Source organism: Protopterus annectens, chromosome 9.part0 (genome assembly GCF_019279795.1).
Source record: "Protopterus annectens isolate FY-2018-M chromosome 9.part0, PAN1.0, whole genome shotgun sequence".
Lineage (NCBI taxonomy): Eukaryota > Metazoa > Chordata > Ceratodontiformes > Protopteridae > Protopterus > Protopterus annectens.
Genome location: NC_056743.1, coordinates 1,152,283,140 through 1,152,427,318, shown reverse-complemented (window position 1 = coordinate 1,152,427,318; position 144,179 = coordinate 1,152,283,140). Strand labels below are relative to the sequence as shown.

The window sequence follows — 144,179 nt, the reverse complement described above, 5'->3', positions numbered from 1 at the left end:
TCACAGTCACAGCCCTTAGGCCAAACAACACACCAAATACACTTATTATAGGGGACTCTATTGTCCGGCACACTGACGTCCCGCTCATCAGACTGAACAAGGAGAAGGTCACTGCAAGCTTCCTGTCGGGTGCCAGGATCCACCACATAATGCAAGCACTCGGGTCACTCCAAAACAAGTACAAGTATGACTCCGTCATTGTCCATGCTGGTGTGAATGACCTGAGACATACCTCCCTGGACTACATGAAAAGAGACATAGAGGAGCTCAGGTATGACCCTGACCTTGAGTAGCATCTTGCCCTCACCAAGAATGATGCCACAGTATAAAGACAAAATTATCAGTTTCAACAATTGGCTAAAGTATTGGTGTCATTCATAGGGGATCCAGTGTCTGTCAGCCTGGGATGACATGCTCGACAAGCCACGTTGCTTCGCTAGGGACGGCTTGCACCTGTCACCCTTAGGCTTTTGTATACTGGCCAAGGCTCTTGCCACCCCCATAGTGCCTTTTTTAGGCAAGGCTCAAAGGTCAAACCCACCTCCATAGACAACCCAAGGATAAAAAAACTAAAGGTAATGCTACTCAATGCCAGAAGTCTAAACCTCAAGATGCACGCACTCGAGGCTCTCCTCAGTATGGAGAAAATCGATGTCTGTGCTGTAACAGAAACCTGGTTCAAGGCTCTTGAGAGCACCCCAGCACTACCAGGTAATAACTCATACCATGCGTTTCGGCCCCAAAACTCGGACCGAAGCACAAAAGGAGGGGGAGTATCTATATTCATCAAAGATACCTACACCTCCAGGTTAGTGGCACTGCATGAAGCATCGGAAACCATCCATGTGCAACTAACAGCAGGCAAAACTGCCTTTCAGTTTGTAGCCTGCTACAGAACACCCTCCCTGTTACAGGAACCCCACTTGGCATTCCTAATAACACTGGAGAATATGAAGGTCTCTCCAAACACTATGTTATTGGGTGACTTCAACTACCCAAACATTGACTGGGAAAACTACTCAAGCCCAAACACCCTCGCCCAACGGTTCCTTGAATTTATAAACTCTAACGCAATGGAACAACTGGTTACCACTCCCACAAGAGGGAACAACATATTGGACCTGGTCATCACCAACATGGGGACTCTATGTTCCACACCAGATGTAAACCCCTCATTGGTAAGATCAGACCATAAACAAATTTCCCCTGGACATCCATATCCCGTCCCCATCCCCAGCCAAGGAAATCACTGTAAAGAATTTCTCAAAAGCCAACTTTGCACTTCTCAAGACTGAGGTGGAATCCTTCAAAGCCCCTGGGCCAGAGGATAATACAGCCCAATCCGTAGAATCCTTTACAAATGCATTCTATGAGCACCTGCAGGAATGCATGGATCGTGCTATCCCAAATAAAACCAAGACTCACTGCTCCAAAAACAGGAGACCGGTCTGGTGGACCCCGGCCATAAATAAGCTATACAACAGAAGGAGGAAGCTACTACATGACAGAGCAAAATCCCAAAAAGGGAAGGCATCTCTGATCAGTATTAGCAAGAAAGTTTGATCCCTCATAAAATCATCAAAGGCCAGTTTCAAAAGAAAAATTGCCCTAGACACTAAAGATAATCACAAGGCCTTCTTTAGTTATGTCAGGAACATGGGCAGAAACTCCCAGATATGCTCTGAATTGTTGCATAACGGTACAAAATATACCAAACCTACAGACATAGCCAACATCCTGGCAGACAGATTCAGTGCAAACTCCCCACCTTCCCCCCCAAAGGAGCAAATGCCTATCCCAACTGAATGCAACCTCCCTGACATCACAGATGCACAGGTGAAAGCTTCCCTCTCCAAAGCAAAAAACACAGCATCTATGGGACCAGACGGTGTCCCAGGCTGTGTCTTACATGAGCTCCAAGAAGAACTGAACCCTCACATTAAGTCACTGTTCAAACTTAGCCTTACTACAGGATATGTACCCAAAGAATGGCGTACAGCTACAGTGGTCCTACTCCACAAAGGTGGTGCCACAACGGACCCCGGAAACTATCGCCCCATAAGCCTGACTAGTCTGGTCTGTAAAGCTGTGGAGCATATTATCATGCAACTCATAAACAAAGACATTGGGAGCCTCCAGACACTGGACCCTACCCAATTCGGCTTTGTTAAGGGCAGATCTTGCCTCTTAAACCTAGTTGATTTCTTTGAAACAGTTACCAAAGCCATAGATGAGGGCAAGGTAGTCCACACAGCCTACCTGGACCTCACAAAAGCCTTTGACACAATACCCCACTCGGGCATCATAAATAAACTTACCAGCTTAAATATCAACCCCAATATCACAAGATGGGTTGCAAATTGGCTCAGAGATAGAACCCACATGGTCAGAATCGCAGGTGCCATGTCCAAATCCAAACCAGTTACAAGTGGTGTCCCACAGGACTCAGTTCTGGGACCTCTCTTGTTTGGTATATACTTCTCTGAGGTTCAGGCTAACACGGGGGGATTATGGCTGACAAAGTTTGCAGATGACTGCAAACTGGGGGCCATAATCAAATCTCCAGCTGACACAAGCATCCTCCAAAAGGGTCTCGCAGAGACGGATGCTTGCTGCCAAAGCCACGGCCTCAAGCTAAATGCTAAAAAGTGCATAGTCATCCCCTTTGGGAAAAACAAGGTGCCCACAAATTACCACATAGGTCATAATCCATTAAGTACAGAAGAAGTAATTAGAGATTTGGGGATCAACGTAGATAGTAATCCCTCCTTTGATAATCACGTTGCCAAAGTGGTTAGAAAGACCTTCTATATAGCCCACCTTATCACGAAAGGGTTTGCATCTAGATCAAGAGAGGTCATTGTGCCCCTCTACTCATCACTCATCAGGCCCATAATTGAATACAATGCCCCTTTTGGGTTGTACCTTACCTGGAGCACCTGTAGAGACCCCAAAAGTACCTCACCAAGAGGATCATGGGCTACAAACAGATGTCCTATGCAGCTCGACTAAAGAAACTCCAGCTCTACTCAGTTGCTTACCGCCTACTCAGAGGCAATCTATGCCTGATGTACAAAGCCATGTCAAACCCAGAATTAATGGACATGCTCCACCTCAAAAAATCCAAGTCCCTTAGAGCTACACGCTCCAGGGACCTAAACCTCAGCACAAAAATAAATAGGACATGCTGGAGGGACAGATTCATTTCCCAGAGGCTCCCCTCACTCTGGAATAGAATTCCAATTCATGTTAGACATAGCCCCTCGCTGACCTTCTTCAAGCGAAATCTGGACGCGTGGATGGGAAATCGCAAATTCACCCCTGGGATCTCTTCTGTGTCCCTGCTAGACAGAGGCATGGTAAACTAATATTAAAAGGGTACCTTCTGTGACCTACTTTACAGAGGCACAGTAGGCTAATCTAATAGGGAGGCGGAAGCCAAATAGACTCTGGCTAGGCTTATAAATGAGTGCCAATACTGCAGAAGAGCTGAAAACAAACTATAGGTTCACTAGCAATTCTTCCTTCATTATTGTGGAACATTTGAGACAAACATTTTGGGCAAAAAATTATTATAATTGCAACAGTGAGTATGTTGTTTATATAGCTACCTGTACCACATGTAAAAATTATTATATAGGGAAAACAAAGAGAAGTCTGAAATGTAGAATATATGAACACACTCTAGCTATAAAGAAAAAAGACAAGACTAATTCACTATCTAGGCATGCACTTTCTTGTTCATTATTTAAAAAGTTTTAATTTTTTGTTTTAGACAGTGTTGGCAAGGCTTTATTTGCTGGGGATTTAAACAACACACTGGAATGTAGAGAAGCATTCTGGCAGCTCCTATTTGGGGCAGATATAGCACCCGGCTTAAATTAAGTCATCAATTTCAAATGTTTTTTAATGTACATATGAATTTTTAAAGCACATTTGTATATAAGGACATTCATATTTATATACTGTGTATTAGGAATTGACTTTATATTGATTAATTAATGAATCAATTGATGTTTTAGATCATTTCCTGTAAGTTAATTTAATATAAAAGGAAGGGATAGGTTTGTAAGTGTTTTTTTCTGATGAAGTTCATGTGATTAAAAGTGAATGAAATTGTTTAAATTGTTATGTAGGGATGGGGAAATTTCACTAGGCTACTTACAGGCTCTAGTCAACCACTCCTCCAGTGCTGCTATTAATATGCCCTGTTGTGACACTGTCGTATCTGTGACTTAGAACTGATATTACAGATTGTGAAGAATAAGTGAATGAACAGTCATGCAGGTCTTGACACCATCACTGTTTAATGCAACCTTACTGACTGCAAGCATTAAATGATGCACAGCTTCCACTAGATAAGTAGTAGTTATTGCTTCAAATACCAGAGCAGCTGTGACAACTCCTTTGTTTTACAAGGTAAAAGAGATAGACTATTTGTAAAGCTCTGAAACAGGATTGTAGCAATGTGTCAGATTACATCAAAATTTGATAGCCTTGCAGTGTTATTCACGCCATGTTGCTCCTATGTACTTTTTCTGCTTGGCTTCCTATCGTAAATGCAAGACCTAGTAATGTGGGTCACGACATTTCAAATATTAAAATGCAATTCAACTTCAAAAACAGTGAAATTTGAAGATTGAAGGATGAAGCCTTCCTGCATCCCCCTTTTATTCATGCATGTATTGCCATGTATAGGTACGCATATTAACTCCAAAACTGCTACACTTCAGAGCAGAAGGAATGCTCCAAGATACTATACTCCCTGTTTGCATTTAAATATTTGCTGTTGCAAAGATCACAATTACAATCCTGACAAGCATGCCATGAGAATTTACAGCAAGCTTGGTGTTCAATAATATCTCTTAGTCTTTACTAGTGTTCAGTTATCCATTTATCACACATTTTTCTGGCACACTGGCCCTGTGTATGAATACTTTCTAATACTAGTGTGACTAATACTATTAATAGTAGCTTTTTATGAGGAATAATAGCATTTGGGTCACATGCCTGTGATGAGTTAGATACACAGCTAGTTAGTCCCTATTTATTGTGGAAAATATCTGTTAGGCGCAGATGTAGCAAAACTAAAGCAGTTTGGCTATCATCATATACTGTTTTATTTATGACATCAGTGATGAATTGTATTACATACATTATTTGCCATTACTGGACTGTAACGTACTATCTTTTGCTGATAACCTTGGTAAGACTTTTCATGTATCATCTAACTCACAATGCTGATCCCATGTGTTAAAAAGCTGGATGAATTACTTATATGTGGCATAGAGGATTAGAGCTCTGACAATGAAGCTCAGTTAACTGCAGCTGCTTAGCATTTGGTGACTTTAGCCAGAGATCTGGAGAGCATCTGAACTGAAATCCCAGACATCTATTGCAAACTGAAAAATAAATACATTTAAAGCCTGTAATGTACTTTAATAACTATTTATTTGAATTGCTGCTTCATTTTTGCCGATTGTGTCTGCATTTGTTTCTGCACTTTGAAATTCTGTACTACTGCATAATATCGCATAGGCTAGATTCAGGCTTGCTGAATCTAGACTGTTTTGTATCACTGTGCTCTAAACCAGCCATCTTACATTAAGAGGGTCTTTTTGCAACCTTCTGGCAAAAGTGTATAGCTCAGGTTCCATCTGAGTTGGGGATTGCTGGAGAAAGGCTCAGTTTGGGGCTCTCCTATTGGTAGTTTGTCTTAAAACTGTTGAGTTTCTTCTGCACTTAAGCCTCATGTTTGCAGGTAGGTAAGCATCACGCAATGAGGATTAGCACTGCCCTGTATAGACGCAAATGCCTGGAAACTTACATTTTCCCTAGAAATCTGTCAGTAGAACCCTCCCAAGTCCCCTGTTGTCCTGCAGGCAACTCACCTGCACACTGAGTAGCATTGTCACAGCACTTCACCCTAAACAATCAGCAGAATAAGACTCTGTTATTCCTACATCATAAACTGATCTAACTTACCCACTCCCCAACAGTATTACAGTATAAACCTGCCATTTTGGATGGTCACTTTCCCACCATTTCTCTGGGCAGCCTGATTCACTTGGGCAGCCTGAGGCAATCTAGTAATTACATCATGTATACTGACAACCACTTAGTTCTGAAACAAATACTGTATGTGAAAGATGCAATTACACCACCCATTTGGAAACAATCCTCTCAATTAAAAAAACAAGACATCAAATAGGTTGTCAGCTCATGCACTTCACCTCTCACACAAGTTCAGGACACATTACATAAACCCACATACATGGAGGTACTCACTAGAAGCCTACCAAATGATTAGAGACCTCCTAAGTGCAAATTATCTGCACACACCTCAACATGTATGTATAGAAACTACTGCACATAACACACATATCAGCGTTTCACCAAATAAACACCTAAGGTGAAACACCTCAAAACCTAATGTCTTGGTCAAAGGAGACTCCATAGTGAGAAACACAGATGTCGCCCTCACCGTGCTGGACAAGAATGTGGTCACGGTCAGCTGCCTACTGAGTGCCAGAATCATTCACATCATACAAGCACTCAGGTCACTTAATAATTACCATTATGACTCTGTCATAGTCCATGTTGTGGTGAATGGCTTGAAACTTACCACCTTGGACTATATGAAGAGAGACATGGCTAAACTCTCAAACTGTGTATCCTAGGCAGGTATAACCCTAGCCCTAAGCAGCATTCTACCTTCTCTCAGGATGATGCCACAATATAAACAAAAAATGATTGACTTCAACAATTGGCTTAGCCTCTGGTGTCAGTCCAGAGGGATGCAGTATTTGTCAGCTTGGAAGACATGGTCAACAGGCCATGCTGCTTTGCCAGAGATGGTCTGTTCCTGTCACCCCAAGGCTTTCGGATATTGGCTAAGGTGTTTGCCTCCCCCATCATGCCTTTTTTAGTTAATGTCAAAATGACTCAATTTCTGAGATAGCAAAATCCACAAGACAAATTCAAGGTTCTGCTGCTTAATGTTAGGAGTCTAAACACAAAATTGCATTCCCTGGAAGCACTCCACAGCTTGGAAGACCCTGATGTCTGTGCAGTCACTGAAACATGGTTCAAGACCGCAGAGAGTACCCCAGCTGTGCAAGGATACAATGCCTTCCACACATTCAGATTTCAGAATGAGCAAGAAAGAACCAAAGGGATATGTATCCATCTTCATTAAAGCCAAGTACATCTTGAGATTGGTCAAAAAGTATGACTCTCGAACTACACCATGTCCAATTAACTGTAGGCAAAACACCCTACCACATCAGTGCTAGCTATAGGTCCGCCTCCATAGGTTTATAGGTAGGTACTCGGCTATTGGCCCTAGGGCCTATACAAGCCTAGCCAAAAAGGTACCCTGGCATTCACCACCCAAGAAAATTATTTTCCTGTGCCCCTGTCAAGCTGAACCAATAAAGTGATCCCCAGGGTGAATTTTCTATTACCCATCCAATCATCAAGATTCTTCTTGAAGAGTGCTAATGAGGAGATCTGTTTGACATAGATAGGTAGTCTGTTCCAGAGTATGGGAAGTCTCTGGGACAGGGATCTATCTCTCCAGCATGTTCTGTTTATTGTGGTGACAAGGTTTAGGTCCCTAGAGCATGTAGCTAGGAGGGATTGGGATTTCTTTAAGTGGAGCATGTCCAACAGCTCTGGGTTTGACATAGCTTTGTATGTTAGGCAGAGATCGCCTCTGAGTAGGCGATATGCGACGGACTAAACCTGGAGTTTTCTGAGATGGTCTGCGTAAGACATCTGTTTGAGGCCAGTAATCCTCTTTGTGAGGTATTTGTGAGGCCTTTCCAGTTGTTGTAGATGTCTTGTGAGGTACATACCAAAAGGGGCGTTGTACTCTATAATGGGTCTAATGAGTGATGAATAGAGGGGAACAATGACCTCTTTTTTTCTGGATGAAAAACCTTTTGTAATGAGGTGTGCCATGTAGAAGAATTTCCTGACCACTGTGGCAATGTGATTATCAAAGGAGAGACTACTGTCCACCTGTGTCCCAAGGTCTCTTATCACACTTTTGGTGTTAAGTAGACTACCGCCTATGTGGTAGTTCATGGGTACAGAGTTTTTACCAAAGGGGATGACAATGCACTTTTTGGCATTGAGCTTGAGACCGTGGCTTTGACACCAGGCATCTGTCTCAGTGAGGCCCATTTATAGGATGTCCACATCGTTAGGAGTTTTGATTCCTCCAAACTCCTAGTTTGTAGTCATCTGTAAATTTAATTAGCCAAAGACCTTCTGTGTTAGCCTGTACTTCAGAGAAGTTGATACCAAACAGGAGAGGACCCAGGACTGAACACTGTGGTACTCCACTTGTCACTGGTCTGAAGTCTGATTTGGCGTCTGCTACTTTCACAGTGTGGGTTCTGTCAGTAAGCCAGTTGGCAACCCATCTTGTGACATACGGATTTATACCTAGTTTAGTGAGTTTATCTATAATTCCAGAGTGGGGGATAGCCATGAATCAAGAAAAGCCCAATGTCTACCTGGACTTACTGGAATCACTCGCCATACAGCTCAACACCTTCATCTTGGGAGATTTCAATTAGCCCTCCATTGACTGGGTAACATAGACGAGCTCAAACACACTCGTCCAGAGGCTCCTGGACTTTTTCAATACACATGCTCTGGAACAGACAGTCTGCACCCTTACAAGGGGCTCTATTGTCCTTGACACAGTACTCACCAAAATTACGAATGGCAAGCGAAGAAACACAAAGCTGGAAGAACAAGTAATTTATTTAAACACTGAGGTATAATTTAAAACAATAAAAAATTTCTCTGTTAATCCACAAGTAAGTGCTTTCATTTAATATCTATTAAACTTCATCAGACAACGTATCTGTTGACCTCACTTCCTTTTATACTAAACATTCATTAAGGAAAGTTAAAATCACATGACTCTACAGTAATTAAGCATGCCTCTACCCCAAGAATAAAATTAAATCTAAACAAATGACTAGTGTTAATACATACTTAATGCTCCACTTATAAATAATTAAGACCTTAAAAATCTAAAATGCATACACTATAATAAAAAGTGGAGAACATGATACAAAATACATGTATATTTATAGCAGCTAAAAAGCATAACAAATCATAAATTGTGTGTATTACATGTTAAAAATGTCAAAGAATGTTAAATAATATGTATAAATATGTGCATATTAAAATACTATCCTACTATATATTACTAGAAAGTCCTATTAAAAGTTGTTGCATTCAAAAGTGTGTGGATCTTTAAGCTGATATATATACTTTGTGTATAAATATATACTGGCACTATGGGACAACTAATATATCCTTATATAAACATACATAAACAATTTACATGATCTATCAGTGTCATAATGGACTTATATACTTACTTACAATATTAAAATAAGAAATATATATAAAATATGATATTAAAAATAGTATATATGTAGTTTACTTATAAGTATTAAATATGTGAATAAATAAATTTAATGAACACATATGTACACCAATTATAAAATTTTATATTGTTACTACTATTCTTTATAATATTAATAAAAACATTTTTATATTTATATATAAAATAAAATCAATTTTAATTTTATATATGAATTCATTTCTTTAAAAATGTACTATATCTCAATCTATTATTTTATTTCTATTTAATGCCTTCAGTTTTAAAATAGGAGCTATTGAACTACATTTGTTAATGCCAGGCCATGTATCAGCTTGTGCTATCAGCTTCTGCTCTAATCTGCCATTGCAATTCTTTATATTCTAAAAATAAGCCCCAATGTGTATTTTCTTCTATTTCTACGTGAGCTATTGCTATAAAAGAAAACTGGACTTCTGTATATTCATTAATGTGCTTTGCTAGCGCATTATTACATTTATTTTTCTTTATGGCATATTCATGCTCATATATTGTAAAACTACAATCCACTCTGCTACAGGCCCCATGAAGGTTCAGTGTCTCTCCAACCTAACACCACTCTTAAGTATTCAACTCCGGTACCACCTTTAACATTCCTATAAGAAAAGTGCAGTCCGGGTCTGAACTGTCTGCAAACAGCTACAGTTAACTTTGAACCTAACACCACTCTTAAGTATTCAACTCCGGTACCACCTTTAACATTCCTATAAGAAAAGTGCAGTCCGGGTCTGAACTGTCTGCAAACAGCTACAGTTAACTTTGAACCTAACACCACTCTTAAGTATTCAACTCCGGTACCACCTTTAACATTCCTATAAGAAAAGTGCAGTCCGGGTCTGAACTGTCTGCAAACAGCTACAGTTAACTTTGAGTATGTGTCTAACTGTTTGAGCCAATCTTCATTTTCCCCTGGAGAGCACTGTGCTTTGGCTGTAAGCAGCCCCCCCCCCACCACCACCACACACACACACATCTTCCACTTTCTCTTATTCCCCTCTGTTAGCAAATAGTATCAATAACTGATCAATACTGTGTGTTTGTTTAAACTATACCACAGTAGCCTACTAATACAAGGTTATCCTGGTTTTCCACCTGAGAAATTAAGACAAGACTTACAGTTTCAGAGCAGTCCTTGGTCAATTGTGATTGTTCTTAACACATACTTGTCTTGCTTTGGCTCATTAGCAGCAGTACAAAGAACTGCCTGCTCACACCCCTGTTCTCCCCTCCCCTTTCCTGTTTATTACCTTAAGACAATCCCAGAGTTAATAAATATTACCTGTGGCAGGCACCATTTGTAAAACTACAATCCACTCTGCTACAGGCCCCATGAAGGCTCAGTGTCTCTCCAGTAAGTGTTTTACAACTGTAAATGCCTATTTATGTTGAATTGTATTAGACATTTTACAACTGTATATGTTTATGTTGAATTTCAAGCCTGTACTCCAATCTGCTTACTTACACTATCAGACTATTTACCCCACTCATAGGACCAAACACTGGGACTGGGTTAGCCCTGCTCTGCTTCGCCCTCACTACGCTCCAAATATGAACTAAAACTACTATTCAAAGTTATTACACTACTAGCGTATCTAAGAAAAAACATAACCAAAGATGGGGACATCCATCCTAATCCAGGCCCAACCTTAACTCAAAATCCTACCAGCCCACCACTCTCCCACCAACTGGTCAACTCCCTCCTAATATGCCACTTAAACATTAGAAGCCTAAACAATAAGATACATAGCCTGCATGATGTACTAGCCACATACCTCCCCAACATAATGTGTCTATCTGAAACATGGCTCTGGCCATCAACCAAAGACAATGAGATCCTGCCTCCTGGTTACAATATACTTAGGGCAGATAGAGTAAAGAAAAGAGGAGGTGGAATAGCCATCTTATATAATAGCACACTTAACATCATAACTAACCCTATACAACCACCCCAGGTCTCTAACGCTGAAATACTAGCTCTAAAAATTCTACTAAATAATCATAAGGGCATTAACCTAATTGTCACCTATATTCCCCCTGGGAACAATGTAGAAACACTAGAGGTCATTCTACATTGGATAGCCAACAACTACCTTCAAGAAACCATTGTCCTGGGCAATATTAATATTGACTGGAACCAATGCACAGCACAGTCCAACCCCATCCCTGTTAACCTACATGGATTCTCTCAGATAATATCATCTACCACACGTACAGGTAACAATAACCAAAAAGAGAGTATACTAGACTGGATACTCACCAACAGTCATCCCCAGAACTATATGTCTGGAACTCTCCCTAATGATCTTAGTGATCACCTGCTCACATACATCATGAAAGACAAAATTAATTGTACAAGCTTACCTATTTATAGGTCTATCAGATCCAAGAAAAACTTTGACCCAACTAAATTTCAACTTGAACTCAAATCATGTAACTGGACAAAACTAAAGTTCCTTCCCCTTGATGAGGCAGTGTCATCATTTAACAATTCATTCCTTACTATACTTGACACGCATGCCCCTAAACGCTCAATAAGAATTAAAACTCAACTAGCACCCTGGCTAACAACAGACACCAAAATCAAAATAACAACTAGAGACAAAGCGTGGGATAAATGGCGCACTACCAAACTACCCCTAGATCGTATCAAATTCCAACAACTTAGAAATGAGACTAAAAAAGCCATCATACTAGATAAGAAAAATTACTTCTACAATCTGCAACATAAACATCAGAATAACCCTCAAAAGTACTGGGCAGGCATAAATAAACTTCTCCAACCAGGCAAATCCACTACTCCGACCCCAGGAACATTATCTGACAAGAGCCAAGAAGATATAGCCAATTCATTCAATACTTTCTTCACAGAAACCATCCAGTTATTAGCTAACCAACTTTCTCCTCCCCACACTTCTATAAACACTATACCCGACTCACCACTCTCTTTTAACTTCCAGCCAGTGTCCACATCCTTTATCAGATCCCTTTTGAAAAAACTGAAGCAAACCACCCTTTCAGCCGATCTGCTGGCTGAATACCTGCAAATTGCTGCAGATGCCGTAGCCTACCCTATCTCAATCCTAATTAACAGAACCATAACCGAGGCCTCAATCCCCTCAATTTGGAAAATATCCTATGTTATTCCACTCCACAAAGGAGGTTCATCCGCAGAACTATCCAACTATAGACCTATAGCCATACTATCACCACTTGCCAAAATTATGGAAAAGTGCATGCACAACCAACTAATGCTCTATCTAACCCAAAATAAACTACTCACAGACTCTCAACATGGATTCAGACCCCATCATAGTACAACCACTGCCCTCCTCTCTTTTACTGAAAACATTAATTTAACAGGAATAATAAAAAAATATCCTCCGCTCTCTTCCTGGACCTATCGAAAGCCTTCGATATGGTAAACCATCAGTTACTTCTATATACTTTAAAAACCCTGTATCTAGATACTCCAGCCCTTGACTGGTTTCAAGCTTACCTCACTGGGAGACAACAAGCAGTAATGTGGCAAAACAAGCTCTCCTGCCTACTACCAAATACCATAGGAGTTCCTCAAGGTTCCATATTAGGACCTCTCCTCTTTTCAGTCTTCATAAACGACATCCAAACAGTCATCCCTGAAGCCACCTGCATTCAATATGCAGATGACTCGACTATAATATGTTCCAATGCCTCTCTTGCAAATCTACTAACTACCACCCAACATAGCTTCACCAAAGTCGAAAACTGGCTTGCCAACCATCTCCTGATCTTAAATCCAAACAAAACCAAGTTACTTCTCTTCTACCCAGCCAATAGATCTTCGACTGAAAACTTCACTATAAAATCCAATAATGGGACCATCATCTCCCCAGACACCTATACAAAGCTATTAGGAGTAAACATTGACAATAAACTCAGATTTGATATACATATCAACCAAGCCATTAAGTCAGTCAACAAGAAACTTGGGACCCTATATAGAATTAAAGCCTTCCTTACCCCGAATGCCAGGGCAGCCACAGCCCATTCACACCTTCTCTCTACCCTACTATATGCCTCTCCTGTCCTCACTCACCTTAACAAATCTGATCTGGCCAAGCTCTCATCCTGCTATAATCACATTGCCAGGTTTGTTACAGGCCTACCCTACAGAACACACCACTGTACTAACCTGAAAAGCTTGGATGGATAGAATTCCCACACCTTCTTCACCAGTCCCAACTCATAGAGGCCTTCAAAATCCTTAAACAACCTGAGAATACCCCAGCACTAAAAACTTAATGACTCCCTACTCCAATCTAAGCTGCCTTCGCTCAGCAAACAGACTCCTTGTCCAAACAACTAAATCTCTCAACCTAGGTGGTGACGCGCTATTTGCTAACACCACTGGTAAAATATGGAACTCTCTCCCAAATAACATCACACTTGCAACTTCTCTAAGTCAATTCAAAAATAGTCTAAAACTCCACTTCAAGTCACACTGGCTATGTCCTTGCTCAAACCCAGACTAGCTCTGTGCCATTAACTAAAACATAAACAACTAGCTAAGATGATAAGTACTTTGTATACTGTGATAAAGAAATATGTATCCTGTCTAACTCTATGTCATTATACTGCCTACCGTCATTGCTAATATGTTATTAATGTTACATTTGTAGTAATCTCAGAAATAGTAATGGCAGTCTTGTACTTGTATGTAAATAGCCTATGTTTTTGTTAAGTTCTTTCAGCTCATTTACTGTACCTAATTATCAATGTAACTCTGTTGGAGCTTTTCTCCCCGGGCCTCCGCTGAAAAAGGACATGTATCCAGTCAGACCATCCCGGTTAACAAATGTAAAATAAATAAATAAATAAATATTCTTTGTGCTAGAGCTCTCTCTGTTTTCCCTATGTAGAAGATGGGGCAGGAATTGCACATGGCTAGATATACCACTGCTTTAGATTTACAATTATTTTCCATTCAAATAAAACTTCTTTTTCCTAAGCTGGAAGGACTATCTTATTGTAACTTTAAAACGCCAATGGCAGGCTCCACATCTACTTTTACCTTTGTTTTTATTACTTATTGAGTGGGTCCCTGTTTTTAAGATATCCTTAAAACTTTTCCCTTTCCTATAAACAATTTTTGGTATTTCTCCAATATGCTTTTTACATTGCGGGTCATCCATTAATATGGCCCAATTGTTAATAATTATTTCTCTAATTATATGATGTTCTTGGGAAAAAGTAAGTACTAAAGCTTTTGAAAAATATTTCTTTTCATTTATTAATAGTTTCATTTATTATTATGTTATCATAGCTATTAGTTCTGATATTTGGTATATTACTGACACCATATACTTTATTTTGCTTTTGTAGAAAGGCCTTAAAGTGTCCACTTAATCTTTTTTTAGTAACTTCATGTATTAAAGAATCAACTAATGTTACTGGATAGTTCCTATTAATGAACATATCATGCAAAAACTTGCACTCCAACTCAAATTGTTCAAACTTAGTCACAATCCGAGCAGCTCTCACTAATTGTCCCTTAATTACGGACCTTTTTTGATGTTCTGGATGGGAGCTATTAAAATGCAAAAAACTATTAGAATAGGATTCCTTTCTATGAATGACTGCAATATATGCTTCATTTTCAGTATCTTCCATGAGATGTACATCTAAATAGTCAATACTATTATTATTAATATTACATGTGAATTAAAAAAAAATAGTTGTTTCATTAATATATGCTAAAAATTCATTCAATCTACTGTACCAGTCCAAATGATGCTGATATCATCCTAGAACCGATGATATGATTTAACGAAAGTATTATACTTACTATTAAAAACAAAAAATTTCTCCCAGAATGCCATGACTAAATTTGCATAAGCACCTTCACATGATGACCCCATAGCAGTGCTCTTTTTCTGCAGAAAATATTTTTTATTGAATGTTAAGAAATTATTACTTAAAACTATTTCTAATAACTCCATTACAAGATTTGTTAGTTCATGGTTAACATGATAATGTATTAATAATTCATTTACCCATTCCAAACCTAAAGTATGTGGAATGACTGTGTATAAATCAGAAACATCAATTGTTACTAAAATGTCTTGATTATTAAATTCCACTTCATTCATATGCTCTAGGAAAGTCCAGGAATCTTTACAAATATGGTTTTCATTCCCAATAATCTTTTTTTAATTCATAATCAACATACTTAGCACATGCTGAAGTAATGGAATCTCTTCCATCCACTAAGGGGCGCATGGGGGGTCATATATGCTTTTATGTATTTTAGGGTTTCCAAAAATACAGGAATTCTAGGAGTTGTAATGTTAAGATAATTCAATAAATCTATATTGATAAGTTTTTCAAGAAACATATCATTAATTTGTTCATACACTTTTCTATAAGCAATATTCAACTCATTTAGGAATATTTGTTCATAAGTAGCAATTTCCAGAATAGCATTTAACTTATGATATGTGTCATGACTCATAATAACTGCCCCCCCACCTTTATCTGGTTTCATGATTCTAATTTTTTCTTTATCTAGTGCTTTTAAAATTCTTTGTTCATCATTATTTAAATTTGACGAATAATATGTTTCTTTATTAAACTTATCTAGGCATTTCAATTGATATTCACACATCCTCTCATATAATAAAAGCTTTGGATGTAGTGGTGGGTTAAAAGTACTACTAATGTTAGATTTACTAGTCTCGTTGTATATGTTATCATGATACATTAATGTAAAGTTAATTTTCCTTAAGAATAATTTCATGTCAATCATTGTAGTGGTGAAATCAAAGGGCCATGAGTGAACAAAAATATAACCTTTAGCTAACACATTTGCTACTTCTTGGTCAATTTCAACTTCTGAAAAATTAAAAACTTTAAAATCACCTCCTACATTCACTGTAACATGTTCATTATATTCATATAATATGTTACTACAATGTTGAATTTCTTTCATTACATTTCCTTTGTTAACATGAACATAATCATCCTTTTTTATGTCCTCCATTGTTTGTCTTTGGGCCTGGCCCCTTGAAACCCCGCTCCTTGGCGATTAGGGTAGGGGTTTTTGTTCTTCAATCTCTCCGACCTTCTCACTTCAGGAAATTCTTGATCATATGTCAGATCGATTTGCTGACCAAATTCTCTTGGTTCATTATATCTGTTGTCTTTGTCTAAATTATTGTTATTGTTGTAATAGGGCCTATATTTTCTTTGGCTTCCATGAGGCTTAGGATATGCTATTCCATTTGCATACTGATTAAGATCCCTTTCCAGTTTATTCATTTTTCCAGTTTTTAATTTTGCAATTTGTTGTTCTATACTATTATAAATTCTTAACATTTCAAATTTAATGCTATCATAAGATAGTCCCATCAAAAGTCATTGCATTCAGAAGTGTGTGGATCTTTACGCTGATATCTATACTTTGTGTATAAATATATACTGGTGCTATGGGACAAGTAATATATCCTTATATAAACATACATAAACAATTTACATGATCTATCAGCATCATAATGGACTTATATACTTACTTACAATATTAAAATAAGAAATATAAAATATATTAAAAATAAAAATGAATGAATATATATGTTCATTAAATAATTTATTTATTCACATATTTAATACTTATAAATAAACTATATATATATATATATATATATATATATATATATATATATATATATATACACACACACACACACACACACACACACACACACACACTATATTTAATATGATATTTTATATATATTTCTTATTTTAATATTGTAAGTATATAAGTCCATTATGATGCTGATAGATCATGTAAATTGTTTATGTATGTTTATATAAGGATATATTAGTTGTCCCATAGCGCCAGTATATAGTTATACACAAAGTATAGATATCAGCGTAAAGATCCACACACTTTTGAATGTGACGACTTTTGATGGGACTTTCTAATAATATATAGTAGGATAGTATTTTAATATGTACACATTTATACATATTATTTAACATTCTTTGACAGTTTTAACATGTAATGCATGCAATTTATGATTTGTTATGCTTTTTCGCTGCTATAAATATACATGTATTTTTATATCATGTTCTCCACTTTTTGTTATAGTATATGCATTTTAGATTTTTAAGGTCTTAATTATTTATAAGTGGAGCATTAAGTATGTATTAACACTAGTCATTTGTTTAGATTTAATTTTAATTTTATTCTTGGGGTAGAGGCATGCTTAATTACTGTAGAGTCATGTGATTTTAACTTTCTTAAATGAATGAAGTTTACTATAAAAGGAAGTGAGGTCAACAGATACGTTGTCTGATGAAGTTTAATAGATATTAAATGAAAACGCTTACTTGTGGATTAACAGAGGATTTTTTTATTGTTTTAAATTATATCTCAGTGTTTAAATAAAGTACTTGTTCTTCCAGCTTGTTGGTTCTTCGCTTGCCATTTGTAATTTTAGTCTGTTTTGTTTCAGTTTTTGGCATGTCATCTGTAAACGAAAGCGAGGGTGCTGTACAGCTGGATGAAGGTACCAATAGGACCGAAGGGTCAATTGGAAATTTAACAGCACTCATTATGCAACTAACCCAACAAGTGGATGGGTTATTTGAGAGATTCAACGTTCCGGAAGCAAATAGTGCAAATGGGAGTTTGCATGCTTCAAGAAACAGGAACTCTTAATTTTAACATGACACCAGCATGCCTAGATAATACTAATCCCCCTGTTCATCATAATACCTCTGGATCTGGCCAGCAGTATCAAACGGATCTCAGAGGATATCAACCTCCACGAACAAATGGTTCAGGGCATATTTTCATTAACAATGAAGGAATGAGAAGAGAGATTCCTGTGCTTACAGAATGGCTTGAATCTGCATTTGCATTCTCTGGAGGGCACAATCAAGGCACTAACTTGTTAGACACTAAACTAAATGATTATGACATAAAGCTGCTTAAATGCAGAAAATTGCAGCTAGAAACCCCATACTTGAAAGAATGTATTAAGCATAACATTATACCTAAAGGGTTATGTTTTTGGCATTACCCTATAAGCTTGGCTAACAATTTACCTTTTCATACAGAGTTACTGCAGTTGTTTTATAAAAGTGGTAAAGATATGTTGAACATAATGATAAAATATAACCAATTTGATACTGATGAACTGATGAGTGAGCTTGATCGGCTTGATAAAGAAATAAGGGCCAACACATCTTATGATAGTATTAAATTTGAAATGTTAAGAATTTAAAATAGTACAGAACAACAAATTGCAAAATTAAAAACTGGAAAAATGAATAAACTGGAAAGGGATCTTAATCAGTATGCAAATGGAATAGCATATCCTAAGCCTCCTGGAAGCCAAAGAAAATATAGGTCCTATTACAACAATAACAATAATTTAGACAAAGACAACAGATATAATGAACCAAGAGAATTTGGTCAGCAAATCGATCTGACATATGATCAAGAATTTCCTGAAGTGAGAAGGTCGGAGAGATTGAAGAACAAAAACCCCTACCCTAATCGCCAAGGAGCGGGGTTTCAAGGGGCCAGGCCCAAAGACAAATTATGGAGGACATAAAAAATTATTATGTTCATGTAAATGAAGGAAATGTAATGAATGAAATTCAACACTGAAGTAACATTATATGAATATAATGAACATGTTATAGTGAATGTAGGAGGTGATTTTAAAGTTTTTAATTTTTCAGAAGTTGAAATTGACCAAGAAATAGTAAACGTGTTAGCTAAAGGTTATACTTTTGTTCCCTCGAGGCCCTTTGATTTCACCACTACAATGATTGACATGAAATTATTCTTAAAGAAAATTAACTTTACATTAATGTATCATGATAACATATACAACGAGACTAGTAAATTTAACATTAGTAGTACTTTTAACCCACCACTACATCCGAAGCTTTTATTATGTGAGAGGATGTGTGAATATCAATTGAAATGCCTAGATAAGTTTAATAAACATATTATTCATCGAATTTAAATAATGATGAACAAAGAATTTTAAAAGCACTAGGTAAAGAAAAAAATAGAATCATGAAACCAGATAAAGTTGGAGGGGCAGTTATTATGAGTCATGACACATATAATCATAAGTTAAATGCTATTCTTGAAACTGATACTTATGAGCAAATATCCCTAAATTAGTTGAATATTGCTTATAGAAATGTGTATGAACAAATTAATGATATGTTTCTTGAAAAATGTATCAATATAGATTTATTGAATTATCTTAACATTACAACTCCTAGAATTCCTGTATTTTTGGAAACCCTAAAATACATAAAAGCATATATGATCCCCCCATGCACCCCTTACTGGATGGAAGAGAGTCCATTACTTCAGCATGTGTTAAATATGTTGATTATGAATTAAAAAAGATTATTAGGAATGAAAAACATATTTGTAAAGATTCCTGGACTTTTTTAGAGCATATGAATAAAGTGGAATTTAATAATCAAGACATTTTAGTAACAGGTGATGTTTGTGATTTATACACAGTCATTCCACAGGCTTTAGGTTTGGAATGGGTAAATTAATTATTAATACATTATTATGTAAACCATGAACTAACAAATCTTGTAATGGAGTTATTAGAAATAGTTTTAAGTAATAATTTCTTAACATTCAATAAAAAATATTTTCTGCAGAAAAAGGGCATTGCTATGGGGTCACCATGTGGAGGTGCTTATGCAAATTTAGTCATGGCATTCTGGGAGAAAAATTTTGTTTTTAATAGTAAGTAGAATACTTTTATTAAATCATATCATCAGTTATAGGATGATATCAGCATCATTTGGATTGGTACATTTATTTATTGTTTATTATTTATTTTATTTTACATTTGTTAACCGGGCTGGTCTAACTGGATATATTTCCATTTTCAGTAGAGGCCCGGGGAGAAAAGCTCCACATATAGACAAAGAGGTATAACAATAACAGATTACACTCAGATAGGACGTTGACAATGAAAATAATTACCACAGGAAAAGGACTTTAAATTCCTAGACATTGTAAATAGCAACATGTTAAGGCTTATTACATCTTTTAAAACCAAGAAGAGAAAGTGCAAGACCAAGGAAGAGGAAACAATGATAGATAGAGAGAGCAGATTTAAAAAAAATATATAAAAGATATATAGTTTCTGGAGTAGAGTCATAGCCTTATAGAGGAAAGATATGGGGGAGAGGTCCATAAGTGGTAGAGGAAGAGAATTAAGGGAGAAAGCAGGAGGTATAAAAGAATAGGGAGAGAAAAAAGAGGGTTAACTAAGGAAAATTAACTTTCAATCAGGATTAGAGCAGGGGCACATCCAGTGGCTTTTAAGGTAGGTTCTAAGTTTTTGTTTAAACAAGACAGTAGATGCAATGGAAGTAAGTTCGGTAGGAAGTTGATTCCAGTGTTTACCAATGGAATTTGAGAAGAGGGAATCACCAGCTAGGTTATTAGATTTGGTTAAGGTGACTAGCAGTTTATTAGATGATCGGAGTGAGTTTAGATTAGAATAAGGGGTTAAGAGGTTAGAAAGTACAGGTGTGTTATGAGGTTGGTAGAAAGCTCTTTGGACAAACGTGAGTTGGAAAAGTAACAGCATGTTAGTCAGTTCAAGCCAGTGAAGTTGCTGCAGATTTAGACAGTGGTGAGTTCTGAAAGGCTTACCAGTAACAAATCTAGCTATATTGTTGTAAGTGGTAGACAGTTTGGAGAGATTGTTTTCTTGAGGTTAGTATAGATTGGTGAGGCATAGAGAAGAGTGGAAATAAGGTGAGAGTGAGCAAGAGTAATTTTGGCTGGGGAGGTTAAGAAAGTTTTAATTCTATAGAGAGCCAAGTTTCCTGTTTACAGTTTTAATGGTATTGTTGATATGACAGTCAAAGGAAAGATTATTGTCAATTGTGACTCCTAGTAGCTTAGTAGTAGAGTCAGGAGATATAAGAGTTCCATTGTTAGATAAGATAGTGAAGTCTAGTGTAGGGGATCTGGTAGTTGGCCTAAAAAGTAAGAGTTTGGTTTTTTTGCATTTAGGAGAAGGCAGCGTTTAGGAACCAAGTTTCAACTTTGGAAAATACAGTTTGAGTATTAGTTTGTAGTTCAGAAATGGATTTAGCAGAGCAAATTAGTGTGGAGTCATCAGCATATTGTATGCATGTAGCTTGGGGAATAGCTACTTGTAAGTCATTTATAAAGAGGGAGAAAAGAAGGGTCCGAGAATAGAGCCTTGGGGTACCCCAAGTGAAATTGGGAGAAGAGATGAGAGTTTGTTATCCCAGAGGACGGCCTGTTTCCTGTTAGTGAGATAGGATCTAAACCAGTGGACAACCTTAGATTCTAAGGATAGAGATTCAAGAATGTTTAAGAGGAGAGAGTGGTTGACCATGTCAAAGGCTTTGGACAGGTCAATAAAAAGAGCTGAAGACAGGATGTTATTATTGCGATTTTTGTTAATAAAGTCTATAAAGGAGAGGAGAGCAGTAGTTGTGCTATGAAAAGGCCTAAAGCCATGTTGACAGTTGGAGAGAATGTTATTTGTTATTAAGTGGTCCATTAACTGATGGTGCACACATTTTTCCATGATTTTTGCAAGTGGGGACAAGAGAGCAATGGGTCTATAATTAGAATATTCATAGGAGTTACCTCCTTTATGTAAGGGAATGATGTGAGAAATTTTCCATATGTCAGGTATGGTTGCTTCATTTACAGTTCTATTAATAAGGATGGATATAGGGTAGGCTATTTCAGAGGCTGCTTTTTGAAGGAATTCAGATGGAAGCTGGTCTGCCGAGGGGGTACATGGTTTGAGTTTGTGGATACATTTCTGTATAAAGGTAGTGGAGATGGGTTTGAAGCCTAAAGGTTGGAAGATTGAGGGATGTAAGGTCAGGGATACTAGTGTTGTCACTAGAGAGATGGGAGGCTAAGGAATTGATAGTATCAATAAAGAAAGAGTTGAAAGTATTGGCAGTATCAAGGGAGGAATTCTTTTCAGACCCAGAAGGGGATGGGGTGGTAGTCTGTCCAGGGTGAAGAAGTCTGTTTAGGGTTGACCAGAATTTTGAGGGTTATTGTGTTTTGCTTGCTGGAGATTACTATAATAATTCTTTTTATCAGAGAAGATAGCTCTTTTGGTACTGTTTCTTAGTTGCCTAAAGGTCTGTTGGTCTATGGGAGATTTGCTGGTTCGCCACTTTTTCCAAGATTTGTTCCTAAGTAACATTTTTGTCTTGTATCTTTAGATAGCCATGGGGCAGGCTTAGATTTAATTCGGATGGAACGTTTTGGTGCATGATTATCTAGAATTTTTAGGAATGTGGTATTAAAGTATAGAACAGCTTCTTCAAGAGGAAGTGTCTTAAGTGGGTTCCAGTTACAGGCACTTAGTTCAGTTTTAAATTGAATAGGGTTGAAGCATTTGAGATCACGTAGGGTCTTATACATTGGAGAATTGTTAGAGGCATTTTTTTGTCTTAAAATATAGATTAGATTGTGGTCACTAAAGTCATCGGGTAGCGTTCCGGATTGATAGTTTAGTTGAGGTTTATTAATGAGAATCCAATCTAGAATTCTTTCTTTGTTGTTGGGTTTGTTAATCCTAGTGGGAGTCTATTATCTGAGTAAAGCCATGGAGGTTAATATGAGAAGTTGGGTTATTAGTGTTTATTGAGGACCAGTCAAGGTTGAGGTCTCCAAGTATTATAGTTTCTTGTGGGTAGGTGGAAGTAATGCAACTGAGGATGTTTTCTATGGAGGTAGCGTTATTTCCAGGAGGTAGATATATGCAGATAATATAGATTGCTTTTTGGGGTTTAGTTGTAGCTTAGAGATAAGAAGCTCAGTATTGTTAATGTCCAGTTTATCATGGGGTACTAATGTTAAATTTAGTTCGGTTTTAAATAGTAGTGCCACTCCCCCTTTTTTGTTTTATGGTCGAGTCTCAAGATATTGTAACCTGGAGGAATGATTTCATTATCTAGAGTGTAGGGTTTTAACCAGGTTTCAGTCAAGCAGAGAATATCAAAGGAGTGGTATTCAAGAAGGGAGTGGAGATGGGTGATTTTGTTATTGACACTACGGATATTAAGGTGCCCTATGAGTAGAGTATTTGCATTGGAGGTTTGTAGTTGAGGGATGAGTTTAGTGAGGCAGGTATGGTGTTAGATGTAGTAGTTACGGGCCCTGGGTTGGGGTGGATATCCCCATCTGCCAAGATAGAGTGGTTAAATTCCAGGTAAGCTTTGTTAGGACAGTTTAGTAAGTATTTTAGTTTCCTAAACCAGAGAGTTTGAATTTTAATGTGAGACAGCCTATGATATTTGGCTAGGAGATAGCTAGAGGAAGATGTAATATTTACATGAGTGAAGTTTAGGCTTTGAGTATCAGAGGCAGTATGTTTGGGAGAGTAGTTAAAGTGGTAGCTAGGATTTAATTCATAACAGGTCAGGAAGTAGGGTAGTGTGAGAGCAAGAGAAGAAATGAGCATAAGTGTTAGTTTTAACAGAGTAGTTTCTGTTACAGAGGTCTTGGGTGGAGGTTTATAAGCTTTACTGGACATAATATATATCCACAGATGAAACAATAGTAACATAAGAAGCATTAAGGCAGCAACCTAACATATTTTGAAACGAACCAGCCTGGATCATCTAATATAGCTTTAAAAATTAGTGTCCATTTGTTTAATATCTTTATAATAGTAGTTTGTTCTTTTTTTAATCCAAAAAATTGCAGCTGTACAGCAACAGACATTAATTTGGTGCAAGGACTTTGACATTTAAACTAAATTAACTTAGACTGGTATGCATAGTCTAATTTCACTTTAGAAATAAGACAAGGCAAAAACAAACATCTGTCCTTCCTGAGGAACACACGTCCAAAGTTTTCTCTTAGCATGCCAGTTCTAGTGTGCATGTAACAGTAATGGTGAATGTTATAAAGGCAAACATATGCAGAAAGGCATGAGAAAAGGTTGTCATTTTTGTTAACTGCTGAGGGGTGGCAAACTTCTAGTATCTTAAAGATGAATGGCTCAAATCTCAGCAGCAAAAGTGTGGGTTAACTCATGAAATTACTCAGACGAGCTCTGTGATCACTCCAAACAGCGAAGTGCATAAACCATGACTGCAGAGTTGATGGACTTTGCACATAATTTTGGAAGTGCCTTTTCTCCCTTTTTTTGTTTGTTTTAATGTGGGGTATTTTAATTTCTGTACAGATGTGCATATCAATGCTTCGATAAAAATGGTCAAAAATGACACAAACCTCCTCTTCATTTATTTAAAATGGAACATCAGCTGCTGTTATATTGTCTTGCAAAAAATTGTTGCTTTTTTATTGTCAGAAAAACGGGAGGAGATGACCTATTTACATTTTTATCTTCTTGGATTCCAAAATTATTAAGCCTGGAGAAAGGACTTTCCTGCTCTGGACCATTTTGGTAGTGGCAAGTAAAAGTATTACTAAGCTCTGGAGATAAATTTCACTGCCATCCTTTGAAAAATCTTCATCTTCCTTCAGTAAGTAACCTTAACTGAGACTGGTTGTCCGTTTGGAGCTAGTAGCCTGCACCTGTTATTCATCGTGAAATGCAGACAGTACAGAGGTACAGCTTGTCTCAGTCTAAGACAAACGGGCCCTGGGATGGGAAGCGAACTATCCAATTTCCTTGTCAGATGTGCAGTAATCCCCCTCCCTGCTTTGGCCACCTAGCTGCTAGGTACACCGTCATACACCACAGACACTCTCGGCCTTTTACTAAAGTATTTTGTACGTGATAAAAATGCAGTATTTCATGACAAATCTGCAAGTATTATAGTATTTAACTACCACGACTTCGTGCATAAATATTCTAATTAACAGAACGTAAAAGAATTCACGATTTGAGGCCTTTATCAACGATAAACGATATTTACATAGATTGTTTGAATTAATTTTTACCATATATTAATGAAACAACTATTTTTTTTAAATTCACATGGAATATTAATAATAATAGGATTGACTATTTAGATGTACATCTCATGAAAGATACTGAAAATGAAGCATATATTGCAATCATTCATAGAAAGGAATCCTATTCTAATAGTTTTTTGCATTATAATAGCTCCCATCCAGAACCTCAGCAAAGGTCCGTAATTAAGGGACAATTAGTGACAGCTGCTCGGATGGTGACTAAGTTTGAACAATTTGAATTGGAGTGCAAGTTTTTGCATGATATGTTCATTAATAGGAGCTATCCAGTAACATTTGTTGATTCTTTAATACATGAAGTTACTAAAAAAAGATTAAGCGGACACTTTAAGCCTATTCCACAAAAGCAAAATAAAGTATATGATGTCAGTAATATACCAAATATCAGAACTAATAGCTATGATAACATAATAATAAATGAAATTATTAATAAAGATGAAAAGAAAGATTTTTCAAAAGCTTTAGTACTCACTTTTTCCCAAGATCATATAATTAGAGAAATAATTATTAACAATTGGGTCATATTAATGGATGACTCACAATGTAAAAAGCATATTGGAGAAATACCAAAAATTGTTTATAGAAAAGGGAAACGTTTTAAGGATATCTTAAAAACAGGGACCCACTCAATAAGTAATAAAAACAAAGCTATGAGTAGATGTGGAGCCTGCCATTAGTGTTTTCAAGTTAGAATAGGAGAGTCCTTCCAGCTTAGGAAAAAGAAGTTTTATTTGAATGGAAAATATAACTGTAAATCTAAAGCAGTGGCATATCTAGCCATGTACAATTCCTGCCCCATCTTCTACACAGGGAAAACAGAGAGAGCTCTAGCACAAAGAATATATGAGCATGAATATGCCATAAAGAAAAATAAATGTAATAATGCGCTAGAAAAGCACATTAATGAATATAGGGACCATCAGTTTTCTTTTATAGCAATAGATCATGTAGAAATAGAAGAAAAAAGACCTTGGGGATTATTTTTAGAATATAAAGAAATGCAATGGCATATTAGAACACAAGCTGATACAAGGCCTGGCATTAACGAACATAGTTCAATAGCTCCTATTTTAAAAACTAAAGGCATTAAATAGAAATAAAATAATAGATTGAGATATAGTACATTTTTAAAGTGAATTCATATATAAAATTTTAATTGATTTTATATATAATTTTTTTGATTAATATTATAAAGAATAGTAGTAACAATATAAAATTATATAATTGGTGTACATATATGTTCATTAAATTATTTATTCACATATGTAATACTTATAAGTAAATTATATATATCTATATATATATATATATATATATATATATATATATATATATATACACACACACACACACACACACACACACACACACACACACACACACATTTTTAATATCATATTTTATATATATTATTTATTTTAATATTGTAAGTATATAAGTCCATTATGATGCTGATAGATCATGTAAATTGTTTATGTATGTTTACATAAGGATATATTAGTTGTCCCATAGCACCAGTATATATTTGTACACAAAGTATAGATATCAGCGTAAAGATCCACACATTTTTGAATGCGACGACTTTTGATGGAACTTTCTAATAATATATAGTAGGATAGTATTTTATTATGTACATATTTATACACATTATTTAACATTCTTTGACATTTTTAACATGTAATGCACGCAATTTATGATTTGTTATGCTTTTTAGCTACTATACATATACATGTATTTTGTATCATGTTCTCCACTTTTTGTTATAGTATATGCATTTTAGATTTTTAAGGTCTTAATTATTTATAAGTGGAGCATTAAGTATGTATTAACACTAGTCATTTGTTTAGATTTAATTTTAATTTTATTCTTGGGGTAGAGGCATGCTTAATTACTGTAGAGTCATGTGATTTTAACTTTCCTTAATGAATGAAGTTTGTATAAAAAGAAGTGAGGTCAACAGATACGTTGTCTGATGAAGTTTAATAGATATTAAACAAAAGTGCTTACTTGGGGCGGCCACAGTGGTGCAGCGGTTAGTGTTGCCACCTCCCAGCAAGAGGTTCTCTGGTTTGATTCTCGGCTGGGGTGCCTTCTGTGTGGAGTCTACATGTCCTCCCTGTGGTCATGTGGGTTTCCTCCGGGTGCTCTGGTTTCCACCCACATCCCAAAGACATGCTGTAGGTGGTTTGGACACACTAAATTGGCCCTAGGCGTGTGTGTGTGTGTGTGTGTGTGTGTGTGTGTGTGTGTGTGTGTGTGTGTGTGTGTGTGTGTGTGTGTGTGTGTGTGTGTGTGTGTGTGTCTTCTGTGGAAGGTTGGGCACTGAGCTGGCAACTCGACACCATAAAACTCCACTGCCACTCATGAGTGGACAGTGATCCGCTGTGGCAACCCCTAACCAGGAAAAGCCGAAAGAAGAAGAAACAAAAGCGCTTACTGGTGGATTAATAGAGGAATTTTTTATTGTTTTAAATTATACCTCAGTGTTTACATAAAGTACTTGTTCTTCCAGCTTGGTGCTTCTTCTCTTGCCATTTGTAATTTTAGTCTGTTTTGAGACAGTACTCACCAACATAGGTGGTTACTGCACTGCCCCCTGTGTGATGCATGCCCTGGTATGGTCAGACCATAAATCAGTCTCATCTGAAGTAACTACTGGACTCCACACCCCCAAAGAAGCAAAAAACTAAGGTACCTCTCCAAAGCAAACTTATGCAATCACTTAGTAGGCTGTAAAGGTTTTATACTCCCTGCAATCACAGGCAATAATGCCTCCTGTGCAGAGATGTACACAAATGCCCTGTATAATCATCCTAGCAACTGTATAGACTTGGCTGTACCTGACTGGGTTAAAACCAGGCCCTCCAGAAAAAAAAAAAACACCTTGGTGGACATCTAGTATAAACAGATTTATAACAAAAAGAAGAAATTGATGTCCAAGAACAAGAGGCAGATGCCTCTGAGGAGGAAGAATTCCCCCCACAGATTGTGCAAGCAAATCAGAAGTCTTGTAAAAATCCTCTAAAGCTAATTATGAAGCTAAAATAGTATCCCTAGCCAAGGACAGTTATAAGACGTTCTTTAATTACATCCAAAATCTAAAAGGAAGTGCATAGCTATGTGCCAAATTGGTAGTAGATGGTACCACTCACACTATATTCAAGGAAATTGCCAACCTGCTAGCTGACAAATTTGGTGCAAACTTCAACCCACTAACCCCACCAGCCACACCCCAAAGCATACCTTACATCAGTTCTATACCTAGTTAACTTCAGAGATCAAGTCACATCTGTGCTCTCCAAGGCCCGAAATATTGCCTCAATGGGACCAGATAACATCCCAGGCTGCCTACTAAGTAATCTAAAACAGGACGTAGGTGACCCATTTGCTCTTCTCTTTAACCAGAGCCTGAGAACTGGCTTTGTACCAGCAGAATGCAGAACAGCAGCACTAATCCGCTTGCATAAATGGGGGCTATCAATCAACCTTAGGGAACTATAGACCCATTAGTCTAACCAGCCTCATCTGCAAGACCATGGAAAGGGATCATTATGGACCTTATCAACAAGGACATAGGCAACCTTCAAACTCTAGAACCAAATCAGTTTGGGTTCAAGGGATGATTGTGTTACTGAACCTGGTAGAGTTCTCTGAAAAAGTCACCAAAGCTGTGGATGAAGGTAAGACGGTGAATACTGCCTAGCTGTACCTAGCCAAAGCCTTTGACACAATGCCCCACTAGGGTACATACCTCTCAACTGTACAGATTTTTACAGAATGTCGAGATTTTTGCCTCATATTTTTAGTCTGTTCCTCATAAAATTTGTGGTTTTCTGGCAAATCACCAATGAGTGAAGCCACTAAATAATGACATTAATTTGAGTTGCAGACTTCATATCATTTGGAAAATGCAAGCTAATTAAAAACCTATCATTCTAGCAACTTTCTAAGTTTGTAAGAGCAATATTTAAAATCTGTCCCTATTTTTGAGCCTTTGTCCAGCCAAACTTTAGGCTTTGTCCAGATTTCGTTTACTAAGAGGTTGATGGGTATGCTCAGGTATAACTGAAGAAGTCTCCCAGCTAGGTGTTAACCCTTACATCACTAGATGGGCAGCTAATTGGCTCACCAATAGAACACATACTGTCGAAGTTGGTGACTTCACTCCTCTACCAGTACACCTGTTACCAGTGGCATATCACAAAGATCTGTACTGGGCCCTTTACTGTTTGGAATCTATTTCTCAGAAGTCCAGGCTAAAGTAGATGACCTTTGGCTTACTAAGTTCACAGATGACTGTAAACTAGGCATAATCATTGGGTCCCCCAAAGATGTTAACATATTACAGGAAGGGCTAAAATAAACAAATGAATGGTGCCAAAGTCACAGTCTAAAACTAAACACAAAAAAGTGCACTACCATCCCATTTGGAAAAGCGGAATTCCCTACTAATTACAATATTGGCAGTATCCCTCTAAGTTCAAACCCAGTGTTGTGAGATTGGGGAACACAGGTCAACAGCAATCTGAACTTTGACCACCAGATTTTCAATGTAGAAAGGGGAAGCCTTCTATATTGTGCATCTCATACATAAAGGCATCGCATCCAGGTCTAAAGATGTTATAACCTCACTCTACTTGACCATAATTAGACCATTATTAGACTACAGTGCTCCCTTCTGCATGTATTTGTTATCCTTTCTCAAGTGGTTCTAGTGCCATTTGATTTGAGGATGTGCAGCATTTCCATCAGGTCAAGGTCAGAGACTCACTCTACTCGACCATAATTAGACCATTATTAGACTACAGTGCTCCCTTCTGCATGTATCTCACCAGAAACCTGCAGCAACTGGAGAAACTACAGAGGTTTCTCACTAAAAATATACAGGACCTCCAAACCATGACCTATGTAGATACACTGAAAGCCCCATCACTGTACTTTGTATCATATAGGTTACTGAGAGGTGACTTGTGCTTGGCCTACATGGCAGTCTCTGACCTTGACCTGATGGAAATGCTGCACATCCTCAAATCAAATGGCACTAGAACCACTTGTGACACCTGTACCCTGGCCCAGCAATCAAGGAGCCTCAATCCTCACCACTAACACCAAAGAGGGTGTCTCATATAGGAGAAAGGATAACAAATACACACAGTAAAGTGCAATTTCCCTTAAGAGCACACAGAGATCATAGACAGTCTGGGGCTGGTTGCTCCCTTGCTGTCCAGGTTCCCAATAAGACTCCCTACTGGCACAGCTATAAGGTCCAAATCTCAGCCTAGCTGGCAAGCTAACCTCCATTATCCTCTTTCTCCAACCACTGCTTCGTGTCTCTGCCCAAGTAGCTGACACACACACACACACACACACACACACACACACACACACACACACACACACACACACACACACTTTGAGATAAGTATTTATACAACTTCACAGACACTCCTGGGAAAGGCTGACAAGATTTTCCAGCTGTGCCCCTATACCCAGACAATATGGTAGTAATTCCTGCCACCACCAGCTAATAATTATCAGCTACCCAACAGGTGTCCAATTATTACTGTGCAATATTATTATCCAGTTGGTAAGTGTGACTAATCAGTCAAGGCTTATTTACAGTGACTTAGACAGTAAACTCTATAAATATGCAATCTACTCTAGAGCTTAAATTATCTCTACATAAACCATCCACAGTTGAAAAGGATTTAAAAATATTTAATAAATAAATACTCAAAATGGAAGACAATTCTACTACACCACAGTGCTATTCAAGAGTTCAGAGATTATACAGAAACTTAAAATAATTCAGTAGTACAGTTCTGACATAAAAGAAAAACAGTCTAATATTTTCTAATTCCTAGCTATTGCTACAAGAAAACATACTTCTAAAGTAACTTACTTACATAGAGCATAAGGTAGTGCCGAGTTGGATAGTCAGAAAAAATGCTTACAGTCTCTCTCTCTGAGCAATAGTTTTTAAAATCACTAACAAACATTTCTGCTGGGCCCTCCCAGATTACATCATTTTTGACAGTTAGCCTGGGGTTCCCAGGCCAACAGGCTACATTATTTAGCAAGCTAACACCTGCTCAGGAAGCTACAGTAATAAAAGACATTTCACATGTACACTCTAGTAATTATTCCTTAAGTTAAAACAACAGAAAGAATGTGCTAGTCCATTCAGAATGACTCCGAGCTCTAGAGATCAAAGAACATACAAGACATAATTTTAACTTCAACAGAAAGATTTGAAATGCTTGACTTAGTTTTCCTTACAGCAGATGGCAAGATTGCTACAATCTTGAAGTTCAACATTTTCCAGTATTTTCTTTCATTTAAGAAACAAGCCTGTATTTTACATTTATATTTACAAATGACAGGATTAGCTGCACAATTCTAGCATGCTATGCTGGCAGCCTTCACCCTTCTCTACCAGTCTTCACACCACTCACTATTAGTATCTCAACCTTGCCAGTGACATTTACAGAACATGCTGGACAGACAGAGATTGACGCTGCTCTGGAATAAACTTCCAATTCATGTGAAGCAGAGCTCCTCAATGACCCTATTCAAGCACAACCTGGACAAATGGATGGGTGACCACAAATTCACTCCGGCAGTGGCACCCATTTCCCTCATGGATAAGGGTAGTCAGTGCTGATTTGTATAGTAAGACCATCTAAGCAAGGACAGTTGTGACAACCTGGGATTAAGATGGCTAGGCATTTAAAAGCCGTATAACCACTAGCCTAGTAACCTCCTATGAACAATGATCTGATTGACCTGGGTTCAATTTGTTGCAGAGGCTTGGAAGTAGTGGAATGAACAGGATATAGAGACACATACTGTGGTGGTACATCTCTCTCTACTGTATCCATAAGGACCTAAGCAGGAGCTGTCAGGTAGGTTCCCTAAAGGCTTACATCACTAGCTTCCACAACTGATGACCTCGCCCTAAATTCATTGCATACTCATATCTAGTGCTTACACAGCTTGTGAGGGGGTGTAGTTAAGACTTGTAGTAAAAACCCTCTGACAACTGCCTGTGTTAGAGCCACATCACTCCCAGACTGTGAACAACTAGGCAGAGATGCTAGAACTGACCAGATGGGTGGCAGGTGCTGGGAACCCCAAAAGTCTGGTTAAATTTTGTGTTATGTATATAATGTGTGCAATACACATTTCTATTACTTCTTATTACTCCCTATTATTACATGAAATCTCTGAACAGGGTTATGGCTGAATAAGGTCCTTTAAGGCTTAACCTAGTAGCATGGTTAGTAAACAAATAAACAATAAATTAAAAAATAAGTAGGTAGAATGTACACAAATGGGGAGCTGTATTACTGCATGTATGGTTTTGTTTTTATAGATGTTGCTCTTCATAGCTTTATTGCTAAGTGAAAGTCATCAATTTTTTCCAAGCCTTTTTCCTCCACTTTGTCTGCCAGTCATAAATGAATCGCTCATCAGAACTGAACCGATTAATTTCCTGCAGGTAAAGATCTTTTCCTCCTTCAGAACCCCTACAGCAATAGCCATCCTGTGAGAGTCATTACTCTGGAGTTTGGTGCTTTCACTGGAATCCAACCTATTAGAGCTATTTTGTGTAAACAGTCCAAACCTCTCCGCTTGAGTGATATGGCCACCTTCGTTATAGTAGGAACTGCTTATGCCCTTCTAACTATTTGCGTCATGCTCTTATGCACACAGCCATCAAGGGTTACCATCATCATCTTGGGTAGCCATGCCCACATCATCCATGCACTAGCCTTTGCCCTATGACTTATCCCTGTTCTCTACTAACACTGGCTTGGACTCTACCCCTCTTCCCATGGATGGGCACTCCCATATTTTTCTCCCAAAACCATCAACCATTTGAGCAGCTAATTGATCTTGGGTCATGTAGGTTTTCAATACAAGGATTTAACCCTATTTACCGCCAACATTTCTCAACATTCATTAATTTTCCAACTTCTGTATTGTTTTTGATTGCTTTTGCTAATGCCAAACAAAATGTGTGCCTAGCTGACTTACAGGATGCTGTTTCCTTATTCAGAATAGGGTGTGTATTACAACAGCTCTGGTAATGTGCATTCTGATCCGCTTTCTCAGTACAAACTCGAGTTATGTTTGAACCTAAACTGCTTAGCCATCATCCTTTTGACTGTTCAGCACTATGTCTGATCATCTGTTTGCAGGCACTTGTAATGAATGGTTTGTTTCAGCTTGCATACATTTTTGTGAGTCTCTGTTGGACCAGCATCTGTCTATCGATGTGGTCTGGTCTATGTATATGCATCTACCTAGCTGCATTCACATCTCTCTGTTTCCTCCTTTGCTTCTTTGCTTCATGAATAGGTGGTTAAATAAGACAAATTTGCAGTGTTTGACTAGACAGATACCATGGTAAAGCTATACTTGTACTTAAAGGTCTGCTTTAATTGTATTTCAGCCATTTTAATTAAAGTGTAAAATAACAGAGAAATCATGGTAACTGACCATTTCAGAGTATTGTGATACATGACTGTGGAAAAAATCAATTAATAAACGTATTAACATTCCTTCTCATTTATAATGCTAATCAGTGTAAGTAACCTCTTAAGCACTACTTGAACTAATGTTCTCTTACACAATTCTGTTTAACTAAGCAGATTATTTCCTTACTTTTTAACTGCAGTTAAACTGCCCAAAAATGAATAGAAAACATGTGAACATTGGTTTGTGAAGCTTAAGAGTTGCAGTACATTTTAAACTCTAAACTTCTTTAATGTGACGTTATCTTTGATTATGAACATCATATCTTTAACCATCCATGTATATAATGGTGGTAATTCAGGCAGAGTGTCTTCCAGCTATCAATGAAAGTCCTTTTTTGACAAGCTTAGAACCAACCTCTTTAACTATTCTCCTTGGATGGTCAAGTTCATCAAGTTTTCTGCTCATTCCAAGGTAAAGAGAAAGAAGAGTCACCATCTTTCTCTTGCATAGCATACCTTCATCATTGTGCGATGCTATGAAACATTCCCAGCCCCGTTTGTATCATAAGTTGATGCTGGAGCTATAATATGATTCACAGGGTCTTCTAGGACCCTGGGTGCAATTCTTTCTCTTTGCAGAGTGTGATCATGCCATTACCCTTCACGGCCTGAGGTGTACAACACCAAATGGTACTCATACCTGCCATCACTGCAACTTCCGCTAATGGATGAAGAAACCAGAAGAAACATTTGAACCATTCTCATCTCTTCTAATGTGATCCTTTGGAAACAATCTGACTCCCCCAACTGTACAATCCAGTCTATATACAGTACCAAACTACTCATTTTTTACTCTTCACTATTCTATGCTGCCAAGTCATTCTTGAACAGAAGCATTTTTTCTTATTAATGTTCTTACACTAATCAGCAATGAGCAAGAGAAACAAAAGACTGATAATTGTTGCCATCTATAAAATTTCAATGCAGCATGTGAGACGCATTTCAGAACAGATTACTGGAGCTTGCATTTACTAGAAACTATTTTTCCAATTTGCTTAGGTTATGGGTAACGTCCACATGAAATGTCCTTTAAATGAAATTGTATTACAGCATCATACAACACTTACAGTTGCCTGCTGGAAGCAGTGGATCTGTTGCTTTAAGTATAATGACAGCCAGAAAGCTAGATTCAGTAATTACACTGCCACTGAGGGAGAATATATAACTTAATAGGGCTGAATGTGCAATGACCCCCTTCTGATGTATGAGCCAAGAACAACATAATCAAAAACAGGAAGAATTCTCAGACATGAACTGTGATTCCTTTATTAATGAATCTCTATATTGATACAGCTACAGAAACCAAATCAAGCTTTGACAGATCAATGCAGCCTTCTCCCACAATATACAATTCAAATCAGCTTCCCTCGTGTTTTCTCTCCCATGACTAACTTCACCTGAGGGCAGTTCTATTGCTATAACTATGATGAGGCATACCATAGCAGACTTCATTTTTGTTCCCGATTCCCTCACTTGAAATCAGTTCTTTCCATTATCACTCAGGTGACCTATTTGTGACACCCACTGAGATCCCTACAACCCTTCAGGGTAAGGACTGAATGAGTTGAGTCATGTCACCATTCTTGGTGGAAAGCAGATGTTTTCTTACTAGCTCTTCAGTTATTTTCCATGTTTGCCAAGTAGTGATGTGGGATTGATACTGAATGGGTATAGGACCTGACAAGTACTTGCTACTATTAATGACGTAAGCCCACAAACAACTTTGCAAGAGACTATGGGTTCTCCAGTCTTTACTTAGGAATGCAAATAGAATACTTATCTATGGGCATATGTACATCCCTTCCCATGCCAAGAGAGGTGAGTAGAATTCTCCCTTTTAATACTCACTCATCCACAGTGAGCTTCTCCAGTGGCAGGACCATTAATCAATTCTGGCCTTGGGCTATTTCAGTCATAGCCAGAGTTTTATCCCTTGGCACCACAGAGCCAATTTTGAGTACATCTGGACACAGGGAAACACTTACTCACATGACAAATTATACCACAGCCTTGATTTTTTTTTTTTTTTTGTGAATTGCCTCACAAGAACTACAGTGGATCACAGCAAGATGTGCTATAATCTAATATCATTAAGTAAGCCACAGCCTAAATATTCATGTATTGCTCCTGCTGCATCTTACAAGCAAAGAAACTATGTGAAATAATGATTACATTCAATGAAGAAATAAGAAAAATAAGACTAAATGCCAGTTCCATGCTGCTGATTTTGTAAGAACACAACTCTTAATTTTGAAGTGGTGCTCCAACATCTAAGACAGGGACATAGTTATCTTGTGACAACAAATGAGATGATGTAGTCAGGAAACGTGTATTGTTCTCTGAAGTGTTATCAGGACTTGCAATCTCATTTGATACGCTCGTATCAGAGCTGTAAGGAGGGGTATGCTGAAAATCCATGTTATATGATGACGTCAGAGGAATCTGGCTGGGTTGAAGAATCTCAGGAGTCTGAATCACTATTATGGGCTGTAAAATAAAACAAACATAGCCAAATTAACTGTGCTGCATGACGTATATATAGCAGACTAACAGGATGTTGAGGCACACTTTTGTTCTACAGAAAGCACATACATATTCAAGCTTACAACAAACTGCAATGCTTCATACAGAAGTGCCACATTTCTTTATTAATTTATTATTTAATTAATTAAGCCATTTTGTATCACAAAGCTGAAAGAGTATTTGGTGTGTGATTAAAATAACTGTACTGTGGTTTCAGCAGTTAACTTTCTTTAATTCTGTAAAAACAGGAAAAAAAGCAGCAGTTGTAACATTAAACTTTTACATTAGCACTACATCCCTAATGTTTTAGTATATCAGCACAGCAATATATTACAATTATGTAATGTAGATTTTACTAAAGAAATAACACAATAGAGGTTATACTGCTGGGCCCAGAGCTAACCAAACTATCCATAATTAACAGGATTAAAAAATACATCCTGTACACATCCATGAGTAGGCACAAAGGTTTGTAGGTCATCACAGATGCAGCAGGACACTGATAAAAATGCGGACAGCTATGTGATCTACTGTTAGTCACATGAGATGTGGTCTAGGTCAGTTACATGTGTAAAAGGTTACTGATTACAGACACAATCTAGTTACTTATGTATAGCTATGCATACAGTGCAAGCAACAAGACTGGGGATTGCTGGGTTAGGGATAAGGTGGGTGTGAGGGACATGATCAGTGCAGATTTTATAGGTTCATAGGTTCATAGGTAAGTACTAGGCTATCTGCCCAAGGGCATTTATAAGCCTAGCCAGAATGTGTTGGCTTTCGCCACCCCCTTAGATTAGTTCCCTGTGGTTCTGTCCAGCAGAGCCATCAGTTCCCTGCGCCACTGTCCAGCAGAGCCAGTGCAGTGATTCCCGGGGTAAATTTTCTGTTTCCCATCCACCCGTCAAGGTTCCTCTTGAAGAGTGTTAGTGAGGGGCTCTGCCTGATGTATACTGGAATCCTGTTCCAAAGCATGGGGAGTCTCTGGGATAGGAATTTATCCCTCCAGCATGTCCTATTTATCGTTGTGGTGAGGTTTATATCTCTAGAGCGTGTGGCTCTCTGGGATTTGTTTTTTTTTAGGTGGAGCATGTCCATCAATTCTGGGTTGGACATGGCCTTGCATGTCAGGCAGAGATCACCTCTGAGTAAGTGGTATGCAACTGAGTACAGCTGGAGTTTCTTGAGTCGGGCTGCATAGGGCATCTGTTTGAAGCCAGTAATCCTCTTGGTGAGGTACTTTTGTGGCCTTTCCAGCTGTTGCAGGTGTCTTGTAAGGTACATCCCAAATGGGGCATTGTATTCTATGATGGGTCTAATGAGTGATGAGTAGAGAGGCACAATAACCTCTTTTGTTCTAGATGTGAACCCTTTTGTGATTAGGTGGGCCACATAGAAGGATTTTCTAACCACCTTGGCAATATGATTATCAAAGGAGAGATTACTATCTACTTGGGTCCCCAGATCCCTTATTACATTTTCTGTACTTAGGGGACTACCACCTATGTGGTAGTTCACGGGTATTTTGTTTTTTTCCAAAGGGGATGACTATGCCCTTTTTGGCATTTAGCTTGAGGCCATGATTTTGACACCAGGTATCCGCCTCAGTGAGACCCATCTGAAGGTTGCCGGTATCAGCCGGAGAATCAATTATGGCCCCTAGTTTGCAGTCATCTGCGAACTTGGCCAGCCATAGTCTTCCTATGCTTGCCTGTACCTCTGAGAAGTATATACCGAACAGCAGGGGTCCTAGGACTGAGCCCTGGGGGATGCCACTTGTAACCGGTTTAGAGATGGACGTAGAGCCTGCAACTGTCACCATGTAGGTTCTATCCATGAGACAGTTGGGAACCCATCTCGTGATGTAAGGGTTTATGTTCATGCTGGTGAGCTTGTCTATAATACTCGAATGGGGAATGGTGTCAAAAGCCTTTGCGAGGTCTAGGTAGGCTGTGTGGACCTCCTTTCCCTTGTCTAATGCCTTGGTAACTATCTCAAAGAAGTCCACCAGGTTTAGGAGGCATGCTCTGCCCTTAAAACCAAACTGGGTAGGGTCCAAGGTTTGGAGGTTCCCAATGTCTCTGTTAAAAGTAGAAAAACAAAAAGTAGCTGTTAATGAGTTCCATGGTGATGCATTCCATAGCCTTGCAGACCAGGCTAGTCAGGCTTATAGGGCGATAGTTCCCAGGGTCCATTGTGGCTCCACCTTTGTGGAGCGGGATAACTGTTGCTGAGCGCCATTCTATGGGTACGTAGCCTGTAGAGAGGCTGAGTTTGAACAGTGTGTTTAGGTGAGGGGTTAGTTCATTTTGGAGCTCTTGTAAGACACAACCTGGGACCCCGTCCGGCCCCATTGAAGCTGTGTTTTTGGCTTTGGATAGGGTTGTTTTAACCTATGCATCGGTGATTGACGGGGCCCTACATTCTTCTGGTATGCTTATGAGCCATTTAGGGGGTGAGAGGGAGGTGAAGTTTGCACTAATCCTGTCTGTCAGAATGTTTGCAATGTCAGTCGGTTCAGTGTATTTTGTGCCATTCTGCACTGACTTGTTGTGGCACCAGGATCCGTGTTTGTTGCAGAAAGCCATTCTGCACTAACTCAGAGCAGATCCGAGAGTTTCCACTTAGGTTCTTGACATAGCTAAAGAACACTTTGTGGTTATCTTTGGAGTCATTGGCAATTTTTCTTTCGAAACTAGCCTTGGATGATTTAATGAGGGATCGTAGTTTCTTGCTGATACTGATCAGAGATGTCTTTCCTTCTTGGGAATTTACTCTTTTCTGTACTAGTTTCCTCCTTCTGTTGTATAGCTTGTTTATGGCAGGGGTCCACCAGACTGGTTTCCTTTTCTTGGAGGAGTGAGTCTTGGTTTTACTTGGGATAGCATGATTCATGCATTCCTGCAGATGCTCATAGAGTGCCTTTGTAAAGGTTTCAGCAGCTTGGACAGCATTGTCCTTTAGCATAGGGGCTGTGAACCTTTCCACCTCGGTCTTAAGTAACGTGAAGTTTGCTTTTGAAAAGTTTTTCATGGTGGTTTCCTTGATTTGGGGTGGGGGCGGAATGTGGATATCCAGAGTGATTAGTCTATGGTCTGATCTAACCAGTGAGGGGTTGACCTCTGGTGTGGAACACCGGTCGCCCATGTTGGTGATGACCAGGTCCAATATATTGTTCCCTCTGGTGGGGGTGTTGACCAGTTGATCCAGGGCGTTCAAGTTTATAAATTCTAGGAAGCGTTGGGCAAGGGAGTTAGTACTTGAGTAGTTCTCCCAATTTATGTTTGGGTAATTGAAATCACCCAGTATTAAGGTGTTTGGTAGGACCTTCATATTTCCCAGTGTCTCCAGAAATGCAGAATGGGGGTCCTGGGCCATGGTGGGTGATCTGTAGCAAGCTACAATTTGGATTGCAGTTTTGCCCATTGTTAGTTGCACATGGATGATCTCTGATGCATTGCGCTGCACCACTAACCTGGAGGTGTGGGTATCCTTGATGAATATGGATACACCCCCACCTTTTGTGTTTCGGTTCTGGTTCTGTGGCCGAAAGGTATGGTATGATTTATAGCCTAGTAGTGCTGGGGTGCTTTCTGGAGCCTTAAACCAGGTTTCTGTTACTGCACAGATGTCGATGTTCTCCATACTGACGAGTGCCTCGAGTGCGTGCATTTTGAGGTTTAGACTTCTGCCGTTGAGTAGCATTACCCTCAGTTTTGGGTTACTTGTGCTATTTATGGTGGTGGATTTGTCTTTTGAGCCTTGCTTAAGAAAGGCACTATGGGAGCGGCAAGAGCCTTGGCCAGTATTCGAAAGCCTAAGGGTGACAGGTGCAAGCCATCTCTTGCGAAGCAACGTGGCTTGTCGAGCATGTCATCCCAGGTGGACAGATACTGGGTCCCCTTTGAATGACACCAGAAACTTAGCCAATTGTTGAAATTGATCATTTTTTCTTTATACTGTGGCATCATTCTTGGTGAGGGCAGGATGCTACTCAGGGTCAGGGTCATACCGGCCTGGGCTACATGATCAGAGAGCTCTTCCATGTCCTTTTTTATGCAGTCCAGGGAGGTATGTCTCAGGTCATTTACACCAACATGGACAATGACAGAGTTGTATTTGTACTTGTTCTGGAGTGACCTGAGTGCTTGTGTTATGTGGCGGATCCTGGCACCTGACAGGCAGTTAACTGTAACCTTCTCCTTGTCCAGCCTAGTTAGTGGGACATCAGTATGCCTGACTATAGAATCGCCTATTACTAGTGTGTTGGCTATGTTATTTTAAGTTAAGGGCTGTGATTGTGTGGCACACTGATTATGTGAAGTATGTGTTTCATGGTTGGTGATGGGGTGTGGAAGTTGCTTGGATGTCTGCTTTGGAGGTCTCTGTTGCTTTTGCAGATTTTTATTTAGAGCCTCTGAGTATGTTTTCATGTATTCATGTGTGTTATTTGCCGGTGTTGCTTTATTAGGTCTATGTGAGACTGGTGGTGTGTTGCAATTATTACCCTTCTCCTCTTTACTGTCAGTTCCAATCTTGGGTTGAGAGAGCTTTGCCTCCAGTTTGGCTGTATAATTGCATCTCTCGCATATATTAGTGTTTGGTGGTAGGAGGAGAGGGTTGTCTGTGTACATTAGGCAGTTGTAACATTGCCTCAAAATGCCCAGATTCACCAGTTGGACTGGAGAGTTTACCGGGAACTGCCCTTTGGACATGCCTGAATAGGTAGAGTAAGCGTTTTTTCTGATTGGCTGGTGGGGACGAATAGAGAGCCTTGTCCTTCTGGACAGTATAGGGGGTCTAGTGCTAGGGTTAATTAGCGCTTGCTATGAGTTTTAAGCAAGTGCTTGACTGTGAAATGAATGGTTTGAGTGCTAAAGTTGAAGGTTTGTCTAGTTCCAAGGGAAAAATTGAACAGTACACTTTGTGGAGCCAAGAATAGTTTAACTCTAGCTAAATGGTGCTGCCCGGTGCACAAAACCGCACAAATGCGGTTTTTATAGCAGGGAAGTGAAAGAGAGAGAAATTAGCCCAAAATGGCTGATAAACTACTAACTTCTGGGCTGAAACCACTCCTCCAGGGACAGATAGTCTGCTCAAAGCTCTCCTCTCTCACAGGTGAACAGAGAAACTTCCTTCTATCCAAGTAAGATATGGGCAACACAGAAACTTGTAACTCAGCCCTGGATTCAGCAATAACCTGAAAACTGGACTATACTAGTTCAGAAAGGCGGTAACAAGTATATATATTTTTTCAGAAAATAGAGTAGATACAATCAAAACAACACTTTAAATGCACAGAAAAGGCTATCACACTTTAGTGTGTAGCCTGCAACAGTTAAACCGATTATTTAAACACAAAAATGACTTCATTCAAGTGCAGGCAGCAAATAAGTACAATATGTAGCAATAACAAACTTTTTAAATCACAGATTCGCTAAAAAAAAAACTGGCGTTTTAGGTGGAATTATGCAATCTAAAGTGTGTCCTGCTTGCTAAAAAGTCTGTACTAGTCGGATTTAGAATGGACCCCACATGTTTGGCACCTGCTGTCTAAGGAGTACAGTTTTAATTTTATCTTAAATACAGAGCTGTGTTGGCTCCATGGCACAAAGGAATAAAGCTCTGACACTGCCAGGAAATCTAGTTTAATAAGTAGCCTGCGCATGGGAGAAGCTGGTCGAGGACAGGGGGAATGACTAGTTGAATTGACTTGTCCATCTTTAATGATGACTCCCTTGGAAAAGTGGGAATAAAGAGCATGACATATTGGCTTAGTTGTACATGGTTCTGCTTAAATGCAAGAAGCAGTAACTTTCTGGACAGCATGCACAGGAATGTCCAGTTTCCCATGATGGGGAAGGTATGGCAGGTATCCATGCAAGTGTCTCAGCACATCAGCATCCTGTACACGAGACTTCTGCCATCATCAAAAAAATATTTTGCTGCTTGAATGACTGTTTCCTAGGATAATCTCTCACCCCCAAAGAAGAGCTGTATGAAACACAGCCACTGGCGATGACATATAGACACAGGTAATTTTAAACTGCTCTGTTACTTTGTCTGTTGCATTTACTGAACAGTCCTAAAGAATTTATACGGAATGAGACATGCTGGACAATGTGCAACATCACTGAAGGAAATCAAACTCAGACTCAGGCTGTTAAACGCACCAATATTTTCCCAGTCCTTGAGTTGTGCACAAGAAAAGAATTAGCAGAGGTCATCACTAACACAGCATCTATCAGGAGGGATTCCTCAACAGATAAGGTATTTAGTAGTACTGGGTTGCATCAAACCCTTCTGTGACTTGCTGACAGAGATGGATTCTACAACAGTGCAACTTGCCTTGAATGGATTAGAAAACGTTTTAGGATTATGAGGCACATAAGCCAAAGAAACATCAACCCATATTGTGCCTTTATAAGCTTATGGTCTGGACAGAACAGAATTTTTACAAAGCCATGAGAATCTGCACTTTTACCAGAAGGCTTTTGAACTCAAGAGTGCTATTTTGGTGCCGTTGAAGAGGATTCAAGCACATTGCAGCACAAATGGATGAGAACACATACCACTTCCTCTTTGAGCAATTAAAAACTCCAGTGGAAGGGTTTCAGCTTTAACTTTGAAATTAAGCAAACATATGTTCCAGATTTTGATGTTTTGACAAGTCTATTCCCTGCAATCACACCTTAAAAGGATATCATCTCTGTACGCTTGCATTTTCTAGTAAGAGTGTGGCAGCTTGTGTATTTTTCCATTCAAAAATCATTTGAATTTTGAAGGTGTTTTATCGGTTTACTTTTTTCATAACTCATTGTTTCTGCATTTAAGCATACCGAAACAGAAGAAATACAATTTATTTTGTTGTATTGGATTTTTGGGAATGGAAATCTGCATGCAATTCTGTTGGATGTCTGCCAGCAGACTGTTGTGAAACTATTCTGAAACATTCTGGCAGTCGAGCTGTTGACACTAATTTCTGCAAATTAAGTTTAGGGCAAAACTTCCACTTGATATTTACCTCCAGTATTATCGGAGAACTGTTGATTGTAAAATCACTGCTGTAAAAAAAATTGTTTTTTATAAGGATTTCAAATGAAAAACAAAATATGATTGTGAACATTATCCAATATCTAAGCCATGTTTACAATTTTAATTGGGTTATACTAGCGCATACATTTTTTTTCTGACTAAGGCCGTTACATGTACAGTATAAACATGTCACACTTTGTTTTTATGATTTATTTAGAATGCAGTTAAATTGCTGACCACTATTTTTTAAAAATATTAACAAACTAGCCATTTGGCCAAGTACTGCGATAAAAAGAAAAGTAAACAGACAAGATATTCCAGTTATGCCTCCTTTCTGGAACAACATTTTGCAGAGGAGGCATTATGACAGTTCTGTGTCAGGCATGGAGGAACCCCAGTCTGAATGAGAAAGAAGATTTAAGCTTTCAGGCAAAGGTGCATTTAAAAACAAGTCCAGAGACAAACAGGGTTCTTGATAAATAAGTTTCTTATATAAAGTAGGTAACTACAGATCACTAAGTCTTCCCATTCAACCATCCATTTTCCAAAAACCCACTTTATCTGTTTTACAGGACTGTGGGGATGCTGTAGCATATGTAAGAACAGGGCACTGGTCTATTGAAGAATGCACCCCCCAACAAATGACAGCCTTCATCCTGATATGACTGTCACCAAGAAAAAAAAGTAATTTGCATGACTGTTACTTAAAGTCTAGTGAATAAGAAAGTTCAAATGGATAGCAAGCTAACTTCACCAACAAAGTTCAAGTCTCTAGGTGGAGACGCTTGTCTTTTTAGAAATTCTAAATTGAAACTATTGTCGTGCAAGTGCACTTACCATAACAGCAGAAGTTCAATTAAAATCACACTGTTGCTGCAGCCTCCAGCTATATGGATTATATCCTGTCAAAGATATGAAAGACAGCTGGTCTTCCAAATCCTTTGGAAACAACTACATATGCACCAAAACTGCTGCAAGCATGAGGTGACAAAGTAAAAAAAAAAAAATAAAATAAATAAATAAATAAATAAATAAATAAAAAATCAGATTCAGCAGCTTGGGTGCCAAAAGCTTCATGACTTTTTTGTCAGCTGAAACAGAGGGAGGTCTTTGTCCTGACAGAAACATACAATCCGGGTACAGAAAACTTTACTCTAGCTACAACAAAATACAAATAACGGTGGTTTAGGGAGGATGCAGTTGTATTTCACTGATCATCTACTGCTTTGCGCAACTTACACAACTGTACTACTATCATAAATCAATGCTGCTGTAGCCTACAGCCACGAGTATACTCTCAAAGCTTACACAGTCTGGGAGGAGGCAAGATAAGGATCTAGGAGGCCCTGGAGAATGGTCCTAGGAAGGCCTGCTCTAGACCCAGAAAAGGAATATACTTTGTAGTCTTTTGTAAAGGTATGCACAGAAAACCAAGTAGCTCCATCTAGAATATTTCTAGAGTCCACCCTTTTCCAATGTGCCAGTGAAGAAGCCAAGGTCCTAGTACAGTGAGCCTTGATCCTACTTGGAAGCGTCTTGTTATGGTGGGAATAGCAAAAAGCAGACACAAAAGCAAGGGACAACCATCTGGATATAGTCTGTTTTGACATGGGTTGCTCTTTCTTCTTCCTTTAACAGGAAACAAACAACTCTTCAGCTTTCATAAAGGATTTAGTTATGTTAAGATAATACCCGAGTTGTCTATTCACTCCCAGAATATGGAAAATCATTTTCTCCTTGGTTTTGAGGTCCTGGAAAGAACTCGGGGAGAGTGATGGCTTGATTCAAAGTAAATTCTGAAAAAATATTAGGCATGAACGAAGGACTTTATCTTAACCCTATCAATATGGAAAACCAAATAAGGTTTACTCACCTTAAGAACCTGCAACTCAGATACTTTTCATGCAGATGTCAGAACAATACCCAACACAGTCTTCCAAGTCACAAATTGTAAATCAGCCAGATGAGCTGGTTCAAAGGGAGACACAATTAACTTCTCCAGCAACAAGTTTAAATCCCAAGAAAGTGCCACCAATTTCTTTGGTGGTCTTACGTGCAACATCACTTTCAAGAACAGCTTGAGCAAAAAGCGAATAGAAAGAGGAGCATGCATGGCCAAACATGATGAAAGGCTGAAAGATTAACTTTGATAGAAGAATAAGACAAGTCACAGGATAACTCACACAAAAATTGTAAAATATAGTGGTACAGAAACCCAGAAAGGGCCCTAGTTCTTAGTCCAGCACCAATTAGCAAATCTCTTCCATTTACTAATACATGTTTTCCTAGTAGCCAGTTTCTTTGCTTCCTTTAATACTTGCTGCACACCCTTAGAAAAAAGGGTGCCTAAAGGTATCAAAATTAAATCATCCTGGCAGCCAGCTGAAGTTGTTGGAGACTGGGGTGCTTCATAATTCCCCTGTCATGTGTGAACAGATCCAAACTGTGAGGAAGCTTGTTGCAATTGTCCTTGGCCAATTTCATAAGAAGGGAGAACCACTGTTGCTGGGTCCAATATAAGAACATTCCCAACAAAGGGAATAAAAAAGCATCTGTTTCTACTAGGCTTGCCTGCACAAAGTCCTTGATTTAATTTATTCAGTTGTACATTTCGAAAGAAGGCAATCATTATCTACTTGAGGTGTTCCTCAACTCGATCAGTTTCTGGAAGACACCACACTGTTTAATTTCCACTTTTGAGAATCTATTTTGGTCCTGCTCAGCTTGTCTGCCAAGTCATTTTGCTATAAAGGAAGGCAGTTTGGGGGGTTAAACACTGTTGACTTGCAACCTCCCAAACTACTACAGCAGTCTGCATAGTGGGTACAATCTGGTGCCTCCTTTATGCTTATGTACCATATGACTGTGGTGTTGTCTATGCTCACCTGCAAAGGCCCTGGGGATCACAAGTGGTGAAGAGACTTCAAAGCATGAACAACAGCTAACATCTCTCTCAAGTTCATGTGCTTCAGCCTGTCTAGTTTTATCCAAAGAGTTTGTACTTTAACATCATGGACACAGCTCAACACTCAAAATCTGAAGTATGTGTTGTTACAGATTGACCATGTAATGCAAGACAGAATGGGAGAACTGGATTCACAGATAATTTTGGCTTTCCATTGCTGCAATTTTCTTTTCATAAATGTAAACAGTGGGGTTTGAAAAGTCACTGGGTGCAACTTTTGAGTCCAAACAGTATTTGGAAAATACTGAATTTTTTCTCACATGCAACCCGGTAAGAGTAATCATGATAATCACAGATGCCACGGACCATAGAATCCTCAAAAACTCGCTGACTGAAGTCTGAGACAGGGAATCAAGCAGGACCCTGCAGAAGTACAATCGTACGAAAAAAAGATTTTTGAATGATGATTTGGAATCCTAGACTGTTAAAGGAGATTGCTTACTTATGTAAGAGAATCTTTACACTTGGGAGATAGGCTCTGCAAGGGTAAATATGTCATCTAAAGAAGAAAAAATTTGAATGCTGTGCAACTGCAATAGGCTGTCACAGGAGTAGGACCTTTGTGAACATCCTAGATAACCCAAAAGGTAATGCAAAGAACTGATAATGCAATCCAGACACAGAAAACCTTAGAAAACTTCTGAAGTTTGTGGCAATGGGAATGTGATGATTCAATCTAACATTACAAAAAAAATATTCTGAGGAGGAATGAGAGGTAAAAAGAGTGTGTATTGCCACCATTTTGGACTTTGGAACTTTCACAAACAGGTTGAGAAAGGGTAGATTGAGAGCTCGTCTTCAATACCATTTTTTTCTTTGGCACCAGAAAAATTCTCAATAAAATCCCTTTCCCAACTGGTCTGGGGGAGCTGATTCTATGACCCACCAAGAAAAGTATATAATTGATGAGTGGAAGGAGCAGGGAGGTATGATCTGGAGGCGCCCTTTTGTCTGGAACAACCTGATGCCAAAGGAGAAAGTAGAGAACCAGACTCAGGAATATATTTAAATGAATAGCAGGCACAGACTGAGGGGAAGAATGCTTTTCTGAAAGGTTCAGTCTTGTTTCTTGGACACTTCCCATATTCTACTTGTATAAAGTTTACTGAAATTACTTGTTTGCTTCTTTAAAATGGAACCAGAGGTTTTTGCAGTCTTGGTGAGCATATAAATCTGAGTAACCCCCCTGAATCAATTTCCCTCTTTAATCAACCTGTTTGTGAACCTGGGAAGAAGAATGAGAAAACAAAACCTCCCCACTTAAGAGAATCTAGCATTTCAGATTTAACATCTTCAGAAAACGTCTGATTAAAAACGCTTCACTACAGTTGCAATTGCTTCTACTCTGGATGGAGTCAGCACTGTCATAAGCACCTTTCAAAGGATGCTTAGTTACTTGAGAAACAGAAGCAATACGAGAATTCACAGAGGATCACCATTCCGAAAATGGCAAACAGGAAGAAATGTTCTTCATATTGTCAAAGCAGGTCAAGAAATACATCAACATATGAGCTTGCTTTTTCTTGGCTACAGACCAACTGTCAGGCATATTGAAAGCAATATCAAAAACATCCCCTTCAGGCTGCGAAAAAGGAAGAAAAGGAGTAGGCTGTGGCAAATACACCTGTAATAAGACCCAATATTCCCTTAAAGAGGAAGGCATATCACCTTGCACCCACTGAATGTTCATCCTGGAGCTGGTTTCAGAAGAAGAAAATTCCTCTACATGAGAGTCTGAGGAAACACTTTCTTCTTAATCAGAATCTGGGATATGGGCAGGAAATAAAAAGATCTGCTATCCCCTTCATGTTCATCTTATAGGGAATGCTCAAAAATTAAGGAAACTGACCTATATACATATTTTTTTCAAAAGATTCCAGACAGATTCAAAAGTTTTTGAAACTTTGGCTAAAGATTTATTTAAAGTAATAAACTCTACATTAACAGAAAAATTCTCAGAGGAAGAAAAAGATACAATTTTTTTGTTTAATTTTTCTACAAACATCAAGGATGGAATATAATCCCAGGGATCAGTTCTCTTAACGTGTTGCTATACAGGGATATGCAGTTTGTGGTGGCTGAAGGAACTACACCAGTATACTTATCAGATGAGCTCATTGTCTTGGCTAGGGGTCCTTGTGAGTTTTCTTTTTCTTAGGTTTGGAAAAAGAGCTGTGGAAACAGTAAGCTCTTCACAGTTCTGCCAAGAATGAGACACAATTCTAAGTTAGCTTTGCTGGTAAAAATGGGTGAACGGTAAGTTTTTAAAGGAAGTAAGTAGTTCACTCTTGTACACTCTCGAAACATGAAAGCTCCGGTAATTATAAACTAACACAAATTAAATATGTCCACTTTTCCCTCACAAAAGTGCCCCAATGCAGCCACAGTACTATGAGCTAAAAAGAGAAGGTAAAATGGCAGACCAGCTGGTTGCATTAAAATAATAAACATACAAAAATTGCTGATATTCTTAAACAGGCATAGCACTTTTTCAAAGAACATTAAAAATAATATTAAAATAGATCAAAAAGTGTGGAAGTTATTCCCAAATAGGGACTTGTTTATCTAGAAATGGACAGTGGAACTGATCACTGACACTCTGAATCCCAGGAGAAGTGCTCACAAAGGGGAAAGCACTGAAGATTTTGGTGCTCAAGCTTCTGATTTTCTTCACCCGACACCTTGCACCACCAGCAGGATGGGTGTATGTGTGGAAGAGGCCAAAGTCTTTGGAAGACTGACCAGCTATAATATTCTTCACAAGACAGAAGTCATATACCCACAGGCTACTGCAGCAGTGATTTATGCTGAACATCTCCTTTAAGGATTAAGGAATCTTTTTTTTTTTAATTAAAGGAAACCATCTTTATTAAAATCCAAAGTAGTATTTACAATCAGAGATTGTGTGTGTGTGTGTGTGTGTGTGTGTGTGTGTGTGTGTGTGTGTGTGTGTGTGTGAGAGAGAGAGAGACAGACAGACCAAGACACACATATACACACACACAGACAAATTAAGAGTGTTTCTAAGCAAAACACACATCACTGTAGTCTTCAAGAGAGTTGTACATAAAATATGCATTGTGTAAAAACAAGGAACACAATCTCACATCAGCATTGTAATGAGACAGAAAAAATTGCTGCAATATCCCACTTCCCAAAGTAACTGTCAGGAGAGACATAGTATCTAGTTAGATCAAGATAACCAAAGAAAGCGCCGCTATGTTGCATAGCGGCTTAAAACCCCGAGTAAGGCCCAGGTGACCTGGATTTGATTAGTATCTCATGACACGGTCAGATCGGCAGGGAGGAATAAGTGCTTGTCCTAGTGGGAGGGGACATTTTAATGATGTCCCCATAAGGAAAGGTGTAGTCCAAAGAGTGGAACTGCCCTCAGACGTAGTTGACAAGTAAAGGGGGTGGGAAATGGAAAGGGTAGAGCATGTAAAAGAACCTCCCCTGGATGGAAGCACAGATGGTCCAGCCCAGAGGATGCACTTAAGATCCATGAGTGACCCTAGTGATACCAGAGTGGTCTGCTGAGGGGGTAGGAGGATTGTGGTAGACCTGGCATGGACATGGGCACTGGAGGACAGGCTGGTAGTATGAGGTCTGAGGTGACAAAAAAAAAAAAAAAAACAAAGAAAAAAATAGTTGTAATCCAGAACTGCTATACAAGTTTCAGACTAAGAATAAAGATTTTTACCTCTTGGGGATATCACTACAGGATCACACATTTATGTGACTTGTTCCTAACATTTTGCTCATGTTCTCCTGTTGCTACTGTTAATTCCAGGTAATACATTTCATTCATTGACTTCTTAACCTTCTGTATCTTAGGGACTGCCTAGTTTTCCATTTTATGTGCAGCCTTTGTTAGCATTCAGCAAAAGTAACTTCATCAACTGCTTCTCATTCCCCGTTTGAGGTAAGCAATACAAGAATGGTGATGGATCCCATGTATGTGTGCTGTGTATATATAAAGGAGATGAAAGAAAAATACACAGGGAGTCTAACATAGGAAAAACTTTACCTGGAGCTCAATATAAAGGGCAGACAGTGTCACGTCAAACTCCTTCTTCCAGAAGTTTGCAAAGGATGGGGGTTAGTGGGTGGGGAGCGGAGGAAGAATGAAATGAAAATGGACAACACAGGTGGAACGTTATGGTGAGGACACAACTTCTTTATCTGATGTTGTCAATTTTCATTCTATCCTCAACTAATAGGACAGAGTCCCCAGCTACCTAAAATCATGGGTGGACTCAAGGAAGGATATTCCTGAGCACAGATGAACCAAATGATGCTCTACATCTAGAGACCAGATCCAATTTGTAACAAGTAACAAAGGTATGTGAAGTAGCTGCTGCACGTACGTCGTCCATAGATTTCCTGGAAAGAAAAACTGAAGACATTGCCATGGATCTAGCTCAATGAGCTTGTACGGGTCGTGGTAATGTAACACCCAATTTCTTATATACAATCAGATAGCCATCTGGCTAAAGTTACTTTGGCAACTGGTTTTCCCAATTTCAAGCCTGCAAAGGAGACAAATAGCTTGTTTTCCTTACGTCTTTTGTTCTATGCAAGTAAAAACTTAATTGTCTGTGAACATCTAGTAAATGTAACGTATTCATCTTTGTCAGTAAAACTGGGGAAGAAAATTGGTAAATTAATGGACTGATTGATATTCGATTGACACCACCTTGGGAAGAATATTGGTTCGTAATGTAACTCTATCCTTGTGAAAAATCAAGAATGGTGGTTTAGAAGACAAAGCTTGAATTTCTGAAATTCATCTGGCAGAAGTAATGGCTATTAGAACAATCATTTTCAAAGTAAGATACTCAAGGTTACATACAGCTGCTGGTTTGAAAGGGGAATGAATAAGTGCCTACAGTACCAGAATCAGGTCCCATAGGGGAGTAAAGTCTTTAAAAGGAGGCCTTAAAAGAAGAATGCCTCACAAAAAGGCTTTGCCCAACTTATGACAGGCCACAGAGAAACCCTCAAATCCAATGTGAAATTTTGAAATCGCTGCTAACTGAACAATAACGGCTGAAGAACTAGGTCCTCCTTTAAAAATTAGGACTAAAAATTCAACGATGTTATGTATTGGAGCTGAAAAAGGTTCAACGTGATTTTGATGTGCCCAGTACACAAAGCTTTTCCATTTGCTGGAGTAGAGTTTGTGTGTTGAAGGTTTATGTGAAGATAAAATTATATGTCGGACAAGGGAAGACAGCATAGGATGTCTGGCTATTAATGGAATAGGAGAAGCCAGGCTATCAGCCTGAGGTTTGACATGTCTGTATGAATCATGCCTGTTCGAGTGAGACAGGAGGTTTGGAGTCCACGGTGGGTGAAGTAAGTAAATCCAAATAAAGGGGAGCCAAATCTGTCGAGTCCAGAAATGAGCAAGGAGGACACTTTTGTTCTTCAACATGGCAGCTTTCAGTAAGAATTTGGAAATTAGTGGGATTGGTGGAAAGGCATAAAGCAGACCGGGAGGCCAATCGTGAAGTAGAGCATCCCTCAGGGGGATTAGGGCAAAGTAGCTGCTACATTTGTTGTTTAAGGGAGAAGCAAAAAGATGTTCTTACACATTAAAGAACTATCTACTAGTAGACCATTCAGACTGCAAGTCTTATCCCTGGCCACTCATGTAATAGATGTCATTTCCTCTTCTGTTAACCTGGCTGTTAGGAGATGTACTTTCTCAACAGTATCTCTTCTATGCTGAAATTGTTCCAGGTATCTTTTTTGTATAATTTACCACGTTAGAAGCCTTTGTCTCATAAAAAGAAGTTATGTACTTACCGTAGTGTTCCATCTGTGTTGTCCATTTTCATTGTTCCTCAACATATGGGTTCGGATCATTTCCCTTGGATCAGACTTAGTCATTGCAAAAGGTTGTGGCAACCAGAAACTCTCAAGCTACTCCCTTACCCACAATGCATCAATCCCAATTACCTCAGATCTAGTTTGCTAAGAAAGCAGAAAGTTGCAATTTAGTCACAGAGACAGGGGACTACATCTGGAGCTATATATCAAGGAAGTGGCATACTCACAAAAAACGCTCACTCTTCTAGAAGCTCGTAAAGCAGGGGGTTGGTGGGAGGGGAGCTGAAGAATGAAAATGGACAACACACATGGGATGTTATGGTGAGTACCTAATTTCTTTATCTGATGTCAATTTTTATTCTATCCTCAACTTATGGGACAGAATCCCCAGCTACTTAATTCTCTGGGTGGACTCAAGGAAGGATATTCCTGAGCACTATTGAGCCAAATGATGCTCTGCCCCTGGAGATCATATCCAATTTGTAATGAGTAACAAGTTCACAAGTTCACAGGATGATACTAGGCTATTGGCCCGGAGGCCCTTATAAGCCTAGCCAAGAATTTCGCCCATGTTCCCACAAAGTCAGCACCTGTGTATGGGGAGTAGCCCAAGCTGATGCTGCACAAATGTCATCCATGGAGGCTTTAGATTGAAAGACTGATGAAGTAGCCATGGCTCTAGTGGATTGAGCTCTTACAAGGCTTGACAAGATAATGCCCAATTTGGTGTACATATAAGAAATATAATATGTAAGCCATTTGGCCAGAGTAATTTGGGCAACAGGTTTTCAAAGTTTCATGTCTGAAAAAGAAACAAAACGGTTCAGATTTTCTGAAAATTTCCATTCGGTGTAGGTAAAAACATAACTGCCTGTGCACATCTAGTAAGTCCAGTGTGCATTCACCTATGTTAGAAAATTTGGGGAAGAATACGGGCAAATTAATAGATTGGTTTGTATTAGCCTCTGGTGTCACTTTAGGAAGAAAAGAAGAATTAGTTCGTAAGGTGATTCTGTCTTTGTGAATATCAAGTAAGGTGATTTTGTAGACGATGCCTCTATCTTCAAAATTCCTCTGGCAGAAGTAATTTCTACTAGAAAAATTGTTTTCCAAGAAAGGTATTTGAGGTCACATTTGGCTGTAAGTTCAAAGGGGGATTGAGTAAGTTGCTGCAGTACCAGGTTAAGGTCCCATGGGGGAGTAGGGTCTCTGAAGGGGAGCCTGAGTAGGAGAGTACCTCGTAAAAAACTCTTACATGGTTTATGGGAAGCAATGGGAACACCATCAAATCCTATGTGAAAATTCGATATTGCTGCTAGTTGAACCTTAACTGTGGAGAGACTAGCTCCTTCTTTAAAAATTAAGGCTAAAAATTCTAGGACACTATGCACAAGTGACGAAAAAAGATCCACATTATTTAGATGGGTCCAGTAAGCAAATCTTTTCCATTTACTGTTGTAAAGTTTATTTGTAGACAGTTTATGTGAAGAAAAGATTATCTGACAGACTGGAGAGGAGAACATAGGTTGTCTGGCTATTAAAGGAACTGGGGAATCCAGGTAGTCAGGCTGATTGATTATGTTTGGATGACTCATGCCTGTTGGGTGAAACAGGAGGTATAGAGTCAAGACCCAGAGTCCATGTTGGGTGGAAAAAGTGAGGCCAAAGAAAAGGGACAAAAATCTCTTGAGGAAAGAAAGGTGCAATTAGGATAACTCTGCTCTTCAACATGGCAGCTTTCTGCAGGAATTTGGAAATTAGTGGGGTTGGTGGAAAGGCATAAAGCAGACCAGGGGGCCAATCGTGAAATAGAGCATACCTTGGTGACTCCCCCTGTGGGGGGATTAGGGAAAAGTAGCTGCCACATTTGTTGTTTAGGGGAGAAACAAAAAGACTGCAGTAAGGCTAGCCCCACTGGTGAAAAATCCCTCTGCCACACTCTTGTTGAGAAACCACTCATGAGGTAAGAGAATGCAACCGTGCACCCGCTCAGCTTGTCTGCCATCACACTGGACTTCCCTGGAATGTGTGTTGCTATGAGAAAGTGGTCAGAAGAGATCACCCATTGCCACACTCCGTGAGCTTCTCAACATGGGGGTAAGATTTTGTTCCTCCTTGTTTGTTGATGTACTAAACTACTGACATGTTCCTTGAACCACAATCGTCTCTGAAGGAAGAGCTTCTTGAAATGTCTGTAACACCAAAAGCGCTGCTCTTATATCTAGAACATTCATATGCAAATTGGCCTCCTCCAGGGGAGACCAAATGCCTTGGATGGTCTTCCCCAGGTAATGACCCCCCACCCTAACTGGAAAGTGTCAGGGGTCACTATGGCCTTGGACTGAGGGAGAATGAATGGTTGGCCTAGCAGACCTTGATCTGACTGAATTCATCACATGAGATCTCTCTTGCAAATCTGAGTTATATGTATTAGGGATGACATAGGCTAATAAAGTATTGACCACAGCACTATTATCAATTGTAAAATCCTTGTGCAGAACCTGGCTAACGGAACTAAAGTTATTGCCGCTGCCATTGACCCTAGAGCCTAAAGAACCAAATGGGCAGAAAATTTGCTACTGCAGATTATCTTCCTGACCTGTGTTCTAAAGGTCTGACCTTTTAGAGGAGGCAGTGACTCTATCATTGATTCTGTGTTGAACAATACCGCTATAAACTCAAACTTCTGAGTAGGTTTCAAATGAGACTTTTCAAAATGTATGGTTTTTCCCAGAGAAGAACAAGTCTGGAAAACCTGATCTCTTGCTTTTGTTACCTGATGGCTGGTTGGAGTAGTAATGAGTCAGTTGTCTATGTATGGAAATACTCAGAATCCTTGCAGTCTCAAGTGAGCTGCCACTACTGCCATGCATTTAGTGAACACCCTGGGGGCTGTGGTGAGACCAAAGGGCAGACCTCAGAATTGGTACTAACTGACTCCCTGCGGGAAGAGCAAGCACCTTTTGGACCACTTGTTTATCCTTATGTGAAAGTACACATCCTGAAGGTCTATTGAGCACCAATCGTCCTTTCCCAAAAATGGGAGTATGGACTGAACTGTGACCATCCAAAACTTGGTGTGTCAACCTGATTTACTCAACATGCTGAGATTCAAGATTGACCTCCAGTCCCGGTTTCTTTGACAGCAAAATGAATATTGAAAGAATCTTGAGTAAGTTCTAGATTCTATCTGGTCTGCCAGGACCTCTTGGATAACTCTTTTTTTTAGCAGCTTTATAATTGAAATGCTGCTTATTCCCTCTGACTCGGTGGAACATCATGGGATTTTCTTGAGAAAGGAGGTGAAAGGAAAAAGGGAATTATAGAGCCTCTGGAAATGATCCTCTGCACCCATGTATCTCTTGTTATTTCTAGCCAAGGCTTTCTGGTGCAAGGACAAACGACCCCTGATTGCCTCCACAGGGGGACAACTGGGCCTATTTTCAGGAATGCTGGAAGGGTCTATCAAAAAAGGAATCTCTAGACCCTTGATTCTGTGAGCCACCTCTGCGTTGAGGGTGGTGTCTACCATTTGAACTCCCCCTCTGCCTTGGGGAGGGGGGGGGTAACTCCTTAACGTACATCTTGGAAAGGACTTTATCCAGGTGCAGAAAAATGTACACTCAAGGCAGACAGGGTCTTTCCATCCTTTTTGCACCTGTATAAAGTGTCCTTAATTTTGGGGCCAAACAAAGATGCTCAGTCAAAAGGAGCACTGATGAATGAAGACTTGAAAGGCTCTGCAAAATCACATAAGCATAAAAATGCTGGAACCCGCTACCTTTCAGGTTCATTCTGCTGCGTGTGAGACTAACCTCATGGAGGAATTAGAAACTGCTTGCAGGGTAGTCAACTGAGAAGTGACTGATACCTGTACCTCATCGGAAATGGCTCCTGAAAGAGTAGCAGTGTGTTTCTTAATTAGGTCTCTCTGCAACCTGGTGAAATGTGCCAAATAATTCAGAGACCTCAAAGCAAAGGTCACTGATGCACAGACATGCTACCCAATTCTGTCCATTGTTTGAGACTCCTTGTTCTGAGGATGAACAGTGGAACTCTCTTCGGATAGTTCCTTCTTAGAGGCCACGTCATGACCATGGGATCCACAAGTACAACTTTTGTCAAAAATTATCCATCTTCAGAGGCTGTCAAAATTTTGTCTAGCCTCAGAGGGGATTGGGTCAATGGTATATGGGACCTTCCATGCATGTCAAGAGACCAAATCTATATGGTCATTGGCAGGCTTAGTCATCCAGGAGGTAGATGGGCTGGTACCGAACTCCTCCAGGAATACAGACTCCTCACATGAAGGGTTGCACCTCTCTGTTTCAGGATTTTAAGGATGTCTCCAAACTAGACATCATAAGGAAGTGACCGATGGGACCCTCACCTTCCTCAGATTCCATATCTTCTGTGACTGACTCCTCAGGGGAGTCCAAGTGCTTCTTCTTGCACAATCTCTTCTTAGAGTGGGATACTCTTGGGCAGTATCAGAAGAGGTATGGACACCCTGTTGGGAAGCCTGGGGTTTCGGTAGCAGCTGTCCCTGTGGAGAGGACAGATGAGACTCAGCGGAGAGATGACATGCCTGTAGACTGAGGATCAGAGGGGAAGGGAACCATCTATGTTAAGGAAGTTGACAAGGCTCTCTCCATAACCTTAAGGGAAGACCCCCACTTCAACAGAGGAAGACAACCCCGGATTCATAAAGACAAGCCTTCAGACCATAGTCCCCTCCCTCTCCAGGGAGAACTCTGCTAAGGCCAAAGTCAGAGCCAAACTAACTCGTGCCGATGCCGTGAGGTGGAAAGATGGCTCCAAAATCTTCAGAGTCGACTGGGACACCCCAGAGATGACAGGGTAGCCCCACATCTGACAGCCCTCTAGATCCAAAGAAACCTAAGAACTCAGAGCAAGCTTTGGACCAGAGGACAAAGCAAGCTTCAGATCTGATGTTGACAGGCCTGGAAGATTTGGATCTGAAAACTCTATGGCCAACAGAGGATTTGGAGGAGGAACTTGCATAGGGGTGTAGTGGAAGGTAGAATCTCCTGAGCCAGAGGGGTAGGAGCCAAGAAGGCACTTGACACACACACTGCGCTGACAGAATCTCTCTCACTAACCTCTCCACATCTTATCAGTAAGGCTCTGGAAAGAGCGAATGGAAACTAGTGACGGGGACTTCATTCTCTCTATAAAAGATGAAGGGACTCCAGAAGGAAATAGGTCTCATGAAGGAGAATATCTAGTCCTCGTAAGGACTAGGAATATCAGATGTTGAATCCGATGTTTGCAGTCAGATACAAAAAACTCTTATCTGACATAATTTAGTCATTTTAGGTTTCAGATCTGATAGTATAGTCAGATCCAAGGTTTCTATCATCTTTGGTTTTAGATCAGAGGTTAAGGTCAGATCAAAAGACTTAATTTTCTTTCATTTAGGATCCAATGGAGTAAACAGATCCAAAGAAGGTCTTTTCTTAGATTTTTCTGAAATTGTACTTTATGAGGGGGAAGCTCCAGATAGCACCTCGCTAATAGAAGAGGGAAGCAACCCCTTAAGGATCAATTTATTTTTACATTCCACCAAAGCACTGGGGTTGAAAGAATGGCGTATCGCACAGTTTTCCTGAAGGTGGAGAGGACCCAAACAGTACACCCAGATTGTGGAGGCATCAAAGAGAGGAATTTTGTTTCACATTTCTCACATTTTTTAAACCAGCCACATTATACAAAAGGCAAAGGAAAAGCTATATTTTAGTTCACAGACTACGAGAGAAAACAGTGTTTATTAAATAATAGCTAGAAGGTTTTTAAATAGTCTGAAAAAGGCAGGAATACCAACAATGGTATTAAGAACTACAAAATTGTAGAAGAAAGTATATTATTAATAGTGATAATTTTGCCACCCAAGAATCCCTTCAACATTACAAATCACCCTCCATTACCTGCTAGCTTATCTAAAGTCACAAAAGGTATACCCCTCTACCCCTCTTAATGTGATTAATTCTCTTTAAGATGCATATATTGCCTGAGAATATCTTGACTTTTGTAATTTCATATGCTCTTTCATCATGAGGTGAATTTTTTGCAGAAGTGTTATGTTCGGTCATCAGTTTTTAATAACTAGAAAAGCTCTAATGCTACCAGTCTGGTAACATACTATGATAACATTGTATACATTACTAATGAGGAAAAAAAATGCAGCCTGACTTTGGGCAAGATGTCTGCATTATCTGCAATGAGCTTCAACCTCCACCATTCTGCCTGCTCAGTCAACCGATTCAGGTCCTTTGTTGAATCCCCCCCCCCTCCTCCACTGATGCAGCTATCCTTGTGCCATCAGTTAAGAGTCTGACTGTTCTGTCGTCACTCAAATATGTCTGAAATAAACCCAGCAAAAAGAATGCACCAGAACTGAACACTGCTATATATGTATTTATTTATTGTATGTTGACAGGGCTAGTCCCACAAGGCTATATGCATCTTTTCTCAGTAGACCAGAGGTAGTTTTTATAATACTGGGGGAAATTTGGCCAGAGAATCGGGAAACTTTCCCTACACCTTGGAGCCACTAGATGGTGCCAGAGGGCACTTGCAGCAGAAAGAAGAAGCCTAAGGGAAGCAGCAGCATGGAGGAGGAAGAGAGAAAGTCTACACAAAGTTTGAAAGTGAAAAGTGAGAATTTGGAGAAAAAGGTGTTCGATGTATAACTTCAGAATGTAAATAAAGATTCCTGTGGGGTGGGTGTTACAAATGAGCAGCATTTAGCTGTCACCATGGAGTAGGGTTGCCAGCTGTCCGTTTTTTGACCAGACTATCCGGTTTTCAGTGAAATTGTCCGGTGAAAAAAAATCATCAAAACCAGACTAATGAAGTCCGTTTTTTTTTTTTTTTTTTGTGCAGTCAGGAGTCAAGGAGGACTGAAAAGTAAAAAAACTGAAACATATGCAAATTCAATTATGCAGACACAGTGCAAATTACCGCCGCCGCCCGTGTTCTCTCTTCTCTTCCCTTTTCCTTTAAGTACGGGCCGGCTTTAGTCATCAATCAGCTCATGCATACGTGCGTGCGTGCTTATTCCATTCACCAATGTGATGGAATGGAAATAAATTGAGCGGAAATTTTAAGCAGCACAAGGGAATAAAAATGAACAGCTCTCTTCTTAGGAACATCTTGCCCAGAATTGCAATGGCTTTGCTTTCACAAGGTACTGGATAACAGATTATTACTTACCTCTTGAAAATGTTACCTGCATACTAATGGTACCTATAGGTTTGCTGTGTGTGGCCAACGGGATGATTTTGTTATCATGTGTCAGAAATTAACTGCAAAGTTTACAGACAGGGTTGTAAGGCAGCATGCTTCTTGGCATCTTTATCTTCTAGTTTCTTTCTTTTTTTTTCTGTTTGATTTTTTATTTGTATTTAAGAAAGATTTTTAAAAGCAGCGATTGCGCAATTATTTTCTGCTGTGTTGTGTCTTCTTTATCCTGACTGATCTAGATTGATAACATTAACAGCTTGGACATATATGTTTGTATTACTATTTGTATCACCAGATTTTAGCATTAATATGAGTAAATGTTTCAGCTAAGCAAAGATTCAAATGACAGAAAAACTGCATTTCGTTTTTTGTTTTTATGGGGGGGGGGTAGCAGATTAACAAAAGCCTATCACTTTTTTGTCAGTGTGAGATACACAAAGTGCAACACTAGATGCCAGTAGAAGCTATAAGTCATCTCTTGTCTTTTTGTCTGCGTTGGGGGTGTCCGCAGTGCAACTGTTCCAACAAACTCTCCTGTGTGCATGTATCTCCTTATCTCCCCTTCCTCATTGTCTCACTGTCTGTCTTCTTCCCACTGTCCCGCTTTCTCTTTCAGTATGGAATTGCCTATGTTTTTGTTTCATCTGTTGAGTCTAATCTGAATCCAATCTGCTGCCTTGAAAGGACTCATAAGCCTCTTGTATATTGTAAGCTAATGCAATTACATGCTGAGCACAGAAATAGTGAGCCAGTTGGCCTTTTTTCCATCTGCTTCTGAAAACCGGTATGAAATGACTAGAGCAAACCCTGAGAAGGGGAGGCTGACCCTAGTAAGAAGTGCTTTGCTGTCGTTTCAGATGAGCTCCTGCTGCAGATGTGCACTTGACAGGACAGGACGAATGAGGCTGTATGATCTTGGCTGGGATGGATAATTTGTTACAATGGGTTTGGAGAGGTTTGAGCACCAGACACTAACTGTTAAATTTTATGAGCAGGTTTATGTTGTGAGGAAGGCAAAGTAAGCAGTAATAACATTTTCTGATGTACTGTACATACATCTGCATCATGCATTATGTGCATTTTTGCACATAAAGGAACAGATACACATTTCTAGTGTTGTGTAGTTGTGCTTAGAAGAATACAATGTTTGTCAGTAACTGTTGTAAAAATGTTAAGCCTAAGGACTAGGTGGCCTTAAATTACCTCTCAGTATCTTGAATGTTTACATGTGGCACAACCATGTATTTTATTCAAATCCATATTATACAAAATGTATTTGTTTAGTTACTTGGACTTTTGACAAGAACCTGTCATAAATACTTTCAAGGAACTAACAGTTTATCACTTAACTAGGAGCGCGAAGTTCCATTGATTTGTACGCAGTGTATTCCTTGCAAAAGGGTGTGGGTGGAAGGAATAACAATAAGAAGAAAAGACATTCCATTAAGCGTCATAAAAACTAAAAGGAGGAAAACGTATTAATAGCATACACTGCAAACTAGCAGGTGAAATTCCTGTTTCTACTTACGATGCTTAGACTTCACTCCCACCCTACCCATTGCAAAAAATGATTGAAAGATATGTAATGAGACACATTTATTTTTTCACAGTTGGCCTGCAGAACCCTGCATGAAGAAAGCTACTATTTCTTTTGTTGGCAGAGTGTAGTGACAGGAGGGAGACCTCTAGGAAATGGCAAAAATTGGGATGTTCGTCGTCTCCCATTGCTGCAGTCCTGACTAATGGGTACTCCGCTGCCCTCCATCGGCCCGAATACCAAAGGGCTAGATCTGGCGTCGGTCATGGCGCCCGAGACTGACGTGGTGTCAGTATAAATGCGCATGACCGACGCCATAACTTTAGTCTTTCTTGCCGCATTGTCCTGAGCAGAAGCAGAATTTGCAAGTGCCGTTCGGCGTTCTGGAATTGTCGGTTTTCGAGTTTCAGACCGGAGACCAAGTTGGGCTAAGTACCCCATTGGGGACATTTTATTTTTTGTCTTTTTCTTGTCTCAGTATTGTCGGATGTCAGAAAAAGTTAATAACTGTATTTCTTGTGGGAAACAGATTCCTCATAGGGATTACCATTCCCTCTGCATTCCTTGTTTAGGGCCTGAGCACGACGTTGTTGGGTGTCGCTTTTGTGCTACTTTTAATAAGCGTACTGTTAAACGTCGGTTGGACTGTGCTAGGCTGGTGTTTGGTGACCGTTGTAATTACAACATGCCGTCGGATTCTCCGACGACTGGCTCTTCTAGGAAGCGCAAAGACAAGTCTTTGCGGTCCAAGCAGGATGGGGCGTCCGCTCCGGACGTCGGTCCTGTTGAACCACTGGCTGCTTCAGTGGCTCTTTCTGACGTTGTGCCTGAGTGTCAAGGGGAGCCTTTGTTACTACAGGGGGTGGCTTCTCCTTTGTTAGGCCAGGTTGAGGGTGCTCCTCTGTTGTCTGTGGCTCCCTCCCCTCGTAGGGTGGTTAAGCCTCCTCCTTCTCTAGGCAAAGGCCATTCTAAGTCCAAATCTGCCCCTGCGGGTGCTTTTCCCCAGGGTCCAGCTCCTAGGAAGCACATGCTGAAGATGGCTGAAGATTTGATATCTTTAATTAGGGGTTCCATGCCTCCCCCTCAGAAGAGGCCTAGGGTAGAGACGGAGTTGGAGGGTTTGGTTCAGTCTTCCATTGAGTCTGATTCCTCTGTGGAAAGCCTTCAGGATTTCCCTCCCTATTCTGATTCGGGGGCTGAGGATGCTTCTCCCTCTGCGTCCCCTCCAGAAGATTTTTCTTTCTCTGAAACTTTGCATTCCATGAGGGAACATTTCAAATGGGAGGGCCAGGATTATTCTGATTCTCGTAAACGGCTGAGAGAATTTTTGTTTTTGCCTCAGCACAGGCCCTTGGCTATTCCTCCTGTACTGGATGTTGTTCAGGATGTGTTTTCTGAGGCTGCCCTTAACCCGGATTCTCTGCCTCCTGCCCCTGTTAAACCAGATAGATACTACAGGGTTCCGGAAGCTCACAAGTACTTGTTTAAGAGCCCTAGGGCTGATCCTGAAACTATTTCTCAAGGCCCCAAGGGCGTTAAGGCCTCTGTGGTTAAGAATCCAGTTCCTCTGGACAAAGATGCTAGGGCCCTGGATAGGTGGGGTAAAAAACTGTATACCTATTCTACTTTGGCTATGAGGGCTTTGAATTGTCAGTTTCATATGCTCAAGTATCAGAATTTTTTGTTAAGTCAATTGAAATGTAAAGTGGATGCTTTAGCTGAAGGTATTGACTGTAAGGAGCTTCAGGATTTAGTGCATGCTTCAGACCAGGTTGGGAAGCATTCTCTGCAGTGTGGTTTTGATGCTTTACAAGCTTCTTCCAGGGTGGCTGCTACTAGTTCTGTTGTTCGCAGACATGCCTGGCTTAAAGATCAGTCCTTGTCGGAGCATGTTAAAGCTCGTATTATGGATGCTCCTTTGCAGTCTGATGTTCTTTTTGGCCCTCCTGTGGAATTAGTTTTGAAAAAAATGGAGGAAAAAGCTAAATCTATGCAGACAGTGAAGGAATTTTTACAGGTTCAGCCTCCTAAATTCAATAGGAATTGGCCTGCTAAGGGATGGTCTTTTCCCTCTTCGGATTTTCGTTCTAGAGGCAAGTCGAGGCGTAGTAGAGGTAGGGCTTCCTTTCAGGGCCCTGTTACTTCTAGGTCTTTGAGTTCCTCTACCCCTTCTGCTGGGGAGGGCAAGGGTCAGTCCTTTCGGAAGCAGACCCAATGACCTGTGTCTTCGGCTGCCGGACTCTGCTTTGCTGGCAGCTCCTCTGGGCGGAAAACTGGGACTTTTCAACAGAAATTGGCATTTGGTTACCCAGGACAAATGGGTGTTGGACATTGTAACTCGAGGCTACAAATTTTATTTTCACACTTTCCCGCCTTTCAGCGGTATGCGGATGTGCCTCATCAGCAAAAATTGGAAGCACAGGCACAGATTTCTTCTCTGCTCCGGTTGGGAGCAATACAGGAAGTTCCTTCGGCGGAAAGGGGCACAGGGTTTTATTCCCGTCTTTTCTTAGTGCCAAAGAAAGGAAATACTTGGAGACCCATTCTGGATTTATCCCTTCTAAACACCTTTCTAGAAATTCCGAGATTCAAGATGTTAACACTGCAACAGCTGTTGCCTATGCTGGGCAGGGATCACTGGATGGTGACTTTGGATCTCAAAGAGGCCTATCTTCACATTCCTGTCAGGCCCAGTTGCAGGAAATTCCTGAGGTTTCGGACTGGGAATTTGCATTATCAGTTCTCTGCATTGCCCTTTGGCTTATCTACTGCGCCCAGGGTATTCACAAAGTCCTGGCTCCAGTAATAGCTTTTCTCAGACTACGGGGAATTCAGATTTATCCCTATCTGGACGATTGTTTGATACTGGCTCAAGACAAGCACGACCTACTTCGACATCTGCAGTGTGTGATGACAGTTTTCAGATGCCTGGGGTATTCTGTGAACGAAATAAAGTCCAGTCTAGTACCCTCACGAGAGATGTGTTTTCTGGGTGTGAGTCTGAATACAGCGACTCAGATGGCATTTCTTACCCCGGACAAACAAAGAAATCTTCACCACTACTTCCTACAGCTATCAGTCCTGTCCAGGCTGACTGCAAGGACAGTCCTTCAAGCCTTGGGGTTCATGGCATCTTGCATTCTAGTACTTCCCAATGCCAAACTGCATATGCGGAAGCTACAATGGTATCTCAAAAGCGTTTGGACTCAACACAGCCACGATTTGGACACTGTCATTCGGATTCTTCCTTGCATCCAGAAGGAATTTGTGTGGTGGGCTCAGGAATGTCACCTAAACAAGGGACTCTCTGTGACCCAACCAGAGGCAAGTCAGATATTAACGACAGACGCCTCGGAGTCAGCCTGGGGTGCTCATTTCAAAGGAAAATGGATTCAAGACCTTTGGCCCCGGAGTTGCTTCACTTGCATATCAATATGAAGGAGATGCTGGCAGTTCAATTTGCCTTAAAAGCATTCAAGGATCTGCTTCGCCCGGGACTGGTGTTGGTTCGAACAGACAACACAACTGTCATGTGGTACATCAACAAGCAGGGGGGAACTCATTCTTACCCTCTTTGCAGACAAGCAATGCTGTTATGGGAAACTGCTTTGGATCTGCACATCACTCTTCGAGCACAGTTTCTGCCAGGGAACAAAATTCGTTAGCAGATGTTCTGAGCAGACAAATGGTGGATCCTCACGAATGGAAGTTGGATCCTCAGGTGTTTCTCAGTTGACCATGGCTTGGGAACTCCAGACATAGATCTGTTCGCTTCTCCTCTGAATTTCCAACTACCTCTGTTTTGCACAAGGCTGTTTCATCCAAAGCCTGGAAAATAGATGCACTATCCTTCAGTTGGAGCAACCTTCACGTGTATGCCTTTCCTCCTCTGCCTCTTCTTCCAAAAGTCCTGTTGAAAGTCAGGAGGGACAAACCGTGCATGATTCTTATAGCACCGGATTGGCCTCGTCAGCATTGGTACCCTCTGTTGAGGAGTTTAATTCGGGAGGCCCCTTGGCCATTACCACGGATTCCTCACTTATTGTCTCAAGAAAACAATCATTTTCTCAATGTCCGGGTGCGATCCCTGCACCTGACAGCCTGGCACATTCAGTTTTAGAGAATGAGGGCCTTCAGCTCCCTCAACAAGTTTTGGATGTTCTTTTGGAAGCCAGGCGTCCTAGTACTTGAAAAGTTTATGCTGATAAATGGAAGAGATTTTTTCTTTGGAGTTCAGCTAAAGGCTTTGAAGTCACATTGCCTGATTTGAGTTGTACATTGCAATATTTGACTATGTTATTGGACAAGGGTTTGTCTTTCTCTTCTATTAAAGTGCATGCTGCAGCTATTTCTGCTCACTATGCTGGTGGCCCTCCTTTATTTTCACATCCATTGCTTAAACAATTTCTGAGAGGGGCAAAGAATATAAGACCCCCACGGAGGGCTCCTATTCCTGCTTGGGATCTTAATTTTGTTTTGGAGAAGCTGACTCTGCCTCCTTTTGAACCTGCAGCTACGACTGACTTGAAGTTGTTGTCTTGGAAGACTGCTTTTTTGTTGGCTGTTACTTCTGCTAGAAGGGTATCTGAATTACAGGCTCTCATGGCAGTGGAACCTTTTCTGATTTTTCACAAGGACAGAGTTTCCTTACGTACTAATCCTACTTTTCTGCCTAAAGTGGTTTCAAATGTGGCATTGAACCAGTCTATACATTTGCCTACTTTTTATGCTGACCCCCAAACTGAAGGGGAAAAAGTTCTGCATTCTTTGGATGTACATAGGCAGTTACGATATTATTTGTTCAGAACCAAAGAGTTCAGAAGTTCTCATCAGTTGTTTGTTTCGTTTGCTGTGACTTCCCATGGAAAGGCTGTCTCGAAACAAACTATTTCCAAGTGGATTGGCCATTGTATTGCTTTTTGTTATTCTCATCATGGTAAAGAGGTTCCAGTTGGAATCAGGCCTCATTCTACTAGGGCTACGGCCACATCTACTGCTTTTTTAAGAGGGGTAGCTACTAATGACATTCTAGAAGCAGCTACCTGGAGTTCTGTACATACCTTTACGAAGCATTATCATTTGCCTCTTTATTCTTCGTCTAGGGCTGGGTTTGCCACTGCAGTCTTACAGGGCATGTCTGCAGCTCCTCAGGCTATTTAGTTGTCCGACCCCCCTTTTTGTTTTTTCCGTGGCTCTGGGATTCTACCCATTAGTCAGGACTGCAGCAATGAGAGACGAACATAGTACAGTTTTGTACCTACCATAAATGTAGATGTTCGAGGATCTCCATTGCTGCAGTCCAATTTTCCCTCCCTCCTTCCTCCTTTTTCTTTTTAGATTGGGGTTTTTGGGTGGTGTTTTATTTTTACATTCTGACAATCTGAGGCAAGACAGACTAAAGTTATGGCGTCGGTCATGCGCATTTATACTGACACCACGTCAGTCTCGGGCGCCATGACCGACGCCAGATCTAGCCCTTTGGTATTCGGGCCGATGGAGGGCAGCGGAGTACCCATTAGTCAGGACTGCAGCAATGGAGATCCTCGAACATCTACATTTATGGTAGGTACAAAACTGTACTTTTTTGACCATGTATTCAGTTTTATTACTGGGCTCAGTATTGCTCTCCTGAAAATAAAGATATGTGTTTTTTCATAATTTGTGTACAGTTTATATTACCAAGCACATGGGTACCAATTCACCTCTTCCCAGTTTAGCACTTCAAGCAAAGAAGACTGCTACATCTGAGTTCAGATTGAATTTTTATTCCATTTGTTGCATCATGGCAAGGTGCATGCATGTGTGTTGGTTGACTAGGTGTCTTGAGCTACTCTTGGTTGTAGTTAGCCGAGCATGTACTGTATTTTGAACATTTTGTTGCCATTTACTTTGTAACAAAGTGTGGAAAGCTTTCATTTCCACGTGGCCATTTAGGAGTTTTGAGATCAGTTATAATGCATACAGCCCAGAAATGGAAATTTTTGTTTTATTCTTTAAATTTAATCTGCCCAGTCTTCAGAAACTAAGACAAAATGAATAACTATGTGTTTCAATATCAAATAAAGCTTGCACATTTTCAAAGCATGGTATTTTCCTACAGATTCCACCCTGTCATCATGTACAAAGGCTTTTTTTATATATTTTATAATGTATAAGTGAATTAATTGAAGACTGACTTAAACCATTACTTTTTGCAAAAATTCATAAAAATTAAAGAAACGTCACTGATTTTAAAAGTGATATCTATTGGATATATGCAGTAATTCTAATGTGTCCATTATTGTTACTTCCCTGTGAGATTTTTACCTTTTTACTTTTAAATAAATTCATATACATATGCTCTATATTTTCAGATTAGCTTTTAGCTGCCTTGGAAATAATAACTGATCACTGCAAATATAACTTTTGTGAAGCAACTTCAGAAATAAAACAGATGAAAGCAGATTTTTTTTTTTCCTTTTCTGGTTGCTGTGTATCTCTAAAGAAGAATGCTGCGAAAATCCCATGTTGACTTTAAAAATTAAGATATTATGAATAAAAGTTTAATTACTGTTTGCATACATTACTCTGGAGATATCTTATTGTCTTATTCTGCAGACTTGGGTTCCAGCACTAAAGCGTATATAGTGTATTGCAAAGAAAATATATGTGCAATGATAGGGTTAGCTGACTTATATTACATATATGATGTGAGAGATGATGAATTTCAACCATGGAGATTGGATAATTTAATGGCTTAGTTCACTGAAAGACAGCTCTTCAGCTCATGATAGACTTAATAGTTTTTCTCTGTTCAACAGGGAGTCAGACTAACAGTGAACATTAAACATGTAAAGGCAGATTAATCTATTTAGTGCTATAATAAGCCAACTGCTTGCTCTGTTACCTTTGTATATAGCGTTTTTTTATTTCTGCGTATATCTTAACTGCATTTTTGTTGATGTTTAATGTGGTAAACTGCTGCCCAGTCTCTTAATGTTGCAAATGTTTATATCATGTTTAAAGTAAAGCTTATTCGCTGTGCATTTTGCAAGTGATATTTGATCTGATTGGTACTATTGCCCAAATAGAATTTATTCTGAACTGCATTTGAATTATTTAGATACTGTATTGTTTCTTCTTTGAATTACATCTGTTTCTGAGTAGCTATTGTGTTTTATGTTTAGCATACTATCCTGCCTAATATCTTCAGACTCTGACACACTTACAGGCTTGTAATTCAGCTATCTGCTGCCTTCTTTTTTACTGGTCTTTTCATTCTTTTACCCTTTTTCTAACCTTTCTATGTCTACTGCTTTTTATAATGGATATCCTCTCCTTGTATTATCTAACCTATCACATTCATTTCTATACTGCTCTTACTGTTGTATTAGATAGATTTACAGGAGCAAATCTGAAATGTAATTAACTTAACAGGAAGTTTTTTATTGCAATTCCTTTAAAATTATATTGCTTAAAGCTGTTGAATGTGGTTAAAATATTTTAGAATGATAAAACAGGGCAAACTTACCTGTTGCCATAGTATCTCTCCTGTTAATATTACTAACTATTTTGATATAATGCTCTATAATTGAGGGTCAGATGTGGTTAATTGTTATTTGTGACATATTGAGATTGGTATAGCAAAGGTATGTAAATTGATGACCCAGCTAGTTTTCTGACCATCCACTAGTTATCCACACTAAGCATATGCTCTGTAGCTTTCTATAAAATGCATAGGTTCATTTTTCAAAAGCTGCAAGACCAATTGTGTCATTATATATTGTTTTATACTAAACATGTATTTTCAGACCATGCTATACATTTTCAGGTCTGTTTTATTGATGTAAGATATGATTGTTGTTAATACGTGTAATTTCTTAAAACATTTTAAAATTTTATCATCTTAAACTTGGAAAACAATGTACAATGCTGTTTCGGTGAATGTGAGATTTAAAGGCAGAGTAGTTTTAATGCTACGTCTGTTTTCATTGTGAGACTGTATTGCTTTGTTTAGCAAATGTGTATCAGTGGTTTGTACTATAAAATTTGAAATAAATGTTTTAAATTAAATCAAAATATCTGTAATCACTGTAGAAGTAAAGAAGAAGACAGTATGCACACTGAAAGTTTTGAACAGTGTTTATGGCAACTGGGGAGAAATCGGCTGAAATCAGGCATCCAGAACAGAAAAAGAGGGTATTCCCTCTGTTCAGCTGATGTCACAGTGATGTCACAAAATGGGAGAGGCATGGTTGGGAGAGGGGTGGGAATGGGTGGAGTTATGAGTGATGTGAGGGGCGTGACCTTAGTCCGGTTTTAGCCACAAAGAAACCTGGCAACCCTACCATGGAGAAGGAATTAAGTGAGTTTGTTGAAGTGGTGCAGATAGCAGAACTGGCATAGGAGGCCTTGCAGATGATGTTCTCTTAAAAATAATCAGGCAGGATGAGCCAGGTGACAGTTGTGCAGTTCCAAGGGGTGACAGAGCAGATAACTTTCTCAAAAGTGCTGAGAATGATAATGAGGAAAAGGAACCAGGTGCTGTGGTAGCAGAGTATGCAGAAAGTTAAAAACTTAAGCAGCAGTGATGTAGATGAAATCCGCAACAAACTGAGTGTCAGATAATGCAGTAACTAAAACATATGCAGCAGTGACAGCATGCAAAAAAGAACAGCAACAGTGTTTTTAAAAAGAAGGACAGACCGACACTGTAATAGACAGATATTACATACATGACAATTTGGTAACTGTTTAGGTTTTAAAGCTCAAGAAATTCAGTCTTTTATACATACAGGGACAGAATGTGTTTGTGACTTAACATTTGAAACAGATGGACTGGTCATGACATTTCTGAAACTGTTTAACAAAAAGACATTTATCTGAGGAAAAATAATTTGTTTTCTGGTAGTAACTTAAATGTTAAAAAAGTGGCTTTGCAGTTCAGAACTGATGAACTGGAAGAAGATGATGTTAAAAATGCTTGCAGGGTTCTGTGTGAAACTGCTGATAGTATTGTGAATGTCAGAGATAAGAAATATTTATGGAATGGAGGGTGGAGGTTGGAAGTTGGAAGCAGTTTTGAAAAGTGAAAAAAAAATACATGTTTAAACACTTGCCAAGTGTATTTTTGTAGCTGATCACAGACATTAAGATATTATGGCCAGCCTAAAAAAAAAGTCTCTCATAGGTTCATAGGTTCATACTAGGCTATCTGCTCAAGGGCATTTATAAGCCTAGCCCAGAGTTTTGTGGCTTTCGCCACCCCTTTAGTTTGAAGGAAACTATGCCTATTATTCTGCTGTGCCTCTGTCAAGCAATGACACTGAGGTAATCCCTGGGGTATATCTGCGATCTCCCATCCATTGGTCAAGATTTGTCTTGAACAAGGCCAGCAAGGTGCTCTGCCTCACATGTACCGGGATTTTGTTCCACAGCATAGGGAGTCTCTGGGTGATGAATCTCTCCCTCCAGCACGTCCTATTAATAACCGTGTCAAGGTTTAAGTCTCCTGCCCTTGTAGTTCTGAGGGATCTAGATTTTTTGAGGTGAAGCATGTTCATCAAATCTGGGTTTGACATGGCCTTGTATGTCAGGCACAGGTCACCTCTGAGCAAGCGGTAAGCGACTGAATAGAGCTGGAGTTCTTTCAGTCGGGCAGCATAAGACATATTTTTGAGACCCTTTATCCTTTTGGTGAGGAACTTTTGGGGCCTTTCCAGCTGCTGCAGGTGTCGGGTCAGATACATTCCGAATGGGGCATTGTACTCAATCATTGGTCTGATGGGTGATGAGTACAGTGGGATGATGACCTCCCTTGATCTAGATGTAAATCCCTTCATGATCAGGTGGGCAATGTAGAAGGTCTTCCTAACTACTTTAGCAACGTGAGTGTCAAGCGAAGGTTACTGTCAACCTGGGTCCCCAGATCCCTGATAACTTCTTCTGTGCTCAGTGGATTGCCACCTATATGGTAGCTAGGGGTAACCTTGTTTTTCCCGAAGGGTATGACTATGCATTTCTTGGCGTTTAACTTTAGGCCATGGCTCTGGCACCAGTTATCCATTTCTGTGAGACCCTTCTGAAGGATATCTGTGTCAGATATGTTCTCGACTATGGCGCCCAGTTTGCAGTCATCTGCAAACTTTGCCAGCCATAACCCTCCTGTGTTTGCTTGTACTTCAGAAAAGTAGATGCCGAACAAGAGTGGGCCCAGGACTGAGCCCTGTGGGACACCACTTGTGACAGGCTTTGAGTCTGACATGGCGCCAGCAACTCTGACCTTGTGGGTTCTGTCACTTAGCCAGTTTGCAACCCATCTTGTGATGTATGGGTTTACATTTAAGCTGATGAGTTTTTCAATGATACCTGAGTGGGGTATTGTGTCGAAAGCCTTTGCCAGGTCGAGGTAGGCTGTATGGACTGCCTTTCCCTCATCAATGGCCTTGGTGACCGTTTCGAAAAAGTCAACCAAGTTTAAAAGATATGATCTGCCTTTGACAAAGCCAAACTGGGTTGGATCCAAAGTCTGCAAGTTCCCTATGTCTTTATTTATGAGTTCCATTATGATCCTCTCCATGGCTTTGCAGATCAGGCTTGTCAAGCTGATGGGACGGTAATTTCCAGGGTCGGTGGAGGCACCGCCTTTGTGAAGTGGGACCACAGTTGCCGTGCGCCACTCCTTGGGTACGTATCCTGAGGTGAGGCTAAGATTAAACAGCTGTCCTAACTGCGGGTTTAATTCCTCATTGAGTTCGTGGAGCACACAGCCGGGGACACCATCCGGTCCCATGGATGCTGTGTTTTTCGCCTTGGAGAGAGCAGTTCTCACCTGGGCGTTAGAGATGTTTGGGGGGGCTACAATCCTCTGGTACAGATATCTCTCCTTTTGGGGGGGAGGGGGGGGAGAAGTTTGCACTGAACCTGTCAGCCAGTATGTTGGCAATGTCTGTAGGTTCAGTAATTTTCACATAATTTTGAACTAATTCTGAGCATATCTGGGAGTTTCCTCCCAGGTTTCTAACATAGGTAAAGAAGGCCTTATGATTGTCTTTTGAGTCCTTAGCGATTTTTCTCTCAAAATTTGCCTTGGATGATTTAATTAATGATCGTGATAATGTAACCAGTGTGTGGAGAAAGAATATACAGCAAAAAAGTGTGCATGCCTGAATGCAGGCTGTGTAAAAATGGGACACTTTTGGACAGACTGTCAAGAAAAAACAGTAAATAATGAAAAAGAAGGGGAAAGGGAAGAAAACACACACAATGAAGGACAACAAGATGCTGGGGGAGAGGGTGAACTAGGTGAAGAAGAAAGTGTAGAAGAAGAAAAGATATGGAGGGGAAAATGAGGAGAGATCATGCACGATGAGAGGTCAGGGAAAAGGATTAATATTAAATTTTTTTGAAGTTCTAGTCAGTGAAAAATCTGATTCTGAGTACTTAAATAGAAATTTATTTTTTCCCTTAACTTAAAAAGAAAGAAAAACAACCATTTTAAAGTACTTTCAGTAAATGTAAACAGTATTACTAACAACTGTAAAAAGGGTAAAAATACTGGAATGGTGAGCTAAATGGAATGTGATGTTATTCTGTTACAGAATGCAAGATTCCTGACAAGTGGAAAATAAACAAGGAATTTATGAAGAGAACATTTTCTGGAGTGGATTTGTTGTGTAAAAACTGGGAAAATACTAGATGCAATGTTGGTAAAGATGAGAAGGTTAACTGTTGATGCAAGGTGGGAAGAACATGTTTATAGAATTATAGAGTTATATGCATAGAGATCTAGCAAGGAAAGAGAAACTGTTTCATCTAATATTAAACTATGTGGTGGTTAACATGAAACTTAAAATTGCAGGGAATGTTAATTGTGATTTAAGAGAAAAATTTAAAAAGAAAGGGAAAAAATGCAGTAAGCGATGGTAAATTAGCTATGTGGAATAAAAGTGAAAGGATTTACAGAAGGGAGACACTTGGATATGAATTTGATTAAACTGTGTTATTGGAATGTTTCAGGGTAGCAGACGGTGATACAATTTTGATGATTTTTTTCACACCGATTTGCAATATGGATGGGAATGATGGAAGAAAGGGAGTATATTAAAATAGAAAAGGGAATGTTGTTGTCTTTCGGCTTTTCCCGATTAGGGGTCGCCACAGCAGAACTCCGGTCCACTAATGATTGCCAGCTCGATGCCCAACCTTCAACGAAGGCACGCCCATTCACGCATGTCTTTCGGAACGCCACCCAACTGCAGGGAGGACATGCAGACTCCACACAGAAGGCACTCCCTGCACTCCAGCCGAGAATCGAATGGGAGAACCTCTTGCTGTGAGGCAACAACGCTACTGTTGCACCACCGCGGCAGTAAAATAGAAAAGGGAATAAAAAGCATAAACCAGAAATTATGGGATGAAATTGGGAGATTAGGAAGTACTGCAGTTATAAAATGATTATATAACCATGAAGGATTTCTACAAAAAACTGGTCTTAAGAGTGGATTGAATTTAAAAAGAAGTATAAAAAAGTTTTTTTCAATGGCAGGAAGATATGAGAAAGGAAGAGAAAGAGAGGTATGGGAAAACATAGAGAAATTTGTAAGAGAATTTAGAGAATAATACAACAGATTAATTTGATATGTAAAAGACACCTATATTTTATATATATAAATATATATATATATATATATATATATATATATATATATATATATATATATATATATATATACACACACACACACTCACACACACAGAGTAAGCGAGAGAAAAATATTACACTTTAGGCATACACATTATTTACAAGTATGAAGGGAGGAGGTATCTGCATATTTGGATAAAACAGTAAAGGAAGACATTAGTATCATATCTTTCAACCTCTTACAGCAAGAAATCTGGAAAAAGACACAAATAATGGGGGGACAATGGCCAAAAAATAGGAACACTTTTTAAATATTGCTCTTGCAAACTTAGAAAGTTGATGGCATAACAGCTATTGCATTAGCATGAATTTTTCTGATTGCTATGAAGTCTGAAACTGAACTACCTGCCATTATTTTCTGACTTTAGCCTCAATAATTTGCCGTTGATTTTCCAGGAAACCATACTGTTATGAGAAACAGACCAAAAATATGAGGTGAAAATCTAAACAGTTGAGGGGTAAGATTAATATAATTACAGAAAATAAACATGTAAAAGGAGAGATAAAAAGAACACAAGAACAAATTATGAATATTTTTGTACAGCTTGTAGAAAATAGGTATAAAAAGAAGAAAGATATGAGAGAACAGAAAGAAAAAAAAAGTTAAGGAAAATTTTGAAAAAAAAACTGCTATTAATCAACTGGATGATATAAGTAAAGGGGAGGATGTGAAAATTATGGTATATGATATTAGCAAGGTATATGATACAGTAGGACACGGCAGTTTCTGGGATGTTATGGAGTAGTACGGAACAGGTAATAAGAGTTAAGAACTCAAGTGCTCTAGGTTGCACTGCATCTGAATTGCTTGTGTGTTTTAGCTACTTTTCTATATATATAGACTTCTCTGTATATGTAGACTAGCTACTTATTCTGCTGTATTACTGCCTCTTAAATCGTTTATCAGTTGTGCACTTGCGTTGCTTCATTTAAAAAGTTTTAAATTGCTAATTTTGTAGAGTTTTAATTGCATTTACTGTTTAGGACTACACATTCAAGTGTGTTAGCCTTTTCTGTGTTTATTTACTGTATTATTGCATTGTTTAGCCTATTTTAACAACAAAAAAAAAAAAATACTATCTTGTTTGCTCGTTTCCCACCTTTCCTAGCCAGTCCATATCCCAGGCTTTGCTTGTCTCAGGACTTTATTTTCTGTGTTCAGAGCTATCCAGACTTTGCTGTGGTAGAGGGAAGTCCTACTACCTACCAGTGGGGCTGGTGAGCATTGTACTGCCTATCTAACACTAGAGGAGTGGTTTCCAGCTCTGAAATTGTAATTTTATTAGCTTTCTTGGGTTGGCTTAAAAAGCATGTGTTTGCACATTTTTCGCATCATGGAGCACTGCGAGGCTACAGTTAAACTATTCCAGGTGCCAGAAAGTCTGCTCTTCAAATTTTCCTTTAGAACTAGCTGATTTCTCGTAGTTGCACTAAAATCTGAACCCGTGACTAGCACTTGTCTAGAATTGCTGGAAAGCACTAGGAAACCTGAAACTGATACAAGCACTCAACATTCCTTGTCAATAAGGAGAAATTAATCGTAGGCACTAAACAGCCTATAACTGCAAAGTACCTTGCAAAGGTAAGGGAAAACAGCTCTTATATTTTACAAAAAAAGCACCTAAATAGGCATTTCCAAGGATCAGCTTCCGGTGATTTCTCCTGTCCACCTGGTGAATCTGGACATACTGGAGCAATGCGGCAACTGCCTCATGTACACAGAAATCCTCTCCTCCTACCACCCAACACTACAACCTGCGAGAGATGCACTTACATAGCCAAACTGGAAGCAAAGCTCTCTCCGGCCAAGATTGTGCTGGACAGTCAAGAGGAGAAGGTTAACACCTGCACTACACCTCACGCAACTCATAGCCCTACAAAACCTACACCATCAACACCCACACATAGCAACACTAAACCCACATATGTGGAGGCCCTTAATATTAACCTGCCCAAGCAACAAGGACCTCCGAAGCTGAAAAACAAACAAACACCAGTCACAATCAAAAGTGACACATAGCTCACAACACCAGTGTGCCACCCAACAACAGCCCCTAAGGCAAGACAATGTACCCAACACTTTAGTCATAGGTGACTCTATAGTCAGGCACACTGATGTCCCACTCAACAGGCTGAACAAGGAGAAAATTACAGTCAGCTGCCTGTCGGGTGCCAGGATCCGCCACATAACGCATGCATTCAAGTCACTCCACAACAAGTACAAATATGACTCTGTCATTGTCCATGTTGCAGTGAATGATTTGAGACGTACCTCCATGGACTACATGAAGAGAGACATGGAAGAGCTCTCGGATGATGTGGCCCAGGCAGGTATGACCCTAGCCCTGAGTAGCATCCTGCCTTCGCCCAGAATGATACCACAGTATAAGGACAAAATGACTGACTTCAACAATTGGCTAATCTTCTGGTGTCATTCAAAGGGGATCCAGTATCTGTCTGCCTGGGAAGACATGATCGACAAACCATGATGCTTTGCCAGAGATGGTCTTCACCTGTCACCCCTGAGATTCAGGTTACTGGCTAAAGCTCTTGCCACCCCTATAGTGCCTTTTTTAGGCAAGGTTCAAAGGATAAAACCACCACCATAACAGATACGAGCATGCAAAATCTGAAGATAATGCTACTCAATGCTAGAAGTCTAAACCTCAAAATGCACTCTCTCGAGGCACTCCTAAAAATGGAGAACATCAATATCTGTGCAGTAACTGAGACCTGGTTCAAGGCTCCAGAGAGCACCCCTGCAATACCAGGCTACAACTCTTACCACACTTTTTGGCCACAAAACCAAGACCAAAACAGTAAAGGTGGAGGAGTGTCCATATTCACCAAGGATATTCACACCTCCAGGCTAGTTGCCCAACACAATGCATCTGAAATTCTCCAGGTGCAGCTAACACTAGGTAAAACTGCAATCCAAACTGTAGCTTGCTACAGATCCCCCACCATGCCCCAAGATTCTCACTACACCTTTCTAAACATACTGGAAAATATTAAGATACAACCAAACACCCTACTACTGGGCGATTTCAACTACCCTGCCAATAACTGGGAAAACTACTCGGGTACCAACTACTTTGCCCAATGGTTCTTGGAATTCATAAATTCCAACGCCCTGGATCAACTAATCCATTGTCCCACCAGGGGACTCAAATATCCTAGACCTGGTCATTACTGACATGGGAGATAGATGCTCCACACCAGTGGTCACCCCCTCATTGGTCAGGTCTGACCATAAGCAAGTCACCCTTGACATCCACATCCCACCACCCCCACCCCCCAATAAGGAAACCTCCTTAAAAAACTCCAAAGCCAACTTCATGCTACTTAAGTCAGAAGTGACAAACTTCATGACACCCATGCAGATGAGATCTGAAAGTTCGACTGCAGAATCCTACACTAAGGCACTGTACGAGCACATCCACTCGTGCATGAATCCTGCCATCCCAAATAGAACCAAGATGCTCTTCTCCAAAAAAAGGAAGGTAATCTGGTGGTCCCCTGCTGTAAACAAACTATACAGCAGAAGGAAGAAACTGTTGCAGAAAAGTGGAAAATCCCAGGATGCAAAAAGCTCCCTCACCAGCCTCAGTAAGAAGCTGAGATCCCTCATAAAATGCTCAAAAGTTAGTTACGAAAATAAAATTGCCAAAGATTCCAAAGGCAACCACAAGGCATTCTATAGTCATGTCAAGAATCTAAATGGCAATGCTCAGATCTGCTCTGAGCTACAACAGAATGGCATTAAATATACTGATCCCAAGGATATTGCCAATATCTTCGCAGATCGATTTAGTGCCAACTTCACCCCCCTCGCACCCCCTAAAGGGCCCATCTCAATACCAAAAGATTGCAAAATTCCAGTAATTACATCTACACAGGTAGAAACCGCACTCTCCAAAGCTAAGAATACAGCATCCATGTGACCAGATGACATCCCAGGCTGTGTACTACATGAACTACAAAATAAACTGGCACCTCACCTAAGTGTCACGTTTAATCATAGCTTCACCTCAGGCTTCGTACCCACTGAGTGGCGCACAGCTACAGTTATCCCAATCCACAAGGAGGGATCCGCCTTGGATCCCGGGAACTACCGTCCCATCAGTCTAATAAGTCTGATCTGCAAGGGCATGGAACGCATTATCATGGAACTTATAAACAAAGACATTGGCAACCTTCAAACACTGGACTCCACCCAGTTTGGGTTTGGGAAGGGCTGATCTTGTTTCCTGAATCTGATTGACTTCTTCAAATCAGTCTCCAGAGCTGTGGACGAGGGTAAGGTGGTCCACACAGCCTATCTGGACCTCGTCAAGGCCTTCAACACCATCCCCCACTCTGGAATCATAGATAAACTTACTAAGCTTGGCATAAATCCCTACGTCACTCGATGGGTTGCCAACTGGCTTACTGACAGAACCCAGACTGTAAAAGTAGCCGACTCCAAATCCAGCTCCACACAAGTGACAAGTGGAGTACCTCAGGGTTCAGCCCTGGGACCACTCTTGTTTGGCATCTACTTCTCTGAAGTACAGGCCAACACTAAGGGTCTCTGGCTAACAAAGTTCACAGATGACTGCAAACTGGGAGCCATTACTGAATCCCCAAATTATGTGGATATTCTACAAAAGGGCCTTACAGAAACAGATGCCTGGTGCCAGAGCCGTGGGTTCAAGCTTAATGCCAAGAAATGTATAGTTATCCCCTTTGGAAAAAAACATGTACCCATGAATTACCACATAGGTGGCAGTGCACTAAACATTGAAAGTGTGATGAGAGACTTAGGGACACAGGTGGACAGTGGTCTCACTTTCGATAACCACATCGCCACAACAGTCAGGAAATCCTTCTATGTGGCACACCTCAGCACTAAGGGCTTTTCACACAGAAAAAAGGAGGTCATTGTCCCACAGTACTCATCCCTCATTAGACCCATTATAGAGTATAATGCCCCATTTGGTATGTACCTCACAAGATATCTGCAACAGCTGGAAAGGCCACAGAAATATCTCACTAAAAGAATCACAGGCCTAAAGCAGATGCTATATGCTGACCATCTAAAAAAACTACAGCTATACTCTGTGGCATATAAGGCCACAGAAATACCTCACTAAAAGAATCACAGGCCTAAAGCAGATGCTATATGCTGACCATCTAAAAAAAAACTCCAGCTATACTCTGTGGCATATCGTCTACTCAGAGGAGATCTCTGCTTAACATACAAGGCCATGTTAAACCCTGAGCTGTTGGACATGCTCCACTTAAAGAAATCCCAATCCCTCAAAGCCACACACTCCAGGGATCTAAACCTTGTCATCACAATGAACGAAATATGCTGGAGGGATAGGTTCCTGACCCAGAGACTCCCCATACTCTAGAATAGACTGCCCATACATGTCAAGCAGAGGGCCTCCTTGGCCCTCTTCAAAAGGAACCTTGATGACTGGATGGGAGATAGGAAATTAACTCTGGGGATCATGTCAGCTGCCCTGCTAGACAGGGGTCCAGAGAAGTAAATATTGTGGGAAGAAATATCCAGGGAATTGTCATGGCTAGGCTTGTATAGGCCCTAGGACCGATAGCCTAGTACCAACCTATGAATCTATGAGCGTATGTCAACATATCAAAATAATAGAGTGACAATGTTACTGAATAGGTGTAAAGAAATACACATGAAGTGTTGTAGAAGACAAGGATGTCCCATCAGTGGAATATTGTTTGCAGTGATAATGAATGTGACAGTGAAGTATATAAAATTAATGATGATACAAAAGAAGATGGTGATTTAAGTAGTTTTTACATATGCAGATGATATAGCAGTAGTTCCTAGGAACAACATATGGATGAAGGACGTATTTGTTTATCTGAATGTACGGTTAAAGGAAATGGAAATGACTTAATAAAGGTAAAAGTAAGTGTTTGGGTGATCTGGTGGAAATTGTGGGAGGTGTATTCTTCAATGAATGAAGTATCTTTGCTAGGGATAAAATTTGGGAAAAAAATATGTAGTTATGATGCAATGGGAGTGCTTGGTAGAGAAAACATATATGTCTTCTGCAGAGGACAACTAGATTAGTATTCATGAAAAAGGTTTATCTGGTAAACTCTTTGTTAAAGGCAAATAGCTTATATGTCAAATGTTTATATGATCCCAGAATTGTGCAACTGGTGTTTTCTTTCATATGAGGTTCAAGATTAAACCAAGGAAAAAAGAGGTGTGTTGTATATGAGTGAAGATGAAGGGTGAGTGGGGTTACTAAATACAGTTGTCTATTCTGTTTCTTTAAACTTGTACAAAATATTACTGTGGTAAAGGAAGGGAATGAGAAATTAACAGAATGAAAAGTTTTAGGATATAATGACAATACGAAAAAGAGAAAAAGAATATGTAAACAAATCAAAAATTATCAAGAAAAAATGCAAACGTGGAAAATAAAAAATGATGTTATAGAGAAAGAAGGATGTGGTATAATAATGTGAAGAAACAATATTACAATGTAAATCCATTGGAAAATTTACCAAAAGAAATGTTTTCTTCACACAGCATTTTCCAGAGTTTCATCACTCTTCTACCTTTCAAAAAATATACTCTGTTGACCAAAGGATGACACACTCAGGAGTGCAGCACCCTTATGCTGCACTGTAGATGAAACATCATAATCATCTAAATCCATGCTAAAAATTAGCAGACGACATGATTCAAAACATTAATGCAAGGAAAAAGTGGTGTGCCAAGACAGTAAAGTGTCAGGATTTCCTATGGAAACCTATGACAACTTATCAGTAAAGGGGAATATGCCATATAAAAAAAAAGTTGAAAGAGAGTGTGTTTATTCTGTGTGGAGGGGAGAAACAGAGCATTTTTTAATGTAAGAGAGTGGTGAAACTCTGGAAAACGTTGTGCAAAGAAATCATTTTTGAGAATATTAATGACAATAAAGATATGAATATGATTATGTGTGGATATTATAATAAGAAAATATGTGAGAAGGGAAGATAAGAATTTATTTTATAAATATGGGTTATTTGGAAAGAAAGACTGAATGCAATTTGTTTAATGGGAGGGATTATGGTTGTGAATAAAGAAGTGGTGGAAGAATAGAAAATGAGGGTACTATAAGAAAAATGATAAATATTAAAAAAATAAAGAAATAGTATATGTATGTGCCTGTAAATATTTATTATTTTGTAAATATGTAATTTTTTTCTTTTCATGTTTTGTTAAATAAAAGACCCCTACTCTTTTTGATAGGTGCTCTGGGATCCTTTACATCCTCCTGAGCTACCACCAACTCAAGCAGATGGGGACTCCGTTTAACGTTTCAGCCAAAGGATGACAACTCAGAAGTGCAGCACTCCCCTTATGCTGCACTGCATTTTCAGCAATCCATATACCCGGTGTGGAAATAGAACCCACAGACATCTGCTCCAAAGGTGTGTTCTACCTTTTGCGGCACAGACAACCTTTGATAAAAACTTCTCTTATTCCTTACGTTGCCCCTTTCACCTTAGTTTTCAATGTCCTACCCTACAACAATTTAGTAGTTCTTCCTTAGTGTCTCTCTCTATGTATAAATAAGCCTTTGTTTCCCTTTTTTTGTATGTCTGCAGCCAGCTTCCTTTTAAAATGTCTTGGAGGCTCTGGCCTACTTTATTATTCCTTTTACCATGCTTCCCCTCTGCCCACTTCCTACCGTCTCCTTCCTTCTATTCTGTGTGTTTTGCACAACTTGTCGGTATCACATCAAACACAAATACTAATTCTCTCTTCTTTCTCAATGTTTGCCTTTTCTTTTAACCCATGACAGTATGTCTTGTGTGTTCTATTCTGCACACATTCTGACAGACTGCACACATGTTCAGTTTGCCTCATCTTTGGTCATCTCCCCAGCTCAGAATAATACAGTCCTCTAAAAGCCTATAACATCACCTTTGTTTTTGTCTTCTAGCTCCCAGTCTAGACCAAGCAGTAGTATGCTCACTGCTGACTAATGGAGCCTTCATCTAGGTATGTCTAACTCACTATGCACTGGATAGGGCCTTATTAAGGATTTTGCCCTTTCTTGTGCAGTACTGCAACATATTATGAAACCCTTCATTCTCTAAGACCTTAATCCCTTTCTACTCACTCGCTGATCTACTCAAAATTTACCAGTCTATCCCTGGAAGGCTTATATACCCTATTAATGTAACTCTCTTCCTTATATCCTACTTGTTTGTGTTTCTCCTCAACTTCATTAATTAAAGAAGACAAATTCAAACACATCAGTACTGAGAAACATGTCTGTAAAAATCTAGCAGTCATAATATAAAACAGCCTGTGATGGTAACCATTTGAAATTTCAGGACCGGCTTCAAAGAATCCTGAAATACAGAGACTGAATGGCCAAAAAAGCAGATTTGCATGCACCAAGTCCGAGATACAATGATCTTAGACTTGTATATTAGGTTGGGAAGGTATGGTGGGGGCAGTGGTGGGGGCAGCCTGCCCCTCTCCCTTTACAAAAAACAAGTTTAAAGAAGAAGAGCAGTGTTCAATATTTGTTCTTTTGTATTTTCTGTCCTTTTTATTTTCAGTGTATCGGCACTCAGCATTACAAGTGCCGACCTTTCGATAGGAGATTCTTATGACACTTATAATACAAGTTTGAATTGGAAGAATTCAGCTGCTCAAATAAATAAGAATGTTTCAGCACTATTTCAACAGAAGACATTAAAGGCAATATCTGACAGGGAAACACAGAGCTATATAAAATTAATATGTGTATGCCCATACATGCATTTACGAAGGCATGCATAATTATGAAGATATTTATTTAATTTATTTACACTTTGTTGACCAGTATGTCTCAACTAGGTTAGTGGCCTCTTTTCAGGGGACACTCAAAGTGATAGTCATACTGACTACAGGAAATGTGGCTAGAAACTAACCATACTTGAAAACTGCATGAGTCTCTCTCATTCCTGGCTCATCAGAAGTGGGGAGGAGAAGTACTAGAGTAAAGGCAGCAGAGACTGGTGACGAGGACAAGACTGAGAAGGAGAAAGAATTGGAATATCATGGTATGGATTCAGAGTTGCTTTTTCAGCAATGATTATTTGGAGACAGTGAGACACTGATCAGAGGAGGTGGTGGAGGAAGTAATTATTACAACTCTCTAGTAAGGAGGGTTGTGGGATGGAGTACTGAAGGAAATGCTGTTTCAGACAGAACTGGAAGATGGCTGAAGAGTATCATGGGGAGAAATAATGGACAGAGTGCAGAAGGCAAATGGAGAAGGGACGAAGAATTAGCTAGAGAAGGAAAAAGAAAGGGGCGTATTTATTGTTACAGTAAAAGGTTTATACCCTGACAGAACTGATTTCCAGTCATTGTTCTTTAACCATGCTTCGCAAGCAGTAACATCAATCATGTGTAAACGTGGCAAATTTTCCATTAAAAACTTTATTACTAATGCTCCGAGCATTAACAACCATTAGAGGTGCATAAAATGTTGCTATCTGTGAACTGTTAACATTTTTGATCTGGCAAATATCCTGCCCAGTGTTTGTCAAATATTGCAAAATATCTGCTGCAAAAATTCTCTTCCCCGATCTTGACAAATGCATGCCATCCTGTCTAACCACGTGTGTGCCCAAAACTAGGCTTGGAAGCTCTACACATTTCCATTTTTTAAAACGGGACATTTTTTCCACGTAGGTATTTACCCAAAAACAATCTTTTCATTCACGGTGACCTGACTATCCTTTCTATATGTATTTGTGAAAAATATGTCCCAACACCAGTACAAGCTATACTATCTAGGAGGGCTGTAACAAAAGAAATCTTTTAAGTAATTGAAACCATATGTGATAATGAAAATAGAATTAAGGTACATGATTTTAATTGTGATATTGGAAAAAAATGGAAAAATATGTAACATGAAAAAATAAGAGAATTTATGAAAGTAGGGGCATTAAAATTAGGTACAGAAATAATTAACACCTATACAGGAAACATACAGACTGAGACAGACTTTATGTTATTTTCAGAGTATTTTGAGGAAATCAGAGAAGGAAAGACGAAAGCACTTGTTTTCGGTCCATGAGATGATTTGGGCAAAAAAATGAATAAACAGGTGATTAAGATAAGATGATAAGACTGGAAAAGGGATAAAAATAAAATCGAATACTTATAACAAAAGAATTAGAAGAGAAGACCAAGTGTCTATGAAAACATCATATGACTACAAGATTTATGTATAAGAATAGTTGAAACGGTGGATAAAATACATAAAAAAAGATTAAAAAATAATATGAAAAAGTAAAAATAAATTATTTCAAAAAAATAATAAGTATGAGAAATTAACAAGAGAAATAATGTAGTTTAAAAAAAGAGAAAGAGAACTGTATGAGCAAAGCAAAATGAGAATGGAGAATTTAAGGAAAAAACTATAAAGGTACCAAAGATTTTTTTTTTTATGAAACAAGTTGAAAAGCAAAACATAACAGAAAAAGTTTTGACAAAGGAAGGGAAATGGTACATGAACAGGAAAAAATGAACAAGTAATTTTTTTTCCAAAGAATTATGTGGAAGGGCAAAAATAGAAGGTCAGATGGAAAAAAGACCATCAAAAGCACAGCATGAATTAAGAGGAGATACAATTTAGAAAAAGTAGAAAATACTTGGAAAGGTAAATGAAAATTCATTACCAGGGCTAGACAGAATACATTGCATTTTTTATACAAATATGAATGAAAAATAGAAAAAAAAATTCATAAAAGCAATGAATCAATGGAAAATAAAGGTTTAACTGAAGAAAGTATAACTGAAGGTGTGTTAACACTGACTTACTACAAAGGGGATAAAGAAAGTTAGAGTAAGTGCAATCCAATTACTTTAATGAATACAGACTGTAAGATATTAAAAAAACAGTACAGGCAAGGCTAGAAAAAGTGATGAAAAAAATTGAGGGATGAGATATTTGGGATTAAAGGAAAGCAGGTTGGAGATGTTAAAACAGTATATCAGAAAGGAGAAGAGGAAGAAGTGTAGAAGATAGGGTGTGAAGGGAATGATGGACAGAAAATGTATGATACTATTTCGAAAGTACAGTAAAATCATGCCTTACCAGTAGATGTCCTTCTCTTCACTGCTGCAGTATTCTTAACCTTAGGGATCTCCTACCAAGGATAGCCCAACATCTGGCCAGTACACCAAAGTCTTTAGATCTTAAATGCACAGTACATCACACTTATGCTCCCAGTACATAATGCTGGGCATAAAGGTGACATATGGATACAGATACCCAGAACTGAATTGTCCTGGTGCAGAATAGCCACCTTAGGACAAAGGAGGCTATGCACATCCAGAAAGAGAAAATGCAGAAGGAAAATGGGAGGATCTCTGCCCGGAGGGCAACCAAATCAAAGTCCAAAAGAAAAAGGATGGAGGGAGGGAGGGTTCACCTACTGCAAAAGTGAAGAGAAGGACATCTACAGTTATGATATGAATCTACACAACTGGACTATGTCTAGCTGTATCACTGTTGCAGTATTCTTAACCTTAGAGCATAAAAGCTCAAGAAAAGGAGTGGAAGTGGAAGGCTGGGAACAGCCCTCAACAAACCCATGCAGGATGGCTCTAGCAAAACCTGCTCCGGGCCCTAGAAACCATATCCAGTTTAGAACACTTAGTAAAGGCATGCACTGAAGACCAAGTAGGAGCTTCAAGAATGGAATTGATGTCCACATCACTGAAGAAAGCACCAGAAGAGGCAACAGCCCTAGTGTAATGAGATCTAACAGAAGTAGAAAGACAGTTACCATGAAAAGAACATCAAAAGGAAATGGCCTTATATATATATCCAGGAGGAGATGTCCTGGTAGGAAAAGAAACAAAAAGCTGGCCAGATGTATGAATGGCCTTAGTTTTACCCAAATAACACCTGAGCTGTCCGTGCAAATCCAAGGTAAACAAGACCCTCTCACTAGCAGACTGAGGGGAAGGAAACAAGGAAGGGAGTGGTACTGTTTGATTCCAGGACACTCATTAACAGCCTTGAGCATAAAAGAAGGATTAGTATGAAGAGACACCCTGTCCCTGTGAAAAATCAAAAAAGGAGGAAAATCCATAAGGGCCGGAATCTCAGAAACCCTCCAAGAAGAAGTAACAGCAAGGAACAAGACTGTCTTCCAGGTACAATGCTGCAGAGAAGCTGAAACTGCAGGCTCATAAGTAGTGTGGGTCATTTTTTTACAAAACAAAATTAAGGTTCCAAGGATGAGGAATAGGATTCCTTGGGGGCCCAAGATGCAGTATGCCTTTAAGAAACTGTGTACCTGAAACTGAAAAGCCAAGGAAGATTCAAGGGCAGACAGACAGAAATAGCTGAAAATGGACCTTTAAATAAGAATAGGCCAAGCCAGATTGGATCAACTCACACAAATAGGAGAGAACCAGGGGAACACCCACTGAAAAGAGGTTCTGGTTATGAGCATGGCACCATACAGAAAATCTTTTCAATTTGGACATTTAAGACTATTTGGTTGCAGGTTTACTTTCTTCCTCTAAAACCCTGAGCACATCCTCAGACAAAAAGGTGCCTAAAAGGGATCAAAACCCTATCATCCACAGTGTCACATGAAGAGTGGACAAGTGAGGATGGATGAATGACCCCCTTGTCCTGTGTGACCAGTTCCAACTAGAGAGGTAACTTGTGGTGACTGCCCCTGCCCGGATGCATTAAGAGGGGGAACCACTGATGTCTTGGCCAAAAAGGAATCACTAGCAAAATTTTTGGGGAGTCCAACTGAGTCTTCTACAGGACTCTTGCAAGAATAAGCAGAGGGAAGGCATAGAGAAACATCCCCTACCAAGAAAAAGAAAGGGCATCTGTCTTTCACGCTAGATGGTATGGCACTATGGAACAGAAGAGAGGAAGCTGTATGTTCAGAGGAGAGGCAAAAAGGTCTACTTGAGGAATACCCCACTGATGGACTATGTCCAGAAACACATCTGTGTGAAGCATCCATTCATGACCCTGTGTTTTGGACCTGCTCAACAATTCTGCCACTAGACTGTGCTCTGAAGGAATATATCTTGTCTGAAGAGTTGGTTGATACCGGATAGCAAGATCCTACCGGATGGCAAGATCCCAGGCCTGAAGAGTCAGCCTGAAAAGAAAGCATGCCTCTGTGCCCTCCTGCTTGCTGATGTACCACATCACTGTGGTGCTGTCCATGTATACCTTCAGGGGGTCTGGGGAGATCATGGGGTGAAAAGCCGAAGGACCAGAAATCAGAGCTTTCACTTCTTTGATGTTAATATGGCCTGACTTCTGATTGGAGGGGGGGGCACAGAGATCGTGGACTTTTATGTGACCACAGGAAGTCTCCCCATCCCATGTCTGAGACATCAGTGAAGAGTTTTTGAGAAGGAACCATAAGTTGAAAGGGCAGGCCAGGGTTGAAGGCAAGTTGCTGAATCCAACACTCAAGCTCTCTCTTCAGATAAGGAAGGAGAGACATGCTGAAATCCAGAGGGTGGCAACACTGAAGTCAAACTGACTTGAGGTACCATTGAAACTTTCACATATGCAGACTGGCAAGATGAATCCTAGGGCCAGAAGAACTCTCTGATTGAAATGACAAGCAGAAGAAGTGACTGAAAGAAAACTGTCAAGGATAAAAGCTTTGGAGGTGGAAGAAAAGACGACAATGGCCCTGTCTGAATCTTGCAGCCCACATAGACATGATCCTGAAATCGAGTCACAAAACACTTTTGGTTGCTGACAGTGAATCCCAAACTTTAAAGGACAGATACAGTGAATTCCAGAGCCTGTAACAGGGAACAGGCAGATGGAGCCCAAATCAACAGGTTGCTTAAATAAAGAAAAATTGGAATGCCTTGGAACCTGCAAAAGCAATCACAGGAACTAGGAATTTTGTGAATATCCTTGGGGCAACTGAGAGGCCAAAGGGCAAAGCAGTGAAGTGAAAATGAGAAGAAGAAACAGAGAAACAGAAAAACTTCCAGGGTAAATAGGATCCTTCAGATCTAAAGGCACCAAAAAAGCTTGGGGTATTAAAATAGGAAAACATTGTTTGAAGACTAAGCATTCAAAAAGAAGGAACTGTGAGAAAGGTGTTGAGCAAGGAGAGATCCAGAATAGGTCTCCAGTTGCTCTCCTTTCCAGGAGCCAGGAACATCCTGGAGTACAATTCCTTTCCTACTTGTGATGGAGGGACAGGTTGAATAGTTCCCTGGTCCACCAGGGACCTAAGGACCTCTGAGAACTGAATAAGTTGTTCCAGAATAGACTGGGGAATCCCTGAAAAAGGAGGGAGAAACTTCTACACCATGAAGTAACCCTGACAGATGACAAATAGAAACAAAGAATACAAAGCAACTGCCACCTCAAGACATAAGACATGCAACACATAGTTCTCAAAGTCAGTGTGCTAAACAGTCACAGCCCTTAAGGCCAAACACAATGCCAGACACACTTGTTATAGGTGACTCCATAGTCAGACACACTGACGTCCCTCTCACCAGACTGAACAAGGAAAAGATCACAGTTAGCTGCCTGTCAGGTGCTAGAATCCGCCACATAACACAAGCACTCAGGTCACTCCACAGCAAGTACAAGTATGACTCAGTCATTGTCCATGCCTGTGTGAACGACCTGAGATTACCCTCCTGGACTACATGAAAAGAGACATAGAGGAGCTCTCAGATTATGTAGCCCAGGCGGTATGACCCTGAGCAGTATCCTACCCTCACCAAGAATGATGCCACAATACAGAGACAAAATGATCAGCTTTAATAATTGGCTTAATTACTGGTGTCATTCTAAGGGGATCCAATGTCTGTCTGCCTGGGATGACATGCTTGACAAGCCACGCTATGGCTTGCACCTGTCACCCTGGGCTTCTGGATATTGGCAAAGGCTCTTGCCACCCCCATAGTGCCTTTAGGCAAGGCTCAAATGATAAACCTATAGAAAACAAAATGGAGAAAACTAAGGGTAATACTGCTCAGTGCCAGAAGTCTAAACCTCAAGATGCCCTCCTCAGTATGGAGAACATCGATGTTTGTGCTGTGACTGAAACCTGGTTCAAGGCTCTGAGAGCACCCCAGCACTATCAGGTTATACCTCATATCATGGCCCCAAAATGCGGACCGAACAAGAAAAGGAGGGTGGGTATCCATATTCATAAAGGATACCCACACCTCCAGGTTAGTGGCAATGCACGAAGCATCGGAGACCATCCAGGTGCAATTAACCATAGGTAAAACTGCCCTACAGTTTGTAACATGCTACAGACCATCTTCTCAAACTCAGGAAACCCACACAGCCTTCCTGAAGACACTGGAGAGTATAAATGTCTCTCCAAACACCATCATATTGGGTGACTTCAACTACCCAAACATAGACTGGGAACATTACTCAAGCCCCAACACCCTAGCCCAAAGGTTCCTTGAGTTCATAAACTCAAATGCTATGGAACAACTAGTCACCATTCCCACAAGAGGAGAAAATATACTAGACCTGATCATCACAAACATGGGGACAAAATGCTGCACACCGGAAGTATATTCCTCATTGGTGAGATCAGACCATAAATTAATCTCACTGGAGATCCACATCCCGCCCCCACCCCAGCAAAAAGACCACAGTGAAGAACTTCTCAAAAGCAAACTTCACACTTCTTAAGACTGAGTGGTATCCTTCAAGGCCCCCGAGCCAGTGGAAACCACAACCCACGCTGCTGAAACCCTTACAAATGCCTTCTACAAGCACCTCCAGGAATGTATGGATCAAGCAATCCCTAATAAAATCAAGACCCTTCCACCAAAGGCAGGCGCCTGGTCTGGTGGACTCCAGCCATAAACAAACTCTACAACAAGAGGAAAGCTACTACAGAGCAAAATCCTTAAATGGAAGGCATCTCTGATCAATACTAGCAAAAAACTACGATCACTCATAAAATCATCCAAGGCCAACTTTGAGAGAAAAATCGCTAATGACAAAAGACAATCATAAAGCCTTCTTTAGCTATGTTAGAAACCTGGGTGGAACTCCCAGATATGCTCAGAATTAGTCCAAAATGATAAAAAATCACTGAACCCACAGACATTGCCAGCATACTGGCAGACAGGTTCAGTGCAATTCTCCCTCCCTCCCCCAAAAGGAGAAATATCTATCCCACCAGAGTCTAGCCTCCCAAACATCTCAGATGCCCAGGTGAGAGCTGCTCTCTCTAAAGCAAAAAACACAGCATCAATGGGACCGGACGGTGTCCCCGGATGTGTGCTACGAACTCAATGAGGAACTAAACCCACACATAAGGCTGCTGTTTAATCTTAGCCTTACTACAGGATCCAAAGAATGGCGCGGCAACTGTGGTCCCACTCCACAAAGGTGGACCCTGGAAATTACCACCCCATAAGCTTGACGAGCCTTGTCTGCAAAGCTATGGAGAGGATCATAATGGAACTCATAAATAAAGACATTGGGGACCTACAGACACTGGATCCTACCCAATTTGGCTTTGTCAAGGGCAGATCCTGCCTCTTGAACTTGGTCGACTTTTTCAAACAGTCACTAAGGCCATTGATGAGGGTAAGGCAGTTCACACATCCTACCTTGACCTAGCAAAGCGTTGACACAATACCGGGCATCATAGAAAAGCTCACCAGCTTAGATGTAAACCCATATGTCACAAGATGGGTTGCAAACTGGCTCAAGGACAGAACACACAGGGTTAGAGTTGCTGGTGCCATGTCAGACTCTAAGCCGGTCACGTGCGGTGTCCCACAGGGCTCAGTCCTGGGCCCCCTCTTGTTCGGCATTTATTTTTCTGAAGCGCAGGCAAACATAGGGGGATTGTGGTTGACAAAATTTGCAGATGACTGCAAACTGGGCACCATAATTGACACTCCATTAGACACAGACATCCTCCAGAAAGGTCTCATAGAAATGGATAACTGGTGCCAGATCCATGGCCTTAAGCTAAATGCCAAAAAATGTATAGTCATACCCTTTGGGAAAAACAAGGTAACCCCTAATTACCACATAGGTGGTAATCCATTAAACACGGAAGAAGTTATCAGGGACCTGGGGACCCAAGTTGACAGTAACCTCTCTTTTGACACTCACATTGCCAAAGTGGTTAGGAAGACCTTCTACATTGCCCACCTGATCATGAAGGGATTCACATCCAGATCAGGAGAGGTCATTGTACCCTGTACTCTTCACTTATCAGACCAATGATTGAGTACAATGCCCCATTGGAATGTACCTTACCCGACACCTGCAGCAGTTGGAAAGACCCCAAAAGTTCCTCACCAAAAGGATAAAGGGGCTCAAACATATGTCATACGATGCCCGACTGAAGAAACTCCAGCTCTATTCAGTCGCATACCGTCTGCTCAGAGGTGATCTGTGCCTGACATACAAGGCCATGTCCAACCCGGAATTAATGGACATGCTCCACCTCAAAAATCCAAATCCACCAGAGCCATGAGAGCAAGAGACTTAAACCTCAACACGGATATAAATAGGACGTGCTGGAGGGACAGATTCATCACCCAGAGACTCCCTACACTATGGAACAGAATCCCAGTCCATGTGAGGCAGAGCCCCTCACTGACTCTGTTCAAGAGAAATCTTGATGAGTGGATGGGAGATCGTAGGTTTACCCCGGGAATCATCTCTGTATCACTGCTGGACAAAGGCACAGCAAATTAATGGGTATAGTATTCTCATCCTAAGGGGTGGTGAAAGCCACACACACTCTGGCTAGGCTTATAAATGCCCTAGGGCAGATAGCCTAGTATGAACCTATGAACCTATGAACCTATGAAGAAAGTGATAAGATTCTGATTTGGAAGACAAAGCGAGAGATAAAGAGACAAGGGGACCTGTCCGAGGGGTGGGGTTGGGGTATGTCAAAAAGAAGCAGGCTTGTCAGATAAAAGGCGGCTTCCAGGCCACAGAAGCCTTTAGTGGCCTGACATGGCTGCCTACAAACAAAAGCAGGCCTAGTAAGATAATTCCTCTGGAACTTAGGGATCGGAGAGACAAAAACAGGTTTAAGGTCCTACAAATCCTTTTTCAAAAAACAAACAAACAAAATAAAATAACTTAAAGAAACAAACAGGCAAAGGGCATTTCACTGGACTAGAACTAATTCAATTTATTGTAAGCGCTTTCAAATGTAAAAATTCACAAACTTCCTCAGACAAACACAGTTGTTAACTGACTTAGTTTAAACAGCCCTCCACATCAATGGCATCATATCCTGTAAAACATTAAAAAATATATTGTCCATTAAATCACAATGTAATCACAAGAACATATTTCATTCCACATAAAGTTCATTTCATCTATAACAAAACTTAATTACATGAATTAACATATAAAAGCATATAAATATTTACAAGTATATTAACACATATAACAGTATTAAAACTAGTACACAATTGGCCATTTAACGTCTATTTAAGGCCTTAAGCTTCAAAATGCATTTAATGGAACTGTATTCATTTAAACCGGGATAGATGTAAGCGTTAGTTAATACTTGCCACCATAATTCTCTAAGTTCTAACTCCACAGATACTGGCCCACCTCTAATATTAGCATGTATTTGTTCGATAACAAAAAACAAAAATTAATGCTCAGGACATTCAGTAATATGTTTCATTAAAACGTTGTTTACATCTTTCCTATAATTTATTTATTAGAAACAAGATACCAGATATGCCTCAACTTGTTTATAAAAGGGGACGGAACCTTAAAAATTTGGTTGAGACTGTATTGCCCCCTTTACACAAGGATGGAGGCATGTACAAATGTGGTTCTTGTAGAATGTGTAAACATATTAAAGTAACTAATAGTTTTTCCATAGGTAGAAATAAATATAGAGTTAAGGGTCAATATAATTGTAATGCCACTGATGTGGTATATTTAGCCCAGTGCCAAAATTGCCCCCAGTTCTATACTGGTAAAACTGATAGGCACTTTATATGAACATTTATATAGCATTAATAGGAAAGATGTAAACAACACTTTAGCAAAACATATTATTGAATGTCTTGAGCATTCATTTTTGTTTCTTGTTATCGAACAAATACACGCTAATATTAGAGGTGGGCCAGTATCTGTGGAGTTAGAACTTAGAGAATTATGGTGGCAAGTATTAACTAATGCTTACACCTATCCCTGTTTAAATGAATACAGTTCCATTAAATGTATTTTGAAGCTTAAGGCCTCAAAATGACCAATTGCGTACTAGTTTTAATATTGTTATATGTTTTAATATACTTGCATATAGTTATATCCTTTTATATGTTAATTAATGTAATTAATTAAGTTTTGTTACAAGTGAAATGAAATTTATGTAGAATGAAATATGTTCTTGTGAGTACATTGTGATTTAATGGACAATATCTTTTTAAATGTTTTACAGGATATGATGTCATTGATGTGGAGGGTTATTTAAACTAAGTCAGTTAACAACTGTGTTTGTCTGAGGAAGTTTGTGAATTTTTACATTCGAAAGCGCTTACAATCAATTGAATTAGTTCTAGTCTGGTGAATGCCCTTTGCCTGTTTGTTCCTACAAATCCTTACCTTTTTCTTAAAGAAACTAAAACATATCAGCAACAGCAGTCCCAAAGAGATTTTTTATTATCCAAAAGTAGCATCCAGCAACTTGGCCTTAATGTCTTCAAGTAATGACTGCAGGCAAAGCCACAAGAATAATGCCCCATGACAGACCCAAAAGCAGAAGCATCAGTAGTATCATAGCTATACTTGATAGAGTGACAAGCCACCTGACAGGCAGAACCCAAAATAGAAAGAGCAGAAGATTTTGTCTAAGAATCAGGGATGTCAAAAAGAATCAGACAAATCTTGGTGCTCAAGGTTAGAGCATATCTGGTCATGTGGGTCTGGTGATTGATGGCCTGAAAGGCCAAATGAGAAGCAGTATAAACCTTACCAATTCACTCCATTGCCTTACTATCTTTATCTGAAGGCAAAAGCTTGGACCTTATAGAACCTGTCAGGTTACTTTGGAGAAGGAAACTGAGAAGCAGCTATAAAAGTGTCTAACAAAGCATCTAACACAGGATGTACTGCAGACAGTTTAGTAGTGTCCACCTGAAGCATCTCATAATACCTTTTCTGGGCATCTGACACGAGAATAATTCCACTTAAAGTATTCCAGAATTCGAGCTACAGTGGATATAAAAAGTGTACACACCCCTGTTAAAATGCTAGGTTTTTGTGATATAAAAAAATGATACCACAATAAATCATTTCAAAACTTTACCCACCTTTAATGTGAACTATAACCTGTACAATTCAATTGAAAAACAAACAAATCTGTTAGGGGAAAAATATAGAAAATAAAAAAACATACAATAAGCTGGTTGCATAAGTGTGCACACTCAAACTAATACTTTGTTGAAGCAACTTTTGATTTAATTACAGCATTGGGTCTTCTTGATTAGGAGTCTATCAGCATGGCACATTTTGACTTGGCAATATTTGCCCATTCTTCCTTGCAAAAGTGCTCCAAATCTGTCAGATTGCAAGGACATCTCTTGTGCACAGCTCTCTTCAGGTCACCCCACAGATTTTCTATTGGATTTATGTAGGTCTGGGCTCTGGCTGGGCCATTCCAAAACTTTAATTTTCTTCTGGTGAAGCCTTTCTTTTGCCGCTTTGGATGTATCCTTGGGGTCATTTCATTGTCTTGTTGAAAGGTGAAATTCCTCTTCATTTTCAGCTTTCTAGCAAATGCCTGAAGGTTTTGGGCCAAACGTGACTGGTATTTGGAACTGTTCATAATTCCCTCCACCTTCACTAAAGCCCCCGTTCCAGCTGAAGAAAAGCAATCCGAAAGCATGATACTGCTACCACCATGCTTCACAGTGGGGATGGTGTTCTTTTGGTGATGCAAAGTGTTGTTTTTGTGCCAAACGTACCTTTTAGAATTGTGGCCAGAAAGTTCAACCTTGGCCTCATCAGACCAGAACACATTTTCCTACATACTTTTGGGAGACTTGCTGTATTGTTTTAGCTGGGTCTGGATGTTTTTCTGTGTAAGAAAAGGCTTCCGGCTTGCAGCCCTACTCCATAGTCCAGACATATGGAGAATACGGGAGATTGTTGTCATGTAGTACACTGCCAGAAATTCCTGCAGCTCCTTCAGTGTTGCTGTAGGTTTCTTGGCAGCCTCCCTGACCAGTTTTCATCTTGTCTTTTCATCAATTTTGGAGGGACGTGCAGTTCTTTGCGACGTCACTGTTGTCCTATATTTTCTCCACTTTTTGACGACTGTCTCCACTGTGTTCCACTGTATATCCAATGCTGTGGAAACCTTTTTCTATCCTTCTCCTGACTGATACCTTTCAACAATGAGATCCCTTTGATGCTTTGTAAGCTCTCTGTGAACCATGGCTTTTGCTGTAGTAGGCAACTGAGTAAATGTCAGGAAAATCCTACTAGGACAGCTGAAATGTATTTGGGGTTAATCAGATTCTCTTTAATTCATGGCAAGTATGCACCCAAGAAGACTGAATGCTGTAATTAAATCAAAAGGTGCTTCAAGAAAGTATTAGTTTAAGGGTGTACACACACAACAAAGTATTAGTTTAAGGGTCTGCACACTTATGCAACCAACGTATTGTATATTATTTTTTTTTAAATTTTCCCCCAACAAGATTTGTTTGCTTTTTAATTGAATTGTACAGGTTATAGGTCACATTAAAAGTGGGAAAAGTTTTGACACGATTTATTGTGGTCTCATTTTTTTATATCACAAAAACCTGGCATTTTAACAGGGGCGTGTACACTTTTAATATCCACTGTTAGTGTCTCTGAAAGGCAATTTCCTAAAAAGAGACTCAGGACTTCAGAACCATAAGCCAAAAATGAAGGCATCTGGAAGAATAAGATAAGAACCCATCATCAGACTCTGAATCCTCATCTGAGTAATCAGGTTCTCTAGCCCATCTGAAAGGAGTAGAAATCCAAAGGGAAGTAGGCACAGAAACTCCATGGGGAGGCTTCAGGGTCATTAAGGCATTAAACAAGCCCTGAGTACACTCTTGGCATTCCTTTTGAGGATCCTTAGGGTGTACAGAAGAACGCTTCGTCTTCTGCTTTTTCTTGGTAGGTACGTCAGTCCTAATGAACACCAGGGATTCTGACCCTTGATGAGATTCAGTAAGAGTACCTGGAACCTCTTTCCTGTCCAGAATCTGCCAAATCCCTCTAGGGCTTTCTGAAATGATCAGCCATAGCTCCCTCCCAATGTCTGGAGCAGACCTCTGCAAAGTCTCATTGGACATGCAAAAGGAAGGATCCATGCTGGCCTCCGATGGAGTCACAGCACAGGAATCCAACCTAGACACCAGCTGGCCTACAGAGCTATCACCCACTTCTACAGAAATGTCCAGTGGAGGCTGGACAGCCAAAGAATCTGGCCAATATATCCTGGCCTTCTTGCCTAACAGTACCTCAGGGTTAGATGATTCCACCACGCTACCTTGGGGTAACAGTTTAAACATATTTTACTTGAAACAGATAGCCAGGGAAGACAACTGACTTCTATGAGTCTTAGACACAAATGCTTTACAAATGCTACATGACTTATGGTTCTGAGGAGGATCCAGGCAAAAAAAAAAGACACTGTTCGTGATGGTCCTTATGGGGAACCTGCCTCCCACACTGACATTTCCCTTCCCGGACGACATGAACTCTAAACAAAAAGAAAATGATTCCAATAGGGCACTTATCTGGGGCTAGATATTCAGCATAGCAGAAGGACATTCAGATCAGCGAGTGATGACGGTGTTTGGACTGGTGGAAAATAATTTCTGGGTAACTGTGTCCATATGTCACCTGTATACCCTACGTCCTGAATGGGGATCAGACATGGGATGTAAGGTGCATGCAAGCTCTAAAGGGTTTGGAATACTGGCCGGATGTTTATGCTGCCCTTGGCAGAAATCCTTATGACGAAGGATACTGCAATAGTGATACAGAAGGACATCAGGAGATTCAAGAAATAACTTGAACAATAGAACATTTTACCTCACACACAACCGTGTTTAGAAAGTACAGTTGTGTACACTTTACCATAAATGTAGATGTTTGAGTGTATTCACTGTTGCAGTCATCACTTGTGGGTTATCCCTGCTGGGTAGCCCTCGGCCGGCCCGAATACCAGAGTAAAGGTTTCACTCCTGTGTCACTTGTCTGGTGACTGAAGCTGACGTGAGGTCGTCAGGGCTACAAAATGAGGAAGCTGATGCCATCACATCAGTTTTTCTTGCCCCCAATAGGTAGGAGCCACCAAGAAAGAGAAAAAAACAGGACTGCAACACTGAATGCACTCGAACATCTACACTCGAACATCTACATGTATGGTAACTGTACACATCCGTACTATGTTCTTCGTGTTTCACTGTTGTAGTCATCACTTGTGAGAAACAGAGTGGAGGGAAGGAGTAGAACTCCACGGTTATACCATTTCAAGGGGATGCCAGCATGTCCTGCAGAACTGCAGATGCAAAGCCTGCCCTGGTTTTAGAGAAGGTAGACAGCTGGTAGTGTTTGGTGAATGTGTGGATGGATATCCAGGTAGCAGCTTCCAAAATATCCTTGGTTGGAACCCCTCTCAAGAAGGCAGTGGAAGTAGAGGCTGCCCTAGTGGAATGTAATCTGATGGATTTGGGAAAACTTTCCATGAAAGGAATAGCAGAAATGGATGCAATGTGAGAATCATTTAGAAATGGTCTGTTTGGATATGGGTTTCCTCTCTGCCCCAAGAGTGAAAGAGACCAGTAGCTGGTCAAATGATCTGAATGACTTGGTCCTACCCAGGTAATATCTCAACTATCTGTGCACATCCAGGGTATGCAAAATTCTTTACCCTTTATTAAGGAGGTTGGGAAAAAGGTAGGGAGAAAGATGGCCTGGTTAAGGGTAACATTCGAGACCACCTTAGGCATAAAGGAGGGGTTGGTCCTAAGAGACACCCTGTCAGCAGTGAAAATGATGAAGGGCTCAGTGGCCATATGGGCCTGAAGCTCAGAAACTCTCCTGGCCAAGATGATGGCCAGCAAGAAGGCAGTTTCTCAAGAAAGGTACTTCAAGTCCACTGAAGCAGCTGGCTCAAAAGGAGGCAAAGTCAATTTTTCCAGGACAAGGTTTAGATCCCATGCTGGAGCAGGTGGCCTTCTAGGTGGTCTGATGTGGGCCACTCCCCTAAGGAACTGCTTTAACAGGTGGTGAGAAAATATGGGCTGATCTGACTGGATATAGGCAGAGATAGCCGAGGCATGTATCTTGATGGAGGAGTATAACAATCCCTTTTATAGGAGCTCTGCCAAGTAGTTCAGAACCAGTGCCAGACTGGCATGGCTGCTGTTAGCACCCTTGCTCTGGCACCAGATAGTAAATCTTTTCCATCTGGTAGAGTAGGATTTTCTGGTGCTGAGCCTTCTGCCCTCTTTGATAATGTTTAAAACCTGGAAAATTTTTAACACATTCTGATGAAGTCCCCAGTGGTGGGGGACGAAAGTGCTCAATGGTTGTTTAAATTGTTCAAATTAACGGGTGTTGCATGGTTACTCCACGGTATGATTTAATAAACACGTAGATAGAACAAAACTCTGAGAATAACAGTGGTCACAGAAACACAGAACTTTAATGAAGCTTTCGGGCTCTCAACCCTTCATCAGCATTACACAATATACAAATTTACATCATTTAAATAGAGGAACAATTAAAATCACATGATCAACCAGCCAATAGTTTTTAAAAAGTTTTTTAAAAGGGAAATGTTTAAAACATGAGAATATGTACAAATAGTGTGTTATACATAGTATATTATTTAAATAATATTTTATAAGTTATTTAATTGGCGTTTAACTAGTATTGGTTTTATACTCGTAGTGTTATTTAATCCTGGTGATGTTTCAGCCTGTAGTCTTATTATCCACTCTAGTTCTCTTGTTTCTACAAGGTTATTTACATCGCCCCCCCCTCATACCCACTTGTATTGCATCTATACATTTAAATTTAAAAGTATGTGTATTGAACTCATGTATATGCTTATATAGGGCGTTGGTCTGTATTTGTCTGTTTATTTCAGACCTATGTTCAATTATACGGTCTTTCAACCTCCGTATAGTCTTCCCTACATAAAATGCTTGACAATTCACACAAGTGGCAAGGTAGATAACTCTTGTGGTGTTACAATTTGCATTGACATGAAAATAAAATTTCTTATGTGTTATGGGGTGTATAAAAATATTGTCACCTTCAAAAATATCAGCACAGCAGGTGCAGTTATAGCATTTATAGGTCCCTTTATTACTGTAACCAACATTGTACCTTATATCAAAATCCTTATAGCACAACATGTTTTTCATACATTGGTTATTTCTGTAAGCAAAACTAGGTCTGGATCCTACTATAACACTTAACTCTGGCATAGCCATAAGTATAGGCCAATTTTTATATATTATATTACTAATTTGATTAGAATAACCTGAAAAGGTTGTTGTATATCTTAATATTGTTTCCTTCTTTTAATAGGCATTAAATTACCATTATCTGCATCTATATTCTCTTCTAAAAATATTGGTTTATAGCTTGTTTTCCTACCCTCAACTATCATATCAATATTTTTCTGTATAATAGTTTCAGGGTATCCACTTCTTAAAAATTCTGCTTTCGTTATAGATGTCTCATTCAAATATACCTGCTCTTCTGTTGTTAATCTACTTATTCTGATTAGTTGTGACTTAATTATGCTTTTAAACACATGTGGGGGGTGCATGCTATTACTATCTAAATATCTTATTGTATGCACATCTTTTTTATGTACCATGGTGTGTATTACTTCATCCTTTTTATACACTTTCACATCTAAAAATACAATCTCATTAGATGATGAACACATTTTAAAGTTAAAAAATTCTGTAGTATTATTGATGTATGTGACAAACAAAAGAAGATCTTCCTCAGCACCGTCCCATATGAAAAAACAATCATCTACAAATCTAACATAGCTTTTCACATGTATATTCAGTGCATGTTTGTTACTCAAAATATATTCCTTCTCCCATTGAAACAATACAAGATTAAAAGTATTTGCAACAGATGTACCCATGGCAACTCCTGTTAGCTGTTTATATGGTGTGCCATCAAAAATAAAAATATTGTTTGTTAATACTAAATGAAGGAGGGAACATATATTTTCCACATCTCGAGGGTGTTTGTTGGTACTAGATAATAATAACCTTCTAATGGCTTCTACTCCATAGTCAATAGGAATAACAGTGAATAGTGATTCTATATCCAAAGTTACAAAAATAAAGTTGGAAGAAGCTGTTGTATACCATGACTTAAGTTTCCTTAAGAAATGTGCGCTGTCTTTCACTATGCTTCCACATTTAGGTAGTAATTCAGATAAGGTAATCTGCAAATATTTGGATATAGTTTCAGTTATCCAGCCCTTACCTGAGACGATAGGTCTCAGGGGGGGTTCTTCTAAAGACTTGTGTATCTTTGGGATCCCGTATATTTGGGGGATCTTTGGACATGGTGTGGAGAAGTAGTTGAATATATCAATTGAGATGTCATTGCTTATCTGCATATCATAAATAGCCATGTTAACTTGTGTTATACAATTTTTTACTTCTTGAAATGTTACCTTTTTAAATGTGCTAGTGTCAGATAAAAAACTGGAAAATTTATTCATATAATATATTCTGTCCATTAAAACCACAGCCCCTCCCTTATCTGCTTGTTTTATTATTACATCATTATTTCTTTTCAGATCTTTGAGAGCTAGATATTCTTTATAAGTAAGGTTATATTTCATTTTAGTCTTATCACATTTACTAAACAAGGATCTCAATTCTGATTCAACAATATTAGTGAATGCTAGGATAACTGGAGATAATTGTGGTATGAACAGACTTAGTTTTTTACAGCTGCCATTACTTTCTACAGAATTCTTAAAAATTAATTTTAGCATAAGACTTCTAGCAAAAAGTCTTAAATCTATAATAGAATTTACCACGTCGTCCATAGCAAAGGGAATAAACTTCATACCTTTGCTTAAGATAGATAACTGTTCGTCTGGTAAAATGTTATTTGTTAGATTTAAAGTACCTTGTTTTATTGATGGCTTCCCATCTATCTGCGTGGTGTTTTGCTGCTTCTTCTGGGACTGCTGCATTTCCTTTTTATTGCTTGGGTCTGAGGTGAATTTTACACTGCAGTTGGCGTTATACTTTCCGTATATGCCTGCTTCACCAGGACTCTTTCTGGTTGTTGCAGGCGAAACGGTAAAAAAGTGAAAATATTGGTTTGCCTTTTTTCTTTTGGTTCCCGGTGTTGCTCTGTCATCATCGGCGTTCTTGGTGCATCCAAGGTTACATTTTCAACAGTCGTATTAAGTAGAATCTCTACATTGGATCCTACCGGACGTTTATAAGCTTCCTTCTCATTTACCTTCTCGGTGTTAGCTCTTTCAGCTCCTTGTTGTTGCGCTACGTACGTAGCATTTGGCTCACGTCTTCGCTGATTGGTTGAATTCTCATTGGATACGCCCGGCTGGGCGAAATCATCCAATCGATCAAGCATTCTCGTTTTCTCCTTAGTCGATGAGGCAAAATAAGGCTGTTGCTTATATTTAGCGGTTTTAGCTAAATATTTAAATTCAGCTTTCGGCCAAGAAAATATATGTCCATTTTGGTAATCATCAATGTCCCTTTGAAGTTTACGCTTCTTTTTTAATTCCAGACACAAGTCTTTAGAAGAACCCCCCCTGAGACCTATCGTCTCAGGTAAGGGCTGGATAACTGAAACTATATCCAAATATTTGCAGATTACCTTATCTGAATTACTACCTAAATGTGGAAGCATAGTGAAAGACAGCGCACATTTCTTAAGGAAACTTAAGTCATGGTATACAACAGCTTCTTCCAACTTTATTTTTGTAACTTTGGATATAGAATCACTATTCACTGTTATTCCTATTGACTATGGAGTAGAAGCCATTAGAAGGTTATTATTATCTAGTACCAACAAACACCCTCGAGATGTGGAAAATATATGTTCCCTCCTTCATTTAGTATTAACAAACAATATTTTTATTTTTGATGGCACACCATATAAACAGCTAACAGGAGTTGCCATGGGTACATCTGTTGCAAATACTTTTGCGAATCTTGTATTGTTTCAATGGGAGAAGGAATATATTTTGAGTAACAAACATGCACTGAATATACATGTGAAAAGCTATGTTAGATTTGTAGATGATTGTTTTTTCATATGGGACGGTGCTGAGGAAGATCTTCTTTTGTTTGTCACATACATCAATAATACTACAGAATTTTTTAACTTTAAAATGTGTTCATCATCTAATGAGATTGTATTTTTAGATGTGAAAGTGTATAAAAAGGATGAAGTAATACACACCATGGTACTTAAAAAAGATGTGCATACAATAAGATATTTAGATAGTAATAGCATGCACCCCCCACATGTGTTTAAAAGCATAATTAAGTCACAACTAATCAGAATAAGTAGATTAACAACAGAAGAGCAGGTATATTTGAATGAGACATCTATAATGAAAGCAGAATTTTTAAGAAGTGGATACCCTGAAACTATTATACAGAAAAATATTGATATGATAGTTGAGGGTAGGAAAACAAGCTATAAACCAATATTTTTAGAAGAGAATATAGATGCAGATAATGGTAATTTAATGCCTATTAAAAAGAAGGAAACAATATTAAGATATACAACAACCTTTTCAGGTTATTCTAATCAAATTAGTAATATAATATATAAAAATTGGCCTATACTTATGGCTATGCCAGAGTTAAGTGTTATAGTAGGATCCAGACCTAGTTTTGCTTACAGAAATAACCAATGTATGAAAAACATGTTGTGCTATAAGGATTTTGATATAAGGTACAATGTTGGTTACAGTAATAAAGGGACCTATAAATGCTATAACTGCACCTGCTGTGCTGATATTTTTGAAGGTGACAATATTTTTATACACCCCATAACACATAAGAAATTTTATTTTCATGTCAATGCAAATTGTAACACCACAAGAGTTATCTACCTTGCCACTTGTGTGAATTGTCAAGCATTTTATGTAGGGAAGACTATACGGAGGTTGAAAGACTGTATAATTGAACATAGGTCTGAAATAAACAGACAAATACAGACCAACGCCCTATATAAGCATATACATGAGTTCAATACACATACTTTTAAATTTAGATGTATAGATGCAATACAAGTGGGTATGAGGGGGGGCTATGTAAATAACCTTGTAGAAACAAGAGAACTCGAGTGGATAATAAGACTACAGGCTGAAACATCACCAGGATTAAATAACACTACGAGTATAAAACCAATACTAGTTAAACGCCAATTAAATAACTTATAAAATATTATTTAAATAATATACTATGTATAACACACTATTTGTACATATTCTCATGTTTTAAACATTTCCCTTTTAAAAAACTTTTTAAAAACTATTGGCTGGTTGATCATGTGATTTTAATTGTTCCTCTATTTAAATGATGTAAATTTGTATATTGTGTAATGCTGATGAAGGGTTGAGAGCCCGAAAGCTTCATTAAAGTTCTGTGTTTCTGTGACCACTGTTATTCTCAGAGTTTTGTTCTATCTACGTGTTTAGTAAATCTATTTTCGCTTGTCTAGTGTTACAGGTAACACTTCAAGAGGAGATTCAACCAGCCTTTTACAATTAACTTTTATATTAACATTGGATAATGGCTTTGTCCATTAAGAAACTTCTTATTAAAATGAATAATCCGCTACTACAAGATCAACCATCCACTAATGACTCTCAAAAGACTGCAACAACTGAGGATACTACTAATCTGATTGCTCTAATTAATGTTTTGGAAAAGAAGGTTAGTAGCTATAAGCAGCTGCAATGGCAGAGACTTAGTTTCCTAGCATACCTTGAATTAGGCATAGTACCAAGAGGACTGCGTGTGCTTAAAATGCCCTCGTATGGTAATACCTACGAGGAGCTTCTTGTTAAGTGGCAGCAGCTCAATTTAGAATTGAGTGCAAGCTATATGAAGCTTATGAACAGCTTCTTTGAAGACACTGAAAAAACCTTGTTACAAGAAATAGAAAAATGTGACAAAGATGTTTCAATATTACTCAAAAGTGATGCATCAAATGGTATCTATCAAGCATTCATTGAAAGAATGCAGTCACTTGACAATAGACTGGAATTAAAAAAGAAGCGTAAACTTCAAAGGGACATTGATGATTACCAAAATGGACATATATTTTCTTGGCCGAAAGCTGAATTTAAATATTTAGCTAAAACCGCTAAATATAAGTAACAGCCTTATTTTGCCTCATCGACTAAGGAGAAAATGAGAATGCTTGATCGATTGGATGATTTCGCCCAGCCGGGCGTATCCAATGAGAATTCAACCAATCAGCGAAGACGTGAGCCAAATGCTACGTACGTAGCGCAACAACAAGGAGCTGAAAGAGCTAACACCGAGAAGGTAAATGAGAAGGAAGCTTATAAACGTCCGGTAGGATCCAATGTAGAGATTCTACTTAATACGACTGTTGAAAATGTAACCTTGGATGCACCAAGAACGCCGATGATGACAGAGCAACACCGGGAACCAAAAGAAAAAAGGCAAACCGATATTTTCACTTTTTTACCGTTTCGCCTGCAACAACCAGAAAGGGTCCTGGTGAAGCAGGCATATACGGAAAGTATAACGCCAACTGCAGTGGAAAATTCACCTCAGACCCAAGCAATAAAAAGGAAATGCAGCAGTCCCAGAAGAAGCAGCAAAACACCACGCAGATAGATGGGAAGCCATCAATAAAACAAGGTACTTTAAATCTAACAAATAACATTTTACCAGACGAACAGTTATCTATCTTAAGCAAAGGTATGAAGTTTATTCCCTTTGCTATGGACAACGTGGTAAATTCTATTATAGATTTAAGACTTTTTGCTAGAAGTCTTATGCTAAAATTAATTTTTAAGAATTCTGTAGAAAGTAATGGCAGCTGTAAAAAACTAAGTCTGTCCATACCACAATTATCTCCAGTTATCCTAGCATTCACTAATATTGTTGAATCAGAATTGAGATCCTTGTTTAGTAAATGTGATAAGACTAAAATGAAATATAACCTTACTTATAAAGAATATCTAGCTCTCAAAGATCTGAAAAGAAATAATGATGTAATAATAAAACAAGCAGATAAGGGAGGGGCTGTGGTTTTAATGGACAGAATATATTATATGAATAAATTTTCCAGTTTTTTATCTGACACTAGCACATTTAAAAAGGTAACATTTCAAGAAGTAAAAAATTGTATAACACAAGTTAACATGGCTATTTATGATATGCAGATAAGCAATGACATCTCAATTGATATATTCAACTACTTCTCCACACCATGTCCAAAGATCCCCCAAATATACGGGATCCCAAAGATACACAAGTCTTTAGAAGAACCCCCCCTGAGACCTATCGTCTCAGGTAAGGGCTGGATAACTGAAACTATATCCAAATATTTGCAGATTACCTTATCTGAATTACTACCTAAATGTGGAAGCATAGTGAAAGACAGCGCACATTTCTTAAGGAAACTTAAGTCATGGTATACAACAGCTTCTTCCAACTTTATTTTTGTAACTTTGGATATAGAATCACTATTCACTGTTATTCCTATTGACTATGGAGTTGAAGCCATTAGAAGGTTATTATTATCTAGTACCAACAAACACCCTCGAGATGTGGAAAATATATGTTCCCTCCTTCATTTAGTATTAACAAACAATATTTTATTTTTGATGGCACACCATATAAACAGCTAACAGGAGTTGCCATGGGTACATCTGTTGCAAATACTTTTGCGAATCTTGTATTGTTTCAATGGGAGAAGGAATATATTTTGAGTAACAAACATGCACTGAATATACATGTGAAAAGCTATGTTAGATTTGTAGATGATTGTTTTTTCATATGGGACGGTGCTGAGGAAGATCTTCTTTTGTTTGTCACATACATCAATAATACTACAGAATTTTTTAACTTTAAAATGTGTTCATCATCTAATGAGATTGTATTTTTAGATGTGAAAGTGTATAAAAAGGATGAAGTAATACACACCATGGTACATAAAAAAGATGTGCATACAATAAGATATCTAGATAGTAATAGCATGCACCCCCCACATGTGTTTAAAAGCATAATTAAGTCACAACTAATCAGAATAAGTAAATTAACAACAGAAGAGCAGGTTTATTTGAATGAGACATCTATAATGAAAGCAGAATTTTTAAGAAGTGGATACCCTGAAACTATTATACAGAAAAATATTGATATGATAGTTGAGGGTAGGAAAACAAGCTATAAACCAATATTTTTAGAAGAGAATATAGATGCAGATAATGGTAATTTAATGCCTATTAAAAAGAAGGAAACAATATTAAGATATACAACAACCTTTTCAGGTTATTCTAATCAAATTAGTAATATAATATATAAAAATTGGCCTATACTTATGGCTATGCCAGAGTTAAGTGTTATAGTAGGATCCAGACCTAGTTTTGCTTACAGAAATAACTAATGTATGAAAAACATGTTGTGCTATAAGGATTTTGATATAAGGTACAATGTTGGTTACAGTAATAAAGGGACCTATAAATGCTATAACTGCACCTGCTGTGCTGATATTTTGAAGGTGACAATATTTTTATACACCCCATAACACATAAGAAATTTTATTTTCATGTCAATGCAAATTGTAACACCACAAGAGTTATCTACCTTGCCACTTATGTGAATTGTCAAGCATTTTATGTAGGGAAGACTATACGGAGGTTGAAAGACCGTATAATTGAACATAGGTCTGAAATAAACAGACAAATACAGACCAACGCCCTATATAAGCATATACATGAGTTCAATACACATACTTTTAAATTTAGATGTATAGATGCAATACAAGTGGGTATGAGGGGGGGCGATGTAAATAACCTTGTAGAAACAAGAGAACTAGAGTGGATAATAAGACTACAGGCTGAAACATCACCAGGATTAAATAACACTACGAGTATAAAACCAATACTAGTTAAACGCCAATTAAATAACTTATAAAATATTATTTAAATAATATACTATGTATAACACACTATTTGTACATATTCTCATGTTTTAAACATTTCCCTTTTAAAAAACTTTTTAAAAACTATTGGCTGGTTGATCATGTGATTTTAATTGTTCCTCTATTTAAATGATGTAAATTTGTATATTGTGTAATGCTGATGAAGGGTTGAGAGCCCGAAAGCTTCATTAAAGTTCTGTGTTTCTGTGACCACTGTTATACTCCACGGTATGACCATATTTTTATTTTTACGTGTTTGTGTGCATGGTTACTCCATGTATGACCATATTTTTATTTTTACATGTTTGTGTTAACATGCTGCACCATTTATTTTGTTCTGCGATGTTTAAAACCTGCCTGCTTAAGGTTGTAGTGACATCCGCCTTTGGTGTATAAGCCATGCGAATAGCTTGAGTGTGCGGAGGTTTGGATGCAATAGCGTCCCTTTCTCCTGAGTTAGAAGGTTTGCTGTGAGAGGCAAGTGCATGGGAGGCTCTTTGGCCAGACTGAGGAGCAAGAGCAAGGGGTACCAGTGCTGTCTGGGCCAATCTGGAACAATGAAAATAGACTTTGGCCCTTCCTCCCTGATCTTGAGAAGTACCCTGGGAATCAGGAGCACGGGACAGAATGTGTACACAAACAGGTTACCCCAGTGGAAGGAGAGGGCATTCACCCTCCATGCTTCTGGATAGAACTCTCTGGAGCAGAACTTGGTTAGCTGGTGGTTCTCTGTGGTTGCGAAAAGGTCTGTATCTGGGTTCTCCCTGTTTTGCCTGATGCTGTGAAAGGTCCCCCTGTACAGCTGCCACTTGTGTGGATCCAGGAGGCTTCTGCGTAACTGGTCTGCCAGGGTGGTATGTTTCCCTGGGATATATTGAGCTATCAGATGCAATCCCAGATTTGAGGCTGACTGCCAGATTTGCATAGCTAAGCGACACAGGGGGTAGGAGTGAGTGCCCCCCTGCTTGTTGATGTACCACATTACTGTTGTGTTGTTTGTCTTGCCTAAGAGTACTCCTGGTCTCAGGTGATCCTTGAAAGCTAGGATTGACCTGTGCACTACCAGCAATTCTTTTTGGTTGTTGGGGAGGCCCTGAACCTCCTGTCTCCAAAGTGCACATACTTCCTTGGTGTGCCCACCCCCAACTGTCATCATATATCATTTCATACAAAGATTTTCCATTTGCTCTTTATGAAGTTTTGCAGCCAAGCAGATAGTATAACCTGTCCAGGATTTTTGGGATCTGTGACTTCTTTGGGAATGTTTAGATTTTCAATTTCATTGGGAATGTTGGGTTCTGGTTTCCCTGTGCGAGTTCCAGCACCATTCTGCGGATAGACTACAGTCATGACTACAATCCCATTTGGTAGGGTAGTTGAGCTCATGGTTTTAGTTGATCGCCACAATCAAAAAAAATTATGCCAACCTCTTTATGATTTGCAAGCTTCAGGTGTCCCTGTAAAATGAACAAACATATATTGAGAATTGAATGTATCCCATATGTTAACCTGGTAAGTGACCTGCTCTTCATTCACACCCTTTTCAGCCTTAACCCAGGATGCAAGGACAGAGGTAAACAAAATAAACGTGGAAAGACTAAAGTAGCCACTTAGTCAGCATGATTTTGAGAAGAACATGTAGACGACATAGTGGCAGTGACCAAAAGTCAGCAATAAACCTCAGAAAGGGATCTTACCTCTTAGCCACTGATGCTGCTCAGTTCACTGCTTGCTCATATAATCCCAGCAACTAACATATGGACTGTTTTTCAGACAAATTTCCACTGCATTTGCCATTTTTACTGGTTTCAATAGTGAACTACAGTACTCACTGCTATGCTACCATCAAGTGTTTGTTTCTTTACCCAACACGGATGCAAACTTGAATTCCTTAAAAATTTGACTCAGTGTCTCATTGGGAAGGTATAAGCAAGTCATAAATCCACACACACTGAATTAAAAAGTACCTTAATTCAGAATTTGTTTGCTGGCCAAAGAATGAAGTTATTCAACACGGACTGTTTTCAGCCTTGAATATGGTGAATGGTATGACACAAGTAATACTAAGTTCAGTAATAAGACACAAAATTATAGTGAACAACAAAATATACAACTAAATCACTTACAGGTTGACTACAATTTCACTAGCAAAGACCTACCAGTAAGAATACACATCAAAGATATAGTATCATATGCACAACAACAGTCTGAACACGAGAGAATATTGTAATGACAGTTACCAGGTGTAGGTCTCAATAAGTATTACATCTGCAGTAATGAAAAAAAAAAAAAAAAACGGTTTGTAGGGGACACGGTCTAGAGACTGGTTTGAGAAAAGAGAGTTGTGGGCTAGTAAGAAAGGAAACATACTATGGTTGTGAAAGTAAGTTTTTTTTTTTAAATCTCAATGCCAGTCAACCGATAACTTCACCAGGCTCTACTTATCAGTTCCCCCTCAAGTGTTTGGCAGTGCTGTGTATATAAGCAGACACCTTTGACATTTTTCCCGTAAAAACACCCTTGAAATTTCACCAATACTTAGTTGCACAGAGGGCAGCTAGTTTTGCAGTGACAAGCACTGCCCCCAAAGTTGCAAACCAGATAGATACTCCTGACATCGCTTTATATTCCCACTGCAACCATAAAAATGGCCCGTTGCCATGGATATCAACTTTCCCACTATCTCTTACCAGCTTGGTGAATACGGGCATCCTGGGGCAATGTAGAAATTGCCTTATGATTACGGACAACCAGCTAATTCTCACACAAACTGATATGGTATGCGAGAGATGTATTTACACAATGTCACTGGAGGCAAAGCTCTCACATAAAAGCACTCCTATTTTCAATCAGGTTGTCGGTACTACACACACTGCACCCATCACATACAATTCCACATATGCTGAGGCACTTAAATGTAACCTTCCTAAACCCCAAGGGCCTCCTAGACAAAGTACACATAACAAATACCCTCAGCAGCCCTGAATGTACTCACCCCATCAACACATACAGCCACATCTCAAGGAGTCTCTACTTCTAAGGCCACAGGGCAAGCCACCACACAATCCAGCATTCTAGTCATTGGAGTCTCCATTGTGTGACATATTGATGTCCCTCTCATCAGACTGAGTAAGAAGAAAGTCATGGTCAGTTGCTTATTGGGGCCAGGATCTGACATATTTGGTTCAATTACCTGAGTGCGTGCATAAAGTACCAATCACAGTTTATGAGAGGGGGGTAAACCACCAGAGACATACCTCCTTAGACTATAGGAAGAGAAACATCATGGAGCTCTCAGAGTATGTCTCCCAGGCTGCTGTGAGCTTAGCATTGAGCAGCATTTTAGAGATGTCAACAGACCACACTGTTTTGCCATGGATCGTCTGTACCTCTACCCACTAGGTTTTCGAATATTACCTAAAACATTGACACTGCCTGAATATGCACTATGGAGGAGGACAAACAAAGTACTTCTGACATAGCAAATTAAAACCATAAAAATCTAAAGGTGTTACTGCTCAATGATAGGAGTCTAAAGAAAAAAAAAACTCTACTCCCTACAAGCTCTCCTCACCATACAGAATATTGACTGCTGATGTCTGTGTGGTCATTCAGACATGGCTATTTGCACCAGAAGTGCAAGGCTATAATGTCCTCAACACATTTAGACCAGCTGCTACACAAACAGGGACTAAAGGTGAGGTGTCATGATTTATATCAAAAATACATATACCTCAAGGCTGGTCAAACAGGACAATGCACTTGAGCTTCTCCATGTTCAAATCATCAGGCAAAATCCAATACCACTTCCTTGCATGCTATAGATCTCCCTCTATGACTCAGGAAACCCGTACCATGCATTTAAACTTAATGGAAGCACTCACCATCCAACCCAATACCATATACATGGGCAACTTTATCTACCTCACTATTAACTGGGAATCATAAATGGCACTAAATGTTCAGGCACAGAGATTCCTGGATTTTGTACACAAACTGCCCGGGCCAGGCTGTCAACATACCGAGCAGGTATGTAAATATACTAGATCCGGTCCTCACTAATACAGGACAGTGCTCCACACCCCCTGGTGTAATGTCTTCTCTGGTAAGGCCAGACCACAAAATGGTCTCCTTTGAAGTAAAAATAAATCCTGGAAACCCAGCAAACCCTGGAATGTTCAGGAACTATTCAAAGACTAGCTTCCTACTATTAAGGGATAACCTGGCAAGATTTCAAGTCCCCATAAACCCTGAGAACACTGATGCCTACATGGAACTGTTCACTGAAACCTTGTACAAGCATGGTAATAGCTGTATAGAGGCAGCTGTACCCACCAGGAAAAAGAACAGAACTCAGAAAAACAAGCCAACCTGGTGGGATGACAACATCAGTAGGCTGTATAACAGAAGGAAGAAAACCATGGCAAAGGTGTAGCACCGAGCAGGATAAAAGCACTCTCAAACTAACAACACCTCAGAGGATAAATAAAGTCTTTCAAAGCCAAACTGGAGGCAAATTTAGCCTCTCAAGCCAAGGGCAACCACAAAGCATTCTTTAACTATGTCTGCAACCTTAAAAGGATTACACAATTTTGTGCTGAGCTTATTGTTAATGGATCCACCTATAAAGAGCCAGAAGATATAGCAAACCTACTGGCCAACAAATTCAGGTCCACCTTTACCATTCTCATCCCCTCAATGTCCCACTCAGGAAACACTATTAAATACAAGTCTACAACTGAACAAATATAACTATCACTAGGGAACAGGTCCTTAACACTCTCACTAAAAGGCCAAGAACACTGTTTCAGCTGGACCAGGCAACATCTCGGGATGCCTTCTAAACAGCATGAAACATGACTTATCAGGCCATCTGGAATTGCTACTCAGCTACAGCCTCCAAAACAGGCTTTATGCCTCACAAATGGAAAACAGCAGCAGTCATCCCTCTGCACAAAGGTGGGCCATCTATAGACCCTAGAAATTACAGACCCATAGGTCTCACATGCAAAGCCATGGAAAGAATGATCATGGAAATGATCAATAACGGCACAAGAAACCTGCATAAAGTGAATCCAACCCAATTTAGTTTCGTCAAGGGCAGGTTATGCCTGCTCAACCTGGCTGACTTCTTTAAGAAGGTCACCAAATCAATGGATGAGAGCAAAACAATTCACACTGCCTACCCTGACCTGGCCAAGGCATCTGACACAATACCCCACTTGGGCATTGTTGACATACTCAAGAGGTTATGCACAAACTCTTATGTCACCCAGTGGATAGCTAGCTGGCTCAGAATCGGGACCCAGGAAGTTAGAATTGGGCAGCCCACCTTTACATAAAGACCAGTCACAATTGGGACCCAGGAAGTTAGAATTGGGGAGCCCATCTTTACATAAAGACCATTCATAAGCAGAGTCCCTCAGGATTTGGTCCTGTGATGGCTCCTTTTTGGCATTTACTTCTCTGCAAATTAGAAGCAGTCACAAACTCCCCCACTGACACAAATGCTCTCCAAGAAGGGCAGACACAAATACACAAATGGTGTCAAAGCCATGGGCTAAAGCTAAATGCCAAGAAATGTATAACAGCAGTATCCTTTGGGAAGTCATCCAACCCTGGTTAACTACACCATTGACAACACACCCCTAAGAGATGATCAAGTAGTCAGGGGACATGGGGACACACACAAACAGTAACTCAAGCCTTTTATCATCACCTGTCTACAGTAGTGAGGAAATCATTCTAAGCTGTGCAACTTTATAAACAAAAGTATGGCCTCTAGGTCCAAGGAGGTCACTGTTCCACTGTCTTCAGCATTCATCAACCCTACAACTGAGTACAATGCCCCCTTTGGCATGTACACAAGGTACATCCAACAAGTGGAACATCCACAGAGGTTCCTCACTAAAAGAATACAGGGAATAAGTAACATGTCCTATGCAGATTGCCTCAAGGCCCTATAGCTGTATTCGGTCTCCTCCATGCCATTAAGGGGAGATCTATGCCTTGCATATAAGGCATTGTCAGACTCCACTCTAATGGACCCCCTACATATCCACAATACAAATAACACCAGAATAATCCATTCTAAACACTTAAACCTCCTGTGATATCAATAGGACCTGCTGGAGAGACAGGTGTGCATCCCAGAGCATACCCCATCTCTGGAACAGGCTCTCCATCCATGTAAAGCAGAGTTCCTCTTTAGTCCAGTTCAAGCGCAACTTAGATAACTGGATTAGGAACAGGAAATTCATCCCTGGTTTACCACTTATGTCTGTAATGGACATAAACAGCCTGTAAATGGTTCATCTCCCAGGCCCCTGCTTACACTTATCCAAGGTGCCAAAACTTGTCAGAGATTTGGGATGCATGGTTATGCTTAAAAAGGCCCTTGTGGGCATTAACCTAGTACAATCCTACGAACTCATATGCAACAAGTGATTGGCCATTTTTTCCCCTAAGACACTCAAGTTCAGACTGGTGGCAGGCCATCATCCATGCATTCATTAATGAAGGATATTCTTTCAAAAGCCTAAAAGCTTCTCGTGCTGTCAGCACAGCGATTCCTTCCCACAATGGCAGCCCTATGTCAATGTGCCTACTTTTGTAAATGGTCACAATAGTACTTACAGCATGCCATCACATCACCCATCCTTCACGAACAAATGAACCAGTAGAAGACAAACTTTGTAATAACGAATAAGAGTGCTCGGCAGCCAAAATAGTCAGAATGCCTTAACGCAATTTTATTAAAGTAAAAAATAAATAGCGTTTTCGCTACTGCATACATGTAGCTTCCTCAGAGGCTAAAAAACACAGAAAAGGCGCCAACCAGTTTTTATACTATAGGCAGCCTAATTAAAATCAGCTGTTATTCATAAAACATCACTTCCTTAAAGTAATAGGGTGTTTTCTTAAACAATCAATCCTAAAAAATCAGTCCTAAGAAATATTTTAACTACTATCAACAATAATGTTTCCTATCCTTATGTTAATTAACAAATACTTTTAAAGTAAATGCATTTAAATAATAAAATGACACACATTTGTATGGCACAAATTACTATATTTTGTGCAAAAATGTTATAATGCTTTTTTAAAAAATGCTATTTTAACAAGGTATATATACACCAACCTAAAAATTCTGATCACATCAAAGTCATGAATGAGTTCATATTACAATTCCAATTGGTCAGCGTAAATAAGCCCTATATTTTAACACAGGGGCTATGTTACAGCTTTCGTTTAAACCTGGCATGTTAAAGGCATCCAACTTAAGCTGCCAATGTAATTCTAAAATTTCTAATAGTAACGAAGTAGGTCCTCCCCTAATAGATTTCTGTTTACAGTCAATGCCCATAAAGACAAAGCTATGTCCATGGTTAGATTCCACATGCTTGGCAAGCGCATTCTCAGTTTTTTTGTTTCTAATAGCATATATGTGCTGGTATATGCGCTCTCTGAATTTTCTGTCAGTCTTTCCGACATAAAATGCCGGACAGCATACACAGAGAGCAACATATATGACAGATTTTGTATCACAATTTATTTTATGGTTAATCCAATATTTTCTTTGGCCTATGCTAAAAGAACAACCAGATTTCACAACATGGCACCAATTACAGGATCCACAAGTGAAACACCCTTTTGTTTTTTGGAGAACCTGATTTGATGCATTTGTTTGTAACAATTATTTAATATTGCTACCTCTCCTAAATGTAACATGTCCTATGCAGATTGCCTCAAGGCCCTATAGCTGTATTCGGTCTCCTCCACGCCATTAAGGGGAGATCTATGCCTTGCATATAAGGCATTGTCAGACTCCACTCTAATGGACCTCCTACATATCCACAATACAAATAACACCAGAATAATCCATTCTAAAGACTTAAACCTCCTGTGATATCAATAGGACCTGCTGGAGAGACAGGTGTGCATCCCAGAGCATACCCCATCTCTGGAACAGGCTCTCCATCCATGTAAAGCAGAGTTCCTCTTTAGTCCAGTTCAAGCGTAACTTAGATAACTGGATTAGGAACAGGAAATTCATCCCTGGTTTACCACTTATGTCTGTAATGGACATAAACAGCCTGTAAATGGTTCATCTCCTAGGCCCCTGCTTACACTTATCTAAGGTGCCAAAACTTGTCAGAGATTTGGGATGCATGGTTATGCTTAAAAAGGCCCTTGTGGGCATTAACCTAGTACAATCCTACGAACTCGTATGCAACAAGTGATTGGCCATTTTTTCCCCTAAGACACTCAAATTCAGACTGGTGGCAGGCCATCATCCATGCATTCATTAATGAAGGATATTCTTTCAAAAGCCTAAAAGCTTCTCGTGCTGTCAGCACAGCGATTCCTTCCCACAATGGCAGCCCTATGTCAATGTGCCTACTTTTGTAAATGGTCACAATAGTACTTACAGCATGCCATCACATCACCCATCCTTAGTAAGAGACTGCAGTCCCTGTGTATCTGCTGTTTTACTGCACCTTAAATATCCATGTTCTGTTGGCAATGTGTGTCAGACTGAATTTGCCACTCTCAACTTCGAAGAATGGTGGAGTCAACAGCTGTCCATTCATTTCCATCCTGACCCACAGTTTTTTCAGTTCCCAAGCCTGTTAAATGAATCCAGGTAGTCAGAGTCTCACTATGGATTAAGACAGCTAGGAAGTGAAACCTAAAATAATAAGAGTACAGAACAGAAATTTAAGGTGAACACAGTTGGATAGTGATTACAAACTGAGGTAGGCACAGCTTATTTTTTTCCTTTTTCAAAAGCAGTGAAGACGGATGAAATAAGAATAATTCTAAGAATCAAAGTGGAAACAGAAGAGCGAGAGATATAAATTAAAAATGAGGAAGTTGGGACATGCAACAAATGAAAATGGACTAATGTGCAATATACATTTAGGAACTAAAAAAACAGTCCTGCAAAGTCAGGCATGCAAAGCCAAGAATTAGACACTTAAAAATAAAAGGAAATTAATTAAGATTTAAGATGCAGACTTTAATTACCCCACTATTAACTGGAAATCTTATACGACACCAAACGTACATGCACAGAGATTCCTGGGTTTTGTAAACACAAATTCCCTGGACCAGACAGTCAATACACCAACCAGGGGTGCAACCATACTAGATCTGCCCCTCACTAATACGGGAAAATGCTGCACGCTTCCTACTGTAATGCCTTCTCTGATAAGGTCAGACCACAAAATGGTCTCCTTTGAAGTAAAAATGAAACCTGGAATATTCAGGAACTATTCTAAGGCTAACCTCTTGCTACGAAGCGAGAACCTGGCAAAATTTCAAGCCCCCCCATAAAACCTGAGAACACTTCTGCCTATGCAGAACTGTTCACAGAAACCCTGTGCAAGCATGTTAATAGCTGCAGAGAGGCAACTGTTTCCACCAGGAAGAAGTACAGAACTAACTCAAAAAATAAGCCACCCTGGTGGAATCACAAAATCAATAGGCTGTATAACAGGAGGAAATAAATCATGGCAAAAATTAGAAGCTGCAGCGCCCAGCAGGATAAAAGCACTGCCATCAAACTAAACAAACAACTCAAGCCAAATTTGAGGCAAGTTTGGCCTCCCAGGCCAAGAACAACCACAAAACATTCTTTATCTATGTCCACAACCTCAAAAGGCAATAAACAGTTGTGTTCAGAGCTCACTGTAAATGGAGCTACCTATACTGAGCCAGAAAATATAGCAAACCTCCTGGCTGGTAAATTCAGCTCCAACTTTACCCCTCTCTCCCCCTCAACCTTCCCTCAGGAAATGGCATCAAATATAATTCCCCCTACTATCACTAGGGAACGGGTCCTTAATGCTCTAAGATCAAGAACATTGCATAAATGGGCCCAGACAATATCCCATGTTGCCTTCTAAATAGTATGAAACATGACTTATCAGGGCCTCTGGAATTACTATACAACTGTAGCCTTCAAACAGGCTTCGTGCCTCATGAATGGTGAAAGGCAACAGTCATCCCTCTGCAAAAAGGTGAGCCATCTACAGACCTATAAGTCTCACAAGTCTTATATGTAAGGCCATGGAAAGAATTATCATGGATATAGTAAACCTCCAGACACTGGACACAACCCAGTCTGGTGTTGTCAAGGGCAGATCATGCCTACTCAACCTGGTAGACTTCTTTGAGAAGGTCACCAAAGCAGTGGATGAGGGCAAAATGATTCACACTGCCCAACTTGACCTGGCCAAGACATCTGACACAATACCCCACTTGGGCATTGTTGACAAACTCAAGAGGTTAGGTACAAACTCGTATGTCACCCAGTGGATAGCCAACTGGCTCGCAGACAGGACCCAGGAAGTTAGAACTGGGGAGTCCACCTCTACAAAGAGGCCAGTCACAAGTGGAGTCCCTCAGGGGATCAGTCCTTGGACTGCTCCTTTTTGGCATTTACTTCTCAAAAGTCAAGGCCAATATCAGTGGTCTCTGGCTGACTAGATTTGCAGATGATTGCAAATTAGGAGCTGTCACTGAATCTCACACTGACACATGTTCTCCAGGAGGGGCTAACACAGACAAGCAGCTGATGTCAGAGCCATGGACTAAAACTAAATGCCAAGAAATGCATAATAGTATCCTTTGGGAAGTCATCCATTCCTGGTAGCTATCATATTAACAACAGACCCCTTAGAGTTGACCCAGTAGTCAGGGACTTAGGGACACACACAGATAGTAATCTCGCCTTTGATCATCGCATGTCTACAGTGGTGAGGAAATCATTCCATGTTGTGCAACTTATAAACAAAGGTATGGCATCCAAGTCTAAGGAAGTCATTGTTCTCCTGTACTTGGCATTTATTAGACCTGTCACTGAGTACAATGTCCCCTTTTTTATGCACCTAACCAGGCATATTCAACAACTGGAATGTCCACAGAGGTTCCTCAATAAAAGAATACATGGCATAAGTAATATGTCCTACGCAGACCACCCCAAGGCCCTATCTCTGTATTCTGTCTTCTACAGGCTTTAAAGGGGAGATCTATGCCTGGGATACAGGGCATTGTCAGACCCCACTCTGATTGACCTCCTGCATAGCCACAAAACAAACAGCACTAGAATTACCCATTCTAAAGACTTAAACCTTGCCTGTGATATAAATAGGACCTGCTGGAGGGATAGGTATGTATCCCAGAGATTACCATATCTATGGAATAGGCTCTCCATCCATGTGAAGCAGAGTTCCTCCCGAACCCAATTCAAGTACAACTTGGACAATTGGATGGGAAATCGGAAATTCATCCCTGGTTTGGCACCTGTGTCTTGAATCATTTACAGGTTGCCTGTGTCTATTAATCTCCCAAGCCCATGCTTACAGTTATCAAGGGTATCAGAACTCAGACTTGGGATGCATGGATAGGCTTAAAAAAGGCCCTTGTGGTTGTTAGCCTTGTAAACACCTATGAAACTAAGAGGAAGAACACTCATGGCACCAGTTAATAGCTCAGAAGAGTGTAGAACATGCTGCAGCATTTGGCTTTAAGTGACTGTAGTTATGGCCTCTACGGTAGCATATGGTTTCCCTTAAGGAGTCTAATCCTGGAAGTTTTGAGGTCTTCTACTTCTGTAATCCTAGTGGAAGGATACTTCCAGCAGAAGACTAACAACACATCAATTGTCCTGCCCCTGATTTTAGGTATGTTTTGGGAAATGTGAAGTTCTTTACACATCCCTGGGACTCAACTTCTGTCAGATGATAACTATTTTAATTTTTACATGCAAGATAGGATGCATATATTTAATTAAACGTAGAATTTAAAGCAATTTTCCTTTAAAGGTGAACTGCATCACTACAGAACAGAACTGCCTGAACATTCAGCAGCATGATCAAAAATAAATAAATAAATAAATATCTGTGTTTTGATACATCGCTAACCACTGAGGAGTGCACTGTATCAGAACTGCTTCACATTTTTTCTACTTGCTTGGGACTTTAAGTTGGTCTTTGGGAATTCTACATCAAGATGCTTTAATTAATAGACATGGACTTGATTCACATCCTAAGGTTTCAGTCATCAACTGGGACCAGCATATACGTATCCTATACTGTTAGTATCTTACCCCACGCAGCCTAGATATGTGTAGCAGGGAAAATAGCATATGGCAAATGCTGGAGACTGTGGCACAAAAATGATCGAACTAGGCATATGTTTTGGGATTGTGAAAAAGCTCACCAGAGATGGTAGCAGTATTACATCATTATTTTAGAGACCTTTCACAAAAGAAATACATTGGTCATTGAAGTGTTTGGAGATTAAATTATTGGAGCAGGTTGGGGGACTGTGAGAAGAAATGGTATTTTGGGCACTGTGAGAAGAAGTGGTATTTTGGGCACAACCGTTTCTTTCTGAAAGTAGGGTAGACACAAGGTTGTCTGCACTACTAGAAAATATACAGATAATGTTCTTGTGTTTATTCAAATATGTTATGCTGTGAATATATGGAACTGCCTTAGAGGTGCAGAAAAATGCAGGTTTAGTAAAAGGCTATTCATCCTTTTACTAAACTGGCAATAGCCTTTTACTAAACTGGCACAGTTCCTCATGGTGGTCAAGTGGTTCCTTTACTTGGGAAAGGATTTCGGCAGTCTGTCGTTTTTGTCTATATGTGGTTTCGGTAGACTGTGTTTAGGTAAGTGAAATACGATGGATCATACTTTCGTCGATAGAAAGTAGTTCCATATATATATATATATATATATATATATATATATATATATATATATATATATATATATAGACTGTGTTTAGGTAAGTGAAATTCGATGGATCATACTTTCGTCGATAGAAAGTAGTTCCATATATGTGTATATATATATATATATATATATATATATATATATATATATATATATATACATACACACACACATTTATTTGATATATATATATATATATATATATATATATATATATAGGCATGGCATGTTTTACATGGCATGCTTTAACTGAATATTTTTAGTGTTTAAACATCACTAATATAAGTTGCTTTTCTCTTTACGATTGCACAACTGAGGATTTAATAGTTCTGAGGGTGTGAGGGCAAAGTCTTCATGTCAGGGTTGAGGGTAAATTCCTTTCAAATAGACATTTTTTTTTATTTTGTTACGTTTTCTTCAGCAAAATTTAAAAAAAAAATGTTAATTGTTACTGGCCAGTCCTGATGTTAGACTTTTTTCCCTCGTAGTGTTTGATTTGGATACATCTGGGATCACTGCACCTCACTCTGTTTTGGATTTCTATATATATCATACACAAACACACAAAGTATAAACCCTAGTGCATGATCGCGTCATTACCCATACTATACTCTCTCACATCATTTCCACTACACTTTTTTTTTTTTTTTTTTGCAGACTGGAGATTAAACAGACAAGCATAAATGCCACTAAGCAGTATACCTGAAGGGAAACATTTGTTAGGTGGTACAGAGAATTAATATACTAAACCTCTGATAAACCAATACTGGCTCATAAGTCATCTGCTTTTGCACGGCAAAATATGAAAAATTAAATGGCATTATTGAACAGATTTTAAACAGATAGCATTTAGAGAAGCAGAGAAGAGCTTTGTTGAGCAAATAGAAGCAATTACTATACCTGCAGTGCAGATGATGTGAGAGGATCGGAGAGTTATAACAGAAGGTTCAAAATTTTACAGAAGACTCCGAACATTTGAATGATGACAAACTGCAATGTTTCAAAGAAGTATTGTGGACAGCAATTCTACAATGAAGCATTGCCATAATAAGCAATTTATAACACCTTGGAATACTAGGGGACAGTGCAATGTGTATGAGGCATCAGAAGATAAATAGAAAAATCATTAGACAGCTTGAAATGCAACAGTGACTGTGTAAATCGTCTAAGAATAAGAACATTCACTGCATAAGGTAAAGCCACACTGGGGTAGTAGAATGATGAAGTGCTGAATAAAACCCTGCCAGAGCAGTAATGGGTATTATTATTCAGGAGGAATCAATGAATATTTTGACAGGTCAAGTGGGTAGGTAGAAAAAAAAAATCAGCCAGTACAGGCAGCATTCTGATAGAGGTTAAGACTGTAAGAGAAATGTGTTTTATACCTACATAATAATAAGATAATTTACAAGGAAGAGGTTCCTCTCTCATGGAAAGAGACAGTGGTTGCAGTTTTGTCAAGGCTGAACAATGGCACAGGAAAATAACTTTCTTGGGTGGCGTAAGCCAGGGAACCTTGTTGGCTAGGCTTACATAGGTACTTGGGCCGATAGCCTAGTACCTGCCTATGAACCTAAAAGGGAAACTGGCTAGGCATGAGATGGTCTGCTAGGGAAGCTAGCCTAGTACTTACCTATGAACCTATAAACCTATGACATGAACTCACATTTGTAACACAAAAAAGACTTTGGGATAGTTGAAAACCACGAATAAACTGTAAATCCCATGTGGTGGCTGCAGGAAAGGCAACAACACACTCCAAAAATAAAAATCCAACAATCTACTGAGCATTTTTATTCACACCAGTAGGAACTTCATCAGAATAACACAATCAAACCCTGCTTAGTATTTAAATTAACCACAGCTACTAATTAATTAAAAAAATAACCAATGCCTATGCCAGATAATGCTTGTTCCTATTTGTGTAAATGAAAGTTAATAAATTGTTGGATTTTTATTTTTGGAGTGTGATATTCTCTTTCCTGCTGCCACCACATGGAATTTACAGCTGATTTATGAACACACATTTGCACATTTCTATTCCTACAGTCACAAGTTTACAGACAAATACATCACCTATGCAGAACAATACTCATGGGCAGTTCCACACTAGTGCTAATTGCTCACCTGCCAGTAAATAAACCCATCATTTGTGCTATTTTGGAATCCCATAAACCAAAACATTTCTAATAGATACCCAGTCAGTTTGCTCTAATTATTATGGCAGAATTTGACTGTATATGTTTCTTTTTTTTAACAGCATCTTTCTTCCTTTTTTCTTTTTTCCAGCAGGTAAATAAATGCAGCTGCTCCAGAGCATGCATCTAAGGATACTAGAGAGGAAGGTGTCCCAGACTGCTATGTATTGTTCCTTTCAATTGTAGTCTTCCACTTCATGCTATTATTTATGATGCAGCCCACATTTCTTTTCTTGCAATCTTGTCTTCCTCTGCATGTCCAGACGAGCCTAGGGCACCTCCTCTGTACCCCAGCTCTACATCAGTTCATGAGCCCTCACTCCATCCAGTGTGTTGTATGGCTACCTCATCTGGGAGAAGCAGCGGTTCCTCCACAGCAGGTAAGTAGAGAACATTTCCAGTCCTTGGACATGCTGAACTACAGGCAGTGATTGAGGAGGAAGAGGAGAGGGAGACAGAAAGACAGTAGCACCCTTATTACCAACTCCTTTAGTTGGTTCAAGACTCACTGGGTTAGCAGGTTTGGGAAATGGAACTGTCACAGACTAGCTCCAATAAGATCCTGGGAGTAAAAAAAACATAATAGCCTCTGAGTCGATGAAATCATGTCTGCCTCCATGTCTTCCCATCAGTAGCATAGCCAGCGTGGAGCAAAGAGGGCACTTGCTTTAGGTGCAAAATGTTAGGGGATGCAGTAGGTCAGTCCTGATTGTTCTTCAGTACATACCAGCTGAAAATGCCTGTTTTGTATCTGTGACAAAATTGATGCACTGTAGCTCTCCATGTGTGGCATAAACCATAGCAGACTGCTTGTTACAATGTAGTGAATGGTTTGTTACAGTTTAAAATAAAGAGCTGAGGAGATTGTCTTTGATTTTGAAGGGGCATGAGATCAGGGAACAGCACCGGGCACAAAATCTAGCTATATTCTGCATCCCGTCCATCATCATCATCATCTATGCACCCATCCTCTTGAGTTATACTCAGTGCACTACATCTCCACAAATCCTCCCATCATATTTTGTCCACCCTCTGTTTCTCTGTCTTCCCTTCCATTTATGAACCCAACCTATTATGTCATCACTCACTCCTGTTTGTCTTGTCTGTCAATTCATGTTTGTTGTCAGAACCCCTACCCTTATTTAATATACCTTCCCATACTGCCCTTTATATTTCCCTTTCCTCCCTCATTTATTTCAAGTAAAGGAGGTATATCCCCACAAAATAAGTAAATAAAGCACCTTTATCTCCTATTTCCTCCACCACAACCTTCATATCATCCTACTGTGTTTCTCTTGTCTACTGCCCCCCCCATTTTTCCAGCTTTTCTATCTATCCTGTTTCCATACATATAAATGCAATAAATAGGCTCTATCAATAGATATCTGCAGAATAAGGCTGTAAATAAAGTGCGTTTGATTGCTAGCTATTGGTGGTGGGATGAGTTTTACACAATTTCTTGCAATTAGATCTTACAAAATTAGGTCAGAGTGGCATCTCTGATGACCAGGAAGCTTACAAAGATATGTAGGAGTTACAAATTTCTGCATAATATACACACATAAGTATTCCTGTACACTTCTTAGGGGTTTCACATGCACATGTGTGAAACCATTTCCTTCTGCTGCTGTCCCTGTAACTGAAAGTCCTACGTCTGCCAACCAGACTAACTGCTTTGCATGTCTTTTCACTGAATCTCTCTCCACAGATGCTGTCACATTTAATCTCTGCAGCCTTTCTTTGGGTGATTCTTCACTGGCTGCACATATGTGTAAACCAGCACTGTTCTCACATTCATGTTGCGCACATGTGCAGTGCAGGACTATAAAAATATCTCTAGGTTCCTTTTCTATTATCCATAAAGTCCCACTAACAGTAGCAGGCATACTACCTGTAATGGCTTTCTCTAATTCCTCCCTGTGTACCTAGTTACAAAGTTCCCCTGAAGGAGTTTCTGCAAGCTACATAGGAGGTTCCAATGTAAGGTGCAGAGCAGATATGTTATGTTTTCCTTTTACTTCTGTACCTATGCAGGTCATACCTCTCAAACTCTCAGCACAAGAGAACTGGGCAAAGCCTAGAATAATGGGGGGGGGGGCAAAGGCAAGGCAAAGCGGCCATAGGTCAACTGGTGCCCTAGGCAAAAGGACTCTATGGCGCCCCCCACCACATTACCCGGTGCCCCCATCCTGGTCTACCTACACCAAATAAATACTGAAAAAGCACCCCTGCTAGACTGGCGCCCTAGGCGGCCACGTAGTTGGTCTATGCATAAGGCCAGAAATATGGATAGATTTCAAATATTACTCATATAAACTTAGAAACCTGTTGGAATAACAGGTTTTGTGATGGCATGCATTTGCTGAAGGATATGATGTCTGAAACTCAAATATATGTCATTATTTAATGACTTCAGCCCTCATTGGGGGCAGTTTGGATAATGGTTAACATGTTTACCTTTCGAACACAACATGCAGGGTTTGATTCTCACATGGAGTAATGGGCTAGGTTTAAAATTGTCCACAAGGGCAGTTAGCCTAGTACTAATCTGTGAACCTATTGATTTGGCAGAAAACCACACATTTTATGAGGAGCAGGAAAAAATGAGACAAAAATCTACACAGTTGAAATGTATGTTGCAGGATGAGACAAAAATCTACACAGTTGAAATGTATGATGCAGGTGTGGCTACTTTTAAATCGTAATGGCTGAAAATGAAGTATGTATATTTTCTATTTGGATGGTTCAGAAGATAATTCATATAGTATATCACAAATTCATATCCATTTAAAATTGAGCAGATTTTCTGTCCTTCAGCTGTGATCTATAGCATTTTCTGAAGAGAACAGTTAAAAAAGCACTGACTTGGGTAATCCCTAGTGTACATTACACAGTTGTTACAGAATTAAAACACACATATAAATGCCATTTCCCTCTTCAGTGTAGATGGTAACATGAGCAGTTATAGACTACAGCAGTCCACATACACCCCAAAAATAGCAGAAATGAAAATCTACAGCGGAACTGGAGAGAACCAAATAATGATTTTTAGAAATGCACCACACTTTAACTGAAGGTGGAAAAGAATTGCAGTAATATGAAGCTAGTCTTCAGATAGACTTTCTGTATTCTGCAGCAGGAAATAGTTAATTTTTAATACCAATAGCTGGTATAATATGGCTACTCTGCTTTATTCCACTTATTGTTTAAACAACAAATTTCCTGAAAGTGGGATAGAAGTGTGATGCTCCACAATCCTCACCCAAACTGATGTTGAAAGTTTGGGCTCCTTTCCCACACTAGTCTCAAGTTACATCATGTTACTGTACAGTCAAATGAGGCAATTTACTTTCACATATAGCTGAACAACCACACATTCAAGGCAAGTTACCCCTTTCTGAATTAATCAGAAGGCTATACTGTTTATGAATGACTCAATAATTTTGTTAAAAAGTAGTTGTTAGAGAGAGGAACAAGAGGGGGTAATCCATTTATTTTTATAAAAAGTTATTGGAAAACCTTAATCAAGTATTCAGCCAGGAAAAGGACAGATAAAAAAGTGTTAGAGTGAGGGTATTATTAGCGAATTCAGTATAGTACATTAAGGTAGAATAATAGCCCTGAAAATATAGTCAAACTTGTGTTTTCTTGTATTCATTCAGTTTCAGGGAAATACAGTTTATTAGAAAGGAAAATAACATCTTGCTGTCTAAGCATGAGATGTGCAGAAATAATAGTTCTCAAGGAAATGCTGTAGAATGTTTCTTTCTCTAGGGAAAGTTATGTGCATGGAACGCTAGATAACGAGAGAGGTTAGCCACGGTAGGCACCGGCAAGACTGTAAAACAAGAAAAGACAACCAAGGTTAGGGAAGTGGATATGGTTTTCAGAGGAATATCACTGGACTGAGGTAATATAATGGCTATGGTTAGGAGGGTTTATATTATATCATCGAAAAGTCAGTTCAGTGAATGGCTCTTACATCGAACATGCTGTTCATCGAATTTTGTTGTTGTGGGGGGCTGTGCCCCCACATCCCCTGCTAATTATACATACCAATTCTGAGATCGCACTACAGTGAGGAAAGGGTAAATTGTCTGATCTTCACCATACCATGATCTCACTATGAATGGTTCTATGAACGGCATGTTTGATTTAAGTGTTGATGATGTAATAGGGACCCTGTTTAGGACAGAGAAGGCAGTCAAGTCTGATACAAGACTTGCTCAGATGTAGTTCTTATACTACTTTCATGCTTTCAGTTATTTGATATATTATGCTGCTATATACAATTTAATTATGCTGCTGTGACTTTTATATTTGATATTATGTTACTCACTACAATAAACTATTCCTAAGCAATCCATGGCAACATAATTCATTTCTACAGAAAGAATCCATGATACAGAAATGTATGACTTTAGGGCTGTGTTCACAGGGTCATAGATACTTACTAGGCTATTTATATATGATGATCCTTACAAGCCTAGTCATACATTCCCATAAAGTACTTAGCCCTTACATTTTAAGTGTGAATATCCCAGAGAGGAGCAGAACATTTATATATTGATTGCTATATTTAAAATATTTGAATTTAAGGCATTTATGGTAAGGTTAATGTGAATCTTTTAACTAATGTCAGAAACTACAGGGATGTTTTTAAATTTGGTCTAGCTATTATAGGACAGAAATCATAAAACATGATCAACCTGAATTCTGCAGGCAGTACATTTTAAAGCCTACTGTATAGCACTCTATACAACATGTTTTTAGTACTTATGCAATAATGTGTCCATGCATCTGGTAAAATTGGGCAATAAACTATGAATGCTGTTGAGTTATCTATATATATTATAAAATAATAAACATAGCAGCTGAAAACTTGAGAACTAAAGGACTGAAGGTTTAATGAAATCACAAACAGCGAAATACACAATTATCTTTAAACACTTTTCGTCTAGTACAATGACCAGACTTCCTCAGATAACAAATAACATTCAAATCACTGTTTAAAAAGTTTTTAAAAAGTGTCATGTGATTAATTTATAAATTTTCAATTAATAAATTCCTTGGAGTGGAGTCTTAACCCTAACCTTACTGAAATAAAACTAGTTTTCACATAACAAACTGTGGTGCAAACAATACATATACATTTTAAATTATATAAATAACCAGTACTAAAATTCTTCATAATACGATAGTATAATAACCCTTTCTAAAGTAAACAACTAAACTTGAATATGAACAAAGTTCTTATTTATAACCTACAAACAAATAATAAAATTTATCTCCACAAACTTTTCAATTTTAAGTATGGGAGAATGGTACGTGTTTCATTGAGCCCCGGATATTGGTGGGCATTTACTCGTAGTTGCCACAATAATTCTGATTGTTCTAGTAATAATGTAACAGGCCCCCCATGTATATCTTGAATGATTTGGTCAATAATTCTAAACTTAAACTTGTGGTTAGGTATGTTTTCTATATGTCTAGCCAGTGCATTTTCTATTTTTCTTTTCCTAATACAATAATGATGTTCGTATACTCTCTATTTTAGCTTTCTATCCATTTTTCCAATATAGAAAGCAGGACAGGATTCACACTGCCCTAGATATACAACCATTTTAGTATTACAGTTATATCTCCCTTTAACTGAATATGTTCTATTTCTAATGGTAAATCTCTGTCCTGTTGCTATAAATCCACAGTTGTTGCAGCATTCACATTTGTACATGCCTGGATTTCTTGTTACATTAGTAATGTAAGTTTCCATTACGTTTTTCAAGTTGTTACACCTCCTAAATGTAATTATTGGCTTATGTCCAACTTTATTAACTATATCATTATCATTTATAAGGAGGTTCCAGGTTTTTAACAATAATTTTCTTTAATTCTAAAGCATCAGTATTAAATGTCACAACAAAACTCATTCTGTATAAATTACAAGATTCATCACAGTGAGTTGCCTTACTCAAAGTTAATAACTGAAAATCCTTCTCTATATTCAATAATTCTACTGGGGTAGTGGTATCAGTCCTAGTTGCACTCAATATAGGTTTATAAATTCCTATTTGGTGCTTGTAAGTTACTTCCAGGACTAAATCATTAGTGAGGGAGTCAGGATAAGCTCTCTGTGAAAACACTTGAATTAGATGTTCACATTCCTTATGAAAGTCACTGCCGGCAGTAACCATTCTGGCTGCTCTGACGAGCTGCCCCTTCACTACCAACCTTTTCTGACTAAATGGGTGTGCAGTCGTGTAATGTAGGAATGAATTGGAATAAGTTTCTTTCCATGTATAGATGCTATATAACAATCAAATTCAAGATCTTTCTTTAATTGTACATCCAAATAAGCTATAGTATTACTATTAAAGTTTGAAGTAAACTTTAGAAAATTTGTACTGTTGTTCATTTCCTGTAGTATCAACGTGGCTGTGTCTTTATTGCCTTTTAATACTATAAAAATATCATCTAAAAAATGCGTGTAATGATGCACATAGTTCATGATGCTAGCGTTACTAAACACACAAGTATGTTCCCAATCGGCCATTACCATGTTAGCGAAACCCGTGCCACATGATAAGCCCATTGCTACCCCCACTTGTTGCAAGTAAATCGTGTCATCAAACTCAAGTTTGTTAATTTCAGATAAGAAAGACCAAGAATCTTGGCTAATTTGTTGTTCCTGAAAAATATATTTTTTAAGTATAGAATCAACAAGCTTACACTAGCATATGTAATAGATTGCCGTCCATCCACAAGAGCTCACATGTGGGGTGGGGGTCAAATACGTTCTTATTAATTTTTGGCACTCCAAAAATTCATGTGATTTTGGGAAATAACGCAGCTAAATAATTTAAGGTGTTCATATCAATGAGTGCCTCCATGAACATATCATTCAAATACATATTGATTTTATGGTAAGCTGAGTGTAACTCATTTTTGCTAACCCTTTTATATGTATTACTGCTTAAAACAGTACTCATTCTGGCAATATATTCATCATTGTCCATGAGAACTAACCCTCCCCCTTATCCAGTTTCATCATTCTTACAGGTTTACTCCTCAAATTACTAAGTGCGTGCCACTCAATATCACTCAAGTTACTTTGTTTCTTACTGTTATTGTTTAACAAAGTTCTAATATCAAGTTCACAAATTTGGTCAAAAATATGGAAAGTTGGATGATTAAGAGGATTATAAATGCTTGGAATATGCAATTCCCTTTGAGACAAATTGTGTCCATCAAGTAAAATAGTCAGATTTAACTTTCTAATGAAACATTTAAAGTCTATCAAAGTCTTAGCCAAATCTGACTGACAAGTAGGGACAAAAGTAAATCCATTTGAAAATAGTTCCACTGTATCATTGCTTATGTCAAAACTGGAAAAGTTTATAAATCTTGAAATCTCCTGTTTCATTCACAACAATGTTACAGTTTTTTTTAATAGTATTAACAGTAGATTGGTCTACCTTTTTATTTTCACCTTCCCTCTTGTATTGTAAGGGTTCTGTTGGTTTACCATCGATGTTTTCTGGTTCCTGACGATGAAAATTCTGACGGTTTGTTTGTAAAGCTTGTGAATAAGTGTTAGTGCCCTGGTTAGAATTGTTAGTAGGCAGTTTGTTTCTAAAAGTTTCTGTTCTTTCCTGGTTTCCTCCACCTCCTTCCATCTGATCTATATTCATTGCAGGCCTAAATGTCATCATTTCCCAATTCCATACTTCATTCAAGTCGTTCCTATTGGGTAATACTTGGTGTAGTTGACCAATCGAATTCCACATCCGAGATGGGGACGGGTTAGGATAAGCTGTCCCGTTATTGTAGTCTGCACGGTCTCTATCTAGTTTTTTCATTTTAATTGACTTCAATTTCCCTATTTGTTGGTTGATGCTACCAAAAATTTGCTTGTAATCATAATGGTAGCGTGGGAAGTCATGGTGCACTAAACTATCCCTACTTAAAGTTTCTACTTCATGGATTATGTCATTAACTAATAATTGGTAATGTTTGCACATTAGGTTCATTAGTTCTATCCCCTGTTTATTAAATAAATCTATCAGATCCTTTTGAAACTGCAATCCTGTTTCTAGCCCTGTCGGGTACTGCCAGGGTCTCAGTCCTTTAGGAACGATACTAAGTTTGACACACTCCGTGAAGTAAGCCATTTCAAGTTGTAGTTTTTTGTACTTTAACAATTTGTAATCCAATGTCTTTAAGTTAGAAACTAATGTTTGTTCACTTCTCCCAGCCGGTGGCACCAGGCCAGTCCATCCGATTTAGCACTGAAATCAGAGCTTTCTGACTAGCACTTGGCTCAATAAGAGACAGAAGCACTAAAACTATTGTACTCAATCCCCAACTGTTGTCAAACTACTCTCCCCTACCAAGCAAATAAGAATAGTTCCTTAACCCATTCAGGCATGTCCAAGAGTCAGCTCCCAGTGTGTTCTCCTGTGCACCTGATGAATTTGAGCATCCTGAGACAATGTCACAACTGCCTCATGTACACAGTCAACCCTCTCCTCCTACCACACAACACCAACATCTGCGAGAGATGCACTTACATAGCTAGACTTGAGGCAAAGCTCTCTCCAGTCACGACTGGAATTAACAGTCAAGAGGAGAAGGTACTAACCTGCAACACTCCACCTAATACACATACACCCACAACACATGCAACTGCAAACCCCACACATAGATACATAAAGACATATTCAGGGGCTCTAAATAAAAATCTGTGGAAATACCAGAGACCTCCAAAATAGAAATGCAAGCAACCTACACCCACCAACACTCCACAATCATCACATAGCCACCAAAACCAGTGTGCCGCACAACCACAGCCCTTAAGGCAAAACACCTTACCAAACACACTTGTAATAGGTGACTCCATAGTCAGGCATACTAATGTCCCCCCTCACCAGGCTGGACAAGGTCACTGTCAGTTGCTTGTCAGGTGCCTGAATCTGCCACATTACCCACACACTCAGGTCACTCCACAACAAGCACAAATACGATTCTGTCATTGTCCATGTTGGTGTTAATGACCTGAGATGTACCTTCCTGGACTACTTGAAAAGAGACCTAGAGGAGCTCTCTGATTATGTAATCAAGGCAGGTATGACCCTAGCCCTGAGTAGCATCTTACCCTCACCAAGAATGATACCTCAGTACAAGGAAAAAATGATAAATTTCAACAATTGGCTAAGTTTTTGGTGTCATTCAAAGGGGATCCAGTACCTGTCTGCCTGGGATGACATGCTCGACAAGCCTCGGAACTTCACCAGAGATGGCTTGCACCTGGCACCCCAGTGATTCAGGATACTGGCAAAGGCTCTTGTCACCTTAATAGTGCCTTTTTTAGGCAAGGCTCAAAAAACAAATCCACCACCGTAACAATTACTAGTGACAAAAAACTGAGGGTCATGCTGCTGAACACTAGGAATTTAAACCTCAAAATGCACTCTCTCGAGGAACTCCTCAACATGGAGAACATTGATATTTGTGCAGAAATGGAGACCTGGTTCAAGGCTCAAGAGAGCACCCCAGTGTTTCCAGGCTACAACTCATACCACGCATTTCGGCCGCAAAACCCGAACCAAAATACAAAGGGAGGAGGCGTATCCATATTCATCAAGGATAACCACACCTCCAAATTGGTTGCAAAGAATGATGCCTCAGAAATCATCCAAGTGCAACTGACAATGGGCAAAACTGCATTCCAGATTGTAGCTTGCTACAGATCACCTTCCCAGCCCCATGACAAGTGCTCTTCTTTCCTCGAGGTACTGGAAAACATGAGAATCCAACCGAACACCCTTATACTGGGTGATTTCAACTACCCGAACATAAACTGGGAAAACTACGGAAGTACTAGTACCTTTGCTCAGCGCATCAGTACATTAACTCCAATGCACTGGACCAGCTTATTAACACCCTCACAAGAGGTAAAAATATACTGTTCCTGGTCATCACCAACATGAGGGACAAATGCTCCACACCTGTGGTAAACTCCTCATTGTTCAGATCAGATCATAAACTCATTACCCTAGATATCCACATAACACCCTCATCCCCTGCCCCAAAAGAAACCATGGTGAAAAACTTCTACAAGTCGAACTTTATGTTACTCAAGACAGAGGTGGCAAACTTTGCTACTCCCCAACAGAAAGACAATATGATTGAATCTACTACATCCTACACAAAAGCACTGTACAAGCACCTACATGAGTGCATGGACCATGCTATCCCAAGCAAGACCAAGACCCACCCCTCTAAAAATAAGAAACCAGTCTGGTGGACCCTGGCCATAATAAAGGTCTAAAATAGAAGGAAGAAATTATTGCAAAAAAGAGCAAAAACCCAGGAATGGAGGAGCTCCCTGACCAACCTTAGCAAAAAGTTAAGAACCCTCATAAAAACCTCTAAGGCGAGCTTTGAAAGAAAAATTGCAACAGACACCAAAGACAATCACAAAGCATTTTTTAGCTATGTCAAAAACCTAAATAACAACTCGCAGATCTGCTCTGAGCTACAGCATAATGGTTCGAAATTCACGGAACCAACTGACATCGCCAATATACTGGCAGATAGGTTCATTGCAAACTTCACCCCACCCTCACCCCCCAAAGGGCCCATTTTCATACCAGAAGATTGTACTGCCCCTAAAACCACAGACACTCAGGTGAAAATAGCACTTTCCAAGGCAAGAAACACAGCATCCATGGGACTAGACAGCATCCCAGGCTGCGTACTACATGAACTCAAAAATGAAATAATCCCTCACCTTAATACCATGTTTAACCACAGCCTCACCTCAGGCTATGTGCCCACAGAGTGGTGCATGGCAACAGTTATACCACTCCACAAAGAAGCCACCACTGACCCTGGGCCCTACTGATGTAGATATCCTTCAAAAGGGTCTTACAGACACAGATACATGGTGCCAAAACCACTGCCTCAAGCTAAATGCCAAAAAGTGCATCATCATTCCCTTTGGGAAAAACCAAGTACCTATGAATTACAACATAGGTGGTAGCCCACTTACCATAGAGAGTGTGATAAGAGACCTAGGGACTCAGGTGGACAGTAACCTCTCCTTCGAGAACCATATTGCTAAAGTGGTTAGAGTATCCTTCTACATGGCCCACCTTATCACAAAAGGATTTGCATCCAGGAATAAGGATATTATTGTCCCCCTCTACTCATCACTCATTAGACCCATTATTGAATATAATGCCCTGTTCGGGATGTACCTAGCAAGACATCTACAACAACTGGAGAGGCCTCAAAAGTACCTCACAAAGAAGATAACGGGCTTCAAACAGTTGCCCTATGTCATGAGGCTAAAAAAACTCAGACTGTACTCTGTCGCGTACCGGCTACTCAGAGGTGATCTCTGCCTGACATACAAGGCTATGTCAAACCCCAAATTGCTTGAAATGATCCACCTAAGGAAAACCCAACCCACCAGAGCTACTTGCTCAAGGGATGTAAACCTGACATCAACAATAAACAGGACTTGTTGGAGAGACAGATTCGTGTCTCAGAGACTTCCCTAGCTCTGGAATAGGGTCCCAATAAATGTGAGGCAGAACTTCTCATTAGTGCTCTTCAAGAGGAATCTTGATGAGTGGATGGGAAACAGGAAATTCACCGCAGGAATCACTTTGGTGGCCCTGATAGACAGGGGCACAGGAAACTAGATCACTTGGGAGGGAAGCGTAAACAAAACTTTTTTTGGCTAGGCTTAATTATGCCCAAGGGTCAATAGCCTAGTACCTACCTATGAATCTATGAACCTATGAACCTTGTAACATTGGTGTAGGAAAGTCTTTAAGCCAAGTAGAAATGTCCGGTGCTCCAATAAGCCCCGGAGAAGTGTTTTGTAGTTGTTCAGTCGTCTGGTCCACAATTAAATGCGTTGAAGTTAGACGTTCCGAACTTCTCTAGTGGCCATTGGGTGTTAATAACACCGTTCTGGTTGCTTGTTGAAGGAATAATTAATCCTGTAGTAGTAGTACAGCTGATAGTGCTGTTGTGAGCTGCTTCAAACTCAAGTCTCTCATTGTTTAAGATTAGGGTATTCTGTGAGGGATATACAGAAATGTTCGATAAAGACTCTACATGAGCTGCAAGGTCATCAAGCCATTTAGTCATTAATCCAATTAGAACAGTCAAGTTCCCAAACTCATCTTGGGAAATCTGTAACAAATCTCCTTCCTGTTCATCAAGAGTTTCGGATGCCATCATGCGAATAAACAAACTAAGTAATACACAAGGACCAAACTAAATTATACATTTTTTAATGTTTTAATTTTTAGTGATTTGAATGTTACTTGTTATCTGAGGAAGTCTGGTCATTGTACTAGATGAAAAGCGCTTAAAGATAATTGTGTATTTCGCTGTTTGTGATTTTATTAAACCTTCAGTCCTTTAGTTCTCATGTTTTCAGCTGCTACTTTTATTATTTTATAATTTAGTTTGGTTCTTGTGTGTTACTTAGTTTGTTTATTCGTGTGATGGCATCCGAAACTCTTTTCTAATTGGATTAATGACTAAACGGCTTGATAACCTTGCAGCTCTTGTAGAGTCTTTATCGCAAGTTTCTGTGTATCCCTCACAGAATATCCTAACCTTAAACAATGAGAGACTTGAGTTTGAAGTAGCTCATTACAGCACTATGAGTTGTAGTACTACTACGGGATTAATTATTTCTTCAACAAGCAACCAGAATGGTGTTAAGATGAATGCTATTAACACCCAATGACTACAAGAGAAGTTCTGAACTTCTATGCCTTCAATTGTGGACCAGACGACTGAACAACTACAAATCACTTCTCCGGGGCTTATTGGAGTACCGGACATTTCTACTTGGCTTAAAGACTTTCCTACATTGATGTTACAAGGTTCTGCTATTAGCCCGGTGCCACCGGCTGGGAAAAGTGAACAAACATTAGTTTCTAACTTAAAGACATTGGATTACAAATTGTTGAAGTACAAAAACTACAACTTGAAATTACTTACTTCACAGAGTGTGTTAAACTTAATATTGTTCCTAAAATACTGTGATCCTGGCAGTACCCGACAGGGTTAGAAACAGGATTGCAGTTTCATAAGGATCTGATAGATTTATTTAATAACCAGGGGATAGAACTAATGAACCTAATGTGCAAACATTACCAATTATTAGTTAATGACATAAAATGAAAAAAACTAGATCGAGACTGTGCAGACTACAATAACGGGACACCTTATCCTAACCCGCCCCCATCTCAGGTGTGGAATTCGATTGGTTAACTACACCAAGTATTACCCAATAGGAATGACTTGAATGAAATACAGAATTAGGAAATGACGACATTTAGGCCTGCAATGAATATAGATCAGATGGAAGGAGGTGGAGGAAACAGGAAAGAACAGAAACTTTTAGAAACAAACTGCCTACTAACAATTCTAATCAGGGCACTAACACTTATTCACAAGCTTTACCAATAAACTGTCAGAATTTTCATCAGGTCAGGAACAAGAACCAGAAAATGCCGATGCTGAACCAACAGAACCCTTAGAATACAAGAGGGAAGGCGAAAATGAAAAGTTAGACCAATCTACCCTTAATACTATTAAAAAGAACTGTAACATTTTTGTGAATGAAACAGGAGACTTCAAGATTTAGAACTTTTCCAGTTTTGAGATAAGCAATGATACAGTGGAACTATTTTCAAAGGGATTTACTTTTGTCCCTACTTGTCGGTCAGATTTGGCTAAGACTTTGATAGACTTTAAATGTTTCATTAGAAAGTCAAATCTGACTATTTTACTTGATGGACACAATTTTCTCAAAGGGAATTGCATATTGCAAGCATTTATAATCCTCCTATTCATCCAACTTTGCGTGTTTTTGACCAAATTTGTGAACTTGATATCAGAACTTTGTTAAACAATAACAGTAAGAAACAAAGTAATTTGAGTGATATTGATTGGCAGACACTTAGTGATTTGAGGAATAAACGTGTAAGAATGATGAAACCGGATAAGGGGGGAGGGTTAGTTCTCATGGACAATGATGAATATATTGCCAGAATGAATACTGTTTTAAGCAGTAATATATAAAAAAGGGTTAGCAAAAATGAGTTACACTCAGCTTACTGTAAAATCAATATGTATTTGAATGATATGTTCATGGAGGCTTGATATGAACACCTTAAATTATTTAACTATGTTATTTCCCAAAATCCCAAGAATTTTTGGAGTGCTAAAAATTCATAAGAATGTATTTGACCCCCCTATGCGAGCTCTTGTGGATGCACAACAGTCTATTACATATACTAGTGCTAAGCTTGTTGATTCTATACTTTTAGTTAGCTGAGATTCTTGGTCTTTCTTATCTGAAAATAACAAACTTGAGTTCAAAAAGGAAAATAACTTTCTGACAGTAGATGTATGTGATTTATATAGTTCAATTCCACACGAAGAAGATGTGGAATTTGTACTAGCTTGGATGCATAGACTTGAAGCTCCGGACAATGATCTTAGAATTGTAGAAGAATTACTTAATATAATATTGACTAACAACTTTATATTATTCAATGACATGATTTACTTGCATCAAGTGAGGGTAGCAATAGGCTCACCATGTGGAGCGAGTTTCGATAACATGGTGATGGCCCATTGGGAACATACTTGTGTGTTTAATAACACTAGCATCATGAACTATGTGTATTATTACACACGTTTTTTAGATGATATTTTTATAGTATTAAAAGGCAATGAAGACATAGCTACCTTGATACTACAGGAAATGAACAACAGTACAAATTTTCTAAAGTTTACATCAAACTTTAGTAGTAATACTATAGCTTATTTGGATGTACAATTAAAGAAATATCTTGAATTTGATTGTTATATAGCATCTATACATCGGAAAGAAACTTATTCCAACTCATTCTTACATTACACAAGTGCACACCAATTTAGTCAGAAAAGGTCGGTAGTGAAGGGGCAGCTCGTCAGAGCAGCCAGAATGGTTACTACCGACAGTAACTTCCACAAGGAATGTGAAAATCTGATTCAAATGTTTTCACAGAGAGGTTATCCTGACTCCCTCACTAATGATTTAGTCCTGGAAGTAACTTACAAGCACCAAATAGGACTTCATAAACCTATATCGAGTGCAACTAGGACTGATACCACTACCCCAGTAGAATTATCGGATATAGAGGAGGATTTTCAGTTATTAACTTTGAGTAAGGTGACTCACTGTGATGAATCTTGTAATTTATACAGAATGAGTTTTGTTGTGACATTTAATACTGACGCTTTAGAATTAAAGAAAATTATTGTTAAAAACTGGAACCTCCTTATAAATGATAATGATATAGTTAATAAAGTTGGACATAAGCCAATAATTACATTTAGGAGGGGTAACAACTTGAAGAACTTAATGGAAACTTATATTACTAATGTAACAAGAAATCCAGGCATGTATAAATGTGAATGTTGCAACTACTGTCGATTTATAGCAACAGGACAGAGATTTACCATTAGAAATAGAACATATTCAGTTAAAGGGAGATATAACTGTAATACTAAAATGGTTGTATATCTAGCCCATTGTGAATCCTGTCCCACTTTCTATACTGGAAAAACAGGCAGAAAACTAAAAGAGAGAGTATACGAACATCTTTATTGTATTAGGAAAAGAAAAACAAAAAATGCACTGGCTAGACATATAGAAAACTTACCTAACCTCAAGTTTAAGTTTAGAATTATTGACCAAATCATTCAAGATATACATGGGGGGGTCTGTTACATTATTACTAGAACAATTAGAATTATTGTGGCAACTACAAGTAAATGCCCACCAATATCCGGGGCTCAATGAAACAAGTACCATTCTCCCCTACTTGAAATTGAAAAGTTTGTGGAGATAAATTTTATTATTTGTTGGTAGGTTATAAATAAGAACTTTGCTCATATTCAAGTTTAGTTGTTTACTTTAGAAAGGGTTATTATACTATCTTATTATGATGAATTTTAGTACTGGTTATTTATATAATTTAATATGTATATGTATTGTTTGCACCACAATTTATGTGAAGACTAGTTTTATTTCAGTAAGGATAGGGTTAAGACTCCACTCCAAGGAATTTATTAATTGAAAATTTGCAAGTTTAGTCACATGACACTTTTAAAAAATGTTTTAAACATTGATTTGAATGTTACTTGTTATCTGAGGAAGACTGGCCATTGTACTAGACGAAAAACGCTTAAAGATAATTGTGTATTTCGCTGTTTGTGATTTTATTAAACCTTCAGTCCTTTAGTTCTCAAATTTTCAGTTGCTATGTTTATTATTTTATAATTTAGTTTGGTTCTGGTGTGATACTGAGTTATCTATATAAGACTGTCGCAAAGCAACTTTTTTTTCAAAGTTAGTTTTAACTCATTCTAAGAAAATTACTTATCCACTGATTTAATATCAAATCTTTGCAATACGAAATGTTTCTTTTTGTCTTGTTTGTTTTTTATAGCATTTAATTATTGCATATTAGGAAAACAGAGAATTAGGTTATTCGTTTTTGTTTTTAAAATGTCTTTTTTGTAAGTACTTGATGGTACAGTATGTTTGAGAGGCTTGCCCCATGTGTCTTACAGGATATATACTAAGTTTAAGTGCATGTACAGGAATGCAGTTAAACAAGATTGGTGGCATCCTTAGCTAAATGAGAAATGTTAACTTTCCTATCCCTGAGCATATTTACATATTTGACTACACGGGAATCTTACATGCACATGTGTGAAACCATTTCCTTCTGCTGATGTCCCTGTAACTGAAAGTCCTATGTCTCACAACCAAACTAACTGCTTTGCATGTATTTCCACTGACACTCACTCCACAGATGCTGTCACTTTCTCAACTTGTCCTCCATATAGGCTTTACCTAATTACTGCCTTTTGCATAGATAGCAGACAATGTCCCCTCTTATCAAAGAACAGCATCTTTCATCAACAAATAGAATACTCATATTTTTTAAATATTAAAGTATATCTGCTACAAATATTTTCAGCAGTAGAGTGGTCCCAGATTGGACCATTGTAAAACTCTACTTAGCACAGTCCTGGAGAGGTGACATAACCCCCATACCACATAGCTACTTTGCATTTCCACTCAATAACCGGATATGAAACTGAATATTTTGCCCACAGCCAATCTGCTAAATAAGTCACTACCTCTCAACTGTCTTTTAAGCATAAGTTGCATTGAAAATTACCCTTAAACCTTCTGATAAATGTTTTGTTAATGCATTACTGATTACAGATAATAATATCATGCAAATATTCTTTAATTCTTGTTCTTAATTTACTTGTGGACTTCCCTACATAAAAGACATTGTCAGTTACATAGTGGCAGATATGTCACAGTTTCAATATTGCAGAAAAATAGAATGTGGAAAATTAAAAAGTCCCTGAATAGTTGAATGTTTGAAACTGACAGTAGTTAATGTATGTTCACTGTGACTGCAATTTACACTGATAAAGTTTGGAAAGATAACACCTATGGTGGAGATTGAACAGACCATTGCCTCAGAGAAGCTTTTTGAAATTGGCCAATGAAAGCAGGTGGATTGATAAGGGTGCCCCGGGCACCAAGCACCAGGAAAGCCTAAAATGGGGCATGCAAGGCTATTGGGGGATTTTTACATTCATTAGTTCAACTTAGAGATGCATTTATTAGGAATACTGGTGAGACATTTAATACAAAGATGGTAATAGGGAGATATGGGCTGGATCATTATGGTGTACTTACCAGCAATGGGCTTTTTAGGCAGGGGGACTGTCGGATTCCACAAATCACTGGGCAGTGATCAGGATGCTAAATGTCTGTGCCAGGCCACAGGGTGGACACTGGAATCAAAGCCAACTTTTGGGTGTTGATATGTTACTGCTGCTCTTGCTAGCTTTATATGTTGTATGTGATGATTATTTGATATAATCAATGATGGTGGGATAAAACTGTATGCTCCATTAGCTGTTAGATTGCATTGAAGGGGCAATGCAGGTGTGTGAAGCTCATTGATCTAGTATGTACATCTTTCTTAAGGTGTGTTTATAAATTTCCCAATTTGAATGGATGCTTAGAAGGTACTGAAATGTCTACATATTAAACCAGCTTATTTTTCAGCACTTTCTTTTAGGTTGGGCTGGGCAAAAAATCTTGCAAATTAACGGACATCTACTGATGTGATTAAAAAAATGAATAGGTGATAGTTTTCAACCAATGTGTGGTATATCCTAGTGAAAAGGTGAAGGCATTTGCCCATACGACCTTATGTGAAAGATAGTCATTAGACAGGTTTGTTCTCTTTGTAGGCCAAAAGAAAGTGTGGTGGGTGGGCCATCCATTCCTTTATTTATGGTGAGTGGCAGGCAACTCAGTCTAGAATTAGGAAGAGTTAGATTGTATTGTTCTGGAAACATAGACATACTAATGGAGTCAGTTATTGCCAGAAAAAAGACATACAGCAAGAGAACCACAGAAACCTAACTGCATCTTGATACAGCTTAGAGGAAACAACTGGGGATCAATTGTTAGAAAAATACTTCATTTTGAGAATCAGGACAGATCTATTATATTTAAAGCAAATGTTTCTTCACATCAAGACTGTATGGTTTAATATGATCCCTGAACTGGTTTGGAGGAAAGATATCAACTGTAATGGCACAGAGACAGTCAGAAAGTATTCTAATAGGGCACTGACCAAGAAGAGGCATACCTCACAGATATAATGCTAGACCTCTTTAGTTTGCACATGAGTAAGGTATTGCAGGATATCATTCAAGGGTACAGCAAGACAGGGCAGAATGCAAAAAAAGAAAAGTGTGAAAGAAGAAGGAAGGTGAGTAGTATGTCTCATGAGGATGAAGCAGGGCACCTGAAACTATTTTTGTATCTATCTAGTCTTTGTGTGGAGTGCAAACCACTATTCATGCACATGAATGAAAGACTACCCTTTAGGCAAAAGGACAAGGGTCTACATTAGGATCGAGGGGTACAAATGGCTCCCCATAAGGGGCCAGACATCTCAAGAAAGGGAAGGAGTAAGTAATTAAAGGATTGTGGACTAATGTATCTGAATAAAGTTAACCGATTTGAAGGAGGTGGTCACGATGCAGTGGAGTTTATGGTCTGAAAAGCAGATGAGATATTCGTACTGTATAGGTGTCCAGATAGCAGGAGATAAGCCCCCCAAAAAAGAATTTGAGAAATATCAGAAACAATGTCCCTACTGTTAAATCAAGCTGATGTGCATGTCACTTGTGGTCTTCCCACAGATAATTAGTGTTTGCAGATTCCTAAGGATAGTGACAGTTGGCAAATAGCCAGACTGTAAAATGTAAGTCAGAGATGTCGCAAGAAGCTGGACTTAATGACCTTTGACCAATAAAAGCAAAATCATCTAGATAGGGTGAAAAATGGTGTTTGAAACTGCAAATTCTGTTAAAAGGTGGTAATATGGATAATTAGGAAATAAATGGTACAGAAGAAAAAACGAAGATGCAGCCAACATGACTTGGGGGAAAAGTAAATTCTTTAATGTACTGGGTAAGCTCTTTCATGTAACAACAATGGTTTGATGGAGCATGGATTTGACATGAAAGCACTTACCTAGTACATTAAAAAATGCACTTTTGCTTTAAGTCATGTTGGTTGATTCTTAATTTTCTCTTCTGTTAGATTTATGGTTTGTTAAACTGGTTTTTACCAACAGAACTGATTGTTTTTACTTATTAAGAAATAAATGGTTAGTGAAAGTCAAATCGAGCTAAATAATTATGTAAAAAAAGTCTGAAGACTGGAAGATATCTGTAGTTATAACTTGGCAATGTTCAAGCAGTATATTCTAAATCAATAAAATTTATAACCTGCGCAAACATTGCAAATAAACTGATTGTATGATGCTCACACCTGGTGCACGTACTTCATGAAGCGAGAGCTCAGGATAATGATTAGGCAGACTTTGCTACAGTCATTCTGACTAGCTATACAGAGCAGCATGGTTTGGTATGTTTATTTTAAATCCGTAAAAAAAAGACTGCGGGGATCCACAAAATACTTATTAGGGCTATAGATGGTGCAATCTAGAGGCATATTTATTTATTTAGTTATTCTTTTAATTACCCAGATTTGCTCTCTGGGTTAAAACACTGAAACACGTAGAATATTTTCAGGGCAGCTAATGGTTACAAAACAAAGAAACCAAGATACAGACATATATAGAAATATTAATGCATAATGACAAATAAAACAAAGTCATAGCTAGACCATTTGAATCACTGGGCAGTCACCAGACTGGTATCCATCCGCTCAGAGCTGAGGACCAAGAAAGGAAAAGGAAAATGGCTTCCCCAAAACTGAAGACCAAAGGAAAAAAACGCACTCACAAAAATCTCTATTTCAATATTTACATACACTGTAGAAAGATGTACGGATCCATTATCATGTTTAGGGAAGTTTACTAATTTTAGGACAGCTGAGTGGGCTAGGTTAGTTTAAAAAGAGAGGCAGGTGAGGTATTTGAACTGGAAATGGTGGAATTTTATTTGATATTTTTCAGCAGGGAGGGAAGAAAGAAGGATGGAGAAGCAAATAGAGTAGCTTATAAGAGTGGGGGGATGTAATGACTGGGTTGTTGGAAGTCAGAGGAATTATCATACACACGCACACACACACACACACACACACACACACACACACACACACACACACACACACACTTATTTATATTTACACATACACAGACATAAATATTTAAGTGGTGGCATTCCATAGAGAACTGGAAGAATGCGTGACCCAAAAATACAAAGACAAACATACGGGATATAGAAATGTTCATATGCTGTGAGTGGTTGTGATTAGTTATCAGTTGTAGACCTCATACAGTAATGTTTATCACTTGCCATCCACAGCTCTGCAGTGTCTCAGGGAATGTCAATGCCTGCACAATTAGTAAGTACAGACATGATACACACAAAGGGTGCAATAGTGATAAATGCCAGCACAGCTACTTGGACAGCTCTGGGCTTACATATATCAAGTAGGTAGATGTAAATTTGCCCCATGGTATACAGCATATTTATACACATACTTCACTAAAATGTTGTCATATCTCTCTATATAGGTCAGCTCCCTTTTGCCATAAGGCTGGAATTTTGTATGATAAAAGGTGTAGAGCCTGAAGTATAGGGCGGCTTTACCAAACATTCATAATGAGCCTGATTACAATGGGATGTTTTTGTATCACATTCGTTTTTTAACTGCATAGTGTAACAGTCAATGGGCAGTTGAAAATGCAGTTTTATTTTATATTATTTATTTCTGACCTGGATAACCCCAATGGACACAAGTCAATGGCTCAAAGGTCTGCTCTGGGTCTATATCATATGAGCGAATCGCACAAATTGTGAACGCTCATAATATCAAACGTACCGGACCTCGAAGTTACTATTGTCAGGGGCTGTGCCCCCCCGCTAAATATATATTCCAACTCCAAGATTGCAATACAGTGAGGAAAGGGCAAATATCCCATTCTTCACTGTACTGCGATCTCAGAAAAAGCACTTTGAGGTCCGGTACGTTCAATATTATGAGCGTTCACAATTTGTGCAATTCACTTATATGATATAGACCCTCTGGTCTAACTAGTAGGCAACTGCTAGTTGTTGACTAGCTCTCCTTATGCTGACTTATATGACATGTTGTTCTTCCTTTTTATTTTACTTTGTGTGCTCTCCCTTGTCTTTATAAAGATGTAGGGCACACATGTTTTATTCATTTAGTTCCAGAACTTATATTTTAACCAATCAGGTGGTTCTATTGTTTCAAAGAGCCTGCTCAACAAGTGGGCACAAGCAGATTGGGTGCTGGCTGTGAGAGGAGGAGTGGGAGAGTATACTTGTAAATTTGGAAAATATTTATAAGATACTATTTTTTTAACACACACAGAAATAGATTCTATAAATTTATATGTCTTAGAGGACCTTTTAAAGGAATACAGTTTAGACAAAGTATACTTCAGAAAAGGGTCAGTAGCGTATTGTCATAACTGTGCTAAATTGTCTGAGTTAATAA

The 144,179-nt window shown here is 39.1% G+C and overlaps 1 long non-coding RNA gene across 1 annotated transcript; it reads right to left on the bottom strand.

Moving 5' to 3' along the window:
* Positions 1-35,241: 35,241 nt before the first annotated feature.
* On the bottom strand, positions 35,242-108,538 carry LOC122810932. Its single transcript, XR_006366158.1, has 3 exons — positions 108,262-108,538; positions 86,515-86,517; positions 35,242-36,478 (listed from the first exon to the last, which is right to left on the bottom strand). It is a non-coding gene; the product is annotated as an uncharacterized LOC122810932 (long non-coding RNA).
* Between the last annotated feature and the right edge of the window lie 35,641 nt (positions 108,539-144,179).